This window comes from Tasmannia lanceolata, unplaced genomic scaffold (assembly GCF_043159265.1).
Source record: "Tasmannia lanceolata isolate RefF3 unplaced genomic scaffold, GAP_Taslan_0.1 ptg000012l, whole genome shotgun sequence".
NCBI classification, from domain to species: Eukaryota; Viridiplantae; Streptophyta; class Magnoliopsida; order Canellales; family Winteraceae; genus Tasmannia; species Tasmannia lanceolata.
This window is the reverse complement of record NW_027518689.1, coordinates 50,397,092-50,523,092: the sequence shown is the minus strand read 5'-3', so window position 1 is coordinate 50,523,092 and position 126,001 is coordinate 50,397,092. Positions and strand designations below refer to the sequence as shown.

Here is a 126,001-nt window from a genome sequence, read left to right as displayed (position 1 = left end):
ATCAAATCCTGACGAGTCACCAAGTTCATCTGGTGATTCCACTCCCATGAGAAAGAGAAGTCTTGCTGATATATATGATTCATGTGAGTTTGCCTGTTTTGCAATGGAGCCTTCTAGTTTTGTTGATGCAGTGAAAAAGAAAGAATGGTGTGATGCAATAAAGGAAGAGATTGATGCAATTACGAAGAACAACACTTGGACGTTGCTGGATTTGCCACAAAACAAAGAAGCAATTGGACTTAAGTGGATTTACAAGTCCAAGTTCAATGCCGATGGTTCTCTCCAAAGGCACAAAGCTCGGTTAGTTGCAAAGGGTTATGCCCAAAAGCCATGTATTGATTTCTTTAAAACATTTGCACCTGTGGCTAGATGGATACTATTAGAACTGTTTTTACTTTAGCGGCTCAAAAGAATTGTCAAGTTTTTCAGCTTGATGTGAAATCAGCCTTTCTTAATGGAGAACTTAAGGAAGAAGTGTATGTGGATCAATCTCAAGGCTTTGAAATCAAAGGAATGGAGCATAAAGTGTACAAATTGAATAAGGCACTCTATGGGCTTAAACAAGCACCAAGAGCATGGTATAGTAAAATTGACAGGTATTTTCTTGAAGCTCATTTCAAAAGAGTGCTAGTAAACCAGCTCTTTATGTTAAAATTCATGGTGATAATATCCTAGTTGTTTACTTATATGTGGATGATATGATGTACACTAGGAGTTCTCTTGATATGATTAAGGAATTTAAAGAGAGCATGTTGAAAAATTTTGAGATGTCAAACTTAGGTCTATTGCATTATTTTCTTAGAATTCAAGTCATTCAAGGATCTAATGTGATTTTCATATGTTAGAAAAAGTATGCTTTAGACTTATTGAAAAAATTTGAAATGGTAAATTGTGCACCTACAAAAACACCTATGAATACAAATGAGAAACTTACTTTACAAGATAGAGTTGAAAAAGCCAAAGAGAAGAATTTTAGAAGCATGGTTGGTTGTTTAATTTATCTTACTCACAAAAGGCCGTATATTATGTTTGCAGTTAGCATTATTTCCAGATTTATATACAGTCCAAGAAAGCATCATTTTGGGGCAACAAAGAGGATTATGCGATTGTAATGACTCGGATTTGGGGCAAATTTTTAGACATGATTTTTTTTTTCAAAATTCCAAAATCCGAATCGTTACCCAAAAAAGAAAAACAACAACTAAACAATCCTATTCCATTAACATAATGTCTATTACATGGTTTATCTCAACCCCAAAAGAAATCATATGAGTGCTCTCTACCATCCTAAGTGGCACCTAGACCCGTTTATCGGCAAAGGCTCTTTCACTTTCCTCACCTACAAAGTCTGAAAAATAATCTAAGTCAAACAGTAAGCTCATGTGACGGGCTTGGATCATTAAAGTGACAAGAACGAAAATCTGCATTTTAAAAATGTTTCTTATGCCATTCACATGTGATAAGGAAAAGAATTATAAGATTTATTGCTAAGGATAAAGAATATCAACACGCATGTGAGAATGTCAAGGGAATATACTAAAGATGACAAATCATGGAATCATATAAGAGAGAGTCAATCTTACAGAGTACATATAGAGATAGGTAAACTACGACAAGTATCGTATTATCTCGACGAGGTATACGGGTCATATCTATCTCCTCATAAGTATATACACTATGAAAATCATCACAAACCCGTCGATAAGTGGCCACACGTAGCTCTGTGGCCTTCTCGTACTATAGCACGGGGCGTAATATTAATAATAATAAAACACCATGTATATAGATTACGGCCTAAAAATAAAAAGTCCTACCACAGGAAATTCTACAGGGACAATCAGTTAATTCAATGACATAAGTGCATAAAGAATGCGAATAATCATAGGAAACAAAAATATAATCACAGAAATCATAATTATAACTAATATTATAAAAGTCAGTCATCGCTTGCCTTGATATTGAAGTCTAGGTGATCGCACGGAGTCTTGACACACTGATATGAAGGTGAGGATCCTGAGGTCCAGATTTAATAATTAGCTTAATGTCAATTTCTTCTTTCGGTCTTATGTTAAAGTTATTTAACATATGCCTATTATTGTCCTATGATATGTATTTTTATTTATTTGTTCAACTACTCTCTCTATGTGGTCCCAAAAATTATATTTTCCATACCCTAAATATATATTTTTTCATCAAAATACTCTAAAAATCTGCAACAAAATCAGCCCTAATAACTATAAAAATCTGCGACTAATCACGAAATAAAATTACGAGAATCAGCACTTAATCATGCACTAAAAACCATGAAAATCTGCACTTATTATGCCCTAAAGACTGTGAAAAATCAGCACCTATTTATGTGCTTAAATACTCAAAATCAGCACCGATTTAGGGATATAAAATAGTAAAAATCAGCAACTAATTAGGGACATAAAACTGTAAAAATCATCAATTTTTATGGTACAAAACTCTTTAAAATTAGCACGTAAAGAGAGGTGATAAAACTTTCTTTAAATCACACGTTTGGGTTAAAACATATATAATTGTACGCTCCAACACTTTAAAATAGATTTAGAAATAGTTTAACATAAGAAAATTAGGATTTTTACATTAAAAACCCTAAAAAGAAAATCAAAAACTCTTTTCTTGATTCAAAAGAAATCAAGGTCCATGTAAAATACATTTAAAATCCTAATTTGAACAACCAAAAACACTAAAAACAAAAACACCTCAATTTTACACCCATAAGTACAAAAAATAGGTTTTCGGACACTTACTCGAAGACAAAAAATCAATCTTAGCTTTTCTTCTTCCTTTCTCCTTTCTTCTCCCCTTTTCTTTTCTTTTCCTTAAATTTTTAGGTAATTAAAAGTAAACATAGATGGGTTTATTTATAAACTTAGCCTACAGTTTTATTTCAAAAAGGATTCTAATTATTAGATTCCCAATTATAATCCAATACAAACTTCAAAAGGGTGGAAATATCAATATTGGGTTTCCTAGCTTATTCTAATATATTATTAGTATTTAGCTTATATTATGTTACTTTTATATTTTATTTTTTAAAATAAAACAACTTAAAAGTTGCATAATAAGACAAAACTAGTAACTATGCCTAACCCTAACAGAAAAATGGTCATAACTTACTCAAATCACGTCCGAATCGCTAAATCTTGGGTCTGTTGGATAGGTATTTGAAATACTCATCTACTGAGACCAAAATCATGTCGAACGAACAAGATTTGGTACCCCAAAAGTAGGTTATACTAAAAGTGACGAAAATATACTATGACTGTCGATTTTTAAGATCGTTTAATCTAATGCGGGATAGGAAATACAAATGAATCTTACAGATTGGGGATTGATCCAATATCTAATTTACATATCCTACGGTCTGAAAACTCAAAATCGATGATCTGGCAGTTAATCATTGACCGAAAGATCTACGGCCTAGATTTAATTAGGATTTGTATCTTTGTAGGCCCTTGGTGGGACCGGGTCGTTACAGCGATACATTCAAGGGACAATCAATTTTGGTATTGTGTACTCAAAAGCCACTAACTACAAATTGATTTGTTTTTCTGATAGTGATTTGGCAGGTTTCATTAATGAACGGAAAAGCACAACGGGCTATTGTTTTAGCCTTGAATCGGGTGTCATAGCATGGACATCCAAGAAGTAACTCTCTACAACGCTATCAAGTACGAAAGCCGAGTATATTGCTGCCACAACTACAGCTTGTCAAGCAATTTGACTACGAAGGATTTTACGTGATTTGAAGGAGGAACAAAGCGGGCCTACGTGGATGTTCTGTGACAACAAATCCACAATTGCCTTGACAAAGAATCCAGTTCATCAAGGGAGGACGAAGCACATTGAGATTCATCTTCATTTCATTAGAGAAGTCACAGCCAAAGAAGAAGTGGAATTAAAGCAATGCAACATTGAAGATCAAGTGTCGGATATTTTCACAAAAGCTTTGTCGGAAGACAAGTTCAAGAAATTTCGTCAGATGATGGGAGTAAAACCATTTACATAGTTTGAATTAAGGGAGCGTGTTAGAAAGTAATCCAAACTTGTGGGTCCCACCCAAGTCGGTTTACTTTCCCCGTTAAAGTCAGGGCTGGCAACGGGTGGGTTGGGGCCGGATGTTGGGGTCCCCTACCCCTTCCCCTCTGCCGGGAATTTTCCCCCTCCCCCTCCCCTCCCCACTGCGGGGATCATGGGGAATCCCCCTCCCCACGGGGAATATCTAATCCCCATCCCCTCCCCTTCCCCGCCCGCATTCTTCGGGGATAATCACTTTACTTTGTTAAATGTTAGGTTTAAAACTAAAGACTTGCTAGGGGCAATCACTTCAAGCATGTTGCTGCTTGGCTGTTGCATGTGAGAGTAGCCACACAACCCACACAGGCTAAGATTTTGTCTTATTCATTTTATTAACCTGGGGACAAAGGTGGTTGCTCTCAGATTCATTTAATTGATCGATAGTCCCTAGCAAATCCCTAATTCCCAATCCCACTTGCCAAAAAGTACTATACGTGCCACACCATAGGAAGATCCAAATCGTCCATTTGATGGGCACACCATACTACCATAGGCATAGGATGATCCAAACCTTCTACTTGATGGGCACATTGTAGGATGATCCAAACTGTCCATTTGATGGGCCACGACGTAAATAGGTTGTGGCCCAAAAATCATTTCCATAGGATAATCCCAACCCTCTGATCTATAGAGGAATTGCATATTATGGTACCTTCTATAGATCGGAGGGTTGCAATCATCGTATGGAAATGATTTTTGGGCCGCAATCTATTTACGTTGTGGCCCAACAAATGGACGGTTTGGATATCTATGGTGTGGCCTGTAAAATACTTTTAAATTGTAGCCTATCAAATGGACGGTTTGGATCATCCTATGGCGTAACCCATACATTACTTTTTGAAAAATAATGGACTATACGAGCGCACACCATATAAAATCTCATCACTCATCAGAGAGATGTTGCCTTTATTTAGGGGAGGGAGATTTTCAAAGGATTTAATGTTGCCTTAGAGTGATGGTTCGATGGAGAGATTTTAGGGATTTCTAAGGGTAATATACTAATATAATGAGGGACAATGCCCAATGAATTATGGGTAAAAGAAAACATTAAAAGCTATTTCAGGGACAAAACTGTACTAATGGAAATTATGAAAATTTTGGGGGAATCTTGTAGATATGTTTCGATCCAAGGGGTTTCTAGTAGTTTTCCAAAAAAAAAACACTTAAAAAAATACAAGAAAAAAATGGCATTAATGAGGGCGGGGCGGGCGGGGCCAACTCCATCCCCTTCTCCTCCCCTTCCCCGCACCAGGGAATTTTTTAAATCCCCGCTCAAATTGGGGAATCCCCTCCCCAAGCGGGGCGGGGCGGGGTGAATCCCCGCTTTCCCGGGTGAAATTGCCAGCCCTGGTTAAAGTAGAGTTTGTGGCGTTTATGTTTTTTGTTTTACTGTAGTTATTTTGATAAAGTATAATAGCTACTTTATATTAAACACAGTCTATCGAGTAAAGTTGTTTTAGAGTTTCAATAGGATTGTGAAAAGAAAAAACGTGTGTGGTTGTTGGACTTGAGATGTCTATTTAAAGGACACTCTTGTTATTTATTTCATAAGAGAGAAGACAGAGAAAGTGAAAAAAAAAATGTGATGCAACAGCTATTAATTAAAAGCTTGTTCTAGCTATTTTGTTTGAGAGAAAAATACAGTGAGAAATAAAAATTCAAGAACTTGTGTTGTTCTTCTTCTTATATCTTCCTTTTGTTCTCAAAATTTCTACATATACATCACATACAACTTGTCAATGAATTCAGTACAACTAGAATGTTTAGATACATAACTAGCACTTCACCACCAGCTTCACACAAACTTCAAAGATTTCTTGTCTTTTATCACACTTACCAACACCACATAAAAACTCTTTAATGTGTTCCAATTATTTAAAAAAATTATTTTGAGGATGAGAAAAGTGTCTCTAGTCGGCCGACTAGAGAACCTTCTCTAGTCCGCCGACCCAAAACACAATGGGCCCACAATGTTTGGATGATCCAAAGCATTCATTTGATAGGCCTTGACATAGATAGGGTGTGCCCAAAAAATCAGTTCCATAGGATCATCTTAACCCTTCGATTTGTGGAGCTAAAAATTGGACAAATTAGTGAAGTTTTATACCCATCCATTTTAACCTCCACAAATCGTAGGGTTGGGATGATCCTATGGAGCTGATTTTTTGGGCACACCCTATCCATGTCAGGGCCTATTAAATGAATGCTTCGGATCACACAAAAACTGTGGGCCCGCACTGATTTTTTGGCGGACGGACTAGAAAACTTTTCTAGTCGGCTGACTAGAAACATCAACCCCTTTGAGGATATCATGCTAATATCAGCTAATTTTGTGGTGTTAATCCATATCCATTGATCGAAATTTTGATCAATGGAAAATAATTATGCAATGAAGTAATAGTGAGGATATTTAAATGCGTTACTAGAAGATAATGATGGATGCTTATATAGTATGAGGTAAGCACCCATATGGGATAATTGATCTCGGCCTTTGATCAATAACTTGTTCAAGGTTGAGGTTTAATTGAGTGAAAGGATTCATTTGCCCTTGGTTTGGGCCAATTGTAAGGTGACACTTGGATTTTTCACGCATACTATTAAAATTAGCCACAAGCTGCGTCTATTATAGGGCATTTCAACTCAGTTTGAAGGACTTACTTGCATCTCTTAAGGCTTCTAAAACCTTAATCCTCACCCTCAATCCCCTTTTAGGAGAAATTCTTAGAAAATCCACGTACTAATCCTTGTGTGAACCCGATTGTACCATCCCATATGAACTTAGATCACAGATTATTTTTTGTAATCCGGGTTTCTTCTCAATTAAAGTAAAATTCCTACAACTTTGAGAAGAACTTCTAAAATCACATAACAATCAAGGGGATAGTTGGATATTGATCATCCAACACACTCTTATTGGCTTTCAGAGTAGAGCTTTATTGCATCAAAATAATTTGCCCTTATTCACCTCACTAGATATTTAGGACATAGGGGACGTGACTATAAAATGGCCACATCCCCTGCTGCGTCAAGAATATCTAAGTGCGTGTTTGGCGTACCGTTTAAAACACCATTTGGCGTTTGAAACACCGTTTTGGGGCCAAATGGCCGTTTGGGAGTGTTTGGGTGCGCAGCCACCGTTTGAAACGTCGTTTGAAACACCGTTTTGAACCCTCAAAACGGCGTTTTGCAAACGGAGGGGGGAGGACCGTTTGCAAAACGCCGTTTTGAACGGAGTTTTTGGGCTGTGGGTTTTTACGTGTTTGCCCTCACCAAAACCCATTTTTACATATATGCTTGCGATTTTACGTGTTTCCCTTTCATTTCTAAGGTAATAGGAATAGGAATTGCATTAAGATACCTATTCTATTCTGATTCCTGTTTCCGGTAATCCAATCACAGTCTTTCAATTTCTCAAGTTGTTGTTGCTTCTCCAGCTTTGGCTTATTGTTCTTGTTCTTTGGAGATTACATGCCCATTCAATAATCCATAGTACACCAACCTGGTAGTTGAAACCATGTATATTTTTTAAAATTAAGGGCACGTTTGGCTACCATGAATTAGATTACAAAATCGTGAGGGACATTGGGAGAGGGATAATAGGAGAGGGAGTGAGTGAGAGTGGTCAAGAAAAGCCTGAAAAACCAGGAAACAAAAAACTTAGCTCACAATACCACTAACTTTTCCTGGTTTTTTAGCCTCTTCTCACGCTCAAATCATTCGTGTCATCTCAAGCCTCTCCTCCCACCTAACTTACCCTTCTCTCACCACTTGGGGACACTAATTTATCATGAAAAAAAATTCATGGCTGCAATACATGGCCTAAGTAAAGGGCATGTTTGGCCACCATATAAATTATTCCATCAAATATTTGTGGTCCAATTGTGAGAGATAGACAGAGCGGCTAGAGCAGGTGGGAGAGGGAGCATGGAGAATTCTGAAAAAACAGTGAAAACAATACTCTATCAAATCTCCAACTAACCCACCCTTCTCTCACAACCTTAGCAAAACTCCGTTTTAAATAGTGTATTTATTTTTATTTTTTTGAAAAAAATGTGTTTAATTGGTATGCTATTTAAAACTTCGTTTAAAACTTTTACAACAAATAAAGCTCCATTTTTTTAGGCAAACGTTTTAAAGAAGTTTAAAATGCATTTTAAACACTTTTTTTTGGCCAACTTTTCAATTTTACCCCCACTATATTTTGCAAATGTGAAAATTCTAAACTCATTTTCTTGTGTTTCTGTTTATTTGACTATGTTTTTTTTGAACCAGTACCGTATTAAACTCGAATTTTTGCTGTCCCATTTGTTTGCCGAATCACGTTTTGCTAAGTATGCTCACAACTGGCTTGACAAATATTCCATAATTTTTTTTTCATGGTTGCCAAACATGCCTTAAATAGCTTTTTACAAGGCAAAGTGTATGTTCGATGGAAGAGAATTTCTAAAAAATAGCTAAAACTATCATGTTACATTAAATCCAAATTTGTTTCTCTTAACGAGATATTGATCATTTCTGATCTAATAGTTCACAACCATCGCATTAAAAGATCAGTCATTAATCAATTTTGAGCAAAGATATAGAATTAGCCAAGAAAATTACATTTTATCCTTGAGGTTAACCAATCCCATGACGTTAACACCAAAACTCAGAAGTGGAGTGTTTTGCATGTAGAATGATGTTAGAAGACAATCACGTATACTTGCTTATGGGAGAATTAATCTCAGCCTTTGATCAATAACATGATCAAGGGTTGAGCCTAACATGAGTGAAATGACTCATTTCCCTTGCCTTGGGCCAATTGGAGGGAAACACTTGGATCATCCAAGTTTACCCCTAAAATTAGCCCACTTCATCTATTTGGGCACTTCACCTTGAAGGACTTTATTTATTTATTTATTGCAACTCTTAGATATCCAAAACCTTGTGAAGCCTTAACCCCTTCTTAAGATAAAATCTTAGAAAATCCACCATCTAATCCTTATATTAGAAAAGACTATAAAAAATTAGAAAGTAGTTTAGGCTAGATCTGGCCTTATATATAAACAAGGCAAACCTTCCTCAACCAATATGATGTTGATAGTGGCATCCCTCATTCACACAACTCCATCTTAGAAATTCAGCTCCAAGGAAGAAGGGGAAGAAGCTTCAAGGCTAACAAAGTCCCATTGAGAAATGTTCTGATCTAAAAGTCCAAGAGGAAGCCTCTTCAAAGCTGATGCCAGTTTCTTGTTACAAATTTCTTTTTGGTTATGTGTTGTTTTAAGGTCAAAATTTTTGTAAACTTTTGCAAAAGATCCAACGAAAGCAAACTTATATTGTACAAGCTAGCTGTTCATTTTGTTTTAACTTTTGCAAAACAAATAGATGCAGAATTAAACAGTCCAGACAGCCCACCGAATAATGATTGTGGAGATGGGTGGAATAGCTGACTGAGTATTTTGGCCGAAGAACTAGGCTTCTTAGCTATAATAATTGATAAGCAATAAATAGAGGGTGCCAATATCAAAAGAAAGGGAGTGCAGATATCAATTTCTGACTGATAATTGACGACATTAACCTGAGTAAATTGTATTCTAGCATGCTTTGATGATCAAACCTATTTTAAAGATTTTCTTGTTCCAGATATCGTCCCAAACAACATATCATACACACATCACCCTCCTTGTGGGCTAAAATCATGGAAAAAAGATTTAAAAGTAAAGGCATAACAAACAAAGTTCTTATCAATAATCTTTCAACTATTCTAAATTTCAGCCAATTCTCATTGTATTTTTTAACAGAGAAATCATCCCTAAAATCCCTAAACTTTGCATAACTCATGCTAATTCAATGATAATTCAATAACTAATCTAGAAAAAAAAATCCAACTCATTCTCTAGATCCTCATAAAAAAAACAGCTCGAAAGTCAGAAATCTGCAGAAGAAAAACTAAGCTGTAAAGGTTGCAGGGGACATGAGTTTCAGAAAGGAGCAATTACGCGAAAAATTTAAGTACAAGGACTAATCCGTAAACCCAATACTGCGAACCAAAATGAGACTCATCGCCACAGCCTGCTGAAGATGCTCTTCTTGTCTTTCTTCATCCTGTGTTCGAGAGAGGGAAAATCGATTGAATTGAAGGCAATGTCCAAAACGATAGGATTACAGGCAACAGCCTGGAAGGCTGGTGGGAAAACTTCTATGCGAGGAATTCCTTTGGAGTTGGGATCCCCTACCGCAGACTCATAAAGATCGAGCTTTTCAAGCAGGTATTTTTCAGGCTGCAATATGAAGGTGAATTGATAGATTACATAAATATGCAGAGAATATTGAAATAAACTTTAGAAGATATATTAATAGCATGGGGGAGATGGTATTGACCCCCATATACTAGGGCATCACAGACGTCTGACTAATGGCATAATGAAAGAAATAAATAAGGGTAATTTGGAAAATGGTGCTACTTTTTAACAAGGACATCAACAAACGAAAAGATGAAAAAACTATCAGCGACTAACATGCTTAACAATATGTTGATATGGTTATTCAGATATACTTTAATGGAACTCCTTTTTCTTGTTTCTTGTATTGTCAACATACACATAATTTTAATGCATTCCTACTTAGTGAGCAATAGTGTTCTCTTTCCTTCCCCTATTTTAAGAAGTAACACCTTTTTTTAAGGCAGTAACTCGGGACACCGGAATTGTTGTATACATTAGACAGCAGCAGTTACAATTTTTTCAGGGTATTATTAAGCATCAGAGATGTTCAAATGATAACAAAAAAAACTTAGTTTAAAACGAGTGGAAAAACATTATAAATGTCTTTTTTGCATATCATATCATACCACCCCCTTAAAAGATGGGAAAGTTGAAAATATAACCATTATTAATGTAATAACCGGTAAAAATATATATTAAAAATAGTCACTATGCAAGATTACTATTTAGAATTACTATTTAAAATACTGTTCATAATTACTATTTAAAATACTATGCAAGATTATTATAAGATTATTATGCAGAATTACTATTCAAAACTACTATTCACAGTAGGACCCACCGAGTACTATTTACAAGCGGGACCCACATCAGCGGGCCCAATACTATTCACAAGCGGGTCCCACACGAGCGGGCCCCACGACCAGCGGGTCCCACACGAGCGGGCCCCACGACCAGCGGGACCCATCCCTAGTGGAAACGAAAATATATCGCACCGACGAAAATAATAATAAACAAATCGTAAATAGTAGCAAAAATACTATTGACCGACGAAAATAATAATAAAAAAATGTTATTTACTATGCAAAATACTGTTAACCGACGAAAATAATAATTTAAAATAGTAAATAGTTTTTACTATGCAAAAGTACTATGCAAAAATACTGTTGACCGACAAAAATAATAATTTAAAATAGTAAATAGTCTTTACTATGCAAAAAGTACTATGCAAAAAAATGTCTATAAATAGAGGAGGAGGAGGAGAAGAAGAGAAGAGAAGAGAAGAGAAGAGAAGAGAAGAGAGAGAGAGAGAGAGAGAGAGAGAGAGAGAGAGAGAGAAAGAGAAAGAGAGAGAGGAAGAGGAAGAGAAGAAAGAGAGGAAGAGAAGAAAGAGAGAGAGGAAGGAAAGAGAAAATCCACTACCAAGTAAGTCTTTTATAATAGTCTCTCTTTCATGGTTGGTTCTACCACCTAAAATTATTTGAAGCAATGATCTCTTTCATGGTTGGTTCTACCACCTAAAATTATTCGAAGCAATGATCTCTTTCATGGTTGGTTCTACCACCTACCTATATGGATAAAGTAATGGTTGGTTCTACCACCTATATACTTAACGGTGAAATGCTAGCATAGTAACCGTAAAGTAAACTTTATCAACTTATGGTGAAATGATAACATGCGGGGCCCACATAAATAGTGACATGATGGGGCCCACATAAATAGTGACATGCAGGGCCCACATAAATAGTGACATGATGGGGCCCACATGAATAGTAGCATGTGGGGCCCACATGAATAGTGAACACAGGGAACCTTATTTTAGGACATAAATGGACACAGAAAGGACAAGTGTTGTCTGTGTGATATTAAAAGGACCTAGACTAAAATAAGTTGACCTATTTCACTTATTTGCCTACAGGAGCCATCTCGTCCTACTGCGACTATAAGAAAAGGCAGGTGACAGCTAGACCTTGTCTTGTAATGGTATTCAATATAATTGTCTATGCAATGTAGCTCTGCTTATAAATTGCCTGATAAATACCTGCTTAGTGAATTTATACTCGCTTGCCTGGAATCAAATGAATTGAAATGAATGCTGGAATCAAATGAATTGAAATGAATGCAGGAAGAAAGGCAAAGGTAAGTAATTGCATACATGTTGCATACATGGGGGAGAGTGAAGGGGAACATAAGGGTGTGGTGGAATCATCCTGGGACCTAAGGTCCAAAGGCCAACGCGAGAAGCGTGTACTGCCTTTCGTTGGCAAACCAACCAAAAAGGGAAAGTATCCCCGAGGGATAGTATCCCCGGCTCGGCAAATGCGAGACCGTAATCCAAGTCCATAACGTCACTGCCTTCAGACAGGGGTAGTGGTTAGCCGTGCGGCAAGGACACCGGCAGAAAAAAATAAAAGAAAATGAAAAAGTCAGAAAAGAACTGACAGAAAAATAAATGGGGGAAAAGCCGGATGTACCTGGGGAATGTGCTGTCTCATTTTATAAAATTGTTGCATACATGCATACATAGCATACATTGAAATTATTGTCACTCCTTTGATTTATATTGCCATGGGCATTGTAATCTTTATTCTAGACATTATTGAAATGTGGATTATATTGTATGAACTGTTTATATTGTCTCTTTTACTCTGCTCGGTCTTTGGATGACCCTGCTTTGACGTTGATTCCTCCACCACAGGGGTTGAGGCATTAGATGGCGGAGCATTTGCAAATGAAGGAACCATGGGATAAGGGACTGTGTGATCAGAGAGTTCGTTCCTGGAGTCCTTGCATTTTGACGTCTTACGTCATGTATCATTTTTAAGTTGTAACAAGATTCTATCGGGATCGTCGTTGATGCTTGTATAAAAAAAAAAAAAAAAAAAAAAAAAATATTTCCATGATTTTTACTTTCTTTTGCTCGTAGCGACACGACGGAAATCGGGTCGTTACAGTTATGGTATCAAAGCCATACCTCCTCTAGTACGATATGCCAACAAGGACGTTGGGCCCTTTTAGGGGGTGGATTGTAATAGTCCCACATCGGAAGCGGAGAGAGAAAGTTCCTGGGTTATATGTTGTAGATCCACATTCCCGGGTTTACGGAAAATCTGGTGCTTGTGGGTTGAGTCGTTAATTTGGGTTAGATAGGTGACATATGATGTGTCACATTTCATGGGTCAACCGAAAAATTCGAACGAGATAGGAGAACTATCCTAAAAACTTTAGTAAGTAAACAATTGCTTAGAGACTTCATGGTACCTCAAGATTTTAGTTGAAAAATAAAAAGATTTCCTTCTAACCATGGCAGTTTGTTTTAACTGCGGAGACCCTAATCACAGGAAGAGGGACTGCCCTAAGGCAGCAACTTATATTCAGAATCGTCCGACACTGAGGTACAGGATGGAGCGACTGAAGGTCAGAAATGTACTTATATTATTTCATAAAATTATTACCCTGTTACAATTTACAGCTATATTTAGTTTGAAATTTCATTAAAAGCCTGGATTATGAGAAAAAGGATCTGGATTTTGGGAAAAAGGATCGTTAGATGGATTTCACGAGGAATCGATTTTAATCATAAAAAAATAGATGATCATGAATCTGTCATGCGTTGGGATAATAATTAACAAAGTACCTACAAGGATGATGATAACATAATACATTGAGATTTTATCAACAAAGGTATTTTGAATTTTGGATGATGAGAGTTTATCAACAAAGATATTTTGAATTTTGGGATAATAATTTATGAGTATGTTGTGAAATTTGAAGATGTCTGAAAATTGAAGATGATGATGACATAATACATTGAGATTTTATCAACAAAGATATTTTGAATTATGAAGATTTTCCTTAAGAATGGTGATATTTTATATAGTATGTTACAACCTCTGACCACCTTGTCGTGAGCTAGAAGAAATTGCAAGAAGAGAAAGGATTGCAGCAAATGATTGAAATTTCCTCTGACTCCGAGGAAGAACCTGAAGAACAAGAACTTGAAGCGAGAAAGCCACAAGAAGAGGAACTAGGGGAGGAGATGAAACAAAAGTATCATCATCTTACGGTATGTCCAATTTCGAGAACGAAAAGGGTAGAATGTAATAACCGGTAAATATATATATATATATATATATATATATATAAGGTATGTCCAATTTCGAGGACGAAATTTTCATTAAGGGGGGTAGAATGTAATAACCGGTAAAAATATATATTAAAAATAGTCACTATGCAAGATTACTATTTAGAATTACTATTTAAAATACTGTTCATAATTACTATTTAAAATACTATGCAAGATTATTATAAGATTATTATGCAGAATTACTATTCAAAACTACTATTCACAGTAGGACCCACCGAGTACTATTTACAAGCGGGACCCACATCAGCGGGCCCAATACTATTCACAAGCGGGTCCCACACGAGCGGGCCCCACGACCAGCGGGTCCCACACGAGCGGGCCCCACGACCAGCGGGACCCATCCCTAGTGGAAACGAAAATATATCGCACCGACGAAAATAATAATAAACAAATCGTAAATAGTAGCAAAAATACTATTGACCGACGAAAATAATAATAAAAAAATGTTATTTACTATGCAAAATACTGTTAACCGACGAAAATAATAATTTAAAATAGTAAATAGTTTTTACTATGCAAAAGTACTATGCAAAAATACTGTTGACCGACAAAAATAATAATTTAAAATAGTAAATAGTCTTTACTATGCAAAAAGTACTATGCAAAAAAATGTCTATAAATAGAGGAGGAGGAGGAGAAGAAGAGAAGAGAAGAGAAGAGAAGAGAAGAGAAGAGAGAGAGAGAGAGAGAGAGAGAGAGAGAAAGAGAGAGAGGAAGAGGAAGAGAAGAAAGAGAGGAAGAGAAGAAAGAGAGAGAGGAAGGAAAGAGAAAATCCACTACCAAGTAAGTCTTTTATAATAGTCTCTCTTTCATGGTTGGTTCTACCACCTAAAATTATTTGAAGCAATGATCTCTTTCATGGTTGGTTCTACCACCTAAAATTATTCGAAGCAATGATCTCTTTCATGGTTGGTTCTACCACCTACCTATATGGATAAAGTAATGGTTGGTTCTACCACCTATATACTTAACGGTGAAATGCTAGCATAGTAACCGTAAAGTAAACTTTATCAACTTATGGTGAAATGATAACATGCGGGGCCCACATAAATAGTGACATGATGGGGCCCACATAAATAGTGACATGCAGGGCCCACATAAATAGTGACATGATGGGGCCCACATGAATAGTAGCATGTGGGGCCCACATGAATAGTGAACACAGGGAACCTTATTTTAGGACATAAATGGACACAGAAAGGACAAGTGTTGTCTGTGTGATATTAAAAGGACCTAGACTAAAATAAGTTGACCTATTTCACTTATTTGCCTACAGGAGCCATCTCGTCCTACTGCGACTATAAGAAAAGGCAGGTGACAGCTAGACCTTGTCTTGTAATGGTATTCAATATAATTGTCTATGCAATGTAGCTCTGCTTATAAATTGCCTGATAAATACCTGCTTAGTGAATTTATACTCGCTTGCCTGGAATCAAATGAATTGAAATGAATGCTGGAATCAAATGAATTGAAATGAATGCAGGAAGAAAGGCAAAGGTAAGTAATTGCATACATGTTGCATACATGGGGGAGAGTGAAGGGGAACATAAGGGTGTGGTGGAATCATCCTGGGACCTAAGGTCCAAAGGCCAACGCGAGAAGCGTGTACTGCCTTTCGTTGGCAAACCAACCAAAAAGGGAAAGTATCCCCGAGGGATAGTATCCCCGGCTCGGCAAATGCGAGACCGTAATCCAAGTCCATAACGTCACTGCCTTCAGACAGGGGTAGTGGTTAGCCGTGCGGCAAGGACACCGGCAGAAAAAAATAAAAGAAAATGAAAAAGTCAGAAAAGAACTGACAGAAAAATAAATGGGGGAAAAGCCGGATGTACCTGGGGAATGTGCTGTCTCATTTTATAAAATTGTTGCATACATGCATACATAGCATACATTGAAATTATTGTCACTCCTTTGATTTATATTGCCATGGGCATTGTAATCTTTATTCTAGACATTATTGAAATGTGGATTATATTGTATGAACTGTTTATATTGTCTCTTTTACTCTGCTCGGTCTTTGGATGACCCTGCTTTGACGTTGATTCCTCCACCACAGGGGTTGAGGCATTAGATGGCGGAGCATTTGCAAATGAAGGAACCATGGGATAAGGGACTGTGTGATCAGAGAGTTCGTTCCTGGAGTCCTTGCATTTTGACGTCTTACGTCATGTATCATTTTTAAGTTGTAATAAGATTCTATCGGGATCGTCGTTGATGCTTGTATAAAAAAAAAAAAAAAAAAAAAAAAAAAAATATTTCCATGATTTTTACTTTCTTTTGCTCGTAGCGACACGACGGAAATCGGGTCGTTACAATTAATGACCAACAAGTCATAAAAATAATAGCAGTTTCCTCATAAAAATAATAGGAATTCCCCCAATAGATTGACTATATCGCCTACCAAATTTTAATCAAAGCACAAAAATACCTTTTGACATTTTATAAAGTGACATCCATAGGACTACGTTACTCGCATCTATGTTGGGAATCAAGTGCTTTTGATAAATTTTTGAAAAATACAACGTTGTCTGTTCATATTGGGGGAAACAAAATTTCTCAAAAATACCAGCATAAAGTTGAAGCTTTGTAACAAAATCCAAGAAAAGAACTCAAAACTTGGTCACTAGAGCAATCAGACTGCACCACTTGTTTTGCTTACCTAGGTCCAGTGTATATATATATATGAGAAAACGGTTTCTACACACAAGTGTAGATAAGTTATCTACACACTAGCTTAAAATACAATGAAAGGCATATTGTTTGGGTGATCCAAACCATTCATTTGATTGGCCCTCACATAGATAGGGTGTCCACAAAAAATCAGCTTCATAGGATCATCCCAACCCTACGATTTGTGGAAGTAAAATGGACGTGTATAAACCTTCACAAATCTGTCCATTTTTTGCCTCCACGGTTCGAAAGGTTAGGATGATCCTATGAAGCTGATTTTTGGGCACACCCTATCTATGTGAGGACCCATCAAAGGAATGCTTTGGATCACCCAAACAATGTGGGCCCCACTGTATTTTAAGCTAGTGTGTAGGTAACTTATCTACACGTGTGTAGAAACCGTTCTCTCTCTCTCTCTCTCTCTCTCTCTCTCTATATATATATATATATATATATATATATATATATGAGGAAAAGGATTGTACGCTCGAGTGTACGAACCTTATGGTACACTCGAGTGCCCAATCACATGTGGGCCCACATTTTTAGGATGATCCAAAGCATTCATTTGAAAGGCCCTTATATAGATGGGGTGTGTACCAAAAATCAGCTCCATAGGATCATCCTAACCCATCCATTTGTGGAGGTCAAAATGACAGACACTGTTTGTTCACAAATCTGCCCACCACTTTGGAGGGGTTAGGATGATTCAATGGAGCTGATTTTTGGTACACACCCTATCTATGATAGGGCCTTGCAAATGAATGCTTCGGATCACCACAAAAAAATGTGGGACCCATGTGATTGGGCACTCGAGCGTACCATAAGGTTGGTAAGCTCGAGCTTACAATCCTTTTCCTCTCTCTCTCTCTCTCTCTCTATATATATATATATATATATATATATATATATATATGAGAGACAACATTTCCTACACACTTGTGTAGGAAAGTTACCTACACACTACCTTAAAATACAGTGGGGGCCCACATTGTTTGGGTGATCCAAACAATTCATTTGAATGGTCCTCACATAGATAGGGTCTCCACAAAAAATCAGATCCATAGGATCATCCCAACCCTACGATTTGTGGAGCTAAAATGGACGTGTATAAACCTTCACAAATTAGTCCATTTTTTGCCTCCATAGTTTGAATGGTTAGGATGATCCTATGGATCTGATTTTTTGTGGACACCCTATCTATGTGAGGACCATTCAAATGAATGGTTCGGATCACCCAAACAATGTGGGCTCCCACTGTATTTTAAGGTAGTGTGTAGGTAAGTTACCTACACAAGTGTGTAGGAAATGTTCTCTCTCTCTCTCTCTCTCTCTCTTTATATATATATATATATATATATATATATATATGCCCAAAAAATCAGCTTCATAGGATCATCCTAACCCTTCGAACCGTGGAGGCAAAAAATGGACAGATTTGTGAACATTTATACACGTCCATTTTACCTCCACAAATCGTAGGGTTGGGATGATCCTATGGAGCTGATTTTTTGTGGAAACCCTATCTATGTGAGGGCCAATCAAGTGAATGGTTTGGATCACCCAAACAATATGCCCTCCACTGTATTTTAAGCTAGTGTGTAGATAACTTATCTACACTTGTGTGTAGAAACCGTTCTCTCTCTCTCTCTCTCTCTATATATATATATATATATATATATATATATATATATATATATATAGAGAGAGAGAGAGAGAGAGAGAGAGAAAAGTGTTTCTTGTCTGCCGACTAGAGATCATTCTCTAGTCCGGCGACCAAAAAAGATGGGTCCCACCTTATTTGGGTGATGGAAAGCATTCATTTGATGGGCCCTGACATAGAGAAGGTGTCCACAAAAAATCAGCTCCATAGGATCATCCCAACCCTGTGATCTGTGGAGCTTAAAATGGACGGCTATAAATCGGCACAAATCTGTCCATTTTTTAGCTCCACAAATGGAAGGGTTAAGATGATCCTATGAAGCTGATTTTTTGTGGACACCCTATCTATGATGGGGCCTATCAAATGAATGCTTTAGATCACCACAAAAAACGTGGGACCCAAGTGTTTTTGGTCGCCGGACTAGAGATTGATCTCTAGTCGGCATATATATATATATAATAGTTTCATGACCTATTCCAAAAAATACTAAGCAAAGCAGTAAAACATCATATCTTAAGAAGAATAGCAGCAGTATATCACCATTCAAAAAAATAAAAATAAAAATAGCAGCAGTATATCAAAATCAAGTGACATATGGAAGCAGTTTTTATGGTTACGTAATTAGGACCGGAATTTCAGCAAAACCAAAATAACTCTTATATCAATTAGCCATATCTGATGAGGTCCCTGATATTTCAATCTTCTTATAAAATAAAAGTTTCATAGGTATATGTTGTTGCTTCACATTTCACCGAACTTAATACTAAAATCAATATATGATTGCAAATTTACCTTCTTTTCAGCACCTTCAAGTGATAAGCTAGAGACTCCTTTAGATAGCTTTTCCGGAGCTTTCTCCTCCTCCATAATCCCTGCTGCATGCTCTATACAGCTGTTTGATCTACAGTTGTCTAATAAGGACTTCAACTCTTGGATAAGTCCCTGTTAAAATAAAAAGTAAGAAAATCAATGCCACAAAAACACATTTCATAATTAAGTACATATATCAGTTGAATATTAATCCTGCAGATTTAATATCCAACAAGTGCAGTTCAATGTATAATGAAAAAGCATTATCTACCATGGACCAATTTCAGCAACTATGTTTACCCTAGATGGCTTTATTCCACAACTAGCACGCCAAGGTTTAAATCAAACTCCACTCCCCAGAAAACACAAGATCAACAAATGAATTATTACCCACTTGCTTGTACATTTCACACACAATATTCAAGGTCTCCTATGTGCATTGTGAGTAATATGCAGTTGCGGACTGTTAAGCAAACCTTGGGTGGAAGGATTGGTTTTTATAGGGAGGTGCCACCATAATGTTTCATGAGACTTCATGAAGAAGTCATTGTTGTCATTTGATTAGTTTGTTTTCTTGACTTAACCTGATTTTCACCATGAACTATGGAACTTACATCGAACAAACTACAAAAAAGAATCTCCAACAATTAAAAAACACAGCCAACAGTATAACATGTATCCAATTTAACCTTACAACCCCCAACATTTTCTTTATTGTCCTTTTCTTATTACTATTAACAAAAGCTTAATTAAACATAAAAAGGAATACAAAAGAGGTAGAGAGAATACACATCGAAGAGTCGTACTGATGGGGAACTATCAGTCATAAAAGACATAGGGGGAGACCCAGTGCACAAAGTTCTCGCCATTGCGAGGTCTGGGGAGGGCTAGATGTACATTTATGTTGATTTATGACTGATAGTTACCGTATGCTGATTTATGTTGTAAGTTTGTAATATTGTATTGAGACAATTATGGGATGCCACGTGTTAGTCTCTCTCTCTCTCTCTCTCTCTCTCTCTCTCTCTCTCTCTCTCTCTCTCTCTCTTTTAAAGAGAGAGCCCCGAGGCAGTTTTGTCCTACCATAACTACCCATTGCCATGTGTCAATCTCTCATTTAAAGAGAGTCCCAAGTAATTATTCAAATTGTTGTCCTACCAAAAACTACCCATTGCCATCCTACAACAACTTATTGCCATTAGTAAGTCTCTCTTTTAAAGAGAGAGCTCCATGTAGCTATGTGCTACCCACGTATTCGAGGCATGGAATTTCCTTCCCCGAATACCTTCCTTCAAAAAACATACTTGATTTAGGAACACTTTCTATTTCAAGAAAGCATTTTCAAACATAGCACTAGAAATTGAGTTTAGCTTCATTCTTTCATTCACATCCTTTCCATCATTTGTATTTTCTTCTCCACCACTATCACATTTTAGATGAGAACACCTTTAATTTCATAGAACTCATCTTCATGCTTTGCACTATTTTCTAGGGCTAAATCTTCATATTTTTGAGAAATGACATTGTTGGGTTGGGAATTGATGTTCATTGAATATCATTCTTGCTATTCAATGAATTCTCAGTTCCTGATTATTTACTTTCTTCCATGATCATTTACAAAGTAAGAATAGCGGGACCCCCTCTTTACAAGAATTAGGTTTACAAGCTTCCTTCATTGGCAAAACTGCAAAAGTGCAATTTTTTATCTTTCACAAAATAATGTGTTTCGCTTTTCCTTATGAGTCCCATCTTAATCATATTGCCAATGTTTCTCTAGCAATAAGTGAAATGCATCTATCGATAATGCATCACACCATAGTTTCTCTTTGTATTTGGGTCCAACAGAAAAAGAAACTAAGCAACGAGTAAAAACAAATACCTCACCTCCTTTCGTTAACTATTGTACAAGGGTGCTTTTCTTCTTTCAATTGTGATCTGTCCACCATCTCCCTTGAAATAATATTTTTGTCAAATCCTCCATCGATAATACGACTACACAATTTTCCTACTGAGTAATACCTTGTTCGGAAGATGTTAGATCGTTGTCATGTCTCTCCATTGATGATCACAAAAGGTAATAAGACTACGCTTTCCACTTTGACGTCTAGTTACAAGATCATCTCGTATGGGATCATTGGGGAGACACTTGTCTCGGGTATTCTTAACATTTAGTCTTGAGTCTCGATTCTATTCTTACTCTCAAACAAATCAATCCTCATCATAATTTTGTCCTTGATCTCGATCATTGAAATCTTGAACTCAAGCTTTACATGCCGTGCCCCAAGTCGATGAGTAGTACAAAATTTGCTAGGGAATTGAACAACCACACAAATAGTCCAGTAGATCTTTACAATGCTAGAGAGATAAATGACAATAAATTTGATCCAAAGATGATCAACATACATTAAAACCAAAACCTAAAACAAATAACTTGCAACTATTCATTAATCACCTGAGAAGCAAATCAGAACTTCATATTTATCACCCCAAAACACCTTTAAAACCCTAGTCTAATCCTAACCATTGGTATGGTATCAATTTTAGCCCTTAGATCAACCTAAATAAAATCAAACTTCTATTTTAGAGAGGCCCAAAATAGAAAAGAAAAGCATATTACATGTTGCTGACCAAAAAACACAATTCGTTTTTTTGTAGAAAGGCCTCACCAAAACCTACTGAAACTTAACCCAAAATATAAATAAAATCGATAAAAACGCATAAATTATTATGACTTTTGCCAAATTTTGTGAGGAACAGAGGCCTGCGAGGTCCACCATGGATGTTAGCATGACTTTTTTTTTTTTTTTGAAATGGTGGATGTTAACATGACATTTCAAATATTTTTGAACTTCCTGAAAACTATTTGTGAAATAATTTGTGGCACTCCCATCAATCCATAAACATGTAAGTTATTAATGCCACTGCATCACTTTTTTTCATCAACTTGATGATGGTATTAATATTTCGAGAACTAGTAGAAAGCCACTATTGGGATCAATGGTAACAATTCTTTTTGAGTGAGGGCGTGCATGTGAAATCAAAACTATTGTTTTTGTAAAATATCATTAGAAGAACCACAAGGTCTTGTTCCCATCCTGAATAGACATCCCGTTCATATGATAAAGGACTATAAAAATCACCAATTTATCTTCTACTAGACGAACCCCAAATGAGGCTTTTGGTAGATCAAGGTCCTAGTTCACCCAATTAGGGTGTTCTCAATGGCTTTTGGCTGGACCTATGATTGTTGTTCGGATCGACGGATCCGATCACGTACACGAGGTACAAGTAGAGCCCAACATCACCTGTCTTTTTAGCATTTTCCTAATCTCGCCTATCATTTTCCGTCCAACGAAATGAATGAAGTACAAGAAAAAAGGAGCGAGCCACAACTTGGCCAACAAAGGCGGGAACCGGTCTCACGCAAAAGGACTTACCAAAAAGCCCAAAGGATGGCTTCAAATTCATCCACTTCTTTACACATCATACACATTTTTGGGTGGATTCAGATTCGTCCACTTCTTTACACATCATACACATATTTTCTTCTTCAATTTGTTGATGATATTGATCTATTTTCCATCATTATTCATCCAACAAAATTCATGAAGGACGAGAAAACAAGTGCAAGCAATAACTTAGCTAAAGGGAGTGGGGAGCCAATCTCACCCAAAAGAGACTTAAAGAAGATTTAAAAAAGAAACAAAGGGGAACTTGATGAAATTCACCTATCAGGCTATCAATAATGAAATTAGAAACATAGACCTCTTCTAACAAATAAGTAACCTTAAAAGAGACCAAACCAATCATCTTTCATATTCATTCTCTAAAAACAAACTTTAATGAACACTCCTTTCTCAAGGACTAACCTATAACCATTGTTTAAAGGGAAAAATACACTTAGACCCCCTATGGTTTCTGACACATTCAACTTAACCCCTAATGTTTAAAAAGTTACAAGTAGAGCCCCTTTGGTTTCAATTTGTGTAAGGTAGACCCCATCAGTTGACGGTTCGTCCACAGATTGAAGGGTTAGGATGATCCTATGGAGCTGATTTTTTGGGCACACCCTATCTATGTCAGGGCCCATCAAATGAACACTTTGGATCATCCAAACAATGTGGGCCCACTGTGTTTTTGGTAGTGTTTGGATTCGGGTATGGGGTTTGGAGGGGGGGTTTGGAGGGGTGTATGGGGTCTTCATTAGCATTGATAGTGTTTCAAAAGAAGGGGCCTACCTTATACAAATTGAAACCACAGGGGGTCTACTTTAACTTTTTAAACATGAGGGGTTAAGTTGAATGTGTCAGAAACCACAGGGGTCTAAGTGTATTTTTCCCTTGTTTAAAAACTCAAACTCACACTCAGACGAGAACACAGCCAATGTAAATCCGAGTCAACTCAAGTATGTCAATGATTGATTAGCTCAACCAAGTCAAAAGAGTTTTGGTTGACTCGGTAGGGCTCAACTTAGCAATAGACAAGAACTTGGCCCATTTAAAATGAAACATTCTGACCACAACTCTTCCTAATCACCTCCCCACACACAAAAAAAACATTCTAAAAAAAAACTCTACCCAACTTGACGAATGACTGCCATACGCAAAACCCAAACTCCCTACACCCCTCCCCCAACCCTAATCCTACACACCCACCCACACACACTCTCTCTCTATCGATATGTATGTATGTAAGTATGTATGTATGTATGTATGTGTATATATACACATAAAGAGAGAGAGAGAGAGATGAATAAGTGGAACTTTTATGTAAAAGCGAAACAGCCAATGCAAGCAACAATCCTGCGTTGGAAATATAGGGAAGACAACAATCCTGCCTTTATTTCCAAATGATGATTCTTTTTTTGTTTTTTGAATGGCAATCCAAATGATAATTCTTTTCCAAAAGGTCTCAATATTCCTCAACCATTCTCTAATACCGCTGGCCTATAAGGGTTTTATGGGAGATGATTTTTTCGCCCCCCTATAGAATAATGCACCCCCTTCTAACGTGAATTGTGGGAAGACTTGAACCCTTTTTGACATCAAATCACATTAAAAGGGGGGCGCATTATCCTACAGGGGGCGAAAAATCATCGCCCGGGTTTTATTTGTGACCTTAAAGCTATGATACAGCCGACACTTTGAATTTATTGCCGGCACATGTGTCCTGCCATATCCGACACGACACGCATGTCCACACGTGTCGACACCCCTTTGGACACTTTTAATGTACTGTTAGAGTTCTCAAACTTGACATTCTGTTTTATTATTTGTTATAAGTATAAAAGATTAAATAACGCCTTCTCCAACAGCTTAAGCTTTTGGAGAAGTAGGTAAGTTTCTAACATGGTATCAGAGCCAAAGGTCTCTGATACCATTATTGAATATAATTGAAAAGCGACAAGTTTATATATATTAATATATGGAATCAAAGATACATGAGATAGGGACCAGCGGTCCCTAGTTGATAAGGAGACCAATAAACCAAAAACAAAACCATCTTTATACCAGCAGCGACCAAAAAGAGGCTCCCATTAAGGTGAACACTTCTTTAATTCCAGAAGGAGCCCTCCGATCTTCAAGGTGAAAACCTCATCGTCTAAGCTCAAAGTCGAGAGCTCCTCATCAGATGGTTCTTTCTCTCCTTTTGCTTTCTTCCTAATAATCATGGCCTCTAATTTTTTGATACCTACCTCCTTATTAACCTCTCACCGAAGGCGTCTTGTGATCTTTTCATCCTCCATCATCTTGATGAAGAAAGGATGCTTGTGCATAGGGGAGCGAGTTTCTTTCACATTTCGTAATCCAGTCAGAGTAAAAAACACTTCCGGCCTTCTAGTAGCCGCCTCTTTAAATAACTTCCATTGTCTTTTTAAGAAGTCCCTGATAACTTCTCTATGAGTAGGCGAATGTTTGGAGGCTAAATCCTCTATATAAGAATCTCTTTCATCTGATTTAGGGAGTCCTCCAATTCAGATAACTCCACCATCCGTTTTCTCTTTTGGCCGATAATCAAGAGGCTTGAAGAAGCAGGGCTAGAGGACGAAACGTTCTGATTTTCCATTTTTTAGTAGAAAGTCCTGATCCCAGAAATATTAAAAGGAGATGAAGGGGCAAGAAAGGCTAATGTTAAAATAACCGCCTCGGGGCGGCTACATTGCGTAAGCCAAGTATCTGAAATTAATGAGGCGTGTTGATATCTCCAGCTGTCATTCGTAAGCATTAATTGCGCCGATTAGGTCATTTCCAATCCCCCTTAACTAGCAAGCTACACAGCCTCCCAAAATATATTAAGCTCACAAGTGATGAATACTTTAGTCATATGTCAGTGATTTTTGGGTGGTCCTTGCAAAGCGGATATTTCAATCATTCCTCTAGTGGCCATCAATGCTATAGTACCCATATCAGATCAGAAAAATATCTTTTCCGAATTTCATCCCCTAGACCTAAACCAGCACTTTGGGAATCCCCGCATCCACAACCGACTTTGGATAAAGAGGGGATTTCAGAAGTAGAATTGTTAAATTTTAAACCACAAGATGGCCCCTTAGCGGAACAGATTTAGCCATTCTGCAACCTTGTTTCCCTAGGCATACAATTTTCTCCTTTCGAGATTCCATGCAAGATCCCGATATGGGTAGTCGAGAGAACCTTGGCCAAAAAAATTTCAGATCTTCTCGTCTTCACTAGTCTACTCTTCCATAACTTCTGGCACAAGGACCTGACAAATCTAGGAAGAATTTTATGACGATGCCCCTTCCTATTAGGCCCTTTCTTAGAAGGGTCCGAAAGCGAGGGAGAGGTTTCCGAGGTCCTTTCTGCATCCAGAGGAAGGGACAAAAAGGAGATAGGCACTGTATCCTGCATATGACCTGGCAGATCCGTAGGATTCAAATTTGAAATCGAGGGCCCCAATGGGTCAACGGTCTCCTTACCTTGGATTTCCGAGAATAGAGAAATCGGCGGCACTCGATCCGCCGGCAGCTGCTTCGGCCTCTGATTGTTCCGAATTACAACTCCCACAGAGTAACTCTGGTCCAAGACTCGAATATGAATAAAGGGTGGAATTGGTTTCCACCACGGAACAAGTATTTTAGCGGATACAAATGCCATACAATTATTATGATCCCCTTCCATTTTCACTTCCAGCACACGACCAAGTAGATTACCAAGTGCTTCAACTGTCGATAGGGCCCAAACATGAAGGGGGATGCCATAAAAGTCAAGCCATCGAGCCTCCACACCTTAAGCATACTCTGGGCTCCAGGAGGAAAGAGAAAACAAATGATTGTCCCACGCCTCCGATCCTTTGGCCAAGATCATGGCGGCCTCGCCTTCTGATTCAAATATAAACAAAACTTCATTCCTTGATAACTCACTAGGACAAGGAAGGGAGAGGATATTCCAGGATCTCTTCGCCCACTGCCATAGGTCATCAAGATATCCAGAAGTATTCTGCTTCCTCCCAATGAGGCAGCTTTTAAAAGTATTCAGTCTTGTTTCTACCTCCTTGCCTGAGATGAGTAAGGAAGAGGAACCCCTTTCAACTAGCAAGGAAATCATCCCAGAATCAGGCCATCGTTTAGTACCTTTACTATCATCATCCAATAAGCCTCCGGTCTTTCCTTTTTCTTATAGATAGCACCCACCGGCCTAACCAAATGGCACCTCCGGCAATTGTTTCTCCATCTGAAATTGAAATAATGACAAGATGAACAACTCCATTCCCCTGTTCTCCGAGTTAGCTCCTTTTTTTGATTCATTGGTTCCCTTCGATGAAATGAGGCTGAAGCTCCTAGCGGTAGATCACAATGGGTTTGCTTACACCATCGACAGCAATGTCACCATTTGAAATTCCAGTATGTGCAAGCTAAGCAAAACCAATCCCCGCTTCCTCCCATCCTGCTAGTGAAATTATTGAATATTGTGTTTACCTCTTTTATTATTAACTCTTCTTTTATTATAAACTCTTCTTTTACCTCTTCTTTATTAATATTTGATGTTATATCCCCTCCCCTAAATAAACTCTTATTCTAATATTGTATTCATTGTATTCTATTTTTCTCCCTTTCACGTTGCATATTGGAGACTGAAGAGAACTAGATTAAATTGATGAATGCGTTGTTATTTGACGATCTCATGTTTGTTTTAAATTATACTTGATTAATCCTAAGATTTACTAGTTTTTAAAGTGAATACCATATTTTTATAGGTAAATGAACACCATGTTTATATTGTTGCAAATTATGATAGTAATCAGTAATTTTTATATGCACATAAGTGTATGGGCGTGTCACTATTTCTAGATTTTTAGGGTTTGTCAAAATCAGACACCTTCGTATCCATTTCAAAACTCGACAAACGAATTAGTGTCCCCAAATCATGATTATATGTACTTTATGAATTAGCAGTGTCCCCATTTCTAAACATTGGGGATTTTCTCTGTCTAACACTCCGTGTCCGTGTCGACACGCGACACTCGTGTCCATATCCACCAATCATAGCCTCAGATTTTCTTATCTCAAAAGGGCTCATAAAGATAGACAAGCCCTTAAACCCTCCTCTAGACTATCTAATATGTAGCAAGCATAGTAAAGTAGGTAAATTTTTACAGTTCTTTCTTCTGTCCAGAAGGTATTCTTTACAATAGTCAGCATCTTCTTCAGTCCATCATTTATAAATGCTTCCAACATGTTACCATCCTCAAAAGCTTCCTTGCTTTTTATATATGTCAACCTAAACAAAGGTGCATGGCATAGACTAAAAGAAGCACTTTGGAGGAGATTAATTCATGGGTATGGTTATTACGTTCACATTATTTTCGGTCCAACAAGTTTGAGTTGAGCCTGTGATGGCAGGCTCTTACCCTCATTAGTTTGATAGTCGTTCTAACCCTCATTAGGTTCAGATTCCCAGGAGAAAAGGCTCCAGAACTAGGAATCACTAACCTTCCAGGTAGAATAAGAAACACCATGAGTTTATTGTTGCCCTTAAAAAAAACCCTCCATTTGAACTTGAATAAAAATCCCATGATATGTGGATCTTACAACTCCCTAGCTGTATAACCTTCAACTATTGGATGTTCCTAGGCATACTTTATATGTTACACCCCCACAATTCCCTTGATAGTTGACTAAAGACATTCAACAGAACCCAAAAAGTTATTCAAGAACAAGCAAGTGGTGGCCTATAATCTTGTCAATAGAAAACATTATGCAAGGTAAAATTCCAAATCATGGACGGTTGACATAAGCATACAGTTTAATTTGTTGACTCAATGACTACACATTTACATGAAGAAAGTTGTAATGACCTAGGGTCAAGCCATACAGTGATGATCCCTTCAAAAGAATCTAAAAAGGAAAACAACCTCAAATCATAAAATCACAAAAAATATGTTCTTTGTTCACTGTTGGAAAACACTCATCTGACAAACAACAATCCTTCATCATTTGAAAACTGGAGTATGAATGAGAATTGGATAAAGACATTCATCATATATCACAAGCTCATCAGTAATCATGGTTTTAAATTTTGGACGAAATACTGAAATTTCGGATGGGGAGATCGAAACCACCTAAATCTGAAATTTCGGGAAAATGTAATTTATTTATTTTTAATTTTTTCCAAAATTTCGGATGAAATTTCGGTAATTTAGGCTGAAATTTCGGTTCGGCTATGTCTGAAACCTAAACCGAAATTTTAAACCTTGTCAGTAATATGCATCGATAGATGCATCCACATATGGCTTAACATGGCCACAGTTTCAAAGGAAATCGAATTTAAGATTCGAATGATCAGAACAATAAAGGAACAAAATGTTCAATAGCAACAATACACTGAGTTATACCCACATATTAATAACTCATGCAAAGAGATACAAACCTTATCAGGATAGTTGCCAGTTTGAAGTTTTTGTAGAGCATTATCAGCAAGAGAGCGAACATGGCAGAATAATGCATAGGCTTCGGTCCTCTTCCCAGCCAAACTGTAGGATTTGGCCAAATAGAAGCACCTGAAGACAATTTAGGATACCTTTAGTTCCAAAAGAAGTGGCAAAGACTAATCAAATCAAACTTCAAATTGCCGCAAAAGTTCAATATCAGTCCATCCCATTATACAATGGTACACTGTTATTTTCTGTGTAGTTCTACCACTTCCCAGGCTGAATTACCACATTTGAAGAAGTGATCGTCGACTGGGTTCACATTGTTAGCACATGAAGATCCTAAAAATGTGACAGTATCAGCTCTACTGCGTCTAACAATAATATTTTTCCAGAAAGGTAAATTAGAAGAGTGTGCTCACAAGCATTTGTAGAAATAGCATAGTAAATGGGAGATAATAAATCTGCCCAATCTCTTCTCATTAGAAGAGTGTGCCTACAAGCATTTGTAGAAATAGCATAGTAAATGGGAGATAATAAATCTGCTCAATCTCTTCTCACCTGAGAAGGGATCAGGAAACCCACATTAAGGGACCGAGCAACATATGTACCGATCATATTTACAAAGGTCAGATTCAGGAAAAATCAGTGAGGCGAAAGTTCAGAAAAATTGGGAAAAAATTGGGGAAAACCACATGGCTTTTCTCTTTACTATGCATATATCTACTATATATCTACTTGTTTTTCTAACTAAACACATAAAGGTATGAAATGGTTTAAGTGCATGTGTTCACAATTAGGATGAGAGTTCAAATTATGCTTTGAATTTCTCACGAGATTTACAAATAATATATATGAGAAATTGAAGGGATCCCATTAAAATTATTCGTCAAATTTGTATTTTTTAATTTATTTGGGGTTTTTAAAGTTTAGAACGGGAGATAAAGAATTATGGAATTTTCCAAGAATTTTTCAATTATACGGAGAAATTTGAAACTATGCTCATGATGAGAAAGCCACTTGTCTTCACCATTGAGGTAAATAGAAATCGAAAATGTCACCCTGCCTGCAGCTTCATTAGTAGAGAAAACCCCTAGGATATTCATTCACCATAATTTAAGTCTCACTGAAGAGTCAAATCCTTACCTTCATTTTTCCTACCTGACCATCTTTAGGATGAAAGACAAAAAGACAACTCATATAGGTCCTGAGCCTTCTTGAGCCTTGAGGTCAGCTTCTACCCAATCCATTTGAAGCCCAAGAAGGTCAGAAAAAGTATAGCCTATGAACTGTATTCTAACATCCAAGATTAGCTGGCATATCACTTAATGTCTCTTCTATCCATCATAACAAAATCAATACTACAGTTTTGGGAAAACATGAGCTGATAAGGCCCGCTACATCTATCTCTATAGATGCAGGAATGATGTAGAACCTCTGCATTACAGAGCCCAAGTCTGGTCTTTCCATTTACATAGAGTTCCTTCTCATAACTTCCATAATGAGAAGCTTCAAGAAGAGAAAGCTGAGATTATATTTAGTGGTTTATTTTATACTATAGAGATTAATTTTAAGGGTTATATTCATGGTATGAAATATCGGCAGACAGGATACATATCGGCCAATACGTATCCGTATCGATTGGGTTCGATATGAAAGAGATCCTTTGCATTGGTGCTCACAAATCTTGCTAATGCGGCCGATACATAAGGTATATTAGCTGGTATGACTGATATGGAGTCTGAATCATGCCATATTCACATCAATACCCTGAAGGTCATTTTCCCAATTTCATTAAGGCATTATTATAATTCCTGCTTTCAACCCCGTTAGATCTATAAACTATAAAGGTATAAATTTAGTGGGTAATGTCAACCACACCATAAAGAATTCTTTCATCCCTATTTTCTCCTTTTTTTATGAAATGGTATCTTTCCCTTTCTTTTTCTCTTCTGACTTCTAGTAAGAATCATGATGCACACTTGTTAAAATTGTTCAAAGGGAACTGGAAAAAGGTACAACATCTTAAGTAACAAATACAACATAGTTGGCATACTAAATTTTGATGGGCACCACTACATGTCTTGCCATAACCATTACACACAATTTTTCAGAGAATATATGAAAAAATCACGACATTACGAAGAGAAGAAGAACGATGACCTACCTTGTCTGCTCATGCCCTAGAAATCCTGATTATCACTCTATTTCATCTTCTTTGTTTCCTCTTCTTTTCTTCTTCCTATCTTCTTCCAAGTTCCAAACGTATTTTCTCACAAATGTTTGGTTTGGAAATCTAGAAAGGAAATAGAGATCAAAGCATGATTAAATGCAAAAGAACCAACATTTTCCTCTTAGTGCCACATCTAGGCAGCATTTGCAAGAGCTTCAATGTTCTAGCCACAAAAGTTGAGTTTCCTCATCACCTTGGCAAAAGCTGGATGGATGAAACCCGAGTGTCGATCTCTTCACCTTGACAAAAGGCATGTTTACCTTCTATGTCAGCTCAGGTGACTGGCTGCAGAAATCCACCCTAAATTCAGGTTGTGTTTCAGGTCAGGTTGCCCGATGCCTCGACCCTAACCCGACCTGAAAAAAGTTCGGGTTTTCTTTTTCATTCCTAACCCGACCCGACCTGACCCGAGCAACTGCCAACCCAACCTGGGAAAAAAACGGGTTGAACCCGATGGGTTCAGGTTGAGCCCAACCCAAATTGCACCCCTAGGAACCTTATATTGGAGTAGAAGGAAAATTCATTTGGGGAAGTTCACACTAGTTACAACCCGCTTCCAAGAGAGGTTCCCTTTGCAAACAAATTGAGATCCTCCATGAGATGCTGCCTTAACTAAGAGGAGACTTCAACTAATCGACTTCTTTTTTAACAACAAAAATTCTCTACAATAAAAGATTACCCATTGAGAAAATTTCTACACTTCTCTGAAATAAAAGATTCCTCTGAAAATTTCTACAACATTGTCTCTCTTCCGAGAGATTTAAATAGATTTGGGAACCACTTGATAGATGACCAGAGGTTTTTCCTTTTTTTTCATAATGCAACTAACAACCTAAGCTGGCAAAGTCCCACAAATTAAGAAAACCTGTGTTAGTAAGAAGGAACTTTAATTCAGAAACTCTTGTGTTCATACATAAATTCGCTGTGAACAAACTTCTAGGAATCATCACTTGGCAAAAAATATATGAGAAGAAACGCTATGAGGCAATTTCAATGCTTGCTTCAGATCAAGAATTGAACCGAAGAAAAACTGCAAAGAAGGAAGCATAACCACAAGAATATAGAAAAATAGAAAGTTAACAAAAATTTATGGGATTTGCTAGGGTCCATTGCAAAAGGCATTTCGCGGCTGGTCTGTTGCATGTCAGACCAGCCACCTCACGAATGAAGACAGAAGCAGTTGTCTCCATTCACAAGCTGGCTGGTCTGACGTGCGACAGACCAGCCACGAAATGCCTTTTGCGATGGACGCTAGCAATTCTCAAATTTTATATGTATGTACGTGTCAAGTTCCCATTTCTAGATTTTTAGGGGTTTCCGTGTCAGCCACTTCGTATCCGTGTCGACACTTGACAAATCAAAAAATTCAAAATAACTATATTCTAAGAGGAGTAGACATATAGCAATGGCACAATTTTTTTGCAACAGGTGTATCACGGTTAATAAAGTTCTAAGAGGCTTCTAAATTTTCCATGATTAATGCTTCTCCACTGAATAATGAATAATCACATGAGTTTCACTACCAAAACAAACTTAAGGTCAAAGTAAACAATGGAACTTCGGTATAGCATAATTGCATAAATGCATGTCATGTGTTTTTCAAATAAACTTTAAGGACAAACATTCAAATAACCTATGCCTATTTGTATGCTACATTTAATATTTTCTGTGAAGGGCTTATAGAGGATAACATTCTGATTACAAGAAAAGTTGAGAATTATTAAAAATTAACAATCAATAATACAGAAATAGAACTACAAATAAGAACAAGAGCAAACCTTTCGGCACGAAATACCAAATCCTTAAGCATGTACTCTTCAGCAAATTCCACTTCTTCAGGTTTTCTATCTCTTCCAGAGCTAATTAAATCAACAAGATCAGATGTATTCTGCCAATATAGATGATAAACAGTTTTAATCTTGGAGCAAATACAATAGTATCATAAGAAATGGAATCTTCAAAATCTATTAGAAGGGTAAAAAGCTCCAAAGTAGGAATGAATACCCCAAGGTTACAGACGTAATCTTGTACCTGTATTAAAAGATCAAATAAGCGAACAAGCTCTTCAGGCTTTGTGACCTTCTCACCCTTGTCATCACGGTGCCTAGTTAATTTGGTTTTAGCAATGCTAACAAGCAACTGATTGCGTTCAATGGTACGCTGTCCTAAGACAGCACTAACAGCCTTATCAAGGCCATTTAAGTCGTCTTTTACATTCTCACTATTACCCGCAGTGACCTAAATTAGGCAAAATGTCAGAAAAAAAACTGTGCAAAAACATGAAGTTAAAGCCTTAGCAAGTTATTCCTTTAGGAAGAAATTAATGATAGAGCAACTCAGCGATAGACAGAAATAAAGGTCCAACTTTTTTTCTTTTTTTTTTTAATGGTAAAGCTCCAAGTCCATACCAGGTCGTTGCGAATGCAGCTCCTAGCATCGTGATATGCCGCGAATATTTTATCAAAAACAATAATCTTCTTTTCTGCAGGAAGAGACTCTGATGCCGGGCCATGTAGACCTTTCTCCAGCTCCTGAGCTGATCAATTTCTCACATAAGAGTAAGATTTGGACAAAATATTAGCTTCTAAAGGAGAGTAGATAACCAAGTACATAGAATAACAAAAATTAGCATGTTGCAGGCCAAATGGCAGAACCAATTTCAAATCCATATGTTTATGAAAGTGAGAATAAGAGGTGCATATTAAAGAAGCATAGGCACACATTCACAATGGCTCCCTACCAGCCTCGCCTCTGGTACATGTACAGAGCTTTCAAGACGGAGGTGCAAAGTGAAATCTTGCATGGTTTACAAGCTACTGACCACCATGGTACATGAAGATATTAACAGGTAAGTATTTTATATTTAAAGAGGGAGTTCCGGTCCTCTTACTTCGACTTGGTGTATCTCAGTTGGAGGAAGCACATTCAATAAAAACCAACCATTTCCCTTCTTTGAACACCGTTTCTTAAGTTCATGCTAAATTTATCATGTTGCAAAAAGGAAAAAAACAAAATAAAAATCTGATTCTCACTTTCGGACGAGCTTCGGCAGATCATTAGATTTGGAAAAAAAAGAAGAGTCCTCTAACGTTAATTCTGTGGAGACACTAGAAAAATATCGCATTGAACAAATTATATTAAATAGTAGTTCAAACATACAAGAGAATGCCTGCTTTTCAAGTTACATATGTAGCATCTGAAAGTTCTGTAATAACACATCATCTTGATGCTTGCAAACACCCCACACCAAGAAACCCAAACAAAATCCAGACTTGTTTGAGAAAGAAGAAAGAAAGAGAAGAAAAGCAACGGACAAATGGGAGCGAACTGCTGATGTCAGCTGACATCATCCTGAAACTAGCTGCTGCCAGCTGGTGGACCCCAGATGGGGTTGAAACTCCAAGAACCCTGCTGTTCTTATTTATGAAATTATTGTGATATTTTCAGAATTATTCCCGTAATAATCTTTGTTAAGAGAGGATTTAGAGAAGAGCAAGTGAGTTAGGGAAGAAGCTCCCCCTCACTAATATATTTATTAAAAGAGAGATAAGCACAATTACAACTATGCCCTCAGGCTTATTACATATATCCAACACTCCTCCTCAAGCTGGAATGTAGATATTATACATTCCTAGCTTGCTACAAATATCATTCAACTTTGACTTAGGCAAGGGTTTTGTGAAAATATCTGCTAACTGGTCCACAGATCGAGGAAAAGAAACATGTATCTCGCCCTTATGGATTCTCTGGCGAATAAAATGGCAATCAACCTCTATATGCTTGGTTCTCTCATGGTAGACGGGATTGGTGGCTATGTGAATCGCAGCTTTATTATCACAATAAAGCTGAGCTGAAGAGGAAGAAGAAAAACCAATCTCTGTCATGAGGGAACGTAACCAAAGAAGCTCCCTCCTCGTATGAGACATAGCTCGGTATTCTGCCTCGGTAATAAACTTCGAAACAACTTCTTGTTTCTTACTTTTCCATGACACTAGATTGCCACCAACAAAGGTGCAGTAGCCCATGATTGATCTCCTATCTGCTAGAGATCCTGCCCAATCTGCATCACAATAGCCTTCCACCCTGACATGTCCATTTTTCTTGAATAGTAGTCATTTCCCTGGTGCCCCTTTCAAATAGCAGAGAATCTGAACTACTGTTGTCCAGTGAGAGGTACGAGGAGCACTCATAAACTTGCTAACTATTCCAACTGCATAGGAGATATCTAGGCGAGTAACCGTGAGATATATGAGCTTACCAACGAGTCTCCTACACCTGCCAGGGTCTTCCAACAGATCTCCTTCCTCTGGAATAAGCTTCACATTGGAATCCATAGGCGAAGATACATGTTTTACTCCAAGATTCCCTGTTTCTTCCAGTAAGTCCAACGCATACTTTCTCTGTGATAGAGATATCCCTTGAGAGGAATATGCCACCTCTATCCCAAGAAAGTATCTAAGCCGACCCAAATCCTTTGTAGCAAACTCTGCCTGTAAGAAACTCTTCAATATCTGAATTCCCCCTGAGTTGCTACCTGTAATGATGATGTCATCAACATACACACTCAAAAGGATGCACACTGCAGAAGATTGATGACTGAACACTGAATGGTCTACTGCACACTAAGTCCAAAACGTGTGACCGGCTCACTGAATCGATCAAACCATGCTCGTGGAGGCTGTTTCAAGCCATACAGTGATTTCTTAAGGCGACAAACAGAGGAGGACATCTCCCCCTGAGCAGCATACCCTGGAGGCTGCTCCATATAAACTTCCTCCTGGAAGTCGCCATGTAGGAAGGCATTCTTGACGTCTAGCTGATGTAGAGGCCAACCATGATGAACTGCCTAGGATAGTATCACGCGAATTGAAGGAATCTTCGCAACTGGCGAAAATGTCTCATGATAGTCAACCCCAAATGTCTGAGTGTAACCCTTGGCAACCAGACGGGCCTTCAACCTTTCAACTGTCCCATCAGGTAAGTACTTGATTGAGAATACCCAACGACAACCAACTGGTTGAGCCCCAGCAGGAAGTGGAACAAGATCCCATGCCTGGTTTGATCGGAGTGCACCCATTTCTAGATCCATAGCAACTCGCCATCCTGGATGTTGAAGAGTCTCCTGTAATGACTTTGGTAGGACAAGGACGAAACAAAGGCTTGGAAAGAAGATGTCAGACGGTCATAAGAAACAAAATGAGATATGGGATGTGCAATAGAATGAGATCTAGTACGAGATGCAATAGGAGAGTCAGAAGCAATGACAGAGGAGGGTAGAGAAGATACCTCAGTAGGCAAGGTAGGGACCTCGGCAGATGAAGGCGATGGATCTTGTGAAGGAGGTGGAGGTTCGTCTTTCTACACGCGTCGCCTATATTCTTTAGTAACTGGTGGTCGAGCCACTGGAACTGATGAAGATGGCGATGGATTTGTGATCGCAACAGGCTGTAGGGGCACCTGAACCGAGTCAGAAAGCGAAGGAAGAAATAATGGCACCTCATTCTCCAAGGAACTTGTAAGAGGAGCAGATGAAGGACCAAAGAAAGCTTCAGATTCAAAAAATGTCACATCTGCTGAAACAAACCATCGGCGTAATCGAGGACTATAACAACGGTAGCCTTTCTGAGTTCGAGAATACCTCAAAAAGACACACTGTTCCAACCGAGGATCGAGTTTGTCCCGACCAGGACCAAGAAGGTGGACGAAGTAAACGCACCCAAATACTCGAGGGGTGAGAGGGAAAGGATCCTACTGAGGGTATAGGAGCTGAAAGGGAGAGGAGCCACGGAGGACAGAAGAGGGTAGACGATTTGCAAGAAAACATGACGTCAAGGTAGGAGTTTTCCACAGGAGCCAGTGAAGGGGGATCCTGATGAAGAAAACTGACCTTACCTCGTCCAAGGAGGTAAGTCTCAATTGCAACTTTCCAGGGTAAGTAGTTGATTCCATCAAACTTGGCAATGTTCAATTGTGGGTAGGAGTTTTCCACAGGAGCCAAGGTAGAAGACGAAGAAGAAGAAGAGGCCGAAGGTGTGGTAGAAGCACTGACCTCGGTGGTCATGCCAATAGAGGGATCAACAATGACAGGAAGATCCATAAGGACAACAAATAGCGACAAATAGAGAGGCCACCACCAACGGCTATAGCAAGTAGATGGGGAAAATGAATGATAGAACCAACTAATCAAGGGAGAGGCTCATAGGACGATGTCACAAGCGAAGAACAAGGACATATACGAGCCCATCGAGAAGATAGAAAGATACGGGAAAGAGAGAAACAAAGAAGGATGAAAATAAGTCGGCACATGAAAGAGGGAAAAAAGAGAAAAAAAATATCCTAAGAGATATTAGGGTTACGATTGGAAGAAGAGAGGGTGGGAAGGGATATAATAGAGAAGGAATTAGAGAGTGGGGTCACTGGTGGGTTGGAGGAGGGCGGGAGGGGAAGGAGGCGGAAGATGGGGCCTGGAGTGGGGAGCGGGTTGGCTGAGAGGGGGGGGGGGGATTGGGGGTGGGGGGCGGGGATTGGGGGTGGGAGACGGGGCGGGGATTGGGGCGCGGGGGGGATGGAGTGGACTGGGAGGGTGGGGCGGGGCTTGGAGAGGGGCGCGGGGCGGGGCCTTGAGAGGGGCGCGGGGGGCATGGAGTGGGCTGGAAGAGGGGGGTGGGGCCTAGGGAGAGAGACGAGGGGTCTGGTGGGGGGGCGAGGCCTGGTGGAGGGGCGTGCGTTTTGGAACGGTTAGGGTTAGGGTTAGGGAGATGATAAAGAGAGTGAGGAGGGAGGAGGGAGGAGGGAGGAGGATTAAAGTAAGGGTTAGGGTTTACGGAGAGACGGAGAAGGTAGAGGCTACGGGGTTTCCCTAGGGATCAAAAACCCTAGGGCTCTGATACCATGTTAAGAGAGGATTTAGAAAAGAGAAAGTGAGTTAGGGAAGAAGCTCTCCCTCACTAATATATTTATTAAAAGAGAGATAAACACAATTACAACTATGCCCTCAGGCTTATCACATATATCCAACAATCATGAAGGGTTTTCAGGGTCCCTGTTTATTTGGGATTATTGTACAGCCTCCATCACTAAAATTGGATTAATCCCCTATGCAATGCTTCCTAAAGGAGATTTAGAGATGGTTGGAACTGGACTGGACATCAAGACATCAAGATCAATCACAATTATGATTTTTTAGGACCTGTTATAGTATAAAAGATAAATAACGCCTTTCTCCAACAGCTGAAGCTTTTGGAGAAGTTGGTAAGTTAACATGGTATCAGAGCCAAAGGTCTCGAGTTCAAACCTTCCAGATAGCAAAAATCCACATGCGATGGTCGGCCCAAAGTGGGACCACATGTGCCACATGTTTGCCAAGTGGGTCACACGTGCGGGAGAGTGTCAAAGTATAAAAGATAAAAAACGCCTTTCTCCAATAGCTTAAGCTTTTGGAGAAGTTGGTAAGTTAACAGGACCCATTTATGAGTTTGATTTGATTTACCATATATTTTAGGGTTGAAAAGTCTGTATTTTTTTAATTTAAATCAGAAACTTAAGTTTCACTTGATTATTGCTTTAGTACCTGTTCCATAAGTTTAGTGCGGTTATGAGTTTAGGTGCAATAGAGGGTAATTTCAGCCTATCGGAAGCCCATATGGGAGGAATTTCACAGCCTTTTTTCTCAACTTTCAGAGAATATTTATTTTAGGCCACAGACATTGGCACTACCATGTGTTGATAATTGCACAAGCTCACATTGTCTTTTATTATTTCACCAGCTGTCAAAAGTTATTACAATTCTCACTCTCAGAAGGCAATTAAATAAGAAAAGACAAGGTCAGTTTGTGCAATTATTAAAACATGGTAGTGCCAATATTTGTATGCTTACTTTATTTCCTGGATGATATTTTTCATTTTCATTTTTGCCACGTCTTTTCTTTCACTTCTAGCTGTTTATGAAGCATTCAGTCCTTAGTCCGAGACTTTGAGTGTCAAAAGTCTGAAATTTCAGGGAGAATTCAATCGGCGAACTGAAATATCCTGGGTTAAGTGACAGCAAGTAGTTTATATAACTTCTATATTCTGCTGCTTCCATCACATTTTAGAGGAAGTTTTGAAAGTTCTGAAAATAAAACATATTTGAGACTTGGCAAGCACTATAGGTATCACATAAAAATTGTTCCCTTTTATTGTTTGAATCAGTACATCGAAAGCCTCTATTAGAATAAACAAGTAAACAAACACATAACACAGCAAAGAGGACTGCCAAGCAGTCAGAACAACTACTTCCCTGATGACATTCCAGTTCAATATATATCATCAATTTAGTCTTGCAAAATTGCTAGTTTGAAAGAGGGGAGCCTCCAGCTAGGTAGCATAGAAAGAAATCATCAATGTAGTTCAATTCTTCACTATTGTGTTACTCATTGTATCAAGGGAATTGCTAGCGTCCATCGCAAAAGGCATTTCGTGGCTGGTCTGTCGCATGTCAGACCAGCCACCTCGTGAATGGAGACAAAAGCTGTTGTCTCCATTCACGAGGTGGCTGGTCAGACCACCCGCGAAATGCCTTTTGCGATGGATCTAACAAATCCCTCGTATTAATGCACATTATCAGGAATTACACACCTATCAAGTCAAACACGGTACAACTAAATCGTTTCAAAGAGACAATAACAAATTTAAACGGTAGAAGTAGTCTTAGAAACAATTTGATTTCCAATAGTAACTCTTCCACCAATCGAAATAACAAGGATTAGCACGAACCTTTTAGAATTGAAACCCGAGTCTTAGCATTGGTTATTGGAAACCTATGACCAAGCCAATTAAACTCGGTCATAGATGCTGCCTGTTGGGACCTTGCCTCAGCCATAACAGCCTGCAAACAACAAATAATGCAGAAAATGTTTTCAGAACGTGCCATTAGGTTATACGATCGAAAATGTCAACTACTACTCCAGCATACCAGTATAACTTTGGTATTATTATGGCCATTCAAATAAAAAAAAAACTTTGGTATTATTATGAGAAGAACCAGAAAGTGGAGACAGAATTTTTTATTTTATTTTATTTTTTGAATGGTAATGTGGAGAAGAAAATCAACAGAAAAAACATCTCAACTTTTTCTTTTCTTTTTCTTTTTTTTTTTTTGAATGTCAACTTCAGAGTATGTATATGAAAATAAGTTACAGAGAAGTTTTTGCACGTACTAAGTTCTGCAGAGATTGATATAGCATAGACTATGAAATGGGATGAGTTATAATCTTTGTACAGAATTCAGCATTTGGAAAGACCTCACCAAATTTAGGAACACGTGTACAACTAAAATTAATAAAAAAACATAAGAAATATAAGTAATGTTATATTGGACACTTTTATTACAAATTTACAATCACCAAGAGACTGAAACTAGTGCAAACATCAAAGCCATTTCTGTCATTTAGGGATCTAAGACACCTAACTAAAAGGGGGATGATTCCACATTGGACATGAAAGGAGGCCAGTCCCTATCTTTCAAAAAAAAAAAAACGAAAGAAAGGAGGCCAGTTCCTGAGACAAACAAACTCCTGGATACAAATGACCTCAGGAAGTGAATGCGAGAAAAAAAAAATGAAAATGATCTCATCACATCATAAGCTAATCCTCCTAGTTGAGTGGACTTTGTTACTATGCTGAAGTTTAAAAAATTGCCCTCCACGAGGTTCAAATGCAATGACAAGGATATATCTAAGGATGTTTGTGTATCACATCCCCAATCTTGAGAACAGTCACCTACAGTGAGATATTGGCAGAACATAATAATTCAAAGTCACACCCACATTTGAATGAAAAAGAGCACCATTACATTTTCTAGTAGTGAACAAAATTATTCACGCTAAGATGCCCGTCTCAGAAACAGTCAGCTTACGACTACCTTTTGGTGAAGCACTCCTAATGCCTATAGCCCATACTAGACTCCCTAAAAATTCAACCACCTACCGTAACGCTCAGAAAGGCTGCTCTTTCGAAATAGTCGAAAAGACCTACCTCCTAAGAAACAATAGATAGTTGAATACTTGGAATGTAGGAGTCACAAAATTAGGTAATGGTAAAAAATAAAGCATTTACCAAAAAGAATGAAAAAATCCTAAATTTGATGGATAGATGCTTTGATTTGCGAATTAAAGGATCAGACAATCTTTTTTCACAAGGATTGGATAAGTCCTCAAAATCGCTTAAGAAATGTTTTCCAACTGTTAGAAAGAAAAGAAGCACATATTATAACTTTTAAAGCATTTACTCAAAAATGAGAATTTCCTAAATTTGATGGTTACATCCTATTTGCAAACTAGAGGATCAAACAATGTTTTTTCAAATTGGAGAAGTCATCCAAAAGGACAAAACGCTTAAGAAATCTTTTCTGAGCATTGAAAGAAAAGAAGTACAGTTATTTTTCGACTTCCAATATATGTGCAATATGCACGTGGCATATCAATTAGCATTCTTTGATATGGCATATTTCTCGAACAATGACCATAAAAGGTAAATGATACAGGATTGCAAATGATACACCCTTCGTATTAGATATCTCGAAATTAAATCAGATGTATCTTCCAATACACATCAATATTTAATGAGGTTTACATCTCACTGGATTGCAAGAAACTTAGCCTCACTTGAGCCGTTAATTACCAACATGCCCTAAAGAGTCATCATAATTTCATCCATCTAATCCTAATCATGCCACCTATACCCAGTCATTGGCCTAATTTTACCAAGGGAGCACACATAAAAATTGAGTTTAAGCATACACTTGGTGGAGATTTCGACATTTTTAGGCCATTGATATTTGCATTACTAAATTTTGATAATGAGAACAAACTCACTTTGTATTTTCCTTCTTAATCGGATGATGAGAGCTTTCTGGGAACTGCAATAGGTTTTTACAACTGATCCAATAATAAAAGACAAGGTGAGTTCATCTCATTATCAAAAAATGGTTGTGGGAAAATCAGTAGACCATTTTTATTATCTCTTGTTGACTGGAAATTTCTTTCCAACATCCACGCATTTGTTTTTATTTATTTATTTATTTTTGAATGGTAATGTGTTTTTATTTTTTGAATGGCAAAATCCACACATTTGTTCTCCACGATTCCTAGAATTCCTTGCAGAAAATCTCTCAATCAAACGATTTGCCCATTATCATTCTCTTGTTGTTTTCATGTTCTTCGCATTATCCATGAAAATGTTGTTGATGTAATTGTTCCAAATCAACCATAAGCTAACCTAAGCACCACAAGGTGACACCCTATGTTGCATCAGTAAGGGTATGAGTGTCGGAATCCAACACAGGTATCGAGTGTCGAATTCGGCAAAACTTCAAAAAGAAATATTAATGGATTCGCCAAAATATTTTAATCAATTATCAAATTGTAGTTACAAGAAGTAATATATTGTAAATTCTAATAATTAAGTAAATATATTGCTCCATTTTCATATAAAAAATCACTATTAGGATGGGGAAAAACTCAAAACATGCGGTAATTACAAAGGTGCGGTAGTAGTATTCAGAAAAAAACAAATAAAGAAACATAGAAGTGTCATCATGAATCATGAAGTAATGGAATCTGAGATGCTCCGACACAGGCACTTCACCGATTTAGAAGAATCTGCGAATAACACAGATGACACCTCAAATTGGGAACCAGCCCATCCATGTGACCCCTTTATTTGATCTTGTCACGACTCTTTATTGTTCTAACCATCGTATTGTGGTTAAATGATACAAGATCACATGAGAAATTTGGAATTCAACTCGTGCATGTCTTGGCTATCGTTCATCTAATTTAATCGAGTAAACAAGCTTTACATGATAATGTTCTTATTTTCATAAAGATAAAACACTCCAAAAGAATCTGGGTCACTATTCTAAGGAAAATTACACTTAAAGGATGATGTACCTATATGACACAACGATAATTGGCTCATCTACATGATGAAAACATGATCCCGATTGTTCATCTAATGGGCTACACCATGGAGATACCACAGCCTAATAATTGCACTAATCGGATGTTATTGACGATTCAAACAATGACATGCAAATGGAAGGTTGAAAAACTGAACACAAATCTGAATTCGAGTCCTTCGATCAAATGGTATATGGCATCTCCATCATAGGGCCCAATAGAAAGATGATTTGTTTATGGTAGGACCAACTACAAAGTGGTTCATACACTAAATCCGATCATGGTTTTAAATTTCTACCGAAACCGACACGAGACAACCAAAATGTTTACACTTCCATCCCCACCGAAATGATATTGAAACCGAAATGCATACTGAAATCAAAATCGTAAGTACATTAATGGTATATTATATGAGTATGTGTTACATAATTATATTTATATGAATTGCATATGAAATGTGGTCCATACTATGAATACATATTTATATGAATTACATGTGAAATGTTGTATGTACTGAATTATCAAATATACGTGACAACGAAATTCACTGTGTTTGATGTTATTAAACCATTATGGATGGCTGTCTTGCTTACGTGATGGTTTCTAAGTGTGTAATTGTGTTTAATCTAGCATTTCACATTAAAATTCTATCATTTGCATATGTTTCCATTCGTTTGGATTTCCAATGAAACTTTCAACCAAAACAAAAATGTTTCTGTTTCCATGGCAACCGAAATTTTAGAAACTTGAGTCTGATAACCACTCTTCCTTAGATGGTCGAGCAATTTGTATCCACACACTAACAATGAAACATTTTCACTGAACTAAACAATTTGGCAGAAACACAAGCAGCATCATAATCATAGAATAAATCACTGATATACCATGACTTCACATATAATATTTGCAATTTCTGGAATTTTATGAAGTTACATATCTTGAATAAGGGACAACTGTCCGCTTAAATTCTTGAGATAATTATTATCAACAGATTCATCTTGCAAAGAGCATAATTTTAGGGACATAAGGGAGTAATCTTACCTCTAACTTAGCTTTAAAAAGGTCCAATGCAGGTCCTTCCATTTTCCCAATATCCAAAAGTTCAGAAGTTTGTATGCTTGATTTGCCAACTTTGTGTAAACAATATCTTATGCTGGGTTCTAGCTCTTCAACCCGCTCACGACACAAAACTTGATTCTCTATGTCACCATATTTTCCAAGTTCTTCATAAACAGCCCTATCAATCTAACAGGAGTTAGCCCACTTTATAAGTGCTAAAGTATAAAAGATAAATAACGCCTTTCTCCAACAGCTTAAGCTTTTGGAGAAGTTGGTAAGTTAACATGGTATCAGAGCCAAAGGTCGAGTTCAAACCTCCCGGATAGCAAAAATCCACATGCGATGGTCGGCCCAAAGTGAGACCACATGTGCCACGTGTTTGCCAAGTGGGCCACACGTGCTGGGGAGTGTTAAAGTATAAAAGATAAATAGCTTAAGCTTTTGGAGAAGTTGGTAAGTTAACAATATGGTTTAACAAAAATAAGCAATTCAGACTAAATGAAAGTAGTGTCTAAACTAGGAAGAACTAGAAACAAATACAGACAGAGAAGTTGAAACACAAACAGTTACATCTTGAAAAAAAAAAAAAACAAGTCGATGTTTTCAACAAAAAGATGTGATTTAAAAACAGAAAGACTTAAAAGTAATCGGTTCAGTGCCATTTCAAAAAAAAAAAAAAAGTAATCGGTTCAGTATAATGACACTGCAATTATTACAAAATTAAAATAAAGATAATGACATCAATATCAACGACAATGATATACCTGGCACTCTTGAAATTCATTAATGCAGTTTCCCAACTCTGATCTTGCTCAAACAAAAGAGTCCCTTTCATGTAAGAGGCGTATGCCTGCACATCAAGAGTTTATGTCATGACCTGATAGACGGGAAGAAAACAATGGCATGTCACAATGACCAAGAATGAATTGAATAAGTAATAAAAAACCATCAACAACTCAGTTTTGGTAACAACTAACTAGGTACAATTAGTACAAAGAATTGGAAACATGAAAACCAAATGAAGGAAAAGGTAACTAAATTAAATAAAAAATGTCCAATTAAAAGTGAGATAAACATGAAGCTTCCTTTATGATCCACCAGCAATTTTTGTTTTAAATGGAATTGCTTGGGCAAAGAGAACTGGTACAAATCCGTGGAGACCAGTGTATATTATTATGGACAATCTTTATCCCCGTAGGGAAATGCTTTGAGACGGAGAAGTACTAAAAATGTGGAAGATACTCTAGCAAGAGGCCATTAAAAAAAAAGATACTCTAGCACGAGAAGGCAACTTTGCATGAAGTATCGGCCCTTTTGTAGCGGACAGTCTCTCTTTTGAGGCCACTTCCCCCCTTTGTATTCTCTTTTTTTCTAAAGCATTTTAGCTTCTTTCTTATTGCTGAAAAATCTCATTTATGGCAGTCCCATCATTTAAGGAATGACTGATTTTGGTTGATAAGCAAATCACCTCTCAACTCTTGTAAATCATAACCAAAATGTTTAATCAAAATAAAGAGAACTTCTAAAGCAATGGAATCATAAACAAAGAGGTGATATATATATATATATACACACACACACACACACACATCTATAGCTTATATACATATAAGCTATATGAGGTACCCCTCAGATACATTTATACTTATCTTGATTTTTAATAGAAATCAGATTTTTTATTAAAAAAAAAAAATACTAGGATATGATGTAACAATTGTTTTTCGAAGAATAAATACTTGGGGTTAAATTGAAGCCTCAATGAGTTTTTGTAATAAATACGATATAGCTACGAAAATGGGACTTAGGGTGAAAGGTATTAGTTAGGTTTATACATAGGAATAACTTTGGATAAATTATAACAAGAGAGAATGAATAGGATTGAGAAGAACAAATTGAGTTAGAAAAGAGCTTGTAACACTAGAATAATAAAATTGACACCCTTTGATATGTCACATTTACATGCTACTTTCCGATTGATACATAGGGCATCTCACCTAGAATCTTCACCCAAAAATCCAAGGCAAGTGATAGTGACTCATATAATAATGGTTTCATTAATGGCTTTGATATTATAGTTCTGTTTTCTGATGATTATGTTCATGTCTTTCGTTCCTATATTTTAGAACTGCCAAAAAGAAAATATCTGTTTGAGATATCTGTTTTATGATTTTATTATTTGTTGGCCATATGTATATATACATGATGATTTTGAGCCGCATTATTTCGGTATGCGATGATATTGATGCTATACACACACACACAACACACACACACACACACAGTGATTTTGAGCCACATACTTCAATATGTGATGGATATTGATGGCCGTGTATATACATATGATGATCTGGATTCGACCCGTATATCTACTTGTACCATGATTGGTTGATAACCCTTTTATTTGCTCTCATGTTCTTGCTATCGTTCCCATGCTCTTACTATTCTCATGTTCTTATTCCTATTTTGTTGCCTATTCGTCAATTGTCATAAGAAACATTTTTATAATACAATTCCTTTTTTGTTACTCTTATTGTGTGAGCCACTAAAAGATCTTGCTCTCATTCAGTTTACTACAGTTTTTGTAGGTTGACAAGATGACACAAACACAAATAAGGGAGCTTAAAGGGATCGAGGGACGAGTGTTTGTCCGTGTGGCCTTGTAGGTTTGAATAGTTATCATTGTCATGCAATCGGCCTTAGTTTGTTTTATTCAGTTGGTTACTTTCAGGTTATGTCAGGAAAACTTTTTGAATTTTAGTGTCGGTGGTAAGTAATTTCAAAAAGGAATTGATGTTTAGTATTTTTGCAGTTGTGAGTTTTATCGTGTCCCTTTTGGGGTAACAACTCGGATTTTGGGATTTTGGAAAAATGAAAAAAAATTATGTCTAAAAATTTGCCCCGAATCCGGGTCGTTACATCAAACGACTTGTTCTCTTTGTAACACCTCTGACAAGAACCCCCCGATCATCTAATTTATCTCTGTGATTAGTCTTCCAATATCTAGAAGCCTTTTCTTAGTCTTCAGAATATCAGCGTCCCCGGGAATGTTTCTAATTTGGTCAATCTTTGACTCAAGTGGACTAATCAGAAATTCGGGAACAAAAGGCTTTCTTGTATTTTGGAAATGGTTTTTTTTTAATAAAAGCAGATTTCATTAAAACAAGCAAAGACCGAGATGGTCAATACATGAAAAAGATAAAAAAAGAACAAGGATTCAAGGAGGGAGGAAGTCAAATAACTCCAAGCCCTCCTTGGAGATGCCATCCCTGGAAAGCCTATCGGCAACACTGTTAGCCAATCTCCTAACATGCCAGAAAGATATGTTCGCACCACTTGTCCTATCTTGGATCTCATGAAAAAGAGAAGCAAATCTCCACACATACGAATGGGATCCTCTAAGCCATTTTATCAAGTTTAGAGAATGCCCTTCCACTATCACTTTATCCATGTCTTCAACCTCCAATAGGTTTATTCCTTGATATGCAGCTTTCACTTCCGCTTCACTACAGTCGGCTACCCCTATGGGCCCCGCAAATGCCCACCTCACCGATCCATTCTCACCACTGAGAACTCCTCCAATGCCAAATGGCCCAGGGTTTCCCATGCTGAAGCCATCCAAATTAACTTTCAGCAAACCTGGGGCAGTTGGTTCCCACTCCTAAACAATCTTGGGTCCTAACAATCTTGGGTCCCTGTTCTAAGCTATAGCAAGCCTCCTTCCGGCCATTCCATAGATCAAAGGCCGACACGAACCTAAAGCAAGGCAGGACCTTTAGCCAAGAGATTGTTAGGGCTATCACTTTGTTGGAAAGGTATGAAGGCCTTTTTGCATAGCCTTTGAAGACATGTTCATTTCTCTCTTTCATCAATACCCACAAATGTTGCTAGAAGAGCTACATTCCACAGAATCTTCGTTTTATCCTCCATGGGAACATTGCCCAACTTTCCAATAACTCAATAAGTTTGGCATGAAAAACCCGTGATATTCCAAATCTCACCAAAATATAGTTCCACACCTCCCAGGCCACTTTACAACGCAAGAACAAATGATCCACTGATTCACCGACCTCAATACAAATTGCACGATGATCTACAATCAACATTTCCTGTTTTCTCAAGAAGTCCACCGTCTGAATCCTTTCTAGAAAGGCCACCCAACTAAAAGCACATACCTGGGAGGGGCATGGATGGACACACTTTGGCTACTCTGGAGGGCACAGGGCAAGTCACAAGATGGTGGTAGAATGACATGACTGAGAATTCCCCAGACGAGTTCCAAATTCGAACCCTTTTATTTGCACCGGACTACTTTGTATAACAACCTTATAGCATCTCAAGAAACCTTCCCGTCGCCAAGGTTTTAAATTTCGGTTTCGAGGGTAGTTTTTGTCCTCACCAAGACCGAAATTTTAGCCAACATCCCGAAATTCAGTAAAGGCACTCGAAATGTCGGTTTTTTGGGCAGAAATTTCGGTAATTTTGGCTGAAATTCTGTAAAGAAATAAAAAAAATTAATATTTTATCAAAAATTCCGCAAATCGGAAATTTCTGACTAACACTATAGCCAAGATATACAGCTCTGGAAAAACCTCCTTTAGTGGAAGGGGCGGACACCACTTATCATGCTAGAACTTGACCAAATCACCTAAATAGACTCGGTATATTGGAAATTGTTGTTCCCCTCTTTGTTGGATAATATAGTTAGAACATAACAATCGTATCTTTGACAGAAAATTTTGTAGTCCCCTGTTCATAGTCAATAAAAGCATAGTGGAAGCTGTTGAAAGGGTCTCTAAAAGCCTGACTCATTACTGGCATTCCTCTTTGTGGAATTATTAATGATTGATTTGGGGTTTGTTAGAATTTTGTTAACACCCCGCCCTGCGCCCACCCCAACAAAAAAAAAACACAACACATAGACACACAAAAAGGCCTCTTGGTAGCTGGATGGTCAGATGGAAAGATATTGCTCAAATGGATGAGGAAAAAAGTGAGAAAATATCCAAGAGATGGATTGGGGTCATTAAGTGATTAGAAGTAGGTTTTTAGGTTGAAGAGGGGATGGGTTGGGTTTAGCATTGATGAAGGAAAGGTTGAGGGGTTTTGAGTTACGCAGGCAGAAGATTGTGGGTTTGGAGGCTTATGAAATAAGAAGGGTTGTGGCGATTGGAGACTTCACGAAGGGAAGATCGGGTTTTGGGATTCATTAGAGTCGGTTTTTTAGAGTTTTTAATATGGGAATGTAGATATTGGTGATTGAAGGATTAAATCGAGACAATGAGTTAGGGTTTTCCAACCAATTGTTTTTGGTGGACTAGAAAGAGAGAGAGTTAAGGTTTTCTAGGTGGCAAAGAAAGGGAAGTCTATGCTTTTAGTTGTCAAAGTATATGAGGGAGAATAAAATAACCTATATAACCTTAATGAAAACAATGAATGACTCTTAAAGCAAAGTTTAAAAACTAAACCAGAGGCCAAAGTGGTGAAGCAGGTATTCAGTTCACAGTGGCCCTAAAGCTGGTTCACACTGGTTCGATTACGAGTTGGGAAGAGTTCAAACAGTTCCCTGGCTTTTCCATCTTTTTGAGTAAAAAAGACGGGATCTGCTTTCCAATCCAACATAGTGAAAGTGGAACTGTCTAGTTGGCGCTATTCCTGAAAACACTGCTGTTAGGGGGTAGTCTGTCACCATCATGGTTTTAAATTTCGACCGAAATCCGAAATTTTGGATTTCGGTGGGGAAAAAAACCGAAATTTCCCGAAATTGGAAATTTCGCGAAATTCCAAATTTCGGTCCGAAATTTCGATTAAAGGCCATTTTTTATTTTTTATTTAAAAAATGTTACGAAATTTCGTGCCAAAATACCAAATTTCGGCCCGAAATTTCAGATTTCGGTGGGGTCCGAAATCGGTACCGAAACCGAAATTTAAAACCTTGGTCACCATCTCCCATCCAAGTTCTATTGAGGAAACTGCATCTTTTTGTTTCTCTTTCATTTGAACAGTAAGGGTGAACCCTTTAGCAATAAGAACAACAAAAAAAGGAAGAGACAATAAAGTGACCCGTCAAAGGATAATTAAAACACAATATAACGCTATAACACCATAACAACAAAAAAACGACGGCAAAAGGTGATGCAGATCGTAGGCCAATAAGTGGCATATTTGCCCATTAGGATTTCTAGGCATTTATTTTCCATGTTATTTAGTTTTAGGCTTTTCTTTTCAATGTTATTTAGAATTAGGAAGTTTAGCCTTTTGGGATTCTTATTTTAGTAGGTGGAATCCGTTAGATATGATGCAAAATGGATCTTGTTCTATCGTTGATCAGAGATTTCTATACGAAAAATACGAATCGGAGTTTGAAGAAGAGGAAGGAGAAGGAGCCCTCGACCAGTAACAGATAGAGGAGGATTTATTCAATCACATAGTTTGGGCTCCTAGAATATGGCACCCTTGTGGCAATCTATTTGATTGTATCGAAAGGCCCAATGAATTGGGATTTCCCTACAGCTTTATTGCTAACTTTGATGATTATTGAATAATGATTGATTGCCTTCTCCCCTCTACAGATTTCCTCTCTTCCCTCTAATTCTCTTCAATTTCCTCTGTTCTTCTCTCCCCTAATATCTTCTTCTTCCCCAAATTCTTCATCTATTCATCTTCTACTACTTCTTCTCTTCTACCCCTATTATTCTTCTACTTCTCCTATTCTTCTCCTACTCTTCTTCTTCGTCTCCTCTTTTCTTCCCTTTCTTCTATTTTCCCTTCCCTATCCTACATCAAATTTGGTATCAGAGCGTATGATCCAAGACTAGACGAGCGCACAAGTCCAACTTCTCGTTTCAGGTTAGTTTTTCTCGTCCCTTTTTGCAGACGAAATACCCAACCCAAAGAAGAAGAAAAAAAAAACCTATTTACCACCATGATTTTCAGCACCCATTATTCTCCCAGTTTTCATCAGCCCTTACAATCTGACATTTTGCCCAGTATCTTTATTCATTATCAGCCCTCTAAACCACGATCCAAACAGTCACAAATCTTAATTTTCAGTCCTAAACCAGCCCATATTTCAATTGCACAAGCCGCATGGCCTTGTTTTCAGTTTAAAAAACCCCTCAAAAACAGTCCAATTCACAGCTTTTCTAGTTTATCCTTCTCGCCGACGCCGCTGAGCCCCAACACCATCTACTACTTGTGTTGAAGAAGGAAACCAAGTGGGTTTCTTTCTTTCTGTCCCACAGAAAGGAGGATTCTCGTATACTTCCTTTTTTTAACACAAAAAGGTACCCCCAAGCTCTCCAAGGCCACCCCACTTAAATTAACAAAGTCTTTCGTATCACCCATCCTTTTTTCCCTTGACACCCCTCAAAATTTCGTCATTAACAAGCCTTTTTGCCGTAACAGTTCAGTCGTCCCTTAAAACGGAAATACCCCTTTTGTTGTCACTCGACTCTATTGATATTTCCACCCTAACTTTTTAGCAAGTGGCGTGTGGAACTCTCATCGTGGAAAGCTCTTTTCAATACAGTGACGTGTGAAAATAGGTAAGCTTTTTAAGAAAGTTACCTTTATGAGAAGGCAAGTAGGCAACATGTCAATGTGACTTTGCACATAACACAGTAACTTGCACAGTACGTTACTACTAGTAACTTGTCATATCAAGCTTCCCTCTTTCTCTCAACAATATTTGAATTACATACCTTATTGGGGTTCGTCAGTGGTGGTCATATTCACTTGTCATAATAAGCTTGCTTTTGCGTCAGTGGTGGTCACGTGAACCACTGGAAAAGGGGTTAAAGAAAAGGGGGGGCAGTTACTTTTTGAGAAGATAATTACATTAAGGATAAAGGTGACTTGCTAGTTACACTTCCTTTTATTTATATCTTTAAAACAACAAAGGTAACTTGTCCATCAAGCTGCCACAAAAAGGCAAAAGGTATAGGCCAGTTAAGTGCACGTAACGAGCCATCAAAAGTTTATATTTTCCAATCCCCCTTTCTTCCTTTGGACCACCCCCTCTCTTTTACTTTAACCAATTTGACCCCCTTAATTTTACCCTTAGGCACCCCCCGAAAAAAAAGAAAAATCAGAAAAAAAAAGAGTATTTCCTTTTCTTCCCATCCCCCTCTCTCCATTCTCTCACTCCACTTTCTCTCTAGTTTTCCCTCTCTTCATTCGAGCCATTTCCGCTCAAAATTGGGTTTCGACATCAACACGAAAGTTGTTCATGACAACTTTTAGAGTATATCCAACCTACTTTCAGCAGTCAACAACGAGTGTAAGCACTACAACGACCAACTTTGGGCATCCCCGACCATTGATCCGAGCTATCCGGGAGTCCGATCTGAGATCCACGAAAAGTAGTGTCTTCCATTCAACAAGACAGATAGATCAGACGATTGATTTCAGTTTTCGACACTGATCCTAATGGCTCCACCATATGTTCCAAATTTTGAGGGTTACGACGATCACTATTTCGAAGGCTATACTCACTATAGTTATTATGAGAATGTATGCCTGCGGTGGATCAATGCTCTTGACGCATATCATGCGTACTACGGCTATGATCACCGAGCGACCATCTACCGAGCCAGAAAACTGTGCGACGACAAGCCCAGAGGTTATGGATACATCGAATCACGGACAATCGTCACAGAGGCAGGCCTCTATTCCGTCGATGGGAGGAGGTTCGTGATGAGTTTACGAGTATTTATGAAATAAGGGATATTGGTATGAAAGACAACTGCTGCGTGAAGCAGCTGCTCGACGAGAAGAAGCTGCTCGTCGTGAACAAAAAGCCGCAGCCCGTCGTGCATGAGAAGCCGAAATTGAAGCGGAAAACAGATACCAAGAGCGTCGCATAAGTGAGTCGGATTTGCAGAGCCAATTCACTACTTCTTCCCCCGTACCACTTGTTGATGATATTATTGAGGAACTAAATGCTAGTGTTGATGAGATCATTATAGTTGATTCCTTGATTATGTCAGATACTGAGTACATGATGGCAGATACTGAGTCAGAGATGTCAGATATAGAGCCAGAGAGTCCAGTGATTGTGAGGCCAACGTCGATTAGCATGACGATTCAAAGATTTCCCCAGCACCAGTTGACGAGTTGCCAAGCATCTAGAGAGACAGCTTGACACTTTCACAGTCGAGACAGTTATTGTGGCAGAGGCATGTGAGGCCATTCCTTTGACAGAGTCGACCGAGTACCGTCATGTGTCAGAGGCGAGTGACCTGACTGATGAGCCATTACCAGAGACGGATGTTCGAGAGCATATTGTTGAGGATTGTCCTATATTTGAGTCGGTTGAGCAGATTGTCGAGATTTGTGCTGAGACAGAAGAGCTTGTTCCGCAGATTGATCACGAGGATTGCCAGTCTGATATCACTATGCCAAATACAGTTCTCGCAGATGGTTTTGTTGTTGATTCTATTAAGCCGGATTTGATACCAGCAAATGATACCTTTATTGAGGCTAATGACAGATTGGTACTACCTGCAGTCGCCATGCCGGTACAAGAGGAGTACATTGCTATTTTCCCAGCTTCATTACTTGTTAGGAGAGGTTCGCGCATTTATGATTCTACAAGGGCGATTTCTTCTCTCTCACTATGTCAGCATTTCAGATGCTTCTCACGATTGTTACGAGCATCACACATCAGGAGTGCCGCCGACAGATTACGACTCATACTGCCTGTGTGGGTTGTCTACATATTTGACCCTGGCAGATTAGAACTCGAGGGCAAGTTCTTTTCAAGCGGGGGAGAATGATGCAGATCGTAGGCCAATAAGTGGCATATTTGCCCATTAGGATTTCTAAGCATTTATTTTCCATGTTATTTAGTTTTTAGGCTTTTATTTTCAATGTTATTTAGAATTATGAAGTTTAGCCTTTTGGGAATTCTTGTTTAGTAGGTTTCTATCTTTTAGGTTGTTAATTGCCTAGTTATAGGCCTCTTTACAGCTTTATTATTAACTTTGATGATCATTGAATAAATATTGATTGCCTTCTCCCCTCTACAGGTTTCTTCTCTTCCCTCTAATTCTCTTCCCTCTAATTTCCTCTGTTCTTCTCTCCCCTAATTTCTTCTTCTTCCCCCCAATTCTTTGTCTATTCGTCTTCTACTACTTCTTCTTCTCTTCTTCCCCTATTATTCTTCTACTTCCCCTATTCTTCTTTGTCTTCTGTTTTCTTCCCTTTCTTCTATTTTCCCTTCCCTATCCTACATCAAAAGGGAAAGTGTCCACTCAAAGCTCTTGACACCATCCTAGCAAGAGGATGCACTATGACAATCAGACTCCACTATATATGCTTAAAAGAGGGCACAAGTCCTGTAAAAATAAACAAGACTTCCAATATGAAATTTGTGAGCCGCCAATGGCCCCAATCAATGCCCACACAATCACATGAGAAGAATCACCCCACCCATAAAGGACACGACAAATGTACTCTGAAAATAAAAATCTAGATAAGAAGATCCAAAACCTCATCTTTCCTTGTCTTTGATACCAATAGGGCCAAAAGACTTTAAAAATCTCCCCCAAATCATTCCCAATAACTCCCCCAAATATCATCCAGTCCCGAGTTCCTCTGATCTATCAAAGTTCAACTTGAGAGCTTCTTAAGGAGGATTCTCTCTGGCCACTAGAAAATCTAGCCCCATATACAAAGAAAGGTGGCACAAACAAGAACCCTAAAACCCTACTCTCGGAAAATCCCACTTCATGAAGGATAATTTGATTTCCCTAATGCTCTGTTTGGTTGCCAGTAAAATTTGTCCTAGGAAGTTTTTAGTAAAATTTTCGTCCCATCCCATGTTTGGTTGCCTTTTAGCACTAGAATTTTTTTAGTCCCACTCTTGTAATGATTGCTTCTGTGGTGACATGGACTCCTTGTCCCCTCTTTTTCTTTCCTAGGGAATGATGTCCTCTCTCTTTCTCTCTTCTCTCTCTCTCCTCCCTTACCATATTTGGCAATGACACCCCTAAATTTTGGCGGGAATTTTAGGAATTGTAGGAAAAAAAACACCTAGCAAATCCCGTTGACTTCACTGTTTGGATTAAAAACTCCCTAGGATAAAAAATTTACTGGCAACCAAACGGAGCATAATAGAATTGTTAATATGAGAATCATGATGACTAGCAAATTCCCCAGAAACCCGAATTAAGGATAGCGATCCAAAGAATGTTGCCTTTGTTACGAAATAGCCATGTTGACCAAATCGTAGAATAATATGTGCACCAATTGAGGAAGAACCCAAGAGACCTAAAAACATTTAAAGATGGCCGACCACACAAATGTACTTACCTTGCAATGTGCATGCATGGGCAAGTCAAAAAGTTCTCTTTTAGCAAGTCACATGTGCACAATCTTCTAGCATTTTCCATTCGACAGCATGCTTCGACAAGAGGGGAGGACAAAGCTCCGCAGAGAGTTAAGAGGGTACTTCTTAACTCTCTAGAAAGGTGACACATGCATGGCTTACAATAGCCTAAACAAATCTAAGAAACTCAAACTCCTCATATTTGATGTGCCTCTTAAAAATTGAATGCCAAATCATTCTTTCAGCCACTATATTCAAATAACTTTGGTCACGCTCCTATGACTTATAATTCTCCATAGGCTTAAGAAGGCATGACCAAAGCATAGCAAATAACTAAACAAGGATGGTCTTGCACCAAAGAACCTTTCCTTCCTTGTGAATCCTTAAAAGCCATTTACTAGGGAGGGCTACATTTCTCTCCTTTAGATTGTCAATGCCAAGTCTGACCTTCTTCATAAGTTTCCAAGTCTCAACTCAGTCATTGAGTTGTTTGAGGTTCCCCTCCCCTCTTCCTTCCCATAAGAAATCCCTTTGCCTCTCCAATCTTTAGCAATCACAATTAGTATTTTATATATGGACATAAAAGCAAGACAATATGTTGACAAAAAAAGCTTTGATTAGTGTTATTCTCCCCCAAAGGATAGATAGCACCTCTCTCACAAGGATAGATTCCTCTCTAGTCTCTCCACCATTACAGCCCATATTGCAAGACAAAGCCATTCCAAGAGGAGGACCAAAATAAGAGATAGCAAAAATGATCCACAATACACCCAAACAAATAAGCAATCTCCAATAAACTACCATAATCCACATTAAATCCTATCACCACACGTTTTGCCAATTACATCCTAAGAAAGAACACCACCTCAAACCACTTGAATAGTGACATAAAATAATACTAAGAAACTGCTGAGGAACATGAACCATGATAGTTTCTTGGCATTATTTTATTAGTCATAAAATACACATCTATGTTGAACCTGAATCTAACCACTCTCCCAGTCAATTTTGCAAAAGCAAATCGGGTCAATCAACAATGTAATTAGAGTTTAACTACCACGCCGCAATTACGATGTGAAATTTTTGGGATACTCATCATAACCAACTTGCATCATGACCTCCGATTGTTTTCTATCACAATGTGAAAACCACCGTCGCGCAGATGGGTTAGATATAGATCTCAAAAACGACCTGATAAACATTTTGGGCAAGTTTTGGGATACTCATCCTAACCAACTTGCATCATTACCCGATGGTTTTTCTATCACAACATCACGACAAATAACTTTTCATATAGATAAGATCTTTCCAAGAAATGCAACGATTTGGCATTCAACTCCAATAGGGAAAATATGGTAGCCAAATTCATTCAGAATATGCCAAATATTTTTCTATTCGATTTTAATCAATAATTAACCTTGACCTTTTTTCTCAAGGGAGATGATATTTGCACTCCCTTGTTTCAATATTGTTTAGCCCTTCCTATTTTTTAGGGTTCTTTTATTGACTGTTATAATTCCCAACAAGCTACCACCACCCAATCATATAAGCTTAAAAATAAAGAGAACTTGCAATATCTAAAGCACTAAAAATCCCCCCTTCCCTCCCCTACCCCCACCACTCTGAGAGGCTAAGGATGACGTTTGAACCACTGATCTCAACACTACACCATTGACGAAATCACCACTTGGACAGGCCTCAACTTCTAGAAAAGAGAATGGCTATGTCCTTTTTTTTTTATGGCATAGGGTATCCCCACCCTATTTTAGGGCAGGACTAATCGACCAAACTCTTTTTGTGTTAAATTATAGCCACCACATTCTTATTGTCTATGGTGATAAATGCAACTTTATAACAAGGTTGAAAAACTCAGGATTTGAACTCAACTCTGTTGGACCCTAACTGTTAAATTTTATTATCAGTAACAAATGAAAAAACACACTTCTTACATTCCAGTATCATCCGGGAACTCAACCCTATTGGCTGTATAAAGAAGAAAAAAGAAAAAACAACACATAAGGAGAGGACATGTGAATTAAAGTAGTTGAAAAATAACAAAAGAGTCGACATGTGATACAAGGCCCATAGCAAAAGGTCCTACAACCAAGGTTTTGAAAATCGGAATTGAATCATAAATCGTAATAGGGGTCGAATCCTATCGAATCGTAAATCATAAGACTCATTCAAATATATATATATATATATATATATATATATATATATATATAATAAAGATTTTTTTTATACTTCGAAAAATTACGAACACGTTAAAGAAAACAAAAATAGCCAATTATTCATTTTTCATCCACATTCATTAATTCAAATAGAAATTACCATGATTAGTCATTCAATACCGTAATATGAATTGTTTGCTAACAAACTTGACACATACTAATCATCTATTTCTCAACCAAACCCATGCATATTGGATAATAATCTTTAAAACAAAAAAGACTCAAGACCGTATCAATTCTCAAAGTCTCAGACATCAAATGACAAATATCAATCATAAAAGACTGGAGTCATTGGTGTTGTCCTCATTATAGTCGTCACCCACCTCAATGTAAGCAATGCCTTCAAGCATATGCATTGTGCATGACTGATTGGATTCGTTCGAACTCCTACTCCTCTGTCTTCTTCCTTATAATGAGAGGGATTTCGAAGGCTTCTTATAATGTATAAAGGAAATGAGGTCTTCGAAAGAAAGTCCAATTTTATTATATACAAAACTTAATTTGGATAAATCGCATGAATCGTATGAATCGTACAATTTAAGATCGAATCGTAAGATTTAATAGAAAAGAATAAGATTCATACAAATTAAGATTCAATCATGGGATTCACATCGTTATGCATAAGATTTGATTTGAATCGTACAATCGAATCGAAAATCGTAAGATTTTCGAAACAATGCCTACAACTAAGGCCTTTCACCATTTCAGTTGCATAAAAATAAAGGAAAATCATAGGCGAGATGAGAACAAGCTGTTGCGAGTCATCTTCAGACAAGGATTTTTAAATTCATTTTCCACTACACCTACGGGCTACGGCCTTTCACCATTTTAGTTGCATAAAAATAAAGGAAAGATATAGGAGAGATGGAAAAAACCGTTGATTGTCATCTCCAGACAAGGATTCATTTTCCTAGAAAGGATGAAGTGTAGGTCAGAAATAAAATGCACCTATGGATTTCCATCTCGTCACTAGAATCCTTGCTGTCAAAGTCCATGGACGTTTTCTAAGCCTTCTGCCAAGCAAACCTGACATGGATGATTTTCAAAAGATAAAAACTCTCTCACAAAACCTAAAAAAACCTCCTAATACTAACAAAAAGATAAAACAAAAAAAGGAGCTTATGTTGAATTAGGGCATTTCGATCATAACAATTACTCAATCACAAGCCAACTGGGGACACTCAACCACTTCAACCTTGAGGTCTGAGGTTCGATCCCATCTTACCAATCAAAAAATGAATTTTTCATAAAAGAACAAAGTCACCAAATTTTGTGGACTCAGGTCCGTCACAAATTGACTCAAAAGTCAAACTTCATTAATCCCTTCTAAACAATATAAATAGGGAAATGATTTAAGCACCACAATGTTTTGATAAACATGCGCCCCACTTGTTTGTCGTGTAGCATTTAAAGGGCTTTAAGAGCTTTTTGAGAACCGTAATATCCTTTAAATACTACACGACAAACAAGTGGAGCGCATGTTTATCAAAACATTGTGGCACTGAAATCATTTCCCTATAAATAAGTAGATTATGTTGCCGATTTTAGTCTACAACTTTCCATCTTAATATATCTGTGCAAATACACAATGTTTTCATATAAAACATTGATGGCAGTAACAAGAAACCTATTTAATGTTGTATGATGACGGAGAACCCACATTTTCCATCTCAGGCAAAACTAAAATACACAAAGGAAGTGAAATAAGATCCAAAAGTAAGAAACGAAACTTAACTTGTACCTTGCTAAAATAAAAAATATAACAGGAAATACCAGTACAGCAATCTATCAAATATAGAGAGGATAATTAACAACAAATGCAACCAGAAAAATAACATAAAAGCACACCTCTGCTTCTAGGGAAGTTCTAGAATCTCCTTTAATGGCACACAGCTGTGCAAACAGTGTAGCCCACTTAACTGCCTTTCTTAATCTACCAATCAAGTAGATGTGTTGGCGTGCATTTGGCCCATCTGGCAACTGTCTTTTCTCCATAGCATGGCTCCAAGCCCTTTCTGCCATATATAGAACTACATGGAGAAACCTATTTCGAAATCCAAAAAAGAAAAGTTAGTAAGATGTAACTAAAATTGATTAATTACTAAAACCATTAAATAACACTGACCGTGGATATACATTTATAACTGATTACACTTAATTCTAAAACTGATTGTTCAAAATTCAAAAGGCACATACTAGTATAGTTGCATTTTCAGACATCGACATGCATGTCTCAACTCTCAACCATGTTTATTAGTCAATCCTTACACTTACCAATGAGAGCATATTATGAGCAAACGGTAAAAAAACCCATGCTATGTTAGCTCTAAACAGAATTCATTTCAAGCTATAAAAATCCAGTACTACTAAGAAACTAAATAATTTTGTTAAAAAGTTCTATCCTTAAGGAAAAAGTGGTTTGGCATACAAGATCACATGTGGCAGCTAATTGCCGTAACAATTTAAAGAAGTGACCCAAAAGAGCCAATTAATCCTTTCTAGGCCAGAAAGAAAAAATAAATAAATGAAAGCATGCCAGCTTGTTTGAGCAAGATGATAAATGTTAGTTCTTCCTCTTTTATTCCTTCCATTACTTTCTACATTTTGTCTTTCTTCATAACAAATTGTCATTAAAAAGATACGGCTACAAACTATAAAGCAGACGTAGCTCTTTTTTAATCAGTCAGAAACACTGATGAGTACATTTTTCTGTTTCCATGCAAATATAGCATCCAATGCATCAAAGGATAGATGGATCCCATCATGTATGAAGATGAATCTCTGTATGTGATCCCAACCTCTTTTTAGGGTTTTCACGAGTGTTTTCCCGCAAGTGAATAAGGGCTAGTGAGTTGGGTCACTTCTCTCATCCATCTTCCTTTTTTTCTTTGTTTCTTCTCTCTCTTCACCAAATGAGCCACATGATACCACCTTCAAATATTTCAAATGCGGTGAATCAGGTAACAGGTCATCAGATCGTCTGCGTAGGACATTCAATCTTCAAACCAATTTAGCGCAGTAACTGATGGGATAGAACTTGCCTTGAATAAGGAAATGACCCTGTGATGGAAATGTGGGAACACGAGTGTTTTCCTGCAAGTGAATAAGGGGATAAGGGCTACTGAGTTGGGTCACTTCTCTCATCCATCTTCTCTTTGTTTCTTTCTTTCTTCTCTCTCTTCACCAAATGAACCACATGATACCACCTTCAAATATTTCAAATGCGGTGAATCGGGTCACAGGTCATCAGATCGTCTGCGTAGGACATTCAATCCTCAAACCAATTTAGCGCAGTAAATGATGGGATAGAACTTGCCTTGAATAAGGAAATGACCCTGTGATGGAAGTGCTCCACGTTGGGGGAACGAATGAGCAATCTGATGAGCGTGGGCACGATGAAATCTTACGTGATGGGGATCATGTGGGAACAATTTATGCGACCCAACGCGGGGTAAGTCAGTCCATTACATGATCAGGATTGCTAGGAGAAGCGAGTTCATCGTGGTTATAGTTGAGAAGTTCTCAGTTGTTGCTCGTTCCATGTAGTTTTGTTGCAGCAAGGTTCTTGGATGTGTCCTGTTTTCGGAGAACTTTATGGAACATAATGGGGACTATACTTCAGTTTAGTAGTGCCTACCAGCCCCAAACAGATGAACAGATAGAAGTGGTCACTCACAACCTTGGGGATTTGCTAAGGTACTTAGCCGGCGACGGACTTCATCAATGGGATTTAATTCTACCACAAGTGCAATTTGCTTACAATAGTCCCCTTACATGTTTCATAGGATGTATCCCTTTTGAGACTATCTTTGACCACTGCATTACCAACTTCCTAGCTCTCATCCCTTCCTACTACCCTTGTCAATATAATGCCGAAGCCAAGGACCTCGTCCATAACATGACGAAGGTACGACAAGATCTTTTAGAGCGATTGCAATCGAGCCATGAGAACTTCTATTTCTACCATATTTTCTATTTTGGGACGCTACTTGTCGTGGTTTTCCACATCACTAAGGCCCACACTACTTTACTATCCTTCTTATTCTCGTACCTTGATCATGTCCCCATATTAGCCTTAAGTGAGTTTATTTCATTGACCATTAAGTATGGCCATTTAAGTCATTCACTAATGACTTAAGTGATTATGTCCTATTGGCTAATAGGGACATAATTTAAATCGTATGTAAGAGGCCTTCCTCTCCAAACCCACCTTTCCGATTGTTGATTGTTGCAGCATGTAAAGGCATCTTTGAGTGATGTTAGAAGGGAAATCCTGGAATTTAAAGGCCTTCCTCACCAGCTTCCTCTCAGCTTGAGGTTTTTGCTGAGCTAAGTTTCACTTGTTCTTTTTCGTATCCAAATTGAATAATTTCAGTTTCTATCATTGTGTTCTTGTTCTTGATCATTATCTTGTTGTTTTCATCTATTTTCTGCATTTTCTACTCATTTCCTGCAATTTTCAGCAACATACTGATCTTAGGACTGTTTTGAGCAAAATTTTCATTTCAATCACTGTTGTTCTTACCTCTTTGCGTAATCTAGCTGGAATTTTAAATTTTGGAAGTAGACCTTAAAAAATTCTACATCATGGACCCTGGCCACACTTTAAGGATAAGATAGTGCTAGCCTTACAGGGTCTAGAGACTACGGGATTTGGTTCGATGTTGGGGATTTTAAGGGTCACCTCCACCCTGACGAATGCCTTGAATGGATAAGCATCGACCACTTCTTTGAGTGGAATGATCTCCCAAAAGATTACAAACAAGGAAATTCAAAGAAGAAAGGCCAAGATTAGCAGTTGGACCAACATGAAAGAAACGATGAAAGGTACATGCCTGCCCTCTAATTTTAGAGCCACCCTCTACCAAAGGCTACTCGGCCTTAAGAAAGGAACTAGTTCTGTGAGGTAATACACTGAGTAATTCCACATCTTGATAGCCCGTAATGCATTGGTTGAAGATGAAGAGTGGGCTATCGCTTAATACATCAATGGACTGCGATTGTAGATCCAGAAGTCAGTTTCCCTTCACACAATCATCACTGCTGATGATGCCTTCCAATTGGCCATGAAGGCCGACAAGATGGCCCATTATTTCCGTCGATGGAATACTAACAAATGCCTCTCTAGTTCAACTGCTAGGGACCCAGTGACCAGCCAACCAAACCCAGCTCTTCCTACTAAGAGCAATGTTTCGAAAGTCCAGTTCGGTGAGACGAGCACAGAGCGTGGTCTTCTAAGATTCAAGCCATTCACTTTCACCTTTAAATGCTTCAAGTGTGGCGAACTGGGTCACATGTCATCTGATTATCCACTTAGGGCATTCAATCCTCAAACAAAGATAGCGGAACAAGTGAATGTGAGGATAAGGCCGAGCATAGAGAAGAAAATGCTCCCTGTGATGAGTATGCTCGACGAGAGGTTATGGACGAGCTTGAGGGAGAGCACGATGAGGCTATCTTGGATGAGGACAATGTAGGGCCGTTTGTGTGATCCAGTGTGATATAGCACCCCCTTAGACCCCATGCACGGATGAATGGCTAAGAAAAAGTATTTTTCACATCACTTAAAGAGCCGGTTGGAAGATCTCTGCCCTATTATTATCGATAGTGAGAGTATAAAGAATCTGGTCTCAGCCATGAAGATAGAGCAGTTGCAATTGAAGACCGCGACACTCTCTCGTCTATATGAGATCGCATGGATCAAAGGCGGGTCAAGGTCTCAGTTAGACCCGATGTCTGGTAAACTTTCCATTGGAAATGTGTATCGAGACTCGATTTGTTGTGAGTGGCGTCGCAACATTAGTGGTCAATTATATTTTTCTTGGGTCGTCCTTGACAATTCAATCGTAAGGCCACACTTGACGGAGAAAAGAATATGTATTTCTTCGTTAAAGACAACAAGAAAATTAAGTTAATCCCCAAAGGCATCCTCCTAGGCCGTCGAAGGATATGGCGCCATCGTTAGTGACGATGAGCATAGATACTAGACTTCCTGATGATAACAGACATGCATTATTTTCGAGTCGGTATCAATCTGAGATTACTTGTCAGGGGTCTCCTTTTAGATCTCTTGAGGAACCATACTTCGTGGTCCCATCATTTGGTCTTACGGGATTACCAAACAACCAGAGCTGTTGTTGGCCTCAGTCGGAATGTGATGTGGATTAGTGCAGGACGAGGCAGAAAATTAGTAGAATCAAGTATATTTTCATCAGTGATGTTAGGGGTCCAAGATGTCTCATTCTACACAGGTCTCTGCAGTTAGGACATTCTTGAGTCGTGTCTAGAGAACTTTATGGAGCCAAATGAGGGATACGCTTCAATTTTGTAGTGCTTATTATCCACAGTTAGACGAGCCGAAGAAGGGTGTAAATCGCAGGTTGGGGAGTTAATGGGAGACCCAATCAATTGGACTTGGTTCTGCCTCAAGCAGAATTTGATAATAACAGTTCTATCAATCAAACCCTGCATACATCCCATTTTGAGACCGTCTACATATTTCTCATTCCCGTCTATTGGATCGTACCTCTTCATTGTTCCCCATTCAGTGTAGTGTTGAGGTCAAGGATCACGTTCATCACATTGAGGAGGTGAGACAAGAGGTGCTGGAGCGGTTGCGCTTAAGCCATGAGTTATACAATGTAGCTGCAAATCAGCACTGTGGCAGCTAGATATTTATCATGGGGATTCAAATGACAATGCTACCTCAGCACGACCACTTTGCGACTGGATCCACTCATCTTACACGCTTTGGAGGTTCCACCAAGACTCACTTCATCGTTTCGACATCTTATGGAAGTACCTCATAGACACCTGGCCCCAGAGGCCGGCCGAGAGTTTCATTAGAGAAACTTAGTTTGTTGGTGAGGAGGATCGGGTTTGTGGTTAGCTGCATTACATGCACGACGAATTCGCAATACCACGTCTACGCATAAAGCAAAACTCTTCTCGACAGAGTCGGGTTCTTCCCTCCCGGGGAGAACTAATGTGATCCAAATTTGATCATCTACTATTTTGGGAGACGTTTTATTTTATTAGTTTACATTACAATTTTTATTTTTTAGATTGTTTCTATTCTGCGACCCTAGATGTGGGGGTGTCCACATCAACTAGGGCCCACACCACCTTACCATCTTTCTTAGTCACATACCTTAATCACATCCTCTTATTAGCCTTAAGTGAATGTATTCCATTGACCAGTAAATAGGGGTATTTAAGTCATTCACTAATGACTTAAGTGATTATGTCCTATTGGCTAATAGGGAGGGCTCAACTGCTCATCACTTAAACCTTATACAAGAGGCCTAACGGGGAAAGGAGAGCACTATTTTTTGGAGAATCGTGCAGCCCCCCCCTCCCCCCCCCCCCCCCCCCCCCCCCCCAACGAACTTAACTTTTGGCGCAAATTGGGATAAACTCTCCCTTTGCCGCAAGAAGGGAAAAATCCCATGCAAGGTGAGGTATCTCCCTCCCCTTACTTTTCCTCGTCTTCTTGCCTTCCTCCTTCCCTTCTCTTCCTTCTTTCTTCTCTTCTCCCTTCTCATTCCCTCTTCTCCTCTTGGCACTTTCCCATTATCTCTTATTCCCCACGTTTTGGCCTTCTTACCTAAACTGTATGATTATTGATAACATACGGTAACACCAGCCCTCTTTTCTCCCTCTTACTTTCATCTATTTCCCTTCCTATTCTTCTCCCTTCGGTTCCTCCTCTCTTTCTTGGTCGTTTCCATCCCTCTTTGTTGTTCCAACTTTTGGGACTGTTAAACAGTGGGTTAAGGACTTCGTCCAAAACAGTCACCTTTATATTTGTCCTAGTATCCTCCCCTTTCATAGCACCTACTATAATTTCCCTAATCCGTGGAGATATCCAGCTATTTGTGGAGGTTTGTCATTGATTTATTCTCAATTTCGGCACCACCTTGCAGCAGATCTCCATCGTCTACCAGTTTCTTTAATGTTCGGGCTGGACGGGAGCATATTCGCATCATGTCTACACTCCAGACATCGTCAACTGCTAATTGTTGTTGTCTTGGGACTGTTCGAACCTCCCAGGCTTATCCACCAACCTCTTGGACCTCCAGCTTACGAGATTCGAGGCTGATATGCTGACCTTCTTTTCGGGTGAGATCTTGCCTACCACAGTTTCTAGCCTTACTAAACCCTATTTTGAGTTACTGATACCCTTAGAACTTTTATCTTTGCACATGCTTTATGCTTGAGGCCATTTTCTCTAGATCGGTGGTTACTTTGGGCGGCCCTAGCTTTCTCTTTTTTTTACTTTCATATTGTAACCAGACCCGATGCATATTGTTGCCCATATATATTTATATCTATTGTTATCTTTTGGAGTGAATTGTTAAAGAAAATTTCATGTTTGGACATACTTAAGAGCGTTGATGAAATTTCCTAAAAAAAACTAGCTCGGAAGTAAAACCTAAAGATGAATTGATCAACTTTACTAAAGCTTAATCTAATATTGGGACTATTTGTGCTACTTTATTTAAGGATTAACCCATCAAGCTCCTAAAACTTCTGCAGTATTATCGCGAACCCTTGGGTTTGCAGCAAATTTACTCTCCTCAACAGACAACCAGTTGTTATAGCTGTTGTTCAACCTCAGTTTGATTGATGATTTCCTACAAAGTAGATCCAGCCATCACTTTCCTCCCTCGGCTGCCCTAGCGGATTTATTTGTAGTTCCATCATTTGCAGTTCCACCATTTTCCCACCCTTTTTTCATCACCAGTGGCTGTTACAACCCTTGGACGAACAATGGATGATGCTATCGCTCCATCTCCTCTTGGGAGCTTCTCCTCCACAGGGTTCGAGGCCGAGGCGCACACGACCAGGTGTGATGTGACCATTATTACCAACCTATGTCACAAATGTCGTTCTCGGGAATTTCTCGGCAAGGGAAAATCTCGGCATATATTATTTTTTATTATTTTTTCGGGTTTATATCGGGAAATAAACGATAAAAATAAAATTATTTAAAAATATATAAAAATATTAAATTTAAGAAAAAAAATATAAAATAAAAATATCGTAAAAATATAGGGATAATATCGTGATATCATCGGGATATTTTATGATAAAAACAAAAATATCGCTATATTTTTAAAATCTCGGGATTAGTTCGGGATTTTGTCGTTTTATCAAAATCTCGTGATAAAAACGCTATATTTTGAAAATATCGGAGATATTTGTGACATAGTTACCAACTGCCCTATATACACTTCTCATTATAGCCCCATTGCTTGACCCTTCCCTTTTCCACTGATACCTTAGACTTTTGGGACCCTAGCTTTGTTTTTTTACAATTTTTTTACATTGTGGGAAAACTAAAACATTATTGTTTCATCTTGGATACAATCTCAGATCTGATTTTTTTGGCATGACTGTGTTTGCAACTACGTTTAGACTGAATTTAACATGTTAGTGAATTAACTCAAAGGCTCTAAATCTTTACAAACCCTGGTTGCTAGTTGATTAATTTTGGGTGTTTAGTAATGAATGTGCTATTTTAATTGAGGTTTAGACACGTTAACGCTACTGAAGTTCTTTAAAAGAACCTGTGAACCCTTGGTTTGCATCAAAGTGGTATCAGAGCTAGATTTGCATCATATATACTTCTCTTGCAACTTCTAGAAATAAGTAAAAACCCTAATTTCTAGAAAGTTCCCATATGAAACTCACAAAAAATAAAATAAAAAAACTAAAACATGTCAGCGAATAGTGTTGCATGAATAGTGATATATGAATAGTGTCACGTGAATAGTAAACACTAACAAAAACACGATCCATCCCAATTACATTAAAATTAAAATCCCAGAATACAGATATACCCCTACGAACAAAGAAAACCCTAATGCATTTTTCATGGACCCCACTATCACATTTATAGCCCTCTTTTTTTAATTTTAGAGAAAGAAGGTCTCCCATCAAAAGGACTCCATAGTTATGAAGTAAACAAACCATCATTCAATAGAACTCTTTGAAGATGGAGATGAAGTAATATAGAAATTTAAGAGTCTCATCTCACGAGAGTCAATGGAATTGTTCTTCCAAAAAAGAGTTTTCTCCGAAAAATTTCTCTCGAGACATGATTCTAGTAAGAAGAAATTGAATTCCCTTCTATATTTTTTTCACAAATCGAGTTTCTCTTCTTTGTTAGTAATGGTACAAATGCATTGTTTTGGTTGGATAAGCGATGTGCTGAGACATTGGCCAAAGACTTAACATTTTTGTTCGCATCGATAACCACAGGGCCTTCATCGTTGACTACTGGAATGGTGTGGGTTTTCAATGGATTTTAACCTCGCTGCTTCGAAAAGGCATAAGCATCCGATGAATTGTGTAGCTTATCGGCCACGGCATCTAGTCTCTATTTCCCTAACAATGATTATCTAGACGAGTTTGTTTGGCCCTCCGAGCAGTTTAGCTTCTCCCCGAAACACGGATTTTCTTTCACGATAAAATTCTCACTAGGAATCATTTGATTATGAGGCGATTCTTGCGATTGTGTCTTTCGTGATTGTCCTCTGGAAGCCGCACTACACTATTTATTCAGAGCCCTCGAGCCCAGCAGATCGGGAGCTATTTCTTGCCATGTTCAATGCCATTGCATTATTATCAGTTAATTCTCTAATGTCTTAGTGGCATACACCGGTGGGGAACCTGAGAAGGTCGCCAAAGGTTTGGGTTCCCCTAACCGAAGAGTGGATAAAATTAAATTTTTTACAAAATTGTAGGACCCTTACTAGGGACTCCCCTGCTATCAAATAGTCATGGTGGCCCGGGGGGCTGGGGGCTTATGTCCTTAGCAGGTCTATGAGAAGATTGCTATGTAGCGGAGGCAAAGGTCTATAATGTTTGGAGTGTTGTCAAACTAGGCCCTCTGACTGGTGGGGTAAATTTATGGGTGGAAGGCGATTCCCTTGATACGATATGGTGGCTTAGGGAGGAGGCTCCTCCCCCATGCCCATGTAGATTCATATACTATTTCGGAGAGATCTCGGATATCTTGCAGGATAGTCGTATTTTTCTCATATTCATAGGAAAGGAAACACTTCTGCCGACTTGCTAGCTACCCATGGGATTTCCTTCCCTAGATTGATGATTAGGCATGAGATGCTTAGATAGTATTCTTGCTTCCTTTGTTTTTTCCTTTTTCTAGCATTGCATTGTATATGTGCTGCCAATTGCCTGCTAGGCGTTTTTAATTAATTTGTTTTTAATTAAATTCACTTGTTCCGAAAATAAAAAAGAGCTCTCTTTTAAGGCATCCTAACTTGCAACATAAGACAAGGAAAATTATGCAGTAAGGATATACAAGAAATCTGTTGTTATAAGTGCTTAAATTGTAGGTAAATTCTTAACAAATAATCTGAGGTTTCTCTTTCTTTTAAAGAAAATAAGTAATCCGAAGCTAGAATTGTAAAGTTCCCATAATTACTAAAAACTCTTTTTTGAAAGGGAAATTTGATTGGAACAAAATTTTGTGTTGCTTTCATGCATAAATTTGTTATGAACAAACAACCAGCTGGATTTTATGGTGTGTCAAATCAACAATGGCACATTACTCATGCATGTGCAAGTCAAACATGTAATCCGAATACAATTGGGACAAAGGTTTCAAAATTACGCAAAAAAAAAAAAAAAAAATCAAATCCTCTCAATGAACATCCTATAATAACTGTGCCCACATAGTAGATCTCTTCGCATTGTCTTCTTATTTTATAAATTGCTACTCCACTTGATCAAAAAGAAAATAGCAAGTGTTATAAGTAGGGATGGTAATGGATATCCCTGTCGGGCTAATCGGGCTTCAAATTTACCTAGAGCTCGGGATTGATCCCATTCACTTTTCAAGAAAACCAAAGCCCGACCTCAACCCAATGCCATTCCTAGTTATAAGTACGTACCATAAGGAACTAGCAACTCTTCTAACTATGCTTAGAGTATCATTAATAACTTTCTAGAATAAGAGCAGAAGGACAAACCTCACTTCCGTGACAGTAGACTCAGTTATGGTCCTCCGATTATATTTACCACGACCGTGTGTGAATTTCAATGACTTGTATAGCCTTCTCAATCGTGCAGTGCAATATCTCCTATAAATCAAAACAAATTATTTGCGACCCACTTTATCCAGACAACTTCTAAAAAATAAACATATATGGAGTTCAAACAACAAAAATACAATCAAATCGGTAAGTACTGTTTGAATGAATCCCCACGATATAACAATGAACATGCTGTAAATTATCAAATGCACACAGACAAGGGAAAAGGGAAAAAAACATGACCAATCAAATTATTGAATACAATTGAATGAAATGATTTAAGTATTTAACACCTGAGCTTTTCAAAAGGTAATTAAGAATAGTTGCTGTGGTCTTCATTTTGGGGTTTCCAGTTTTCTTTTAGACCAAGTTGTTACGATTATCTTGTTGGGACTTAAGAATGTTGTAAGATTATTTTTTATTTCTTTAATTGATGACATGGTAGTAGCCAGAGTCATTTTGCTGAAAGTAGTTTTTGAGATAGGAGGAATTCTTAGAGATCTTGGGTTTATAAATAGAGTTGGTCTAACTATAACCTCCATTACAACAGATATAGTCAAAAAATGAAAGCATTTGCAATGGCTTCTCTCTTTTTTTACAAGGACATTTGCAAATTGCAATAGCTTCCGTCAGATCTGTTTCCCTTTTTCCTATAAGATTGTTGGATTAATTATTAATTCCTTAAATTGGTTACAAAGTATAGGTCAAAGTTATGTTGCTAAAAGTACTTTTTCAGATAAGAGGAATATTTATTGTATCTTGAGCCTATAAATAGAGGTGGTCCAACGGTCCAACCTCCATTACAACAGAATTAGGCCGAAAGGGAAAGCATTTTGAATGGCTTATGTCAGTGATGTTTCCCTTTTATTTTACATCTCAAACCTTTCTCAATATTTGAATGGATGACTTTGGAGCAATGAACCTTCAGGTGGGGTTTCATATGTTTTTTGCAAAGTGATTAAGGGCATCTTTGTTTGATTCACAAGCTCCTATCATAGGGAATGAACTTAAAAGTCTGACTGATTAATCAATTTTGACATTTCATGCTCGATCTTGATACTTAAGCATGACATACCCAGACTAATTCTTTGGATTTTGTTTGTTCAGTTTTTCTGGTACACTTGGATTCGAGGAAATCTTCTTATGTCACACATACAAAATCTTCTCATGTTACACAGGATATTTTAGTTTCCAATGAAACTTCTATATCAACCATCCAAAAGGGTCTCAGTTTTTTTAGGGAGATGATATTTTCAATCCCCCGCATTACGTGCACGCTCCCCTTATAACGTGATTTGACGAGAAAAGTGGGCAACTTCAACGCTTTTTGACGTCAAATCACGTTATAAGGGGGGCGCATGCTTAATGTAGCGGGGGTGAAAATATCATCGCCCTTTTTTATCGTTGCCCTTAATTATCAACTTTGTATGTAATCAAGGCACCCCCTTAATATTTGATCCAATGACAGCTGACATTGGATCAAATATCAAGGGGGCACTTTGTCGCACACCCATTACATGCATGTACATCCATTGTACAATTCAAGTATGATGTTAGGAAATGGGGAGTTTTGGTTATAAGGGAAGATGTCAAGGCAGATTTGAAGAAAATGGAAAGCATGACAAAGTGGGAAAATCTTACGACAACGGAGATTTCTAAGTCAAGCACATTTTTTTACGCTGAATTGCAAGGTGAAGCATTCAAACCTCTAAAAGGAGAGGCCCAAGCCTCATGAATATTTTATTTTTAAAATTTTAAAAAAAAAAATCAGAACTATTCAAAAAACAAAAAATCAGGAACATAAAAATAGAAAAACATCTAGAAATATGTTTGTGAAGTGTGGTGTATATACCTTTTCATAATGATATTTATACGAATTTCATGTGAAATGTGGTGTATGTATTATGTATAACCTTAGTTATATTTACTGCTTTTGTGTATGTTTTGTATTAGGCCATCTTGTCTGCTTTCTTTGTTTCTCGACTATTATATTGATATAATTATTGTTACCTTTCAATGTATGTATATATACCTTTTCATACATCTCCGATACAATTAAGGCGAAATCTCTTTTAGGTTATTAAGGAGTCCATGTTAACAACTGTTGTAAAATGCAACTTCATAAACAGTTTTTTTGAAGACTGAAGTAGGTGCTAAATTGCGAATTGGCCATATACACTTTGTAAAACAACACTATCCTACGGTGTAAAGTCATGTTTATCGGTGTGATTTCCTTTTAGTGCTCGAATTAGGAGTTTCCGGAGCCATCCTTTGTGAACTCTTTTTGTTCTTCTCCATCAGATTTTTCTTTTAGTGCTTGACTTCGGAGTTTCTGGAACCATCCTTTGTAAACTTTTCTTGTTCTTCTCCATCAGTTCACATGTGGTTGTGAAATAGCAAGGATAGTTCTTGGTTCCTTAGTTTGTTGTGGAAGGGCATTTGCGAGTACGTTCTCCTTCCATTTTGGTCAGCCTTGTTCTTGTCCCCATGTAGCTTCTTAACTATCTCCCCTCTTTTTGAAGTTTGATTGCTCGCAAGAATAGTGTTTTCAATAAATATGCCTTCCGTTGATCATGGTTTTACACTTAGGCCGAAATAACAGATTTCATCCGGGACCAAAGCCGAAAGTACATAAATCCAAAATTACCGCGAAATTACACCAAAATCCAAAACTCCGCCAAAATTTACAAGATTCCCACCGAATTTTACAAGATTTCCACCGAAATTTTAAGATTTCCACAGAATTGTTGTAAACTGCCAAAATTGTTTTTCCGGATTTTGCATGATTTCAGCCGAAATTTCGGCCTAAATCGAAAATTTTCAGTTCGGTTGTGGCCGAAAACGACATTTAAATCCTTGCCGTTGATGCCTTGAATCATACACTCAAAGGCATAACTTCTTTGAGAAGTACACCTCGTGACACTGGCTGGAGGAGGCAGTGACCATAAATGTAAAACTTCATTTCTTTTTCCATCTCAACTTTAAGCTACTCATAATGTATAAGTTTAGATGGGTGGGATGTGGTTCATAAAACCTATATTATCAACAAGCCTCTCGTTTGAGATTTGGAGAGGATTGTTCATTGGGGGTCTAGGTTTTGGAGAAAAAATATTTGCAACCATTCGATGGAATCTTATGGAATGAGAAACCGTTGCATCTGAATGATATCTCTTATTAAGGTCTATTGTTTGAAAAGGTCGATGGAGAATGAGCACCCCATTGCAATGCTGAATGAAAATCCCTTTGTCACACCTATTTTATTTTTTATTTTATCTATCTTCTTATTAAATCTTCGATATCATTCGGTTTGCCATTTGTCTTGTGTTTTGAATTGTTATGAGAGACTACTTGAGCTCTGGGTTTTAAACTTCGGTTTCGGTTTCAATTTCAGTCACCACGAAAACAGAAACGTTTTCAGTTTCAGTTGGAAATTTTGGCGGAAATCCTGTAAAATCATGGAAACACATGGAAATATATTCAAATGATAGAATTTTAAGATGAAACTTCAGGAAATGCTAGAATAAGCACGAACACACATTTAGAAATCATCACATAAGCAAGACAACGATCCATAATGGTTTAATAACATTGAACACTTAGTGATATGTGTTGTCATGTATGTCTGATTATTCGGTATACACCACATTTCACATACTATTCAAAAAAAAAATACAACTAAGCAGTGTTGCATGGATACAGATTCGCGTGTAGGGATCCGACACAGATTTGAGGTATCGGATTCGGCAAAGCCCCAAAAGTAGGATTCGGATTCATGAAAAAATGTGTGTGTGTGTGTGTGTGTGTGTGTGTGTGTGATGACTGCATATATATTCATGAAAATTTTGAGGGTAGAGGGTTGAGGGGAGTTTTGTATTAAGAGAGTTGAAGGAGGAAGGGGGTCGATGTTCGAGGGTCGAGGCGCTATGGTTTTTATTGAAAGTGTACGGGTTGTGCTTTCATATAAAAAAAAGTTAAGAAAATACATTTAAAGGGAAAATATACAGGATTCGCATTACAAAAGAGGCAACGATGAATCAGATTCGCCCGAAGAAAAGAAGATTCGTGCGGGACACGGCTACGATAAGAATCCGGGTGTGTCCCACGTGAATCTATGTCCGATTCGGATGCGGAGACGTGTCGACACAGATTCAGCATAGGGGGGCAAAGACTCCATGCAACATAGCAACTAAGGTTCCCTACCCTTGTCTAATCACAAAGGCTTATCTTCCTATAAGTGCATCTCTTGGCTTATCTTTTCTTCATCAAGAACCTTGCTAAGGAATAGATGAAAAAAGGTATATGTCAATTTGAAACAAATGCGATGTGTTAAGGATAGAAAGGGGAAAGCATAGGAGCCAAAGATGCAACCTATTCCCATCCCATCCTGCACATGGATCTATATGTACATGGTTTTCTTTGAATAATTACCCAAAGCCCATGGGAAGTATATCACTATGTATTGTTGACCAATAACCCAAATATGTTCATTCATGTGCCTTTAATAAAAGCTCAGTGTATCATAATCACAAACTAATAGATAAAGAGGAACCAATCGAAAAAAAAAACTCAGATATTCTACTAATGCAATTGTTTAGGCTGCGAGATCAAGTCTGGACTCTGTGGGAGCTAACTAAAGTGGCCTTAGAAATCGATAATCTTAGTAGAGAGGGTTTTCATTTTCATTTTTCCTTTTGAAAGGTACAATCATTATATTAAATTGATAGATGATCTTAGTAGAGAGTCGGCGCACTCCTTTAAACATATCCCAAGAAGCACCAATGATGTAGAGATACATCCTGATTATTATCTTTCCAAAAAAAAAGGGTACTTAGAGACAAATTTAAGATGTTTTGACTCTAACCAGAACAAACAATGTGCTTATAGGTCTCGTCTAGTAGAATGATGGTATATACAAGTTATTACTTTTTGGCTTATAAAATAGTTGTCCAGGCTATTTTGTTAAATATGGTTTTTAGGATAATATATGGATATGGTTGGCTGTTACAGTTTTTAAATTAGATCTTATTAAAAAGACAATTTTAAGATGTTTTGACTCTAACCAGCACAAACAATGGACTTATAGGTCTTTTCTAGTAGAATGATGGTATATACAAGTTATTACTTTTTGGCTTATAAAGTAGTTGTCCGGGTTATTTTGCTAAATATGGTTTTTAGGATATTTTATGGATATCGTAGCTTATTTGGGTCATTCTCAGAAAAAAAAAAAATAGTTGCTTATTTGGGTCAAGAATTGGCTGTTAAAGTTTTTTAATTAGATGTTATTAAAAAAATCTCTCAAAGCATTTTGGAGTATAAATATCACAAGATGACCACAGACGATCAAAGGTAAAGCAGTCAGACAGTTTTCCTACTGTTGTAAAATAGGAAAGAGCCACTCAATGTGACAAGCGAATATCAGAGACTACAAGGATCTGGTACAGGATACGCCAAGTTCCAAAATCTTAGGATTGGATACGACAGGATACTATATGTGAGTGGGGGAAGTGGTTAAAAATCCTTAAAGAAAATGTTAAAATGGTCCAAACCAAATGCGGTTTGAATTTTGAAACGCACACACATCTCTCCGACAACAAGTCAGCAACTCATTCCCTAGAGACCTCTCTCTCAAGCGTAGGACTCCCACTGCCTTTATCATGTAGAATATAAAAAAATAAAGGAGCATTTAAAGCCTAGGATTCACATTTCTTTCATGATGAGGAATTTTTTTTTTTAATGATGAGGAATATAAAAAGAAAAAGAGGATTTATTCTAATAAGGTCATCTTTATTTTGTTTGTATATCAAAGACCAGCACATAAACAATAGTGGCAAAAGCAAAATAGAAACATGAGGAGGATATGAATCAAACGTATCTGACACGTATACCACACCCTTATCCTTATCGTAGCATGTTGAGCCAGGTGCTTCCGCGCCCCCCCCCCCCCCCCCCCCCCAATTTTTAAGGATCCTGGTATCATAGGTTAAAAGTGATAGCTTTGATGATGACTATTCATTCACAGTATAATTCTAGAATCCCCATCCATCTCTTGTAGCTATCGCTTTCTTATGATTAGCCATTCACCGTAAAGTTCTAATAGGAAATCAATTGAAGAAGGAAGGATATTACAAATTATAAGAGCGGGGCAGAAAGGCATAAGCTCCATAGAACTTTAGCTTTGACATGCCATGACGTAAGAGCCCAAGACTCAAACAGATTAGAAATATGTTCCGGAAGAATCCAACCCACTCCAAACAAACTAAATAAAAAATACTAAATCCCACAAAGCAAAAGCGCAAAGCAAGAAGAGGTGATCCATATATCCACATCACTCGAACACAATGTACAGTGATTAATTGTGATCATTTGCAGGTTCTGAAAGTGGTCAACGATAAGGATTTTATACAGGCACACTGACCAACATAAAGCATTAACTCTGTCAGGAAGATAGCAAAGACATTTTTTAATGGTAACAATATTAAACCGAATTAGAAAAACGAACACTAAGACCAAGAAGGTCTAAAGCAACAAAGTGAAAAGAAAGCAACAAGCAACAAGAAAAAAACAAATAAAATGCACAACAAAGATCCCCAGATATGGAAATGTCAAACGTCACAATCACAACTCTGTTGACTCTTGATCAAGAAGAAGACCGGCATCGCTATTAGGATGCATCAGACGTGTCGGATCTCTATGGTGTGACCATTGATCATATCAAGAATTTCCTTTAAAGAAACCACAAAAATCCATGGATAGAAAATATAATCTCAATTCTCACCCACCTAATGACATTGAGTCTCCCTCAAAAATGAGATGGTCAAGTTAAGTCTGATTCAAGAGATGGAATCCACTAAGAAAGTCTCCCTCAATAATGAGAAGGCCAAATTGAGTCTGATCCAGGAGATGGAATCCACTAAGAAATGTCTGAATCTCCACCTCATTAGAGCCCTCCCCTTTACTAGGCCCTGAAAAATCTGTTTAACCTCTTTCTCATTATACCAAAGAAGACATCCAATGCAAGTCAGACCCAAATTAACGACATGGGGGCCTAGATATTCTTTTTAGTTTTATTCCATTCATTTGCTTATTTATGTAGTGTTAGATGTACAAGTGATGAACTGAATAATCGATTTGGTGGCATCATCCTATAGGTAATAAAAGGATGAATTGGCTATAGAAAATCCTCTTCACATCAATTGTTTGGATTATATGGAAGGACAGGAATTATGGAGTCATTTATAGATATTCTTTTAATCTAAGCGTTTAATGAAGAAAATGAATGTTGAAATCTCAAAAGAAAACCATTTTAATTCTTGATGTATGGATTAAGCCTCCTAGTGTACGGTTTAAGCACAACATTTGATGACAAAAGCAAAGTACATAGAAACAACAATATAGAGTCTGGATGAGCTAGCTTTAGAGATCCCAGTAGTATCATAATTTTGGCATATGTAGGTTTGAGATGAAACTCTTTGCAATGCAGAGAGGATAAAAGTTACACGCAGAAATTCACTGTCCCAAGCATGAATTGAAGGTGATTCCTAGACAGTAGTTAATTGGTTAAAGAGGGTCTCTCGACCTCCTTGTTGTTTCTCAAAGACTCAAACAAGTTCAGGGAGATGGAAAATATTTAGTCAGTCAGTGTTACTTGTAAATCTTGACATTTTTTATCAGTAGTTAGTTTCTTGGCTTCAGATGCCAGCCATGAACTTTGTAACCTTAATCGTATTGCTGTTCTTTTAATATATTTATTTTAAACTGCACAAAAAGCTAAAATACTTTTAAAGGTGATTTAGATTTTTCTATTATTTATTGATCTTGCATGTGGAGAGCTATTATCTACATTGCTTGAGGTTGAAATTTTAATGATCACCAACAAATTATTCGCAAAGAAACATTGCAAATGTGAAAGGAAAACAAGCATTGGATGAAACTACAATTTAAAACAGAAAATCTGAATAAAAAATGAAGATAAAGTACAAAACCCTAAAATCAACTTTTTCTTTCTTTTCTTTTTTTGAATGGTAACAAACCCTAAAAGCAACTTAGGCCTGGATTTTTGCATCTCATATGATTTCCATTGCCAAAACCCTAAACCCATCAATAATCAAACATACCTATAGCGAGTGTAATCCCGGTGCCGCAATCCGTGCTGCATCTGTGCAGATTTCAGAAGCTGCAACACTAAAATTCACCACAAAATCAAATCAAAGATGCAATCCAATAAAAAAAACAGTACAAAGATAAAATCGAAGAGAATAATAAGTATAATTCAAGAGAAAAACCATTGATTGAGAACTTCCGTTTGATCTGCTCTGAAGAATCGAATTTCTCCCCATCGATTTCCATTGCCAACACCTCGTTTCCTTTTCCCATCGATTACAAGAAACACAAAAAAAATCCACGGAAATAGTTTACCACGATCCGAGCATTCGAATAATCGAGCCAAACGCTCAAGATTTTTCAGAAATCTAGGGTTTCCAGAATCTAGGGTTTGGCACGTACGGTCTGTGCGGTGACAACGATGTGGCTTTGCAAATAAGGAGAAGTCTTTTTTTGCCGATAACTGCCTCCGAAGCGTGCCCGTGAAAGTCTTTTTGCCGATAACTCCCTCTGACGCTAAATTATTGGTATATAGTCCTTTAGAATTCCATATTTGCCAAATAGTCCTCGCTTTTGGAAGAAAATTGCATACGACCAATCCACCATCTTATACGCTATGCTTATGAGTTATGACTACTCTTTTTACAGTAAAAAAATTAAAAAGGGTGGCCCATGAAAGAAAAGGAACGAATATATCATTTTCCCTGTTTGGATTTTTGAAGATCCAAACCGTTCATTTGTTGGGCCAGAATGTAAATAGGCCTTGCCCCAAAAATCAGATCCTAACCCTTTCTATTGGTAGAGAATTAAAAATATGGCATCGCCCGTCAACAGATTGGAGGAGGGTTAGAATCATCCAATAGAGATGATTTTTTGGGACATAGCCTATTTACATTGACGCCAAACAAATGAATGGTTTAGATCTTCGAACAAGGATCACGAATGCCATATAGTATCTACTGTTTTATGTGATATTATAGGTGGGCCCCACCTTGTTTGAAGGCCTTTTGGCAAAAAAAAAAACACATATGCGCATCTACGCGCAGATGCCACATACGATGGGGCAACACCTAAGGCCTTTCCGCAACAAAAGATTATGTGCACATACGCGCATATGCCATTGTACACAGGAGCCCGCCTATTATATGTGCACCTAATTACGACACCATGAGGGATCCAAATTATTTATTTCTTTGGCCTCATTGTAAATCGGCTGTGACCCAAAAATCATCTCCGTAGGAACAATTCCATATATAATTGTCTACAGATCAACCCAAAAGAGTTAAATATCGTCATCCGATGGTTATGATTTTTGGAGCAACGCTGATTTACGTTGGCCCCAATAAATGAACAGTTTGGAACTTTGAACAAAGTGAGCCCAAGTGATTTTTCAAAAAACATACATTATATGATAGATATCTATGCATATATGTAAGTATTTTTTTTTAAATATGCTGGCCCTACCTTGTATAAAAGTTAAACAAAGGGAAATGACATATTAGCTCCCTTTTCTTTCTTGGGCCACCCCCTTTTAGTGGAAAAGAGTAGTCTTAAATATGCTAGATGGGGTGGTCCCATGAAGAAAAGGCGATGAATATATCAGTTCACCATTATGATTCAGCATTTGCCCCCACCAAGGGTTCATGTTGAGAGAGAGAGAGTGAGTGAGTTGAGCGTAATTTTGTCAATTTAAGAATTTTAATGGAACAAAGTAACTTTCGTTTGTTTTTGGTCTGGTATTGCAATTATTTTCCATAAGCAAGGACTATCTTGCAAATATGAAATTCGCAAGCACAATATAGCAATAATTTTGCAATAATTTTGCGTAGTAGGGATTAATCGGCAAAAGTCCTTTTTTATAAAGTACAGTGGGCCCCACTTCCCCACTTCTTAGGATGATCCAACCGTTCACTGGGTGGGCCAGAACATAAATAGGCTGCACCCCGTAAATAATGTCCATAGGATCATCAGAACTCTTTGACCTAGACCGTACATTAAAGAATCTTCTACGTTTTGGAGGGTTAGGTTCATCCAGTGTAGATGGTTTACAAGGTATAGCTTATTCATGTTGTGGCCCATCATATGAACGGTTTGGATCATCCAAAGAAATGGGCCCCACTGCACTTTTTGTAAAGTACTGGACTTTGTACGCACAACCTATTTACATACTGGTCTGAATCCCTGGATTTTCATTAACGCCTTCCCTTCAAATTCCATATCTATCCGCCCACATCTATATCTCAGCACCTTTCCTCTTATTACCAAACTTAATTTGGTATTTACATCCATCCTTGGGTGCGTTCTTTAACCATTCTTGTGATTCTCAATCTTTATATCCGAATTAATTCTTATTATTTGAAGCGTTTACAGAATGAGAATCATGTTCTTTAACTCATTTGTAAGAACTAGTAAAAATGCACGTACGGTTTATCTACATAAGAAACATAATCATATGTTGTTTGTTTTTTATACCAACATAAAGGATCAGTTGCAATTTGTAATGCCTATATCTTGATTGTTTATGAAAATGCCATATATTCTTTCATTTTGTTTCAAAGGTGATCATTGATCATCTATATTAGTAAGTGAACTCTCTTGAATATTGTTGTAGATCATCCAAGTACATAGATTATATTTTATTCTACAAAAATATGGGTGTCTGAACTTTAAGTGTGCCTCTATATAGAGAGACGTATAGTAATCGTGACCGCCTCCAATGGCACAAATGACAGTGTATGTAGCCTGCATTCATTAGCAGCTCATAAAGCTCTTTTCCTCGCTCGGCAACATAACCATAACATACCTGACCATTGTCAAATTGTGTAAGTCCTACCTATTTGCAAAAAATCCAAACAACATATCTTACAGTTGAATCATGCAATACCTTCACACAGATATCAGCCACAATCGCACAGGTGATACCCTGCATTGAACACGTGATGATAGGATCGGAGTAATAATTGAACCAAAAAGCCTGGCTCCTTACTTTTTTTAATTAATAAAATTTACCATCATTCAAACAAAAAATAATGGAGTAACATCATGTCATGGTGGTGGAAGTAAATTATGTTGCATTTGTAGTTGTGAAATTCTGTTTTCTTTATAAGTGTATGTTGTCCACCTGGTTCTTCCTAAAAAATTAATTTGTTAAGGTATGTATTGAGTCAGTAAAGTGAAACTTAGAAATTACAAAGAGATTTTGACTTTTTTTAACATTAATTCACTCATTCTGAAGCTAATGAGAACCTGATATGAATAAAAGCACTCTCTGCAACATAGTACCAAAGATCAAGGCGAATGAAGACCAGGGCAAACAATTGTGTATTCAAGGCCCAATCTTCTTAGTGATTCTTCACCAGCGTGGAAAAAAATATACTTCTAACAAACTCGTACCATGCAGGAATTTAGATTAAACTAGATTCAAACTTTAACTTTGTGAAAAAAGAGAACTTGATTAAAAAAAACTCAATCCCTAGATAATTGCATGGTTATCAAACAAATTGTTATGGAACTTCAATATGCAGGATATTGTTCTCATCGATGAAACCAGGAATAAAAGATTAACATGACTCTTTAAATAGGCTTCAACTCACAATGTTCCTCTCACTAAATTTGTTTTTGATGTATTTATTTCATCGATTTGACTTGTCGAAGGTAATATTTGAGTGAAACTTCCAACTCCAGGAATCGAAATCAAATGTACAAAAGAGATCAAACAAAAAACAAACAATGAAATGAGTAGACCTTCATTTGAAAATTCCAACTCCAGCACTGTTGATGAATTTAGCTGGTGAGGAGGCAACTGACTCTGTAAAAAAGGATAGAACTGACGGAGATTCCAAATATGTTTTGTAAAACGACAATTCATAAAAAATAGGGCTATAGTAAAAGCGATATCAATAAATTATGTAATGAGAACAGAATGGTCAAAAGCTATTTAATGAATGGTTCACATAAATAAAAAAACACATATATTACTTTCAACAGTACGGTTGAAATTACTTTCAACAGTAAGGTTGAAGTTCTACCATTGCTCTCCATCTTATCTACGAGGAAAAAAAAGGAATAAGCTGATATAAACATGGAAAGAAATAAAAGGAATAAGCTGATATAAGCATGGAAAGAAATAAAAGAAATACAAGTTTTAGGCGTTTGTTGTAGGGCAAAGTTTGGACCGACTATCGAGAATTGCAAGGCTAATGTGATTGGTTATAATAGACACAATGTTCGATTTTTTTGTTAGGGCTACTCTAGGGAGAATTGGCTAAAAAAAAAGGCATGGTTTTTGGGGATTGTCTGTAAAAAAACGACAAGGCTTGGTTTTTTTGGAGGGGTAAAGTTCAAGCCGAATGGCAAAAATAGCCTTAATTAAAAAATAAAACGTCGAAATTGAACTCTAAAGAATGCAGATCATGCCAAATTGTAGCAGAATCACTTCTCTCCAATATTTGGTAGATGGATTGTTGATTTTTTAGTAAAAAATATAGACAGGCAATATAATTCAATGAACCTTTTTTTTTTAAGAATATTAAGCAGAATCCGTTGCTGAACATTGATTTGAACAAATCCTCACTTTGGGCGGGAAAATTGGTCTCAAAATCTGGTAAAGTGCAAGGAAAGAAAATAGTGGAATCTTATTGGGTAATAAGGCAAGGTTTAGCAGCTTCTTCAGGGGTAATGTTGGGGCTGAATACTGATAATACCATGGATTGATTCTGACATTTCCGAGTGAGAAATAAACACGGAAGATAAGATATTTAGCAGGTGAAATTTCAGGAAAATTAATTGTTGTAGAATTCTTCTGATATCTTTTTTTGTATCACTCATTATAAATGCACGTGATCTGCACCGTTGTGGACCCCGATCCGAGAAATGCTGAGGAACAAGTCCCCAACAGTCTGTGGACCTCCACATGAAAGAGAGCTCTGCCAAGGAACTCTCAAAATGGATGCCACCCTCATAGCATACATTGAGTGGCGATACAAGCTAGATACCTCTTGATTCAAGGATAAATCCCCAAACCATAAAATACCTAAAATAACTCTGAGTCACCATCCATGGATAGGCCATGGAACCCCAAAATTAAATCCTCTGTGCAATGGATAACCAGAAATATATATGGGCTCGTGCTTGGTTACGAATGGAGAAGGTCTGAAGAGCACCCCCAATTCGCCCGAGTGCAAGCATTTGGTCTTTTATGCCATTTTTATTAACTCCAAAGAATTTTGGACCAAATCATGTGAAATGTGAACAAATATCCCTGAGTGAACGTCTAACTAATCATGCATGACTCGGGGATGAAATAATAAGCACACATAAAATAAACTAAAAGATGTGTCACCTAATTACAACTAGGTTATGAGTGACATGCCTAACTAGTGTCTGAGTTTTAGTGTGCAAACACATGCATACTACTGCTAAAGGTATAATGTCTGCGCATGAAAGTAAGAGAAAACAATAAAATACACAATCATATCAACACAACAAATCCTAAGACTCTAATGATTGAGCCCGAGTCCTTGGATGGTCTAATATTAATTCAAAGAAGCCTACGTATCCCCGCCTCCGCAAGAATCAGAGCAACGTAGTTCTTCGCACCTATTCTAAACTAGGATGCCTAAGACACCTAGACCTCTATCCTAGACTCGATCTAAAAGACCGAACTAGTTATTAAAGCTTCTTGAGCGATTATTTAAATTCCAATGAATTGTAGATTTTAGGACACCCTATATGCCCTAACTAAATGCAGGTTAGCCCTAAGCTAATGCAGGTGATTCTTACAACCTATGTGTAACTAGGCTGTGTTTCCTAAGAAAAATAAAGGGTGGACTAACGTATCCTATTCTAGTCATCAATCGGCGATGTGGATCGCCGACTGACCGGACGGAGGCGTTCCTATAACTCTAAGACAAACCCCTAACTATAAAACAAGCACACAACAAACAAACAATCAAACAACCTATCAAGAAGAAACTCCTAACTCTAAAACTCTATATCTAGGACAAAGTCCTAACTCTAGAGGAAGATCTTTTGAAAACAAGGTTTTAAAGGTGCCTATTCAAAAAGGTTTAAAACACTATTTACAAAAGTTTGGCTGGACTTGGGATACAGATCCCAAGCTGCACTACATACCTCGTGGAAGAGGATCAAGCCAACGTAGTTCGAAACGAACTCTCTTAACTAAATCTAACACTTTAGATCATTTTTTAAGGTTTTCAAATGTTTTTGATGTTTTAAATTTCTACTGGCCAAATTGTAATTACACTACACTCATCCTGCCTCTTACTACTGAAATCATAATATGATGGTTTAATTTCCCACAAATATTAGAAGATAGTACTGCCCATATCAATTAACAAACATCCTATTATGCCTCAATCATAGCAGCCATGATAGTATCAACAGAATCATTTTTTAGCAGTGACAATTCTGACCCCACATTCCATGAGGGAAAACCATCACCAAAAATGAGAATATGAGAATAGCAATGCCCAGAATGAGGGCTTTCCTTTGGCAGTAGGAGTAATTGAAATGAATGGACATGTATGACTAATATATTCAATATCATTCAATTATTCCTAGCTTACACTATCACAGGACATTGGGAAAGATTTGTTTAGACAACTACGATAAGATGATTTTGTGCTCATTTCAGCTCACACAGTCATACATTAATTTGAACAACCCCACTACTATAACCCCCTGCACTAAGAAAACTGCACTTTACTATATTCCACTTTACTCCTAAGATACAAAACCTATTGTTTCCATCAAAATCTATTGCCGGAACACATGCTACAGACAATATAAGACAATATAAGCAAAGACCTTTCCTCTGATGACTCAAGCAAAATCATCTCATCAAACAAAGTAAAACCTGATGTAACTTGTAGTGTCAGTGGTAAAGAGGAAAACTGAAATATACAAGTAGTGGTATACAAGCATATTGGAAAAATTATCATCATGTTCATCCAAGAAAAAGGACGGCTGCTATGGACTTTTTACATTTACTCATTAGAATAAGGGAACGCTACTGGCATCAATGTTAAGTATTTCATAATGCAAGAGCACACACAATCAGTAATTTCAGCTCAACATTAGCATTTTAAGATCTCACACATATGATTATTGAGCTAAAAGAAATGAAAAGCATTATGCTAAACAGGGCTGAGATATGGATTGCATCATTACCAAAATAAAAACCAAATCATGAACTGTATAGTGCTACAATAGATGCCCAAATCATTAACATAATTATGCCAAAACTGGAGTGAATTGTGCCTGCCAAACAGGGCTGATCTGTGTCAAAACAGGGGCTGAACTATGGCTTTAAAATGGGTTTAAATTAGGGGCTGAATTGCTCAAGGGCTAAAACAAGGACACACATCCACAGACACATATATTTGCGTACAAAGACATACATATAGTCGCGTACACATTCATACACATACACTCATAGATGCTTACAAACACATCAAAGAAAATAGACCAAGTCAGTAGAACTAGCACAATATGTAATGGTGTCCATATCAACAGTGGATGATATAGAGGAATAATATGAGCACTACTATTCACTTCACACAGGTTCCATCTCTTTTAGAAGTGAAACATGACACTAAAAAAAAATGAAAATGTGGAATCGATCCGTATCTTTGTTTCTCACATCATTCCACAGCAGTATTCTATTGTACCTCTATTACCTGGCACAACAAATTCCCAATTTTTTTTTAAAAGCCAAATCATCAATTGATGAGAAAAACAAATAAAATCAAGTCCATGGCCGAGTAGGGGGGAGTATCCAATTATCAGGATGGTAAACACATAAATTGTATTCAATGTGATCATCACTTCAACTCAACCAGGATTAAACACAAGCAGAATAAACTAACAAATACAACTATGGCTAAAGCATATAGCTCAAAGTTGTGCCTTAAAAAAAATGCAAGGCGTAGACATGATATGAAGCTTGTCTAGAATCATCAGCTTATCAGTCACAAAGCCAACAAAGAAAGCTGAAATTGAATGATTATGCTCCTTCACTCTAAGCTTAGCATTTATACGATAATTTGCAAAGAGTGAAGGACATGTTTCCTTGTGAACCATTTTTAGAGTATAGTCAAAAGCTTCCCAAAATTCTTGTGTTAATAACAGATCCATGATACAAGAGCAGATAAAGTCAATTCAAGCCTTGAAAAGACTACATAACAGGTATAAGAATCTATAGCTAAATTAAACATTTAAGAATTCCCATCAATACACCATCACCAATTAATTTATCATCTAATAATGCTTAGACATCCTTACATCTAAACCACAACAGAACACACACAGCTTATAAAAACGATCTAATCTATCCAGAATCTTGAAACTACATTTCCATCACGAGAGTACGACGAAAAATCAATGTGATCATGCAGTACATGTTACTTTAACTAAATAAGCTTAAATTCTAAACTAAGAAATAGCAAACCAGAAACATCAAACAAGCATAAAGGGGAAACAAACATAATAACAAGATCTCCTCATAATAGAAGGGAGGAATGAATGTATTACCTTCTTGATTTACTCCACTGAAGCAATTAGATCTTAGATCTATAAAAAAAGAAACCTAGAGAGCCTTCTTCTCTCTCTCAACTTTGAATCTTCTTCTTCTCGCCTCTCAAATTTGCAAAGCAATGAAGATAGCTCAGCGATTCACCTTTTCTCTTCAATTTCTAGCTCCGATCCGGTCTCTTGCGCCTTGGAAATGAAGATTTTCAGTGAGATGGCCAGAGTCTTACGGAATGGAGAGATCAAAAGAAAGGAAGGTTGGATTTCAGATCTAGGAGTTTTAGATCTAGAGCTTAGGATCTAGAGTTTTTAGCTGAAAAGATAGGTTCTGACAAAGAAATATTAGATCTAGGGTTTGGGGTTGAGCTAGGGTTTAAAGGCAGTGCAAAAGGGAAAAAAATAATTGGAAACAAAACCTAAGAAGAAAATGAAGGAATTAGATGTTTGACCGGAGCTCTGGCAACATTGCCGGGGAAGATGATCGGTTAGGGTTTGGAGTTTAGAAAATGAGATCTGAAAGAGATGACCAATGATAAAGAGGTGTAGATGACAGTGATGATGTTAAGAACAAAAAATGGAAGCACCGACCGGAGCTTGCCGGAATCCGGCAAAATCAAACGAGAAAAATGATCGGAGAACAACCAGATGTGGCCGGAAAAGGAAGATATATGGCCGGAGGAATATGATTTAAGCTAAATCTTTATTCTCTATATCATTCTTCTTCTTGTTTAGGAAAATCAAGAAGAAGAAAATCTGATCTCATGACTTTCCGAGAATTAGCACTGAAAAAGAAACTTACAAGTGGCCGGAGCTCCGAATCCCACCGGGAATTTGGCCGTAGTAGGTGGAAGATGATTGGAGATGAAGAAACCCTATCCTTCTATTCATCTCTCAACAACTTTCAGCAAAAATGAACAGTCCCCTCTTGATTTTTTTTTCATTTTTCTTTTTATATCTAAAGATGCCAAATGATATCGGCACCACCACTATTGGCGCGCGGTTGCGAGGGGAAAATGATGGGCGCACGACCAAATCGTGTCCCATCTACCCCAAAAATTGCCTTTGATAGGATAAATTCACCCCCCTTTCATGAGAATTCGCCCCCCTTCTGGGAATGCACCACGCTCATTGTTTTGATTCATTCACTAGGCAAACGCACTCGGATTTCGACGAAATTTCATGGGGATCTATGGGAGACATAAAGCTAGCTTAGGGTAGAATTTGGAGTTCTAATTCCATGATTTGATGGGGTTTTCTGCTTAACAGTGCCAATTACGGCTCGATCAAAATGGGGTGTCTACAACCGTCCATGCAATGAACTCATTATGTTGAAGCATAACTTCAAAATCATATTGAAGGGATGATCCAAACATCTGATTGAAGGCTTTTGAGATAATTATTGAACAGAAAAGCATCTGATATTGTCACTACTATGTGTTTTAATATTTGTGCAAACTTAGCATGCCATGCATTTTTAATATTTGTGTTTTTTTTTTTGAAAAAATTGTCCGATGCTATAGATCGGCACCTGTTTATTTTGGATTTTTAGAACCGATTGTGGGTATAAAACTGATTATTAGAGTCCAAATTAAACGTAATTTTTCAGTCCAAATAAAACATTGACATTCTATTGGCTCTCAAACAGGCAAGCTTTATCTTTTTGTGTAGGGGTAATGCTTCGATTGAATACTAAGAATACCCTCTGCTGAACTCAAAAATTCCGATGGAAAAAATAACGTAGCATGTAAGGATATCATAGGATGTAGGCGGAATTTAAGGAGAAGTATGCAAGAAAATGTTAACGATTCAGGCTTTTATAAGAAGTGGAATTAATATGATTGGAATTAATATGAAAGGGAGGCAGAAAAAGTTAGTCGTTCTCGCTTTATATGAAGTGGGCCGTATAGTACTTTGAGAAAAATAATGTTTCATATGGCCCTTCATCATATGATCTCTCTTATAAAGTCAATTAAAATCTTATAAATATGAGAGATTTTATTTGTAAGGTGTAAGCAATTATGGTCTATAATTTTTCTAAAGGGATTTGCTAGCGTCAATCACGTAAGGCATTTTGCGGATGGGTTGTTGCATGTGAGAGCAGACACCTCATGAATAAAGAGAAAATCTATTGGGAAGCGACAAAAGCTACTGAAATGTGAGCTTATGTGGCTGGTCTCACATGCGACATACCTAGGACGAAATTCCTTTGTCGGTGGTGGCTAGCAAATCCTTTCAAAAGAGAGCAATGAATGCTTTTTGACTTTTCAAAGGACAAGAAATGCCAAAATTACCCTAATGGAAATACATAATTTCATATAGTTTTGTAAAAAGGATAGGTAGAAAATGAATGGAATTCAATTGGAATTAAAACAAAAGGGTGGAAGAACTTAGCCCATGATTCATGCTTTATATATATATATATATATATATATATATATATATATATATATATAAGGATTATTTTTTCTATTTTTTGAAGAGATGTGATATATCCGCCCATTTTGATTGCTTGGGACAGGCAACAACAGTGTAGGGACAAAAGAGGGGCTGATGTACTTGACGTTAGAAGAATTCAATGGGCCTGATTGCTATTTACACTGGTGCTAGGTGTCCTGAGTAAAGAAAAAGGGCGAGTTTATCATTTCCCTTTTTGAAATAGAATTACGTTTTCTTATCATAAAAAATTGATGACAAACAATTGATTATAGAGTACTAATTTCTCCATTGGCTATTGATATTGGCATTGCAATGTTTGAATTACCGTTGCTTAGGAGAGCTTTTTGAGAATTGGGAGTGAGCCTCTAGCTCAATTGGTGAAGGCCTTCTTCATGGACCTTGAGGTTGGAGGCTCAATCCTAGCTTAACTACAAAGAAAAAGAGCTTTCTGGGAATTGCAATAACCATTTACAGTAGGTTAATAATAAAAGAGAAGGTGAATTAGTGCAATTATTAGAAAATGGCATATCATTAGCCTTTTCCCTACAATGTGACACATATCCTATGCAAGGTTTTAAATTTCGACCGAAATTCGAAATTTTGGGTTTCGGTGGAGCACGAAATCGAAATTGGTTAAATTCGAAACGTTACGAAATTTCGTTTTTCCTGAAATTTTGGGCCGAAATTTAAGGGATATCTCCAAAAAATCCTTTTTTTTATTTATTATTTAATATTATCTTAAAATTTCGGTAATTTCGACGAAATTTTCTACGTGATAAAAAATTACCTAAACGGATTTCGATTGATGTCGAACGAAATTTCGGTTTCGGTGAGGACCGAAACGCATTCCGAAACCGAAATTTTAAACCTTGATCCTATGACAAAACGAGTCATAACTGACACTGTACATACTAATGATTCACACCACCCTGCACTGAAAGTATCATTTGAGATGGTCAAATGCTACAAGAAATTATTAGCCTTTACAAGTGGTTAAAATTGTTTTGTATTTTATAATTCTTCCTTGTCTTCTCAAAACCTCTCTTGTACGTTGATGATGCCAAAATCTGGTTCTCCTATTCGAGGGCTGCTAGAGGTTTGATCCTTGCCGTCTTGCGCTCATAGAGAAAGTGTTAAGGGTCCCAGGCTTTGTCTCCAGGTGTAGACACCCCCATTTTGCTACACTTTAAAAAGCAAAAAATTCAGTAGTTTGTCAAGTCTCGAGTCTGTATTCCACCTAAGATCAGGCATCTGTGCATTTTAGGGTTGATTTCTCCTTGTTGAAGGAATTCTGAAGTTGATTCGCGATCCTAAAGGTCTCTAAGGGGTTTCTTTGGCATCCGGAAGATGTAAAATCAAGTTTCCAATCGAATGGGAAATCTGTTATTTTTTGGATTTCTAGGGTTTCCTTCATTTTGACCCATTTTTACACTTCAAGGGTATTTTGGTTATTTCCGATGTGTCCCGTTTGACCCCCAAGTTGTGTCTGAGAAATCTTGAGCGATTCCATAAATTTTGGAAAAGTTGTTAAAAATAGAATTTCTAAGGGGTTTGACTTAAATTGAAAATTTTGCGAAACGAGGGCGTTTCGGGCATTTCCAGGAGATCCCATCTTACCCTGTTCAATTTTCCTTCTCCAATGGAGCCAACTTAAAAAAGTTTCTATTTTCGAAGTTTGACCGCGAAGACTTTCCATTTTTAACAATTCCCCCTTAAAGGCGATCCAATTTGAGGGTATTTTGGTCACTTTTCAGGTGCGAATTGGTCAAAAAGGTTATTTTGGTTCGAAAAATCAATTTCTCCTAAAGGGTATGGTTCAACCACATGTTATGGGTGCACCATAGAGGCTACATGGGTTGGGTACATTTATAAAAGTGTGAATTTAAAAGCATTTTTCTGAATTTTTATCGAAAAAAATAAAAAACCGTGTGAAAAGGCCCATTGGGCTAAAGCCCATGAAGCGGGGGGGGGGGGCAAGTGGGCCCACCCATGTGGGTCGACCACCATGGTGGGCGCCCCACATGGGTTGGGCGCCCAGCCCTTTGGATAAGGTGGTGACATCATATTTGAAATAAAAAAAATAAAAAGAATAAAAAGAAAAGAAGGAAAGAAGGAAAAGATGAATGGTTGCTTAAAAGGGGTTTTCCAAAGAAGCAGTGTGGAATGGGAATAGCATGTCTTGTTTGACAAGAAATTAAGATTGAAATCAAATCCAATTTGGGAACAAGAAAGAAAGAAAGCAAGAGGGGAAAATTGGAAACAAGCCACAGATGGGAGCTCTCACATTGGAAACTACTATTTCTCTCTTAACCCTAGTTTTTTGTATAAAAACCAACTCACCACACATGAGGGAGGGCTGAAAAAATTCGTCCTTTTTCTCTCTCCTCACTCCCCCCCCCCAAAAAAAAAAAAAAAACTCTCCCTCTTCAAATGTGTTTGGTTCTTCTCTTCCAAGTGCTCTACACAAAGTGCACTCGAATTCTTTCTTCTTCTTCTTCAACATACGGCGTATTGCGGATCATTGGATCGTTCTTTGGGTATTCTTTGGCGATTAAAAGGGTTGGACAAAGCGTATATCTCGGATTACCAACCCTAGAGACAAGGATTGCGATCAACGGTAAGGATTCTTCACCTTTGGAAAGTAGAAAAGCATGCTAGGGTTTTGTTCTTGATGGATCAAATCAATGAGTTTTTTCTTAAAATTTCAGTATGATGTAGGATAGATGATAAGTTTTCAAAATCTGAAATTCCACCAAAAAATTAAATTTCCTCCATATAAATAATGATTTTCTTTCTTTTTATTCAATATGGATTTAAATTGGATTTTCAAAGCAAGTGTTTGAAAACATGGGCTTTTTCAAAAACCAATATTTTTTGAGGTTAATAAAAATTTGAAAACTACTGGAAAAATATGATCTTTGACCATGGTTTGACCGTTTCATTTTCCGTTTTATTTTTTGAAAGATAACCCAGCAAAGGGTTATTTCTTGAAGAATATAACGGAAAATGGGTCACATCAAGTCCAAATTTGATGAAAATTTGTTTCCAAATCGATTTTGGGATTTCCAGATCACCATAAATTTTTGGATTTTTTGGATTTTTTAAATCCGAATTTAAATTATTTTAAATTCGGCCTATTTTTAATAAATATCAAAAGATTTTGAAAATAGATGAAACTTTCCAGAATTCAAGTTTAATTATAAAGTGATTTTTTCATGAAAAAATATTTTGAAAAAGATATTTTTTTACTGTTTTCTAGCCAATCCTCTGTTTTGCGTGCCATAATTCTTTTTCATATCAAACTAATGAATTTTCAAAATTTTTCCTCACAAACCAGTAACTTAGGTTACTGGAATATTATAAAAAACATTTCAATGAATTTTACAAAGTTTTGATATGGTTTTGTAATTTATTTTAATAAACGGTTTTGTTTTCTTAGAAAATAAATTGATCTTTTCTACTTAAAAATCGATTTATGGAGGATTTTTAATTTTTAGGTTCTAAAATTTTGTTGGAAATTCTTATAACCTATTTTATATGATATGTAATTTTTTCTTGATTTTAGGATTCCATTAAGTTTGACTTTTAATTGATTCATTGAATTCATCATATTTTTGTGTGATTTTTAATTGATATCAAATCGTAATAAAAATCCATGATATTTTTACAGTAGCTTACTCTCATGATGATATTTATACTGTAAAAGTTTGGATTAATTGGAAATTCATAAGTTGCTGTGTTAATCTACAATCTGACTTGAATTTTGAAAAATCTGAAATTGGTAGTAAACCCTAATGAAAATTCATGAAACATTTCCAGTAAGCTGCAATCATCCATATCTTATTACTGAAAAAGTTTCAACTGATTTGGAGTTCAATTGCTTAGGATTTCTGTGTAATCCTAGCAATCTGGTCTTAATGTTAATAAATCACAACTTAATAGCAAATCAACACAAAAGTCAGTAAAAATCTCCAAAAAACTTAACTTTTCATCATGAATTCAATCCCTAAGTTGTTTGAAACAGAAACCTTAGGGTTCATAGATTGCCTTTGTAAATTGGCTATGCTGTGACAATTTAACTGCCGAGATCGCAACCATAATCGTATACTAATTGCGATCGATCCTGCATAATTGGAGTACGTAAATTATAGTATGTTGTTGGCTCCGAGGTTCACTATCCACGGAAATCCTGAGAAACATGCCAGGCAATAATATACTATAACTTATGTGTTAAATTATAGAAGGGTCGAAAGTACAAGCCCTAGAGCCTTTGATATTCCTTAGATCTTAGGAATCGAAAACTTTTAAAGAATCGAAACTCATTAATTCTAGCGAACTGGATTAACTTAATCCACATCTTTGGAACCGTTGGATTACGGTTTCCCATCGTAGGAAGCCTTAGGGCCCCCTTAGGAACACCTATGTATCGTTGTGTCCTAGATTTTAGGGAAACCTAGAGTTAGGAGTCCAGCTTTATCACGGCCGTTTGCTAGGATAGCAATCGTGCCATAGATCTAGTTACACTAGTCACCCCAGTTTCTCATAAGACAGACCTAGTTACCTAGGATGTAGGTTCACCTGCATTAGTCTAAGGGATGCCTTGCACTTAGATAAGACCATATAGCATCTTAGATGATGTCCTACGATAATAAAATCTTCAACTTGAACTAAATAATTTCTCTTAAAACTGTTAAAACAGTCAATCCAGTTTAGATCGGTGTCCTAGATGAGTTAGGCATAAGTAGCTTAGTTTAAGTGCAACGAACTACGTCAACACTGATCCCAGTGAGGTTGGGTACGTAGGCAGTTTGGATACTTGATGGCATACCAATCACGAGTCGGCCCTACACACAAATTGTGGGGTTTTGTATATTAGTTTTTTTTATAAATTCTTAATTAAAATATATAGGATTTTCCTCAAATTAGCATTTTAGGAGAATATTCACATAGATTGAATCCAAACAAATTAAGAAAATCAAGATACACATTAAGGAATACATTGAAATTAGATCTTAGGATGCATGTCACATAGTTCACACATTAATATAGAGTTAAATGAGCAATTTAAAAGAAATTCAAGAGTGTTAACTTTTGAAATTGAAGACCGGATTATCGGGCAAGAATGGTGCATGTGGTGGTAACTCCCCCCATACCTTCAATTCTCGTAATCAGGTAACGAATCTAGATTTCTGGTCGCTTATGGGTCCTAGATCTCTCATCTAGGTGGCGACTCTATCATTCTCTTTTGCGTTGAATTCGGATTGCTTTAGTGTTCCCAAGTTTACGGAAAAGATGAATTAAATAAAAAAAAATACACGCCAACCGCGTGGGTATGAGAGACCAAGAGAGAGGGTGTGGCGCCTCGCGGGCCATTCCCCCTTGCGGGATCGGGTCCCACACCAGGAAGCCACTACGACGCTCAAGTCAGAAATTGATATGATAGTGAAAACCAAGTGATGTGAATGACAGAAATGTAAGCTTATCTTGGGGTTTTCGAGGTTAAAGACGATGGGGAGATTGCCGGGATTTTCCACCAGTGATATTGTCTCTTTGAGCGTGCTTCTTTCCACGTGTCGAGATCCCATCGAGGGACGTCATTTTTATTTTTTTTTGAAAAGTAACAATTTATTCAATACCCAAGAATTACATACAATGGGGACAAGATGTCCTCATGATGGATACAAAAATCCCAAGACCACAATTGGCCATAAACAGAGTTACAATGCCGCTAAGGCGATTTCATTAACGAAGATTGTCGCTTCTGCTCTCATGTTGCCCCCTCCTTTGCCAAATTGTCCGCCATGGAATTGGCTGACCGTCTCATATGAGATAGTTGAGGGTTGATGATCCTTATAATGTCTCGAATTTCATCTATGATATCAGCCAATCGCCAAGGACCCGCGCATTGATTCTTTGAGCACGCAATCACATTGCATGAATCACCCTCCACAATTAATGGTCCCAAATTGTGGATTTCATTCCCAACATATTGCCTTCTACTTTCCCGAGCTTGGAGGAAGCTCAAGGAAGTAACTCCCTTCAAAAGCATTAGGGTGTTTTTCCAACGTCATTATATGTCAATATCCGAGCATCGAGGTTTGGGGTTCGATCTTGGGGTTATCAAGCTTTATCGTGGGATCCTACGCTTATGCTCTGTTCACTCGTCATGAAAGAAAAGGAAAGGGAGGGGAAGTAATCTGACATGGCAAAATGGAAAAGAAAGGAAAAGAAACCTGACAGAAAACTTGTCAGATGAGCGTTTTGTTGCCAGGAAACCTGACAGAAAGCTGGCAAAAACTAACAGAAGATACACAAATATGTGTTCAGTTGCACATAAACCTTTAAACATCATGTTAAACCTAAATTGTGACAGTGCTAACATGCAAAATGAGGCCTGCATAGAACCTACGTCACAAATCTGACCAAAATTAGCGGATTCAACATATGGTTTACAAAAGAAGCAATGACGTCTGTGTGTCCATGGAGCAGGCTAGCATATAATCCACAAAGCTCCGAAAGGAAAGCACACGAAGCAACCAAAACTAGGCTGTCAAATTTCATGATAGCAAGCGGCATTACCCTAATGTCTGTGTGTCATATGTGTGTCAATGTGTGTATATATAAGCTAGTTAGTGTGTGTATATATAAGCTCAACGTCTATGTGTCCATGTCTATGTCAGTGTGTGTATATATAAGCTAGTCAATGCAGCCTCAACATGGAATAGAAATCTAGCAAAAAATATTTCACACAATAAAAGGGAATCGATTAGATCAGCATCAACACCATTCATATAGAGCAAATAAAGAAAAACATTTTATATAGAGAAGACCAAAGCATAATTTGTTCCCGCAATTAACATCACAAGAGAACCTCACAGTATATGAAATTTGACTCTTTTGAGCATCCCATTTTTCGATTGAAGTGTCCGAATGTATGAACAGACTAACTCTTGAATATTTCACCATGTAAGATGCATACCCATTTGTTTTTGCTATACATGTTCTTTGTCCCTTCATGGAGGGACTCCCTATACCAGCAAAGTTGTGTACAAGAGACGAACTCCCAATCTAATGAGGTTTGAAGGAGGGTGTTTTAGTAGCTAAACTCCATAGGAAGCTATCTTTTTGGACACAAAAGAATAGCTCTATATGGATGCAAGCAAGTGGTGCACTGGTAGAGGGGATCAAGAGATGGGAGCCAACAACATCTTAAGGGATAGAAATGTTGTTGCAGTGCGGAAGGAAGCAAGAATTCTTTGCTTTCCACGATGGTGGGTTTTACATCTCATTCCTAAAACCCTACCCAAAATCAGTAATAAAATCAAAGCCCAAAACCCAAATCTATAAAATCAAAACCCAAAACTCTAATATCTGTAAAATATAAACCTTTTAACCTATCCAAAATATGTGTTGGGAAAGTTGCCTTATTTCCCACCCATCATGGGTTATTTGGGTGGGAAGGCAAGAGGCATAGAATAGAAATTGGCTTTTGGGTTTTTTGGAAAACCCTACTATAGAGAGAGGGTTTTTTCTCTCTTAGGGTGTGGCAAGAGAGTGTTGGGGGTGTGTCGGCTGCCTCAAGGGGGAGAAAAAAAGAGAGAGAAAGAGAAGTAAAGGAAAATAGAGAAGGAGAAGAAGAAAAGAGTTTATTCTTTGGGTTTCTTCTTGGGCTCTTGGGATTTCTTCTCGGGTTGTCTCTTGGGATTTTCTCTTGTGGGTTTCTCTTGGGTTACTCTTGTACGGTCTTGGGTTTGAGAGAGCAAGGAAAGGGTTGCGGGTTTGTGGGTTTGAGATTAATCCATTGTAATCCTTGTATTTTGTTTTTCTCATAGTGGAAGATCGTGTTTCTCGCCAGTGGAGTAGGCTTTGCCGAACCACGTAAAATCTTGGTGTTCATCTTGTGGCTTGCCTGTGTTTATTTTACTTTTTCGTTTAATTTGTGCATGATCGGATCAGATTTGCCTGACAGATTTTTTCTCAACAAGTGGTATCAGAACTCAGGTTGAGCGATCGTCGAGGCCGGGTGGAGTGATCGTGGGTGTTGTGGTAGGATCGCGGTTAGAGCTATTTTTTTGGGGTGGAAAGATTGTCTAAGAAGATTCTTGTTCGAGGTGGAGGGCTACACCGAGAAGTGCAAAGTAATCTGAGATGGCGATAAAATCGAGTTCTACCCAGTTCAACATCGATAGATTTGACGGAAAGGGCAGTTTCACCCTATAGCAGATGAGGGTGAAGGACATCCTAGTTCAACAGGGCTTGGCGAAGGCGTTGAAGGGAAAGGATGGAAAGCCGGAGAAGATGACGGGTGCCAAGTGGGAAGACATAGAGTTGAAGGCGGTCAGCACGATTCGACTATATCTTGCAAATAGCGTTATGTTTAACGTTATGGAAAAGGAAGATGCGACTAAATTATGGGAGAAGTTGGAAAAGCTTTATATGTTAAAAAGCTTGGCCAACCGGTTGTATCTGAAGCAGCAATTGTACAGAATGAAGATGCAGGAAGGTGGTGATCTTCTGGAATACATCACGATGTTCAACGGGGTTGTGGATCAGCTCCACAAGGTTGACGAAAAGTTGAAGGAAGAAGACAAGGCCCTTTTGCTTCTTACTTCACTTCCTGATTCGTAGGACAACCTGGTGAAGACTTTATTGTATAGTAAGGATACGATAAAGTTGGAGGAAGTCACGATGTCGCTCTTATCGAATGAGATGCAGAAGAAATCTGTTCTTGGTGCAAATGAAGAGCAAGGGTTGGTTGTTCATGGTGGGAATCAAAGAGGAAGGTCGTATGACTGGGGATCAGGAAAAGGCAGGTCAAGATCCAGGGTTGGCGGAAAGGGTGTGCAATGTTACCGTTCTAAAGAATATGGCCATATCAAGCGAGATTGTCCAAAGTGAGTTGACCAGGCGGACAATGGTGCTACGAATATTGCGGTGGCGGTAACGAATGAATAGAGCAAAGGGGTTGGAGAAATTCTCACAGTCTCCACAGGTAATCACACTTCTCCTCATGATGAGTGAATTTTAGATTCAGGGTGCTCTGTTCATGTATGCTCTAGGAGGGAATATTTTGATATGTTCCAAGAGACAAGGGCAGGTGTAGTGTCCTTAGGTGATGGGTCTACTTGTGACGTCACGGGAGTTGGAATGGTAAAGATCAAAATGTTTGATGGAGTGGTTCGTACTTTGGGTGGTGTGGCGTATGTCCCAAAGTTGCAAAGGAATCTAGTGTCTCTTGGCCGGTTGGACTCCAGGGGTTGCAGGTTTTCAGTTGCAGGTGAAGCCATGAAAATCACACGCGGCTGTAGACACCCCATTTTGACTAAGCCCTAAACCCTCCCGGCTCGTGCCAAATCCATCCGAATCTCAGCATTAGGGTCTCAAACTTCGCCCTAGGCTGGATTAGGGTCTCTTCTAACCCCTTGCAGAATTTCATCGAGATCAGGACTCGTTTGCCCAGCAATCGGGTTGAGAGGGTGTGTGTAGTGTAAATAGGGGGTGGCCCACTAGGTTTTTCATTTTACCCTAAAAACTTTGTATTTTAGGAAAAATTCAAGTTATCCAAAGACCACAAATATCCTTGAATACATTTTCAGAAGCCTTAGGATCTCAGAATTGTCTCGGCAAAATTTCAGAAAAATCCACCAAGAAAATTCGAAAAAAACAAGTGGAGTTAGTGCAGTTATCAAGCGTGGGGAGAGTGCATTAGCCAGCTGGGGTCGCGGATGTGTTCGCTCATCAACTTAGAGTGCCGATATCAGTTTTTCGGTTTGCCTATAAATAGCAAATTTCGCTCATTTTTCAAGGATCGGATTTTTCCCAAATTAACGAGAATTAGAGAAGAGAGAGAACGAGAGCTTTCCCCAAATCCCAAACCTTTATTCCCGTTTCTTTCTCTCCGATCAATCTCCGGTTTAGTTCCGGCCAGATCTTGATCGTGAGATTTTTATTGTTCTTCCTTTTATTCTTCTTTAGATTTGCTGATTTCTCTGTGTATTCACTTTAGAAACCCTAGTTTTTCACAAAAACCTTAGATCTGTTCATCTCATACCTTAGATCTACTTTAGATCCGATCGTTTTGTTGCAAATCTTGTCATTTTTTCTTCATTTTCTTCCCTCAGATCTTTATTTCTTTTCAGATCAACCATTTCGTTCCTTTTTCAAACCCTAACATTCTTAAAAAAAAAACTAGATCTGCTCTGTTATGATGCGATTCGGTTCATTTTCTTTATTTAGATCATAGGAATTTCAGATCTGAAATCGTTAGCCTCATAACAGCAGCGGCTGGCTCGTCTTCTTCATTCTCTTCTATTAAAGAAGAAAAGATTCATTAAGATTTGCTAATTTCAGCAGATTTAAAGCTCAGAGTTCAGATTCAAAAAAAAAAGAAAAAGAAGAAGAAGAAGAAGAAGAAGAAACACAGATTTTATTGTTTTAGTTCCGGCAACTCTTCTTTTCTGACAAGCTCTGGTCAAGCCTCGGCGAGCTCAAGACAATCTCCTTCTTCTCAGGTTAGTATATTTGTGTGTTTACTTCTTTTTAATCTGTGTAAAAATCATTGTTAATTTATTTTTTTTTTTACTTGTGTATCTTAGAAATTCTTTCTAGTCCACATTTTGTTAACCGAATTTAAGATCTACAATTTTTTTTTCGGCTTAGATTTGTATTTTTGTTGCACAAATTTGAAGTTTAAGGGGGTTTTGATGCCTTTGATCATCTTATTTAGTTGATTTTAGTTAGAGATCTAGGCTTTGGTTAGAAGGATCAAAGTTCCTAATTAATTTCGTGATTTGCATATATTTGTGATAGGAACCGTATTCTTTTAAATTGAGTTTTGGAAGATCTGAACTTTCGATCGACTCTATGATTTTATCATCTTATATGTACTTTCGACAGAAGATCTATGCTTCGATTTGATTTTTTTTTTAGAGAAATTTTAGCTCATTATTGATCTTGTAAGTTCTGTTATATTATTATAGGATTTTTTATTTTTATTTTTTATCTTCACTATAAGTCCCTTTATATGTTTAAATTGTTCTTGCAGAAATTCTGTGAATTCATGTATCCCTATTCATTTGGATTTACCTTCTTGGTTTTGAGGGTTTTAAATTAGGTTAATAGTATTTTCCTCTCTTTTCCATCTACTCTTTAGTCTTTTAGGAATAAAAAATTTTCACATTGAATTTAACAAAGAAATTATTCCTTTTAGTTTACCTTGATGTTTATAGACTAGGTTTCATTTCAACCGGTTTTGATTAATGTTTGTAACGATAAATTCTACAAGTCTGTTCTGTTTTCTTTATATTTTGTTTGGAGTTTATTATGCATATTTTTTATTCAAGCTGTGTTGTAGATCACTGAATAGGTGTTAAAAATGATGCGTAATTTATAAGCTCCATATTAGAGAAATGTGTTAGAGGTTACCTCTTTGTGTTAATACCATTAGACTCTGCATTTGCAACCAACACCTTTACCTTCACCTCCATTTTCACCCTAACAGGCCTCATTTAGATCATTTTTCTTGTGGCCTCACAATGCCCTAAATTATTCTCTCGATACCATTTCTATCTTGTTTCCCCTAACAGACCATATTTTATTAAGCCAAAGCTCACAGCCCCCATGCTCCATTTGTATATGGACAGCCCCTATCCCATTTGTATACGAACAGCCCTCACACCTTGATAATTAAACCAACTGTTTTATTTTCTCCTTTTGTTGTATGCTCTGTTTCAGCTAGGATTTTTTTTTAGAGTTCGACCCTGTGTACAGTACATTGTCGGCTGTTTTCGGATCATTTCTGGTCAGAGTTGGCCAAAGCCGTACAAAGGAAAGTTGCTTCATATAAAATTTCTCAAACTTTTCTTGTTGTGCAAATTTTTACCAGAACCGCTGTTTTGATTGTCAAAATCCCTTTGTAAGATTTCAGCTGTTTCGAAAAAATTGTCATGCTGTACACAGTACATTGTCGGCAGTTTTCAGATCATTTATGGTCAGAATTGGCCAGAGCCGTAGAAAGGAAAGTTGTTCCTTACAAATTTTCTTAAAACTTTCTTATTGTGCAATTTCTTTAGAAACAACATTTTGGGTGTCAAAATTGAGTGTAAACTTTCAGCCAAACACCTAATGTGCTTTTTAATGGCGATAACCTAGAGATGATCATTTTCTAACCACTTCTGGCTGGAGTTGGCCAAAGTGGTCAAAAGATAAAATGTCACTAATCATGAGATCTACAACTTTGATAATTGTGAGTTTTGATGGTTTTGATGTCTAGATGGTCAAATTTTCCTCAGAAAATCACATTTTCTACACCTTATGTCATTAATATGATATGGTTTGCTTTTTGTTTTTGTTTTGATTCTAAATCATTTCTAATGATTATTTTGGATATGTAAGCATACTAGCAAGTTATAAATCATGTATTAGTAAATTTCCATAACTTGTTTTACATTTTGATGCGTTTTAGTAAAAATTGGGGGTTTGGTTGTGCTTTAACAATGCCTTGTTAAACTTGATACTGATATGCGAACAAGTGATCTACTAATGATTTGAATCTTAATTAAACATATTGGAAATCTGTAAGAGATGTTGGAAAATGGTTAATTAAAAAAATGTTAAGGAGCTATGATAGAGACTTGCACTTGAACTAAAAGAACTTAGCATTCCTAGACATTTAAGCTCTCAAAATTCTTCAAATCATTTCCAAATGCATTTCCATGCTTTCCAAATTCTTTGGATTCTTTTTCTATGGCAAACTAAACCTTTTTCTTTTCATTTGAACATATCATTTGCAAATAATTGTCTTGCCTTGCATTCTCTTGCACTTAAAATTCCCTTCTTTGAGAAATATCTCCTTAAGGGTATTCATCATCATGTCTTGATTTCATTAGGGGACTTGATCAGTCCAAGTAGCACTCTCCTCTTTACTTAAAAGACTTGCCCAGTCTTTTAGGTTTGTATTCCTTGTACATCAGGAGCCTTATCTTTGCAAGGGCGATGAAGGCGATAGCCCAAGCCCATTATTAGAGGACTTACATAGTCTGAATAGCGCTCCCCTTTTCATTTTAGGCTTATCCAGCCTTAATAAGTCTTAGAATTTTCCCTCTCACACCTTAATAGTGGTAGCCATTTCCATTTTGATATTAACAGCCTTATTTCACCCTGACAATAGCAAATATCATATTTTTAGATTTAGTTATATTTCGCTGCTTACATATATTAAATAAATGCCTCTTTTAATTTATACTTTGTATAGATTAGAAATATCATTAGAAAAATTTGTGTAAAATATTGAGAATTTATTACTTTTCTTTTATACTAAGCTTTGAGTTAGGGTTCGAAGACGGTAATAAATGGATTGTTCAGGTGAGATTATCTCAAAGCTTATTATACTCATTCCTTATTATTTAAATGAATTGTTAATAGGAAGAAGGAGATCAGATAACTACTCTATTCGAATCATCGACATGAGTACTGTCTGATCTCAAGGCGGGATTAGAAATATTATCATGTGTATTTGATATCAGATGATTACTTTGGCATCATCTGATTTCATTGGAGTCCCCGTATTGGGGTTTGTGGTTGGTTTTCAAGTGTTTGATATTGTTTTTACTTTATTAGGCTATCCAGCGGCTGGTCTGGACTAATTAATGTTATTTATCATTTTATGATTGCTATTAGATTGTATATTCTTCTTTGCTTGGCACTTGATTTATTTTTAGAATAAAATTTGCGATTATCTGGTAGCCTTTTCTTCTCTTTTTGATAGACTAACACAGTCTTATAGATTTCTGTTAAAATTCTTTAGATATTAGAATTCCCTCTCGTTGCAAGGGCGATGAAGGCGCTAGCCTAAGCCCATCCTTAGGGGACTCGCTCAGTCCAAGTAGCATTCCCTTCTTTGCTTAAAAGACTTGTTCAAGTCTTTATGGTGTGTATCCCCTAGAAATTAGAAATCCATTCATTGCAAGGGCAATGAAAGAGTTCTCTAGAGCCCTCTCAGGGAGACAGGCTATGTCTCAGACAGAGAAAGTTGTATCCTTTAGAGACAAGCTTTGTCTCATTAGTGAGTCCATCCTTAGGAGACATGCCATGTCTCGTCAGCACCTCTCTTGGAGTTCATCGTTGTGTTTAGGAGTCTCACCCAATCTCATTCTCTTGCTAAACCCCCTCTTTGTGCGTCTTTTGGTTTTGGGAGAACACCTTACTCGGCTTGGCATCATACCCCGACCCTTATGGGTATTGGGTTGCACATTTGTTGCACCCTAGGGCTAGGTAGCTGTCCGGCCCGGCTGGGTGTTTTACCTTTGCCAAATATGCACAAGGTCTCTTTTTCCTTGTTAACATTTTTCTCTATCCTACCTATGTGTCTAATAGACTTACTCATTCTCATTCTTTTACTAAACCTCCTCTTTGTGCATCATTTGGTTTTGGGAGAACATCCTACTCGGCTTGGCAACATACCCCTTACCCTTATGGGTATTGGGTTGCACATTTGTTGCACCCTAGGGCTAGGTAGCTGTCCGGCCCTGCTGGTTGTTTTACCTTTGCCAAATATGCACAAGGTTTCTTTTTCCTTATTACTTGTTGAGCTTTATCTTAGTTTGATAGTTCACTAGCCTAGGAATCCGTCCTTAGTCTAGAGAGTCAGTCCTCTTGTTCAGGAATCAAATTCTATCATCATAGGGGTTAGGATTTTATCCAACCTTTCATCAGATCATGTTCTTCTATCCTCTCTTGCAAGGTATAGGATGCTGTCCAACCCTTGCAGAGTCGTGTTTTTGTCTTTTTCCCCCGCAAAGCATAAGATGCTGTCCAACCTTTGCGGGATATCGGGAGTCTGTCCTCCCCTTATGATGATAGGATTTGTCCCCCTTGAGTCAAAAACATTTAAAAACAACAAAAACATCTGAAAAACCAAAAATCTCAAAAATCTTGAGTCATTAGGAGTAGTTAGGAAATCTGTTCCGAACTACGTTGGCTTGATCCTCTTCCACGAGGTACGTAGTGCAGCTTGGGATCCACGTCCCAGGTCCAGCCAAACCTTTAAAAATAAACATTTCGAACCTTCAAAAATACAAAACTTCTTCAAAACCTTTTCAAAAAGATCTTCCCATAGAGTTAGGAGTCCGTCCTAGTTTGTTTGGGGTGTTTTAGAGTTAGGAGTCTGTCCTGATTTGTATTGATATGGTGTGTCCTGTCGTGTGAGTGTCCCTAGAGTTAGGAGGCCTCAAGTCGATCGGTTAGATATTTAGTTGAACCGATGGCTAGACTAGGAAGCATATAGTTAACCCATGGTTTTCCTTAGGTTGCACAGCCTAGTTACACATAGGATGTAGGACCCACCTGCATTAGCTTAAGGCTAATCAACTTACATTAGTTAGGGCATATAGAGAGTCCTGAAAATTACAACTCACTTGAATTTAAGCAATCATACAAAAAAGCTTTAAAAATCAGTTGAGTCTAGTGGATCGAGTCTAGGATAGCAGTTCTAGATGGTTAGGCATAGTAGTTTGGAATAGGGCATCGAACTACGTTGACTCCGATTCTTCCCGAGGCCGGGATACGTAGAGCAGCTGGGATGGATGGCCATCTTGGTCCGAGTCAGGTCACATTAGAGTTAGGACTCATTTTGTCCAGTCATGTATAGAATTGAATTGTGTTGTGTGTTTTGCCGTGTTTTCTTACTTTCATGTACAGATCCTATACTTTTAACTGTAGCATGCATGTGTTTGCATACCAGAACTTAGACACCCATTAGGCATGTCACTTATAACCTAGTTTTGCTTAGGTGACACATCTTTCATTTATTTTGTGTATGTGTTTATTATTCATCTCCGAGACATGCATGATTAGATAGACGTCTTCTTGGAGATATTCGTTCCCATTTCATATGACTTTCGCCCAAAACTCTTCAAAATTATTAAATAAATGGCATAAGAGACCAGGTGTTTGCACTTGGGCGGATGAGGTGCTCTTTCGACCTTCCGAATTCGTAACCAGGCACGAACCCTCTTTTTATAATCTCTGGTTATCCGTTGCAACAGAGCATAGTATGGGATCCTTGGCCCACTTCCTTGGATGACGACTCTTCTTTGTTTAAGGTACGCCTCGAATCTGGGCTAGTCCCCGAATCGAGAGGTATCTCACCTTTTATATCGCCACTCATGCTGTGAGAGGCACTTCTTTCGAGAGTTCCTTGGTAGAGCTCTCCATTCACGTGGATGATCATGAGACTGTTCGCGCGTGGGGCCCGTCCCCACCGTCTCTCTCGGATCGGGGTCCACAGGCTGGCGACTCTGCCGGGGATCATCTCTTTCGAGATATTGCCTAACTTTGTTAAAATGCCATTTGTTACTAATTTTGAAGAATTTTGAGCTAAAATCATTATAAATTGGAATTCAATCGCTTAGAATCCAGGGGCACCAAATAGGTGTTTAAAACAAGGAATTCACACACTGCACAGAGACATACATCATTTTGTTCTTTATTTTCTTTTATTGATTTTATTATAACTGGCTCCACGGGATAGAAACAATGCGTGCCACATGGGATGTCATTACCCTGTTTGTGCTGTTGTATCTATTTCCAAGCTATGCGCTCGTGCTGCACCCGTAAACACTCGGTGCACTTGTGTTTACAGCAGCCGATGAGCAATGAAGCATACTATGTATAGCACTCGGTGCACTTGTGTTATACATACTAAGTATGGATCATATGCATAGTACCTGATTGAGTCCGGAGCTCTACTTTCCTTTTACATATATTATGTACATGAGTATATTTGCTAACCTAGTAAAAACCCAATTAGGACTTGCTTGTACTTATATATGTATTTTATTCATATAGGAGCGAACATGTGTTACTTACACATGTTGGAACCTAGATTTAGGAACCTTGTCCTGTGTATAGATTATTGTAACTCACCTTATGTGGTTACAATGCGGTCCTAGTACACTCACGTGTCTGTCTTGAGTCAAGTATCTTGACTCTGTTTGGATATATTTAGGGCTGGTGCCCCTGGTTAGGATATATATGTATATATATATATATATGTATTGTTTTTTTAGATTAGGGTTCTCCCTTTTTTCTCTTTAATTAGAGTTCCTTATTCAATTCAGTGGGTTACATCCACTCATTATCCAGTCTCAGATCTAGTCTATGACTCTTATTTGTCCATTATCATCGTCATGATCTGTTATTCGATCTTTCGGTTATTGGATTAAACCCCGTGTCACATAGTTTTTAGCTTTGGTCAAGTTTTATCCAATTACCTTCTTCTCATAACACTGTCATTTTGAGATGATTAGTATTCTTGTTCAGAGTGCTACATTACTATTTCTTCTTACCCATGTACCCTTTGTAGCACTGTCATGCTGCCAAATTTTACCTAGAACCTTTTGTGGATAGAGTTATGAAAATCCGATATAGGGGGTCCCAAGTTATAATAGAAATGGCAACTATGAGGAGGGAGAATGCGGTTGTTTAAGAAAACTAGAATTTACCAATTTGAAAAACTTAAACCGATTAAGAGATCAAAAACAATATTTTAAGCATACAAGTTAAATCTAATGGTGCAATGCAAATGAAAGAGCAAAGAGATAGAAAGAGTGCACCCGAGATTTAAAGTGGTTCGGTCCTCAAACCCGAGGCCTACTCCACTCCACCAACCAAACCCGTTGATGGCTTCACTATTTGATCTTCTTAACCTTGGCGAAGATCGGTGCCAATTACAATTGCTTTAACCTTGGTGGCAATCCTCACCACGGAGAAAAAAGGGCTCCGCTTCTCCGAATACTCGCCCGAATACAAATCTTGAAAGATGAAAGAAAGAACTAAAAAATCCCTTCACAAGGGTTATAAAAGATGTACAATTGAGAGCCTATGATCCAAATCCTAGAGTTGGTGATGAGAGGCACAATTGAAGCTTGATTCACTCTTGGGTATTCAAATGAGGTTTAAGAGTGTTAGGATTGATAGTTTGTATGTTTAGAACACCCATATTTATAGGAAAAACAAAATATGACCGTTCAGTGGCATTACGGTAATTCCAGCAAAATTCCAAACGGCTCTTTTTCAGACCGTTGGAGTGTTCTCGGAGTTCCGAGAATTCTCGGAGTTCCGAGAAAAAATCTCGGAGTTCCGAGAAGCCACACAGAAATTGGAAAAAGTCTACTGGACCATTTCTCGGAGTTCCGAGAATAATTCTCGGAGTTCCGAGAATTCTCGGAGTTCCGAGAAAACCTCTCGGAGTTCCGAGAAGCCTATGCAGAGCAGATTTTCAATTCTGTTTTTGGGCTTCCAGTTCTCAACCAAGATGGGATTGCTATGAGGGTTCCAAGGTGTTGGAACTCCACAAATATAATCACTTGTCTATTTAGGGTGTGTGAGATTACCTTAATTATGCCTCTAAAAACCTAATCTAGGTTTGGATCAATTACAAAAAAAAAGGTCTTCAATATTAATTTCTTCATGTCTTCAAGTCTTCATGACTTCTTGCTTGATGACTTATGCCTTCCAATTAGTGGTCCAATGTGGGCTTCTTGGCCTTCAATCCAAGCATCCTTGATCTTACTTTATCAAGATCTACAATTTAGACAAACAAACACATTAGTGATAAATGATCACTTGTGTATTGGAATCATCAAAACAAGATGGGAATGCCAAGGTAAAAACCATTGGGCTTACAATCTCCCCCTTTTTGATGATGACAAGCACAAGAGATTTACAAATCAAAGCATATACTCTTTTCACATTTTTCTTACACTAGAGACTTTACTCTAGATTCTTCTCCCCCTTTGTCATCAACAAAAAGAAGGGGTAAGAAAAACAAGGGTTTAAAATTTACAATTTTAAAGCTCCCCCTTTTTCAAAGAAAAATTCAATTTTAACTCCCCCTAGTTAAAATAATTTTACAATACAAGAGGGGTTATCAAAAAAACATACAAATGAAATATATTCAATTTTAAGTTCAAAAGCCTCTAATCTACACAATATGAATATCATCATATGGGGGTTTTGGGAACCCAAGATTTCTTGGTCCCACCTCTAGCCCTACTCTTGGATGCACATTGGAATTGGTAATGACCATTTATTCCACAAAAATGACATCTAACAAGAGGGTTAGATACACTAGTCCTATCATGATAAGCATGTTGAGGTCTAAGACTAGTTTTACTTAGGATTATGTCAATAATTTTATTTCCATTTAGAAATCCATGTAAACATAATCTAAGTCTTTCATTTTCATTATGAAGATGGGATGTTTGAACTAAAAGCTCATTTCTTTCATCTTCATAAGAATTGGAGGAGCTTGCCATATTTTGAAATTTTAAAAGTTGGCAAGTTTTCTCATCCAAACTACCCTTAAGGGTATTAATCTCAAGTTTATGATTTTCAAGTGTAACTTGTTCTTGAGATATGGAAGAAGATAAATCACTTTTCAAAAATTCAAGTTCTTTTTCTAACTTTAAAATGGATTTTTTTAGAACTTTGTTTTTGGAAATTTGGGTATGCAAGGTTTCACATAATTCATCATAAGGTATGCTATCACTTTTACTACTAGATGAAGAATATGAGGGGTTAGAGTTTACCTCAACTTCATGGGCGAATGTCATGAAGCAAAGATCATCTTTTTTATTTTCTTCCCCTTCACTTGAGCTTTTGCCCGATGTGCTTAACGCATCCCAACCGGCGGCAAGAGCCTTATGCTTCTTCCAATCCTTCTTACCCTTGTACTTAGAGGAAGTTGATTTTAGAAGTGGACAATCCGGTCTTTTGTGTCCTATCTTCTTGCAATTGAAGCATCTTAAGGCTCCATCAACATCACTTTCTCCTTTCTTTTTCTTATCTTTCTTATGCTTCTTTCTCCACAAGCTCTTGAATCTTCGTAAAGCTTCTTCTTCGTCACTATCCGCTTCACTTGATGAGTCTTCCTTGGAAGCCTTGAGTGCTAGGGATTTAAATTCCCTCTCCTTCTCCTTTGGCTTCTTTTCCTCTTGTCGGCTAGTAAGGAGCATCTCATGGGTGATGAGAGATCCTACAAGCTCCTCTATGGTTAGCGTCTTGAGATTTTTTGACTCTTGAATCGCGGTCACCTTTGGATCCCAATGGGGAGGAAGAGACCTAAGTAACTTACTCACAAGCTCATCGTTAGGATAAGATTTACCAAGATTAGCTAGTTCGTTAGAAATAATAGAAAAACGAGTATACATTTCCGAAATACTCTCGTTTGGACTCATTCTAAACATTTCATACTTGCTCTTTAACAAGTTTATTTTGGAATCCTTGACTTGTGATGTTCCCTCATGGGTAGTTGCAAGGGTATCCCAAATAGTCTTGGCGGAATCAAAAAGAGCAACTCTATTAAACTCCTCGGTAGCTAAGGCACAAAACAAGGAATTTATTGCTTTGTAGTTCAAATTTGCTTGCCTTTTCTCTTCCACATTCCATTCTTCAAAAGGATTGGAAGGTACATTGTATCCATTTTCAACAATGTACCAAAGTTCCACATCTATCGAAAGAAGATAGATGCGCATCCTTGTTTTCCAATGTCCATAGTTTGACCCATTGAAGAAAGGAGGTCTAGTTGTGGAATGGCCTTCCGGAAGTCCGGTTCCAATTTGGTGTGCCATTTCACAATTAGAAGTTGCCAAATAAAATCTTTCCCTAGTTAGATTTTGAAATAACTTTCACAAAAATTTTAAAATCTTTTAAGAGCCAAGGCTCTGATACCAAGTGAAAATCCGATATAGGGGGTCCCAAGTTATAATAGAAATGGCAACTATGAGGAGGGAGAATGCGGTTGTTTAAGAAAACTAGAATTTACCAATTTGAAAAACTTAAACCGATTAAGAGATCAAAAACAATATTTTAAGCATACAAGTTAAATCTAATGGTGCAATGCAAATGAAAGAGCAAAGAGATAGAAAGAGTGCACCCGAGATTTAAAGTGGTTCGGTCCTCAAACCCGAGGCCTACTCCACTCCACCAACCAAACCCGTTGATGGCTTCACTATTTGATCTTCTTAACCTTGGCGAAGATCGGTGCCAATTACAATTGCTTTAACCTTGGTGGCAATCCTCACCACGGAGAAAAAAGGGCTCCGCTTCTCCGAATACTCGCCCGAATACAAATCTTGAAAGATGAAAGAAAGAACTAAAAAATCCCTTCACAAGGGTTATAAAAGATGTACAATTGAGAGCCTATGATCCAAATCCTAGAGTTGGTGATGAGAGGCACAATTGAAGCTTGATTCACTCTTGGGTATTCAAATGAGGTTTAAGAGTGTTAGGATTGATAGTTTGTATGTTTAGAACACCCATATTTATAGGAAAAACAAAATATGACCGTTCAGTGGCATTACGGTAATTCCAGCAAAATTCCAAACGGCTCTTTTTCAGACCGTTGGAGTGTTCTCGGAGTTCCGAGAATAATTCTCGGAGTTCCGAGAATTCTCGGAGTTCCGAGAAGCCACACAGAAATTGGAAAAAGTCTACTGGACCATTTCTCGGAGTTCCGAGAATAATTCTCGGAGTTCCGAGAAAACCTCTCGGAGTTCCGAGAAAACCTCTCGGAGTTCCGAGAAGCCTATGCAGAGCAGATTTTCAATTCTGTTTTTGGGCTTCCAGTTCTCAACCAAGATGGGATTGCTATGAGGGTTCCAAGGTGTTGGAACTCCACAAATATAATCACTTGTCTATTTAGGGTGTGTGAGATTACCTTAATTATGCCTCTAAAAACCTAATCTAGGTTTGGATCAATTACAAAAAAAAAGGTCTTCAATATTAATTTCTTCATGTCTTCAAGTCTTCATGACTTCTTGCTTGATGACTTTAGCCTTCCAATTAGTGGTCCAATGTGGGCTTCTTGGCCTTCAATCCAAGCATCCTTGATCTTACTTTATCAAGATCTACAACTTAGACAAACAAACACATTAGTGATAAATGATCACTTGTGTATTGGAATCATCAAAACAAGATGGGAATGCCAAGGTAAAAACCATTGGGCTTACAAGTTAGATAACCATGAGCCTATCTTATCATTGCCTCATGAGTTTGCTTTACCCTGACCTCCCTGTATAGCCGTTATGCTGCCAGATTTTATCCAAATTATTTTGAGCATGACTGCTAGTCTTTAGAGTCAGTTTGCATTGTTTCGATTCCCATTTTCAGTATTAGTTAGCTTAAAAGTTCACTCTTAATGGGAATCTCTGATTTGATCAATTGCGTTTACGTTCTTTCGTCAGTGACCCATACATGTCATTGTTGCTCATAATCTATTTTATTATCCTTTTTTGGAGGATAACCATTCTTGTGTTGTATCATAGATTCATTTTGTGCATATATTTGTTGTCTACCTGTTTCGTTTTGAGATCTGGCCGATGGCTCCTTTGTTATCCTCATGACCATGATCTATCATCTTGATCTCCTTGATCGTAAAGTTAATATTCATCGCCAGATTTAGATCCAGCCTATGACCTACTTCTGTCATTCCATGACTGTGTTCTATTTTCTGATCTGTTGATCATTCTGATCATAGATGAAAAATCCATTGTCACCAATCGTATCCTTCTTATATAAATGATTGTCAAATTATTCTTATCATTTGCAAGGTCCTTCTTATTCCTTCATAATCTCTATCTTATCTGAATGTCAATTTCAATCATGTCGAATAATATGTTGAAGATTTGGATAAGTGAAGCCATCAGAACCCTTCCGCGTGAGCATGAGCGAAGCATGATTGATCGATTCATAAGCACGTTCAATTACTTGAGCGTATCTGGTATAAATTGGAAATTTCTTCAGGCAGTTGCAAAGCTTTGGGATCCCATTCTTCATGTGTTTCGATTCGGTTCCTTTGAACTCTGCCCAATCTTTGAAGATTGGTGCGCCTTGCTAGAGATCACATCTGAAGGACTCTGGATTCAACCTGCAAACATAAGCTCTTCTAATTTCCTCTTTTGCGGGTTATTCAAAAATGATATCGTTGATGCCTTACCTTGCTTCAAAGGCACGCATGTAGAGGTCCATATCCTTATTGAAATTTTTTCTAAAAACAATGACCCTACTAACTCCTGTTTCCAAAGCTGTCGGCGTAGTGCCTTAATCTTTGGAGTTTTTGCTCGCCATATCATTCGTGGCGACCCCCGTGTTGCCCCATTGGCTTTGCTGGGCATAGTAGACCAGATTAACAAAGGCAGAAATCCTATTCCTACTATGTTAGCAGAAACTATCTTAGGACTAGATCGTATTGATCCTTCAAAAGTCCAAAATAGTTTCTATGGGTGTGCTAAACTGCTTTATTTGTGGCTTTGTGAAAAGCTTACTATTCTTAAGCCACAAAATTCCATTAAGTATACCCTTAAGGATCATTCGTCATGGCAATCAATGGCCAACCAACCCCAATCCATTGACGAATGGCACCATTGGTTGCAGCATGTAGACCATGACCAACTTCACATGGTGAGTCATTCCTGCCTTCAGGTCATTACTAGTACTTACCCATATTCCTTTGTATATCTTATGGGTTTGGAAAAATCAACCTTTTACGCACCCATGCGTTTGCTTTACCAGATTACGGGAAAGCCATATCCTCCCAGAATCGTAACTCCTCCTCTTTGCGAGAAACTTACTCCTGATCTCATCCAGTCTATTGTAACTGCCTGGAGAAACAAAGTCATTAGTCAGAGATTTGCTCTATCGTCTAAGATCGAGCAGAATGATTTTTCAGAAGAACCCGAGGGAAAGAGAGCCCGTATCGAAAGACCTTGAAGACCTTATCATATTTTTTTGTCGTATTGATTTCTTCAAATATCATCTGTTTATCTAATTGAAATCAAAGACTGATGTTTTCATCAATTGTAATCCCAAATTTCTTATCAATGAAAGTGTGTTTTCTGTTTCTCTTGTCATTATTTGATGAGAATAGTTTATCTCAATTATCAAATTTTTAATCTAGTGTTTATATTTCCATTACAGGATTCTTGATTGAGCAACCATTGCTCCTAAGAAAATCCTTGTTTCAAAATCAACCTGGTCCCGTCAGTCCGCTGATTCCAGGCTGAGTCGTTTTTCTTCCTCACCAATTTCTTTTACCTCCCCTGCATTACCTTTCTCCAATCTCCAGGAAATCCCTTCGCCCATCCAATTTCCTATCGCACAGATGGCCGACTCTGGAAGTGCTTTGGCCGAGATGAGTGAGATGATGAAGGCTATGCTTCAGCAGATGAATAACATGAATGAGGAGATAGCCCGTCTGAAAAATGATAGAGAGTCTACCTCCAAAGAGCATGTGGCTCAGCACCCTTCAGTAATACCTCCTCCACCTCCTGCAATGGCCAGGCCTGCGGTTTTGAATGTTGAAGATGATATCGAGGACGAACAGTATGCAGAACATATTTGTCTCCCTCATCTGGAGAGAGACAATGAGGGAAGAGTGATGGCAGACAGAATAGACAAGCTGACTAAAGAGATGGAGAATATAAAATTCCAGGGCCTGAAGAAGCTGAATATGGCAGACTTTATGATTTATCCAGGAGTCACACTGCCTCCGAGATTCAAAGTGCCAGACATGGACAAATATGATGGGACAGGGTGTCCTAGAAGTCATTTAATGTCAGTGCTTCCGCTTCTGCAGCAACATGGTTTATCTCCAGAGCAGGTTGCTCTCTTGTTTCCCAGATCTTTAATTGGGGTGGCTAAGAAATGGTTCTTGAGCTTGAAATCTGAGGAGATCCGAACCCTAGAAGACATCGCCAATAGGTTCGTCGAGCAGTTCTCCATGGAGGAGGGGATCGACGTAACTAAAAGAGATTTGAAAGCTTTAAAGCAGGGCCACAATGAAACCTTCACTTCCTTTATCCGCAGATGGAGAAGGAAAGCCGCGCAGATGACTCATCGTCTGCCAGATGAGGAGCAAATCAAAATCGTGGTGAAGAACCTGTCACCACAATACTATCATCACATGGCCATCCAGTACTTTCTTGATTTCAATCATCTCATCAAGACGGGAACCCAGATAGAAGATGCATTGTCTAAGGGTTTGAGATCGAGAGTTCCTTCTGATTCAAGAGAAGGAAAAAGACCTATGGTTGCACCTAAGGAGGTTCATAATATGAATACTGCTCCGCCAGCACGGAGAGTAAATTTTGGTGAAGGTCGCCCGGAGAGAAAGGAGCCAAGACGATTTGATCCTTTGCCATATTCCTTGTCAGTGGCATTAAAGAAACTGTTGAGGGACAAGAAGATCGAGTTGCTAGAACCTAGGGAGGCTCCGAATCCTCTCCCGAGGTATTGGAGGAAAGATTACTACTGCGAGTATCATAAGGGTGTCGGACATCTGACTGATAGATGTATGGCCTTGAAACATAAGATCCAAGACATGATTGAGGCAAAGAAAATTTCTGTTGAAGCTCCTAATGTCACTCGCAATCCTTTGCCAACACATGCAGCCCCTCCGCCAAATGTTTATGCAATCCTTACCGAGGAAGTTGTTTTGGATTACTCTCGTATTTGTGCTGTCATCTCTGAAGAGCCATATGTTCTGAGGTGGGAAGAGGGAGACAGTGATGCAGAAGATAAGAAGCCTTATGTACTGTCTGCTCGAGATGGGGAATCCGCAGAATCTGCCGAATGTTCATATGTCCTCAAATTTGAAGAGGGAGAGAGCAGCGAAGAAGTCCCTTATGTTCTAAGATTAGAGGACGAGGATTTGTCGCTCTTGAATGACCAGTGTGATGAGCTCCGTCACGTCACACGTGGTGGACGAGTCTTCAAGCCAGCTGAGCTCAGAGTCAAGAATCCCGCTGAAGTTGCAAGAGGGGTTGATCATCAGAATCAAAAGCAAAAACAGAGTTTAGATGATGAGGAGGACAATTTGTTGAAACAGCTGAAAAGGACACAAGCCAATGTGTCCATTTGGGGTTTACTGATGGCGTCGCCAAAGCACAGGCAGGTTGTGCTTCGTGAGCTGAATTCGTCCCAGGTATCAGTTGAGATTACTCCTGATGAACTGGTCAGTTTAGTGGCCGTGACAAGAGTTTCACAGGATTTCTCTTTTACTGACAAAGACCTCCCTCCAGAAGGAAGAGACCATGTTCGCCCTCTCCGAATCACCATAATTTGCAACAAAAAGAGAGTGCCGGAAGTCTTGATTGATAATGGGTCAGCTTTGAACGTTTGCCCATTAAATACTGCAACTACCTTAGGGTTTGAACCAACAGATTTCATACCATCTGAGCAAGGTATATTGGCATACGATGGCACTAGAAGGGATGTGATCGGGATATTGGCCACTGAGATCGAGATTGGAGGGGAGACTTTTGAAGTCGAATTCCAAGTGCTCGATATCAAAACCTCTTTCTTTCTTCTCCTGGGCCGACCTTGGCTGCATAAGGTCGGAGTTATTCCTTCGACGCTGCACCAGAAATTGAAATTCGTCAGGAATAACAGGGTGATTACAGTACGGGGAGATCCAGAGCCTGAAATTGGGCAGATAACTGCCGAATCAGTTGATGAAAGTGCCAAGGATGTCAGCTTGACTGGATTCTCATTAGAGGTCTCTACTATAACTATGGCGGAAGCCATGAAGGAGGAAATTATGTTTTTAACAAGCACCAATGTTAATGTCGCAAGGATGATGCGACGATTTGGTTATGTCCCAGGAACTGGCCTGGGAAGAAATCTGCAAGGCTTGACTGAATGGCCATTAATGAGGGCAATAAATGGATTATTCGGGTTAGGATATCAGCCTACTCGAAAGGAAGTCCAAGAAATGAAGGCTTACATGTTGAGATGGGCTACATGCCGCCGCCGGGGTGTTGAGTTTCCAATGGGACCGTTCAGCATGGTCATGAATGGTAGATTCAGAAGGGAAGGGGCTGATTGTCCGTTTTACGGTTTTTCTGAGCCTTGGTATGATGAGACTGGGAAGAAGCTGCCAGGTCTAGAGATTTTCTTTACCGATGAACTGCCGAAGAACTTTTTCTTTGAGCAGATTGCCGAGACAGCTGAATTAGAAAAGCAAGACTCGGATTGGGTTGAAATTTTTGAATCAGAATCCCTAGACTCTTTGTTTCAGGTTGAGGCATCGGTTGTGGCAATGATTGGAAGAGACACACCCTTCATAAACCCAATAAGCTCCATTACCCCAGCTGGGGGACCTTTGGATAACTGGACCTCACAGGTTATACCCCAAGTATTCTTTCAGTATAGTCCAGTCCCTTCAAAAGAGTCAGTCGTTTCAAAATTTGTGTCAGTTTCTGAGTTCGTCCCAGAGTCTGTCATTTCTAACTTTTCTTTTGATGCAGGTACTATAGAGGTCCGGTCTACTTCTGAAGTGGGTGACGAGTCTATTCTTGGTGGCGTCGAGTCCGAATTTGAGGACGTCCTCGTTGATTCTTTGTCTGTACATGTTTCCCATTGTGTCGATACTGATGTCGACTTATTTTTTCATTCTGTTTCAGAGTCTGTAAAGCCCGGTGTGGGTTATTTTACTGATGTAATCATTGATTCTAATGAAATAAAAGACTCCTTTGCTTACATTCCTGTACTTGTCTCTTCTACTGATTCTGCTTCTAAACCTGATCAAATAACTAATAATAAGAATCAAGACTCCCCATCCAATGAGGTAGCCGACGAAACTCCTCTTGAAATCAAATATATGATTCAACAAGAGGAGAATCGCCGAGCTAAACCACTTGAAGAGGAAATTGAAACTGTAAATATAGGTGATGAAACCTTAATTCGGGAGATACGGATTGGCAAAATTTTATCTCCTGAAGAGCGCGAAGAATTAATCATCTTGCTAAAAGAGTTTAAGGAGGTTTTTGCTTGGTCTTACGACGACATGCCGGGATTGAGCGAGGACATTGTCCAACACAAATTACCTCTAATCCCGGGCATCAAGCCTAAGAAGCAAAAACTCCGGAAACTTAAAACAGAATGGGAGTTGAAAGTTCATGATGAGGTTAAGAAACTACTCGAAGTAAAATTCATCGAAGTAGTTGAGTACCCTGAATGGCTTGCAAATATTGTACCGGTGCCTAAGAAAGACGGAAAAGTCAGGATGTGTGTCGATTTCAGAGATCTGAACAAGGCAAGTCCGAAAGATGATTTTCCGCTTCCGAACATTGATCTCTTGGTTGACAATACCGCTGGACATGCACTCTTATCCTTTATGGATGGATTCTCAGGGTATAACCAGATCAAAATGGCGCCTGAGGACATGATGAAGACGGCATTCATTACTCAGTGGGGGACGTATTGCTACAGAGTGATGCCGTTCGGTCTCAAGAATGTTGGTGCCACCTATCAGAGAGCTGCGACTACTCTTCTTCATGACATGATTCATAAGGAGGTCGAGGTCTATGTAGATGACATGATTGTCAAAGGCAGGACTCGGCCAGAGCATACAGTCGCTTTGAGAAAGTTCTTTGAGCGAATCCGAAAGTTTCAGCTTTGCTTGAACCCTAATAAATGTGTATTTGGGGTCACGTCAGGGAAGTTGCTTGGATTCATGGTCAGTGAAAGAGGAATCGAAGTGGACCCTCAGAAGATCAAGGCTATCCAAGAAATGCAACCACCAAAGACAGAAAAGCAGATTCGTGGATTCCTGGGCAAAGTGCAATATTTGAGGAGATTCATATCTCATTTAACTATGACGTGTGAACCCATCTTCAAGTTATTAAAAAAGAATTCCTCCAAGAAATGGAATGAAGAATGTCAGGAAGCGTTTGAAAATGTCAAGCAGTGTTTGTCTTTGCCTCCTGTCTTATCCCCAGTCATTCCTGGTCAACCGTTGTTGATGTATTTGTCCATCACGGATACATCAATGGGTTGTATGATTACTCAGCAGGAGACAGGGTCTAAGAAAGAAAAGCCCATTTACTACATCAGTAAGAAAATGTTGGAATATGAAATCAAGTACACTGTCTTGGAAAAGACGTGTTTAGCATTGGTTTGGGCGACTCAAAGGCTTAGACATTATCTTCTGTCGAACAAGATATTTTTGCTCTCACGGATGGATCCATTGAAGTATTTGTTCGAAAAACCCGCTCTTACTGGAAGAACAGCCAGATGGTTGCTATTATTGTCTGAGTTTGACATCACTTATGTTACTCAGAAATCAATTAAAGGACGGGTCATTGCTGAACAGCTGGCTGATGCTCCTGTTGAGGAGAATGCTTTTCTGAAGGCTGATTTTCCTGATGAAGAGATCATGGACATTGAAGAAGAGACTCCGAGTTCCAAGTGGCTTATGTATTTTGACGGAGCTGTCAATAATCACGGTCAAGGAATAGGGGCTGTTTTGGTATCTCCAAAGAAGGAGTACATTCCGTTATCCATCAAGTTGCAATTTGAGTGCACCAATAACATGGCTGAATATGAAGCATGTATCGCAGGACTTGAGGCAGCATTAGCTTTGCGAATTCAAGACATCGATGTATTTGGAGATTCAATCCTGATCATTTGTCAAATAAATGGGGATTGGAAGACAAAAGAAGCGAGGTTGATCTCATATCACACTTATCTCGAATCTCTGGTCAAAAAGTTCAGGAATGTCACCTTCACTCATCTGTCGAGGACGAGGAATCACTTTGCTGATGCTTTAGCCACCCTGGCATCAATGTTGGACATTTCTGCGACAATGGAGGTTCAGCCTTTAGCTGTAAGGTTACAATGGGCTCCAGCACATGTTAATGCCATTGAAATATCTGCCAGGTGTCCAGATGGTAAACCATGGTATACAGATATCAGAAATTTCATTTCAGGCAAGGGGCATCCGCCTGAAGCTTCCAGTAAAGAGAGGAAAACTCTTCAGAGGTTCGCTGCCAACTTCATCATTTGTGGTGAAGAGTTGTACAGAAGGTCATTTGACGGTATTCTGCTTCTATGTGTTGATGAAGATCAGGCTGCAGAGCTCATAGAGCAAACACATGAAGGTGTTTGTGGTCCTCACATGAACGGTAAAATGTTGTCAAGAAAAATCCTTAGACTTGGTTTCTATTGGCCCTCAATGGAAACAGATTGTTTCGCATTCGTGAAGAAATGTCATAAATGCCAAGTTTATGCGAATCTTATTCATGTGCCTCCGTCAGAGCTGCATTCTATGACCTCGCCGTGGCCGTTCTCAGTATGGGGGATTGATATCATTGGCAAAGTCTATCCTAAATCGTCGAGTGGACACGAGTACATCTTAGTGGCCATTGACTATTTCACAAAATGGATAGAAGCTGCTTCATATGCTTCCATAACTTCCAATACAGTTGCGAAGTTCATCCGCGCAAACATCATTTGCAGATATGGAATACCTCATGAGTTGATTTCTGACAATGGATCTCACTTCAAGAAAGAAGTAGTGCACCTCTGCGAAGAGTTCAAAATCAAGCATCATAAGTCATCTCCTTACAGACCGCAGACAAACGGGGCTGTAGAGGCAGCTAATAAGAACATCAAGGTCATAATCAGTAAGATGACCGAGACTTATAAAGACTGGTCGAATAAGCTTCCTTTTGCTTTGTGGGCTTACAGGACATCGATAAGATCCTCTACAGGTGTAACTCCATATTCTCTAGTGTATGGAATGGAAGCAGTCCTCCCTGTTGAAGTGAGAATCCCGTCCCTAAGAGTTATGATGGAAGCGAATATGTCAGAGTCTGAGTGGGCAAGAGCCAGACATCAGGAATTGCAGATGATTGATGAAAAGAGGCTGAGAGCCTTGTATCATATCCAAGGGTATCAAAGAAGAATCGAAAGAGCCTTCAATAAGAAAGTCAAGGTCCGAGAGTTGAAGCCAGGAGATCTCGTCTTGAAGTCTTACCGGGCACCGGTGTTTGATCCCAGAGGGAAATTCAGACCAAATTGGTCTGGTCCTTACATTGTTGATGAAGTCCTGCCTGGAAAAGCCATGAGACTCCTCAATGAAAATGGAGAAAAATTAACAGAACCTACAAACCTGGACCAACTAAAAAAGTACTATGCTTAAATACACCAGGAGGCCGTCTTTGATCGATCAGAGCTTAAAAGCCAATTACCTCAAAGTCAAAAATCCTTTGCAAACACTTTTGAGCCTATAAACGAAAACATTCTTTCTTTGATAAACTCAAACCAGGGGCATCTTTTATGACTTGCGTCATAAAAGATATTGAGTCTGAACTACGTCATGACCTGATCCCTCTCTACAGGGTACGTAGGTAGCCTGATCAATTCTGGTTCGGTCAAATCCTTCAAATCTTTCAAATCTTCAAAAAAAAAAAAAGAAGAAAGAAAGAAAACAAACAATTTTCGAAACCCAAATGGACGAACTACGCGGACCTGATTCCCATTTTTCTTTGGGGATACGTAGGTAGTCTGGAGGGCCAGATTCGGTCAAATATATGAAAACTTACCAAATGTGTAACTTGTTTGAACCCAAACCTACATAAAAGTCTTTCTGGTGTACTTAGACCCAGGTTTGTAGAAAAACAGAAAGAAAATAAAAAATAATGGAGTCTTAGACCCGCTAGACTGGAAACCCGCAAGGGCAGTTGTGGACCCCGATCCTGAGGACGTAGTGCCGAGGGACGCGAGATCCCACCTGCAATCCTCAAAGATCTCCACAATGTGAAGGAGAGCTCTGCCAAGGAACTCTCGAAACGGATGCCACCCTCACAGCATAGCATGAGTGGCGATATAAAAAGAAAGAGATACATCCTGATCCAGAGCCAGGGCTCGAGACCAAGACATATCTGAAAAATAACTCAGAGTCGCCATCCATGGATGCGCCATGGAACCAAAACAAATGCTCTGTTTGCAATGGATAACCAGAGATACAAAAGATCCGTGCCTGATGACGAATGGAGAAGGTCCGAAGAGCGCCCCCAATTCGCCCGAGTGCGAACACTTGGTCTCTTATGCCATTTTTCATTAACTTTGAAGAAGTTTGGGCAAAAATCATGTGAAATGGGAACAATCCTCAGGAGTCGTCTACCTAAGCATGCATTTCCTGAGGATAAAGATAATAAACACCCATAAAATAAAATAAAAGATGTGTCGCCTAATGATTGCTAGGTTATGAGTGACATACCTAACTGGCGTCTAAGTTCTGGTGGACGAACACATGCATGCTACAACTACAGGTATAAGGTCTGCACAAGAAAGTAAGAAAACACAACAAAATATACAATATAACAACACAACAAATCCTAAGACTCTAAATGATTTAGCCCGAGTCCTCGGATGGTCTGATGTTCATCCAAAGAAGCCTACGTATCCCCGCCTCCACGAGAATCAAGGCAACGTAGTTCTTCGCACCTATTCTAAACTATGATGCCTAAGACACCTAGACCTCTATCTTAGACTCGATCTAAAAGACCGGACTAGTTCTTAAAGCTTATTGTACGATTACTTAAATTCCAGTGGATTGTAGATTTTAGGACACCCTATATGCCCTAACTAAATGCAGGTTAGCCCCTAGGCTAATGCAGGTGGTTCCTACAACCTATGTGTAACTAGGCTGTGTGCCCTAAGGAAAACAATAGGATTGCTAACGTATCCAAGACCTAGTCATCAGTCGGCGATGTGAATCGCCAACTAACCGGACGGAGGCACTCCTAGCTAGGACAAACCCCTAACTCTAAAACAAACACAAACAAGCACACAAACAATCAAACAACCTATCAAAAGAAAAACCCTAACTCTAAAACTCTCTATCTAGGAGAAACTCCTAACTCTAGAGGAAGATCCTTTGAAAACAAGATTTTAAAGGTTTTTGAAGAAGGTTTAAAACGTTTATTTACAAAAAAAGTTTGGCTGGACTTGGGATAAAAATCCCGAGCTGCACTACGTACCTCGTGAAAGAGGATCAAGCCAACGTAGTTCGAAACGAACTCTCAAACTACGCTTCTAAAAGAAACACTCAACACTTTAGATTTTTAAAGGGTTTTTATGTTTTTTCAATGTTTTTGATATTTTTAAAGTTTTCAAATGTTTTTGAGTTTTAAATTTCTAATGTTCTTGGATTTTTAAAGCTTTTTCAATGCTCTAAACCTTTAAATGTTTTCAATCTTAAAGGGGACACGCAAGTAATACCATAAACTAAGGCAAAGCCTTAAAGCAAAAAGGGGAAACCCCAAACAAGCAACAAAGGTCTCAAAGAGACGAACCACAACAAGAAACCGGCGTCTCAAAGAGACAAACCACAACAAGAAAGATAGTGCCCCAAGAACAGAGAAAACAATCTAAGATCCTAAGCAGGGAAGGCTCTATATGACTGAGTTAGTCTCTAATGGAAAAACTCCTAACTAATAACACTAGGGAGGAAGTACAAATGAGTCAGAGACTCTAATAACACTACAAAGGATGAATGAGTCAAAGACTCTCTAATCAGGGCTGACTCCTATGCGAATGGACTATCGAATAAGGAGACGCTCACAAGTAAAAAGGAATAAAAGACCCTGTGCATAGTTGACAAAGGTGAAACACCCAGCCGGGCCGGACAGCTACCTAGCCCCAGGGTGCAACAAATGTGCAACCCAATACCCATAAGGGTAGGGGTATGCTGCCAAGCCGAGTAAGGTGTTCTCCCAAAACCAAACGACGCACAAAGAGGAGGTTTAGCAAGAGAATGAGACTGGGTAAGTCTCTTAGACACAGAGGTAGGATAGAGAAAAATGCTAGCAAGACTGGGCAAGTCTCCTATATACAAAGGAGGGGTATGCTACTTGGACTGAGCAAGTCCCCTAAAGATGGGCTTGGGCTAGCGCCTTCATCGCCCTCGCAATGAGAGGGGATTCTAATATCTAAAGAAAATTAACAGAAATCTATAAGACTGTGTTAGTCTATCAAGGAGAGAAGAAAAGGCTACCAGATAATCTCAAATTTTCAATCAATTATTATAAAAACAAAACAAATATCCGCAAAGTATGATTTACAACTAAAGAGTGCACAATCTGTAAGAATATCAACCATAAAATGGTAAACAACATTAATTAGTCCAGACCAGCCGCTGGATAGCCTAATAAAGCAAGAAACAACATTAAACACTTCTATGCCCAACCACAAGTACCACTGCCCCAATATGGGGGTGAAATCAGATGATGCTAAAGTAATCATCTGATATCACAAATACACAGGATAATATTTCTAAGCCCGCCTTGAGATCAGACAGTACTCATGTCGATAATATCGAATAGAGTAGTCATCTGATCTCCTTCTTTCCTAAAACAATTTATTTAAATAAAAGACAAGTTTATGAACCTCAAGAGAGTCTCACCTGAGCAGTCCATTTATTATCATCTTCAAAACCTAACTCAAAGATTAGTACAAGAGAAGAATATAAAAAAAAATCAAAAGATTATGATAATTCCAATTTATTAAAAATTTCAGTGCATACATGGGACATCAACTTGTGCAGATCCAAGTGTGAAGCGGTGAGCCATAAAACATAAAGACGGGCTCCAAGTAGCCTTATCATTGCCCAGAGAAGGGTTCTTTTTTTCTTTTTTTTTTAAAAAAAAGGTTAAAAGAAATCCAAAAGGTTGGGTAGGCCTACTAAACAAAAGAGCCAGACAAAAACCTTATAATAAGAACTACTAAACAATCAGCCACTAAGGAAGGGTCCTAACTGGCTAAACATTCTAAGAGGAGAGAATCCCTTAACCTGCGAAAACTCTAAGGCAGGAAGGGAAGAGGTTGGCTCAAGAAACATTCCGTCATAGCCCTAATCCGAGGATGATATGCCCAAAATCAAATGGAATCCTAAAATGCAAAGAGTATCCCTAGGAACTTGAAGAGACTGTGCCCCAAACAGACATTGCCTTTGAAATAAAATTTTCCATGTGTCCACATAAACATCCAAGATCGAAGTAAAATTAGAGCAAAAGACTAAACCATAACCTGCTTTTGGATGACAAACATGCACCACAGAATCTGAATATGGTATCAAGCATATACTAGCAGGTTTCCTAATAAAACCAACATGTTTCCAAAGACACTTTTTGATTAAAAACAACGGGCCGGCTGGAAATAATAGGGGCAAAGAAATGTGTAAATTCAACCCGCATTTGCAACACTCAAAATAGAGACATTACACAACGTGCTTCCTTATCTCAAATTGATTTATTGGGAATTTGGGAAACCAACAACCTAAAACATCTGAAATAAGGCGGTCAATTTCATCTTGTTAGCTCCTCACCATTTAAAATAAACATGGATCTCATCAAAAAGTAACTTATCAATCTAATCTGACATATTGCAACCACAACTCAAATAACTTAATTCACGGTTAGCAACATTACAGAATTGAGCAAACCCATTGCTTATAATCTTCCAACTTCGCTTCTTAAACCAGCCCAGTACAAATCAAACACGCTTCCAAACAATATTTTCCCAAGCCCCATATAAAAATCACTTCTCATTAAAACAAAATTTTGCAGCGAAAAATAATAGCCATTTCGAATTAATACATTCTCCTGAAAAGATCGAACTAAAAAAGAAAGCCAATCAAATTTGATAACCCAATGAAACTAAACTAAAAATCCCAACCAAGGATCAAGAAAAACCAAATAGTACTGTTAAAAACTCAAAATTGATAACCCAATGAAACTAAAAATCCCAACCAATGATCAAGAAAACCCAAATAGTACTGTTAAAAACTCAAAATTGATAACCCAGTGAAACTAAAAATCCCAACCAATGATCAAGAAAACCTAAATAGTACTGTTAGAAAATAAGGAACAAATCGAGAGTTGCATGCAACCAGTTGAATCTAAGAAGAATAATTGCAGAGAGATTACCTCGTAGCAGATGTTCGTACCCCTTAAATTACTGAGCTGAGAGTTGAACGAGAGAGAGAAAGCTAGGGTTTGGGGGAAATGAGGGTTTGATCGGATTTAATGGTGTACCGAGAGAGGGGGTTTGATGGTGCGGCCGGCCGGAGTTAAAGGAGATGGAGTCGGAGAAGAGGGCTTATAGGGAAATGGGAATGGGGGTTGCAGATGGTGGTGGATGGGGTTAGGGATTAAAATGGGTTTAAATTTGAAGAAGAGGGTTCTTCTGTCTAGAAGATGATGGAGGTGGAGGTGGGTCTTGAGATTGAAGGTGGCGGTGATAGGTGGAGATGATCGGCGGCAAGGGAGAGGCCGAGGAAAATGATCGGTTGGAGGAGACGATGGCCGCGGCTCCCTTTTCTCCCTTTTCTCTGCAATCCCTCTCTCGCTCTGTTTTGATCGAGAATGGGGATTTTGAAGTGGGTTTGGTGATGAAAAATGGCAGAGGAGATGGAGGTGGGGAAAAAAATAAAATGGGTTTCGCAGATGGGGGAGATGATGATGGCGGTTGGTGGTGGAGTAAAGGAGAAGGTCAAAAAATGGCCGGAGCTCCGGCAGGAATGAAGTCGGAGGTGGGGAGGAAGAAGAAGAAGAAAAGATTGACGGCCAAAGATGATCGTCGGTGATGGCCTCTCCTCTCCCTCTATATATTCTCCCAAAAATGAAGAGGGAGCTCCCTGCAACTCTCTCTCTCTCTCGTTCTCTTCTCCCTTGCGGCTGTGTGAAGAAAAAAAAATCCCTCCTCCCTAAAAACCCTAACT

General features: G+C 38.1%; 2 protein-coding genes across 4 annotated transcripts; one reads left to right on the top strand and one right to left on the bottom strand.

Moving 5' to 3' along the window:
* Positions 1-9,827: 9,827 nt before the first annotated feature.
* Positions 9,828-78,974, bottom strand: LOC143888422 (signal recognition particle-related / SRP-like protein). Of its 3 annotated transcripts, none has more exons than XM_077392829.1 (13): positions 78,633-78,973; positions 78,465-78,531; positions 70,288-70,398; positions 60,134-60,329; positions 45,487-45,572; positions 44,705-44,900; positions 40,479-40,590; positions 34,133-34,260; positions 33,756-33,962; positions 33,503-33,612; positions 29,491-29,620; positions 19,587-19,735; positions 9,828-10,374 (listed from the first exon to the last, which is right to left on the bottom strand). In XM_077392829.1, exons 1-13 carry the CDS (start codon positions 78,721-78,723, stop codon positions 10,149-10,151), a joined length of 1,809 nt encoding a protein of 602 aa, XP_077248944.1. In that variant the 5' UTR covers positions 78,724-78,973; the 3' UTR covers positions 9,828-10,148. The 3 variants fall into 3 exon arrangements, with proteins under 3 accessions (XP_077248944.1, XP_077248945.1, XP_077248947.1); XM_077392830.1 differs by having other exon boundaries at positions 9,828-10,370; positions 19,586-19,735; positions 78,633-78,972; XM_077392832.1 differs by lacking the exon at positions 33,756-33,962 and having other exon boundaries at positions 78,633-78,974.
* Positions 78,975-113,668: 34,694 nt separating this feature from the next.
* Positions 113,669-116,750, top strand: LOC143888921 (uncharacterized). The gene is made up of 4 exons (XM_077393301.1): positions 113,669-114,232; positions 114,323-115,771; positions 115,859-116,617; positions 116,742-116,750. The coding sequence occupies exons 1-4, from the start codon at positions 113,669-113,671 to the stop codon at positions 116,748-116,750; spliced, it is 2,781 nt and encodes a 926-aa protein (XP_077249416.1).
* Positions 116,751-126,001: the final 9,251 nt, after the last annotated feature.

Bases quoted from the DNA above. Each gene is read 5' to 3' on its own strand.
- LOC143888422 (XM_077392829.1), bottom strand. From the start codon at position 78,723: ATGGGAAAAGGAAACGAGGTGTTGGCAATGGAAATCGATGGGGAGAAA. The intron at 78,532-78,632 runs GTTTTTCTCTTG...GGTGAATTTTAG, and splicing joins ACGGAAGTTCTCAATCAATG to TGTTGCAGCTTCTGAAATCT. The intron at 19,736-29,490 runs GTTTGTATCTCT...TTATTTTAACAG, and splicing joins CTGGCAACTATCCTGATAAG to GGACTTATCCAAGAGTTGAA.
- LOC143888921 (XM_077393301.1), top strand. From the start codon at position 113,669: ATGAATGAGGAGATAGCCCGTCTGAAAAATGATAGAGAGTCTACCTCC. The intron at 114,233-114,322 runs GTAACTAAAAGA...AAAGCCGCGCAG, and splicing joins CCATGGAGGAGGGGATCGAC to ATGACTCATCGTCTGCCAGA. The intron at 115,772-115,858 runs GTGCTCGATATC...ACGCTGCACCAG, and splicing joins CTTTTGAAGTCGAATTCCAA to AAATTGAAATTCGTCAGGAA.